The sequence below is a fragment of the Pezoporus wallicus genome, unplaced genomic scaffold, assembly GCF_028554395.1.
Source record: "Pezoporus wallicus isolate ANWC-B61680 ecotype Strahan unplaced genomic scaffold, APGP_CSIRO_Pwel_v1 contig_11646, whole genome shotgun sequence".
NCBI lineage: Eukaryota > Metazoa > Chordata > Aves > Psittaciformes > Psittacidae > Pezoporus > Pezoporus wallicus.
In genome coordinates this window covers 351,579-488,785 of record NW_026642060.1, presented here as the reverse complement: position 1 = coordinate 488,785, position 137,207 = coordinate 351,579, and the positions used below count along the sequence as shown (strand labels likewise).

Genomic DNA, 137,207 nt, shown 5'->3' with positions numbered 1-137,207 from the left:
CATGGGCAGGATGGGCCACGCAGTTACCATGGCTTTAATTTGCCTCTATTATTTCATGGTCATTTTCTTTTAATGAACCATCACTCTCATTTCCACCCGTAATAATTACACAATTACCTATCCTGGAGATATTTCCTAGTAGCATCTCTGGCCATAGATTTTATCCTCCCTTCTAAATGCCACCATAATTCAGCTTTAATGATTATTTCTATTCTTCTTTAATGCAGAAAGGATAGGCTCTGGTGAAAGTGAGAGGGAAAGCAACTCATTACAGAACAAACATGAATGTTTTGCCCTGGTTTTATCATTATTAGGCTTTTTCAAAGGAGCCGAGCACCGAGCAGAGGTCCTTGGCTTTGGCTGGCGATGAACCCACATCCCCACCACGCTCTGGTGCAGGACCACGAGGAGTCACTCACCCACCCTGCACACCCCTCCAACAGGGGATTTTATACCCTTGAGCTTCACATGCCGTTGTGCTTTTGACTCGCTTCTGCAGGAGCTCCTCCACAAAGCTTCATCAGCAGAGCTCTTCCCAAAAGGAAGGGCCACCGACCCCTCTGCTCCCCCTCACTTCTGCTCTTGGGCTTCTCCTTTTCAGCTAATTCAAGAGGGCTCAGCCGAGGGAGGGTGATGCAGAGCTGAGGAACGGCTCCTTCCAAGCGTGCAGAGGGAGTTTGCCAACGTGCCAGAGCCCTTTCCATTTGCTCAAAAAGGTGCAGCATGGAGATAAAGAGAAATCTGCCTTTCCTGCAGCTGGCAGAGCACAGCACCATCAGAGCCCATCCTGCTCCACACCCGCTGCGTCCCTGCAGCAGCACCAAGGAACGCAGCAGACTGGGGGTGTGCAGGCACACACAAGATGCTCCCACCAGGACAGATGGACATGGCCCATCTCCAGCTTGTGCCTTGTGCAGGGCACACCATGCAGGGAAGGCAAAACCCACGGCAGAGGAGAGATGCTCTCACTGCTCACGGGCTGTGTCAGGGATGCAGGTCAGCCCTGCAGCACGGGCTCTGCTGCTGGCAACGCTGGGGCAGCAGCATGCACCCCCAGGACCTCCATGGCCTCTCCACATCTATGAAGTACTTTCATCTGCTTGAAGGTCCTGTGGGCATCCTGCCCTAGGACACATCCGTGTTGGAAACCTGTCCTGGGCATTTCCCTCCTGCACAGAGCCCTCCAGTCAGCAGCCACAGCCTTAGGCACAGCCACAGGGTATGGGGCATCTTCTTCGCAAGTGACTGCTGCCCATGGAGCTGCAGGCTGCCTTTGGGCAGGAGGGACATCCCCATGGGGAGCAGAAGAGCCACCCTGCTGGTGTCAAACATCCCAGTGCCCTGCACACCAGATTCACTCACTTCTCTGCTCCTCAACCCCACCAAACACCAGCGCCACCAACTGACACCAGAGCAAGCGCAGGAGTTTCATAGAGTCACAACCTGGTTTGGGTTGGAAGGGACCTTAAAGCTCATGCAGCAGGGACCCCTTCCACTAGAGCAGTTTGCTCCAAGCCCCATCCAACCTTGCTTTGAACTTGGAGGGCTGTAACCGGATGGATACACATGAATCCCTCCGCATCAAATACGGAGATTCCCAGGATGTCAGCAAGAGGCTCTGCGTTTCCTCATGCAGAGATGAGCAGCCCGTGCCCAGGGCTCCTGCCATGCTGGCTTCCATATCACACAGCTGGGAAGAGCAAGCAGAAAGCAGTGCAGGGCAAGTGATGGGCTCCTCCAGCTGCAGCTGCTGCTCCTTTCGCTGAGCAGCAGGAACCTTCAAGCCGGATAGGACTCAAAATGCAAGTCGGATGGATGGTGTGTTTCAAGCCAAGAGCAGGAAACCCCCAGGGAGCCTGGGATAAGATCCAGAGCTTCTGGCACGCTTGTCCCTCCCATTCAACTGGTATTTCCCCACTGGAACCCTTCTTAAAAAGAATCTGATCTCACGGAGCCATAAAAGCATCGTAAGAGCACAGGGCTTCTGAACCCCGCATGCGAGTAAAACAAAAGTGCTGTCCTATTCTGGCTGACCTTTAAGTGAGCAGCAGAACCTGGTTTTTTTTATGGTATATTGTGAAAGGACACGTTTTGTGTGTCTCAGGGAGGTGTGGGCAGAGCTCCACAGGTTCAGGGTAAAGTATCACTGCACTTGCTGGTGGGGAGTCGTAAACTGAAGAGAAGTTGAATGCGTGTAACCATCAGGTGATGGGCAAACCCTCTGTGCCAAACCCCTTCCTTCTGGGTACTGCAATGCCATTCAAGGCATCCAGATGTCCCAAGGGGGGCTCAGCAGCACAGCAGGGACAAGCAGAGGGTCCAGTCCCCAGTGGGCTCTGCTCAGAGGGCAGCACAGCCCTGAGCATCCAACCTGGGCACCAGCAGCACGAGTGATCCATGCCTCACGCCCCATGACAACTCTACTAATATTCACTAAATAATTCAAGTCTTAAACTCACTGCTGCCCTAAATGCAGATTTAAGAGAGGTTTGGAGAAAAAGCAGGCTTGTTTTTATTGCTCATTACCACTGCGTGTCAGTTGGGATCGTCTACTACCTTGTCACCTCAAGACTCCACGTCATGCTCTGTCCCCTTCCCTCGCATGTTTGAACGTGTGCACATCTATGAACTGCTCAAATCCCATCCCTTCACACTTGGAAACGCCTGGGCTGCGTGGAGAACAGCTGCAATGCTTTGCCACTGTATGGACCACTGTGGTCAGGGGATACAGCTCCCAATACACAGCCTGCCTCCCCCTGCACAGCTCCTGCCTCATCTGGGGAAGATGGCTTAGAAAAGTATTCCCTAGTGAGGTAAAGGCTGCACACGATGGAGGAACCAACACGACTTCAAGTGTGAGGGAATCCTCATAGAATCCTGGAATGGTTTGAGTTGGAAGGGACCTTAAAGAACTTCTTCCTGAGATCTCATCTCAGTCTCTGCTCTGGCAGGTTAAAGCCATTCCCCCTTGTCCTGTCCCTAGAGGCCCTTGTCCAAAGCCCCTCTATGAAAGGGGATTCTATGAAAGTGCATTCCTTTACCAAAACCTGTCCCAGATGAACCAAAAGCACAGGGCAGACAACAGAAAAACACATCAGGCAGCTGAAGAATTCCTGGTTTGAGCCCATGGAAATGCAGATTTGGTCACTGTGGATGAGCGAGCGAAGAACCCCCAGCTCTGCCTGTGCGCACGGGAACACACGAGCCCATGTCCTCACGTATGGAGTGAGATTTCTCCATCATTCACATCCCACGAGTGCACTGGGGCATCTGAACTTTAATCCAAGGTGAGCTGCAGCTTTTATCCATGCCAGGTCTGACTCTTCCCTAAAGCAGCATCTCCCTGCACATGGCCCCTGCAGGGATGGAGCAGGGCTCTGCGGCCCCAGACTGGGCACACTGGGTGCCAAAAAGTCCTTCTAGAAACCACTGAGGAGTTTTTATCTCCTCACACCCCCGCTGCAGGTTAGCAGGAGGGGAAGGCAGGTACCTGCTGACTGCCTGGCTGAGGGAGGCGTTTGGGAAGGTACGTTTTGGTTTTAAGCAGTGAGGATGGGGATTATAAGATTAGAACTGCTTTAACTGCCAGGCAAAAATGAGAGAACTGGGACAGGGTTTGGTGTGGGTCAGGCAGGGGCAGCAGGAATTGCACATTAACCCTTTGACACCTTCGTCTGCAAGCAAAGGCCCAAGAGGCAGGCAGCATTGCCCAGGATTGCTCCATACTGCATTGCTGCATCCACTCCATCCTCCCACCGTGCACTCAAGCAGAGGAACTCAGCCCTGGACCACCAACTCCACCCCCTGCTGAGGCCCATCAAGGCTCCAGCTCTGGCACAAAGGGCTGAGCACGGCTTCTCAGCTGTTTCCCGTCTCAAAACACACACTGCAAACGGGGGCTCATGTAACCCCTCCAAAAACCCCATCCACCACACAGAACAGCATTCCAGACACACAGAGCAGGGTCCAGAGACCACCGTTGGGAAAGACAGATTCACACCCAGAGTAAAGGCTACCTTTTCCAGCAAGGCTTTCAGTTCTACATCAGTTTTTACCTGTCCCATGTTTCGAAGTGATCTTTAAAACCAGATGGCTGAAAATCTGTATTTCTAAGGAAAGCCTAAAGCGGAGAGTTTGTGACATTCACTGCGCCTTATCTAAGAGGGAAAATTCACATCTCCCTGCCCACAGATCACGAATTACCTCGATAATGACCTAAATACATAGATGGGCCTCAGACTTCACATGATGCACACAGCCAGGACGTCGCTTCCCCTACCTGAATGGCTTCTGTGATGGGTGGAGGCCAGCGTCAGTCTTCCCCACAGCGTGGTAAGGCAGAGAGTGAGCACGAAAACCCATTTGCTCAGGCTCTGGAGGTCTCTCTCACTCATTCTACCAAAACCAAGAAGAGATGCACGAGGGAAGGGTTGGGGCTGAGGAGAGTTGGGAGGTGCAGCCCCCACTCACCGAGGCTGCTGCATGCAACGCTGCAGCCCCAAGCACCCACAACCACAGGGACCTGGCTGCAGGACACACACCCAGGGCTCACCCATCACCCCTGGATGGGCTTGGGCTTCTACAGCAGCACGGCCATGGCAGAGGGACACTAAGAAATGAACCAGCAGCAGCACAGATGAGCAATAGTTACCTTTTACTGGGCATTCACAGCATCACCTGCACATCTGCCAACCCAGCGTGGGTCAGGTCTCTGCAAGGGGCAGACATCAGTGCATCTGAAAGGAGAAAGAGAAATGGGGTGGTGATACCTGCTGGAAGTGTGTGGGGAGTGTGAACCACTGTGTGCAATGGGAATGGCTGGGGATGCCCCAGGGCTTGGCTGGCCCTGTATCAGCTCATGTGCACACACAGGCCCATTGCACACACCAAAACCTTCCTGGGAGCTCAGCCCATAACCCTGCTCACCACCTTTGAACTGTGCAGCTCCATCTGCTTCAGAGTCGTTGCTCTTGAATTTCACTGCTGACAGTGCAAAATCGTGCTGTCAATATATATCAATGACAGAAAATCGACATAGTACATTATGAATACAGATCACAGACACTAAAAGCAGACTCAGGGTGTGTGGGAAGAGCCAGACTAAATCAACAGTGAGTCATTCCAGGTATCGCCTTTTCCATGTGTGACACCGTCTTTGTCCTGGTGTCACTGAGGTCCCTTGCAGTGACACCTGAGGTCTGGTCCTCATGCAAACCACTCATCAGCAGACAGATGGATGCAGTGACCACAGTGGGTGTCCCAGAGCTCAGCAACCATCCTGCTTGGCACCACACGAGGAACCAAGGAGCTGGGGAGCTGATGTCTGGGTGGCACCAGGACCCATACCCCGTGTCCCAGCACAACACCTTCATCTGGGGCTGCTTCTCCTGTCAGTAATAACTTCAAAGCTCATAAAACCACACAGACACAGAGCTGCAACCACTACCTCTGAGCATGCCTGGTCCCCAGTGACCCCCTCCCAAGCCACAGAGGATGTGCTGGGAAGGAGCCGAGATTTACATCATCTGGAGCCATTAAGGGAAAATGTAAAACCCCAAAGACTTGGTATTTTACTGTTGACTGCTTTAAATACGCTCCCTGCACTGTTTATCAGCGACAGCCCTGCAGGTGGGAACGGCTCTGGGGCCCTGCAGGCAGCAGCATGAGCAGTAACAGCTTCGGGAGCAGCATCTCTGCTCAGCATCTGCCTAGTGAAGTGACAGCCTCCCAGCCTCCCTTATCTCCTGCTGAGATCTGACTGGGTCCAGGGCAGGTAACCGTGCCCCCCATAAAACTGCAGTGCTGGAGCACAATTTATTAACAAGAGGCCATAAAGACAAGTGACACCGAGGTTCAGGAGTGCTGCCAGCACCTCTGCTCTGGAGCCAGGCTGAGAGAGCTGGGCTGGGGCAGCCTGGACAAGAGAAGGCTCCTGAAGGGGAGACCTGAGAGCAGCTCCAGTGCCTGAAGGGGCTGCAGGAAAGCTGGAGAGGGGCTTGGGACAAGGGATGTAGGGACAGGCCAAGGGGAATGGCTTTAACCTCTACCCACCAGCATCAATGCAGGCAGCGAGGGCAGTGTGGGATTCCCGGCAGGCACCAGGCTGTTGGGAGGATAAATCTGGAATTTCCAACCATCTCCTCAATTTCTATCTGCTCTGGCCCAGGCTGAGACAGTGAAAGAGGCTCATAATGAAGGACCAGAACAGGAAACGCTGACGTTTTTAATCAAAACCAAGTGATTTGAAGTGGTAAAAGGGCATTTCTTGTTTTGAAGCATTTCAAAGCGAATTGTTCTGGTTTAAACTGGCATTTTGAAATAAAAAATGTTTTGTTCCAAAATGCTGATTTCAAGTGAGATTTTTCATTTTGATTCTCCCAGCTGGGAGAGGGGAGGAGAGATAGAAAAATGCATCAAAAATATTGACATTTGACCAGGAAAAAAAACCCAACCAACCAATAAAAGAGAGAAAGGGGGAAAGGTGTCTTACCAAACCCACAGGATTTATGCTAGGAAAGAACGTAGATGGAAGCAAACACTCTTCATTAATGCTATGGAACAGTCGGCATGGCCAGGAGCAGAGCATGGCTGGGGAGGATATGGACACGCAGGCATCCCGTTCACCCGGCTCCATCCCTGCCCACCGGTGACAAGGTGACAAGGGACTGACCCCGCTCCAGCACGACCCTCTCTCAGGCTACACCCCACACAGCCCCAGCCCTCTGTGCATCAGCAGAATGAAGCCGAGAGGGCTTCATGTGCAAGGAAACCAGCACTCCTTGAAGCAGGCGAGAGTTGATGCAATGACACCGTGCCAACTCCCCCGTGTAAAGCTGTATTTAGGCAATTCCCGGAATGTGGCCTTCCTCAGAGGGGGAATCTCACACAAGAGCCTGCGCTGCTGGAGTCCCTTCAGAGATGCCACAGCCCATTGTGTACTGATGGCAGCTTAGAAAGCATGCTAATCCCTCTATGGGAAAGTAAAGAGCTCTCAGAGCTGCTCAGCCCCTCACTGAAACCCAGGGGCGCTGTGTGCATCAGTGCTCAGCACCGCGGCACGATGCCCCCCTGCACAGCGCAATCCCCCCTGCCACGCTAGACCAGCGGAGCCAGGGACATGTGCCACAGCCCACATCTGTCCTGCTGCACGAAGGGGCACAGCTGGCAGCCCCGATGCAAGGACAGCAGACACGGTGCTGGCACCAGCTTTCTGCATTGTTTGCAGCAGGGAGCATTGGATGCCAACACACATCCCGTGCAGCTTCCAGCAGAGCGGCCAGGTCCCATGGGAGCTCAGCTCACATCTGACATCCCGGTCTCCCAGCTGCTGCTCCAGCTCCCCCTCTACATAAGGCATACAGGGAGCACAGCCACACTTCCAGGCATGAGCACTGAGCCCCCACAGCCCACCCAGAGCCGCTCTGGAAGAGCCCAGCTCCTTCCCATGGGACCCTCCGGATCACTGAATTCTCCAGAATCATAGAATGAGCCACAGAACGGTTAGGGTTGGAAAGCACCTTAAGACTACCTAGATCCAAACCCCCTGCCATGGGCAGGGATGCCTCACACTAGAAGGGGTGCCTCCAGGAGCCATCAATCCCCAAATCCCTCGGCAGGACCAGAAAGCAAGCAGCCCACTGGCTGCCTTCATCCCACCCGGGACAGGGCTGCACTCCCAGCACAGCCTATGTTTAGCTCAGAAGGGCTGAGCTGTTTGCTCGAGCCAAGGAAGCATGAATAAATCACGGCGCTATCAAGAATGCAGCCACGGTGTCCACGCCGTGCTCAAGGGAAGCTGCTGCGCCGAGCGGGAGCCGAGCCGGCGGCTGGGGACAGCACCCGGGGTAATGAGGAGCACGGGGCCAGGAGGTGCCACGGGAGGGATGCTCCTCACCCGGATCCACGCTGGCACAGGCACTCAGCGCTCCCACTCCAGCACAACCTCCCATCAGAAAACAGAGCTCCACAGAAATTGCTGTTTTGACAGTTATCAACCTCCACCGTTGTGAGACTCCAGCTGCAAATGTTTGGTCTGACGTGCTGGAATGTCATTCTGAAATGAAGAGTGGCGTTCTGGCACATCAAAGCACTTAATTTTGATTGAAAATATCAGGATCCTCTATTCCATCGCGTTCTGTTTGGAGTTTTGTGGAATTTTCCGTTAACATTTTGTAGGTAATTTCCACCTTTTGGGTCTGCGCTGGAACCTGAAGTAACCCCACAGGGCCTAAATCACTCAGAAGATAAACTGCAGTCCTAACCAGCATGGCAAGAGATGACTGCTCCTCTGCATGGGCCCACGTCCCTCCCCATGGGCACACATAGACATGGGCCATCACCTGCATGTGAGCCTCATAGAGGTTCCCCAGCACAGAGACACACCAGGAGCAGCCCTCCCAGCACCCAGCCCCTCTTTTAGTCACAGGAGCTGGAGGCTTTCTCCTCCTCCTTCATTGAGGCCCCAGGTAGAGCTGTGACCCCGCAGCCAGGACGGTGCCATCGCAGCTCGGCTGGAACGCAGCCGGCACCCGCAGTGCTAATGAGGGACTTTCTGTCAGGCCAGATTATGCTCCAAGTCCTGCCAGTCTGGAGCATTGTTTGCAATGGTCCATGGGAGCTGGATGATTACAGTGAGCACTAAAATGTTCCACCCAAAAAGAGAAGCAGAGAGAGATGGGGGAGGCCAGCACAGCGGCTGGTTTCCTATGCCAAGTGACACAAGCCCTCCCCGCCGCAGCTCCTGCGCTGTCAACCTTTGTGCACATCTGGCCCTGTACTCCTGCCACTTTGCCAGAAGCTATTTTCATACTCCTGCTATTTCAGCACTTCTTGGAGTTGGGTCGCTTCATTTAGTGCGAGAGGTGCAGGCTTTGACCCACAGAGCACAACCCAGGGCTCTATGGTGCCCTGGAGCCCAGGCGTAGTGGGGAGGGAAGCTGAGGCACAGAAACCTTCCCACATGTTGGAGATGTCACAATGCACGCTGAAAGGGGAGAGGTTATTTTACTGCTTCCCTGAAGCAAGAAGTCTCAGCAAACACCCCAAAGTGAAGGAGCAGGGGACAGGCTGCACACCCAGCCCCTGACCACCCTGCGCACGGCTGCCTGCAAACCTCATGACACTCGTGGCCAAGATGAACCCCCCTCATACAAGAGGGAGGGCTGGGCCCCCAGACCGCTCTGTCCTGTGCCCACGGGCACTGCCCAGAGGAAAGGGGTCCTTCCCTCACCCCGAGGCACAGCTCCATGAGCTGCACAAGAGGCGATGCTCGCGGCACAGAGAGGCTGCTGAGTCTCCCGAGAAGCTGATGCCTCCCTGAAAGATCCTGACAAGCAAGGAGACACCTCCACAGTCCCCAGGGAAGGAACAGCACAGGCTCCGGTGTGGTTCTGTCTCCAGCAGCCAAAGAGAAGGCAAAAGCAGCAGGGAAGGGCTGGCAGAGAGCATCTCCCTTCTCCAAAAGGCTGGAAAATCATCTAAAAGCTGGATCCTCCACCCCGGGCTGATGAGGAAGTGCTCAGACACGCACAGGCTGTGAGGTTTCGGCCCAGGATCTCTGAGACACTGCTGCTGCCCATCCTGAGAACAAGCTGCAGGGCTGGGGTGTCCCTGGGGAGCCTGGTCAGCAAGATGCTGCCATCCCCTGAGCACAACTGCAGCAGCCACCTCCACATCCACTGCTTCGGGCTCCTAGTGCAGGGCAGGAGATTGGCCAAACCCTGCTCCCTCTGCAGTGCTGAGGATGCTCAGTTACAGGTAAAGCTGGGGAGTCAGAGCTACAACAGCCATAGCTCTGGGACAGCACCTAGGAGGCTGCATCCCCCCTTGGACCTGCACTGATGAGAGCTTCATGCAGTGATTCCTGCACCCTCCCATACTCTGTGCTCCCCAAACACTGCGCTGCTCCTCCCCAGAGGAAAACCAGCAGGGGAGCCTGACCCAAGCCCAAGAGCTCTAGGTTGAGCGGAGTCCTTTCAGCTCTTACTTGGGTGCACTTAGAGCAGTCCAGCCCCACAGATGTTTTAGTGAGGGCAGCACGAGGCAGGTGCCCTCCAGGGCAAAGAGGAGACCAGGGAGCACACAGAAACACAGAGGGCTCCTTCCCCCCAAGTGTGCTCTTTTGCACTCTCCTCTGTGATTTATTTCCATCTCCTTGCTTATTCCTCAAGCGTCTGCAGCATTTCCTTCCCAGCCAAGGTGAGCAGGAGAGTTTTTAGCTCTAATTCCAGCCTGGCATGGCCCTGTTCCGGCTCCCTCGCTCGGTGAATCCCACCACCCCGCTGCCTTTGACAGCTCGAACCTCAGACTCATCAGTGCCAGGAACCTCCCTGGCAGAGCATGGCTGCTCCTCAGGGGTGTCGAAACCCAAGGTCAACAGCAGCTCAGTCTTCTCAGGGGAGGAAAGCAGAGGGCTTGACAGCTCAGATTGCTTCCCCTGGGCTTTCAGCATCTCACCTGAGCGGGCTCTTTGCTGGGGTGTGGGTGCCCCAGCACAGATGAGTTCTCACAGGACAAGGGGACCTGCACACTGAGTAGCCCCCCAAGCCTCACTCACACTGCATCAAAAGGGAGCGCTAACCGGCAGGAGGAGGAGACTCCTGCTCCCTGCCCAACGCCACAGCATGGATCCACTCCTGCCTGTCTCCAGAATGGGACCGGTACAGATCACCCTCTCCTCTGGGCCACCAAGCATCCCCTTGCACGTGAGGGGGACACCCAGCCCATGAGAGCTGCTCCCCATCCAGCACCCCCACTTTGCTCCAGCCAAGCAAGCCCCACCGCTGAAGGAGTTACAACAGAGAGAAACGAGGTAGAGGAAGACTGAAGCCCACAACCCATCCGTCCTGCCCGAAGCTTCGGCTGCAGGGGACAGCTTGCACCGAAGGCAGGAAACGGTTGGTCTCGGTTTCCCCTTCCAGGGTGAAGAAGCATTTTTGGCTGCAGTCACCCGGGATCTCTGCAGAAGCAGCTTCGAGGGGGCGGCAGGATCGTGGCCTCGGCCAGAGCTCGCCCCCAGCAGCAGCCCCCAGCCAGATCCAGGCCGGGGCGAGCACCCCCTCTGCGGGCTGTGCCCCCTGCCAAGGGCCGGGCAGGGGCCGGAGATCGCCACTTCTTACGGCATCACCGGTAACCGAGCTCAGCAGGAGCCCGCAGGGAGAAACTTACCGCGAAGACCCACCCTAGCCCCGCACCGAGCCGCCGAGGAGCTCGGGGAGCCTCGCACCGACCGCCCCGGAGGGGAAAGAGAACCCAAACCCGCTGCACCCGAGCGGCGGCCGGGCTGGGAGCGCACCCCGCCGCCGAACCCCGGTGCCGCCGAGCTCCCAGCTCCCCGTGCCCCGGCTCAGCCTCGGTGCCCGCTCGGTAACGGCCCTGCCCCAGCGGGACGGGCGCGGCGCCTTCCCTGGGACCGGCACCGGGCAGGAGCGTGGAGCCCCGCAGGCGCTCGCCGCTGCGCCGCGCTCGGCTCCGGGGGTCACCGTCCCGTCCCACCCCGAACTTTCCGTACCTGCCTGTGCCGTCCGTGCGGGCTGGGGTCGCCGCTGCCCATGGCCGCCGTCCGCCCGTTCCGCCGGGTCGGGTCAGCGCCGCGTCCGCGGGCCGCTGCGGCCGGGGGCCGCTGGCATCGCCGGGCGGCGGCGGCACCGGCAGTGCTCGGGGCTGGGCGGGCGCGGAGCGGAGCGGAGCGGCCCCGGTGCGGTGCCGGTGCCCGCACGAAGGGGCGCAGCGCCGCCTGCCGCCGCCCTCGGGACCCGCACCGTGATCCCGGGCTGCCACCCGGCTCCGCACCAGCCCGCCCCGCCGTCGGTCCCTCCCGGGAGGGCGCTGCTCCGCCCCGATTAGCCCCGGCGTTCATTAACGTAGGACGGGGGGAGGACCGGGCAGAGCTCATTTACATGAAGAAACCATTTTCCGCCCCAAAACAAGGTGTGATGGGCCCGGCGGGCAGCGAATGGTACTGTACGGTGCGAGGACAGACAGAAGACAGGCAGACCGATTGCCAGCCCCGCTTCTTAAACCCGGAGCCTGGCTTCAGCATCACCCACCAAACCCGGAACTTTACAGGAGACAAGACCCGCTCATGTGCCGGTACCGACCTGGTACCTGCAGGACCTGGCACGGGGACCCCAAGCCCAACCCGGGATAACTGTGCTGGCCCTGCAGTCCTCCCGGGACACCCCGGGCTCTAATTGACTGCTCTCACAGCTCTCCCAGCAAACAGCAAAAGCAAGGGCTGATTTTTCCCAACAGTTGTTGCCAGGAGTCAGTCCCACAGCCCAGACACAGCTGAATTACACCCAACTCGTTTTCTCTGCTTTAAAACCATTTGTGTACTAATGAAGCCTTTGGTTTTTGAAGCCAGCTCACAGTTTACCCCTGGACCTTTCAAGCCACAGCTCAGCCAGAAGCACCGAGCGATTTCCAAGACCAATCTGAGTTACAGATCAATGGCAGCTCTTCAGATAAACCATGGGTGGGCAGGTTGCAAACATCCCAGCCGTTTTCTTTCCATGAGATCACAGACACTTTCATCCATCCCCTCTCCTGGCTCTGCTCAAAAGCCCAGCAAAGTGCCACATTTGGGCTGGCATCACCAGACACCCAGTTTGTAGAACCCCCCCATCGCATCTTAGTGATGAAAACTGGGGAAGGTGCCTCTCCCTTGGTGTATCCACAGCAGAAGCCTAGACTTGTCCCTCTCTAATCTTGGTTTGATTTAGAGCATCCTCAGTTCAGATCAGTAAAACCAATTAGTGCTGGTGAAAGCAGAGAGCCAGGGTGGATGGAGATGCCCCAGGTGATCACCAGCTCCTGGGGGACCCACAAACTTGACATCTTCTGTCATCACCCTAAAACACCCACAGGGAGCCAGAGGAAAGCACCCCAGCTTTAAGAGGCCCATGATAAGAATAGGTTTCTTTGCTGTTTTATCTAAGGCAGCTGAGGCTTTTCCTCCCCTTTATAGAGCCAAGATCTTCACATGTTAAATTGCAATTAATTAGATTTGGTTGCTCAAAAAAGAAAAGGGAAACGGCTCTACAAGATTAACCCAACCCCCAGCAATAAGATGTTGAGGAAATACAAGCAGGTCCTCCTCCAGAGCAGAGGGTTTTAATAATAATGGCAAAAATCAATATGAAACTAAATTCAATCTGCTGTTTCTATTTGTCAGGTAACTTGATGGAGACTCTGCCAATTCAGGTCTCGATTGCTATGATAAATAAATACAAACATATTAGTTTTCAGATCACAAAGTTTCACGGAAATGAAGAGCAAATGCAATCAAAAGTACCTTTCACACCAGCCAAATTCCAATTAAATGAGGCCAGATTATTCAATAAAGAAGCCTACAAAAATAAAGCTCTTTATTGATGCAATGGTACAGAAACACAAACTTGCTGCTTTCTAGATCATAGCATTTCAATGCAGAGGAAGAATTAAGACTTTGGTAAAACTGATTTCATTCAAATCTGGCTGGAAGACCACAGTAATGCCTTCTCCTGCTGACTTCTTGTTCAACAGTACAGCAGCAGCCTCCAGCATCCCTCTCTGCTGGCGGGGGCTCTTCAACACCCATGTTTTACTGGGAGAGGGGAAGAGGTCTTGGTATCCATAACAAGACAAGTTTGGCAAGGAAAGCAACTCCACTAGAAAATCCTAGCAATGAAAACTGTTGGTACCATGTAAGAACTCATTTTCCCTTAGGCTGGAAGCTGTGGATGTACCTGGAACACTCCTGTGCTCTCTAGATGGCCAAGCAGCTCTTGTTCAGGAGGAAAAACCAAGGTTTAGGACAAAGCCTTGGGTTAGATGCTTACATGAGGCAGATGGGCACGCCAGAAAGACTTTAAATCCTCAGTGCAATCAACTTATCCACAGCTGCTAATGGGCAGAGGCACACGGAGTATTTCATCAAAGCGGGAATAAGCAGAACTGATGCTTTATTCCCAGGGAAGAGTTGTCATTCCCCATCTTCAGTGGGTCACTGAATTAAGATTCAAGCTTCTTTATCCCCTTCCTATGAGGCAGCACCGAGGATTTTGTTCCCTTTTCAAAGGACCTTGCTGACAGTGGGGAATTTCAGTGCGTGACAACACAGCAGCACAGAGGGGAGGATCTCTGGGAAGCCTGAGCATCCCATGGGGCGTAGGTCTGAGCTTCCCCTGAAAAATACCCCCCCCCAAAGCTCCATAAATTCCTATTAGCCTTATTACCACACATTTATTCTTGTTTCCCTGTATTTCTGCTATCAGGTGATGTGATATAAGAGCAGGAGGCTCAAACCCCTGATTGCAACAGCCTGAAGAGAGATCACACATCCCCTGAGCTGCAACGTTCCAAAGGCTTTTCTGCCAGGAACAGACATGGGATAAAGATGTGTGGCTGCAATCAAATTATCCCTTCAAAGAAATAACAATAAATTCTGAACTTCCCAATTACAAGGGACAGGCAAACCTTGGAAACCATTAAGAGCTGCTTCTTCTGCTGATGAATTATCCAGAGTGCACAGAGCTATTTGCTGAGCTTCACTGTATTACACTAATTATAAATTAATATATTGCTCATTACACAATAAAGCTGTGCAGACAACTAATGCACTGCTGCAAAGAGCCTATTTTAAAGCATCCTCTGGTACTTTTATGATCTAGATGTTTAATTGACTTCTATTCTGGCTTAAATGCCACCAACATGTCATTCTCTCACAAGGAAATATTCCTGGCTTCATCCTATGTCCTCTGGGGCTCAGGTACATAAAGGAATGATGAAAATTAGAAAAGTTTGTTTTTTAATTCTAAGCATTTGTATGTGAAACTCGGCAAAACAGCATCATTTAAGTCTAACTCCTATGTTGTTGTCTTCAAATTGGTGTTTGCAAGGCAGCATGTAGGCAGGGAGTTATCGGTCCTGGGGCTCCTCATGCACAGCCACTTCCTTCTCATGCACACGCAGATGCTGCCTGGTGCGGTCAGCATCTCTCGCCCTGCACAGGGACAGGGAGAGGCAGGGAAAGGGCTGGTCTTGTCAAAGAAATCAGCTTTCTGAAAGGCCTAAAATCTCGTCTCTAAAGGGAATGGCTTTAACTTGGCAGAGAGGAGACTGAGCTGAGCTCTTAGGCAGAAGCTCTTCCCTGTGAGGGTGCTGAGGCACTGGCACAGGGTGCCCAGAGAAGCTGTGGCTGCCCCATCCCTGGCAGTGTTCAAGGCCAGGTTGGACACAGGGGCTTGGAGCAAGCTGCTCCAGTGGAAGGGGTCCCTGCCCATGGCAGGGGTTGGAGCTGGAGGAGCTTTAAGGTCGCTTCCCACACAAACCATTCCACGATTCTAAGAAATAGAATTTTTAATTTGAAATGGGATTTGTAAGATTGCTCCTCCGTTTACATCCCCCCCCCCCCCCCCCCCCGAAATTATAAGGAATAATTTTCATTACCATTTTCACACAACTCTATCCAGAAAAGGAAAGATGATATAACCTTATATCTCCTCTATTCTGCATAAGCAAACCCTTGACAATTGAGGGAGAGGAGGACAGGGGCATTTATCCTCTTTCTGGGGCAGGGAGACACCAAGCTGGAGAGGGGAAGGAAACCCCACTGCTCACAGAGGGTGAGCGCAGGCAGGGGGGATGCTTTGGGTGAGACATGGAGGCAGGAAAAGCACAGGCATCCCTGCAGGAACTGCAGGGCAAAGGGCAGAGCTGCCATCATCCAAAGCACCCATTTACTGACATTTGCTCCCCAGGCTCCATCCCAAATGCCCATTTACTGACATTTGCTCCCCAGGCTCATAGTCTGACTCAGCCTGTGACTGTATCTCCAGGCACATGCACAGGGCTTGTTCCAGGCAGCCTTGTGAAGGGGAACCCCAGCCTCACAGACCAGGAAGAAACTTCCCATCAAACGGGCAGGCAATATGAATAGGAGGAAATGTTGCCCTCTTTCTTGGAAAGCTGTTATTAGCATGGCATTGTTGCAGGCAGCATTCTTGCAGCGCGTGTTTGTGTCAGACCATTCTTCCTGTGTGTTGTGCTTTAAGCCCAAGTCGGTAACTCAGAACCAAGCAACCGCTTGCTCACTCCCAGGCTGTGTTTCAACACAGCACTGCACCAGCTACTACAAAGGAGAAAAACAGCCATTACAGCTGAACCCAGGATGCTGCGCAGTGCTTAGCATAAGAGAAGCAACAAATGTCAAACGGTCCTAAGATTCCTATTGGAAACCGCCATTTCCTTCCTCCCAAGGAAAGCATCCTGGTGATTCAGCAGTACGGGGCAGACTGTCAGCCCTAAGGAGACGATAAACATTCCCTGGAAAAGAAAACGGTGATTTCCAAGGTTAACACAAAGGATACTGCACTCCTCTGAGACCCCCCTGTGCCACCAGCAGCAGGACAGAGATGCTGGAAGGGAGAAGACAGCTGGAACAAGGACCAGGCGGCCTGTGCCGCCATCCAGCGCCTTCCCGGCTCCCTGCAGCTCCCGCAGCAGATGGGAGCGTGGTGCTGGCAGCAGAGCAGCTCGCGCAGGAGCACAGAGATCTGATAGGAAGCTCTGACCCATTAACATGAGATGCAGTGAAGAAGCAGACGCAGAAGCCGACAACAAATCTGGAGAGGAGCTTTGGGCAAGAGCCTGCAAGGATATAGGACAAGGGGGAATGGCTTTAATCTGCCTGAGGGGACACTGAGATGAGCTCTTAGGAAGAATTCCTTCCATGTGAGGGTGCTGAGGGGCTGGCAGTGTTCAAGGCCAGGCTGGATAGGGCTTGGAGCAACCTATTCTAGTGGAAAACATCCCTACCTCTGGCAGGGAGGTGGAACTGAATGAACTTTAAGGTCCCATACAACACAAGCCAGTCTGGCTCTATTATAAACTTACCTATGCTTCCATCTCAAAGAGCTGCAGAACAACACTTCTACCTCCCTCCCTCAGTCTTTTAAAGCCCATAAAGGGAGAGCAGGGATGTATTTATCAGGGAACACTTTAATTGGAGCCAAGTAATAGCTGGGACACTCAGGTGAGCAGAGGGTGCAAAGCAGGGCAGGAAATGAGGCAGCAGCTTCAAATAGGGGTATGTAAGGGGGTACCAGAAAGCAGAGTGAGATAGGGGATGTGAGTTTGGATGTGTGAGCACTTTAAAAAGGCAGATTACTGCACAGCTTAATGTTGAGGATTACAAGATGTGAGTATAAGGAGTAATGAGCAACTTCCATACAGTCACCTTAGCAGTTTAGTAAAATTAGGCAGCTTCTGGATAAAGAAGGTGACTAAACCATGGAGGGCTTTACAGAATTGGTAGTGAGAGCCCTGCTTTTCTCTAGGCCTAACTGAAGCAAAGACCTGCATAGAGAGGAATAAATGGTTCCTCTGCGGAACTGGGCACTTTCGGGTACCCAAGTGTTAGGAAATAGCCTCAGTTTTACTTTATAGTAGGGTAATACTGTAGGGTTAGCAAGTCCTTTGCTGTAACAGGACCCCAGAGGCAGGGAGGGGCTGAGGCTGGGCTGTGTGAGTACAGCTCTTAAGCCAGCCAGACAGAATATGCTGTTCTGAGTCAGCTAAAGCTGCATCCCGACCGGTGCTGGAGGGCTGCAGCCTGGGTGGGAGGGTGGCAGTAATCCCTCGCTCCTCTCATGTTAGCTTCCCTACTCCTCGGCACGGCTGCCGAAGGGTTGGGTTCTGCTGATGGGTGGCCGGGAGAGTGACGAAGCACCTGCCTCTGGAAGCGGATGGCGCATCAGGGTAGATGGCTCTGCCGGAGCCCTTGGAAGATCCAGCCAGGAATCCCATCCGCCGGCGAGGCGAACAGCCCCGTACGGGCACGGCGAGCCCGTCTCCACCGCAGACCCATCTCCCTGAAGCCGGTTAACGACCTGCCCGGAGCTGCTTCCCCGCGCAGCCACGGCTCATGCTCCGGGAGGGGGGCCGGGATGCGCCGGGGGCCGGCCCGGATGCGCAGTAACCGCGGGCGCTGCGCGTACGCGCTGAGCGGCCGGGGCGGGGCGGCGGGCACGGCCCGGCCCGGCGGGGCTCAGCACGGCTCGGTCCGGTCCGGTCCGGTCCGGTCCATCTCATCTCCTGCCGGTATGCTACCGCGGGTGCGCGCCGCCGTGGCGCAGCTGGTGGCGGGGCTGGGCTCGGAGCCCCGGAGCGGCGGGGCCGGGGAGCCGCCGCCGGAGCCGTGCGGGCGGTCACGGTCGGAGCCGTGCGGGCGGTCACGGCCGGAGCCGTGTTACCGGCCCGCCTTCCTCCAGCTGAGCCCCGCGGAGCTGCGCCGTGCCCAGGACCACGCTGGCCGGGCTGTGCAGAGCCCCCGCGACGGCCGCCGCCGCCTGCCTTGGAGCACGGGCTATGCCGAGTGAGCGGGGCCTGGGTGGGGGTACCCGCGGGGAGGATGAAGGGGGGATTGCGGCGCTGGGAAGGGGGCCTGGCAGCGCTCGGCACCCCTGGGAACTAAAGTGGGTCGCGGCAGTAGCCCGGGAGCTGCGTTTGCTTCTCCAGGAGCAGCAGATGGAAGCTTGCTCCGTAAATGCCGGCTGCTGGGGATGCCGGCAGCGTGCGTTGGTGCTCGTACCCGTCCCCGAGGGTTTCAGGCTCTTTTGTCTTGTTTGTTCCTGCGCTTATCTGCGCAATGCCCCGTGGCACTGATGGGGATCTGATGCGGCTCTCTCTGGACTAGGGGAGTTTAAGCTGTTTTGGGACTGGGACCTGATTTTGACTTCCCCTTCAAGGGCCTGATTCTCTTCTCCTTTTACTCGCTGCGAGTTTCATCCTTAACTAAAGGACAGTGGGGAAGGTCAGGCTTTGAAGGCCGTTTCTGCTGCTCCGTGATTAGTCCATTTCTGCATCCTGATCTTCCTCATGTCCTGGAGAGCTCCTAGAGATGTTAACTTGCCTCAGGAGAAACTGGGATGAGAGTACCTGGACCAAACCCACTCTGCTCAGCAGCAGGACTTCTCTGCCATCTCCTGACACTTCTTTCTGCAAACCACTCGAAAAGTCCATGCTGAAAGATCTCATCCTGCTGTACATGTTCACAGCTTCCTCCTGTGAGCTGGTTTTGCAGCCTAGACCTGAGCTCTACTGTGCCAGCATAGGCTGTGGAAAGTCAGCGTGAATCTTTTAGCAAAAGTTCTGCTGGTTTCACCTTCTTCACCTTCTCCCCTCCTCTGAAAGGTGATGGGATGTGGAGGAGGCTGTAATCCTGTCCATGAGTCCCAGCTGGGTGCATGTGCACTGAGACTCAAGCAGCTCTTTAGGCAGTCACTCTCAAACAGTCTTTTTGTGGTCCCCTTGTTTGGTGCTTGGACCTGGCTGTGCTGGTGGGAGCTGCTGACCCTGGATCAACCCATGCAAGTGGTCTGAGACCTCTGCTTGCAGAGAGGAGAGCATCCCTGGGGGGGGGGGGGGGGGAGCGAGGTGCTGCGGGGTGGTCTCTGTTGGAGCATGGGGTGCAAGGCAGAGCTTTTACACCTTGTTTCCCCTCGGCAGGGTGATTAATGCGGGGAAGAGCCAGCACAACGAGGACCAGGCATGCTGCGAGGTGGTGTTTGTGGAGAGAAGGCCCAGCCCCAGGGGTCGGCTGCTGTCCAAGGAAGGCTGTGGGGAGCTGACTGGGGTGAGAGCAGGGGAAGTATGCACAGGATGTCCAGTAGCAGGATGTGAGATGGGACACATGGCAATGCGTGTGCAGCGCTGCTTCCCTGGGGCTTGCCCTGGTTCCTGCCAGCTCCTGCCATCATCCCTGTTGGAATACACCAGGGCTGGCTGGCCTGAGGATGCCACTGGCCAATGTGCCCCATTGGGCTGAGGAGGTGGCTGCTTGCAGGCCCTGTCCTGCTGCTCCGTTGGAAGAGCGGGCTGATGGAGACACAAGGTGCTGACACAGGGCTGGGCTCCAGCCAGGGACCAGCCATATCCAGAACCCTGATCAGCTGCCTATAGTGCTCCTGCCTGGGCTGGGCTGGGACATTGACTGGTGACACAGCTGCTCTGAATTCCCCATCCAGTCTGCTTCCTCACAGGCTCTCTTCACCTTCCTTTCTCTCCCCACAGGGCAGGAAGGGGTTTTATTTCCACTACTGGGCCTTGTTTGATGGCCATGCAGGCAGTGGTGCTGCTGTCATGGCATCTGAGAGGCTCCATCTGCACATCTGTGAACAGCTCCGGGACCTCGTGGACATCCTGCAGGATCCATCCCCACCTCCCATCTGCCTCCCACATGGCCCTGTGGAGTTAAGTCGGGTGCCCCTCACAGAGGACGATGGGGAGGTCCCCAGTGATGCTGTGCCACGGTTTCACCTGGAGAAAGCTGTTTCCCATGAGAGCCTGGTGATCGGTGCCATTGAGAATGCCTTTAAGCACATGGTGAGTGAGCCCCCTTGCCTACAGGGATGTCCAGGACATCCTTTGGGAGCATCCCTTTCCTCTATGTCTACCTTGGCTTGTCCCTTCTGGCAAAAGGCAGCTCTACAGCAAGGAAGGGTCTGCAGTGAGGGAAGGCTCTTAGGAGGATGGTCTCGGGGAGGGCACTCTGATGCTCTCCTGTATTTTGGGATGCAGAGGCCTTGGGCTCTGTGTGGGTGCTTCACTGCGCTTCATTCCAGCAGTCCCAGCTGCTCCCCTCCTGTCTCGCTTTATCCTGTCCTCTCCACTGTCCCGGTGGAGACCTGTCCCCAGCTGCCCTGCAGGTCCCTGTCCCCTGGGCTGCATGGGCAGGTGCCCTGCCTGGAGCCGCTCTCTGTCTCCCCAGGACGACCAGATCGAGCAGGAGAAAGCATCCCAGCGCCTGGCTGGGGGCTGCTGTGCCCTGGCTGCCGTCTACCTCATGGGCAAGTTCTACGTGGCCAACGCTGGTGACAGCAGGTACAGCCCCACAGGGCAGCCCCATCCCACCTGGTAGAGCAGAGCAGTGCTGGAGGCACGGTGAGGAGCACCCAGCTCCATCCCTGAAGCTGGGCTGTGCTGGGGAGAGGGCAGAGCCACCATGCCCTGCTGTGGGCTTTGTGTTTGACCAGGGCACCCATGGCTCTGTAGAATCATTTCTCCACATCTGGGTTTTGCTCCCTTCCTTCCCAACAGCATCCTGTCTGCTTCCCGAATGGCTCTGGGTCACATCCTGCTGCCAGTGCTGGCCTGGGCTGCAAGCTGGGGTGTGAAAATTGCCCTCAGCAAAGCTTTCCAAAATGTGCAAGACGTTTTAGGGCACGCTTTGTACCTATGAACTGTTTCAGGAGGACGCACAAATCCATGTGCAGTTAAATCCCTTGGGAGCTTGGAGCCCAAGGATTTTGACGTGCATTTCCTTGGGTGCTTTCCTGTAATTGCACCTGGGGGTGTTTGTACCCCAGAGCAATGGCAGGAAGGAAAGTCCCCCGAGGGTGAAGCTGGTTTGAATTGCCCTGGCTTAGCTTGTCCTCAGCAGTGTCAGGCCAGCAAATACAGGCTCTGGTAGATGGTGGAGGACGTGCTTCCAGCTCTGGGACAGAGGAGATCCTTTGTGCCTCTGCTTTGGGTGCAGGCCCCCTCCATGGCAGCAGTGGCCAGGCACCAGCCATGCAGGACAGCGGTGCGAGCAGGGTCCTGAGGCTGTAATTGTGCCTCTGTGTTCCCTCCTTGGGCATCAGATGCTGCTGGAGCTGGGCTCAGCCAGGCCCTGCATCCCTGGAGGGGATCACAGTCAGAGACAGGACAGCAGGGTCACCAGTGTTGGAGATCCTTCATCCCCTCCCACGACATCCAGAAGCATCTCATAATCAGACTTTTATGTTTCTTTAACACATCAATCAATCAGACCAGCCCCATCAGCGACCCGCAGTGCTGGTGGGCACTTGCACCCATGTCCTGCTGCTGGTGATTTCTGCCTGTCCTGTGTGCAGCTCCCCTCTAAAGGAGGGTTTGCCACCTTTGCACTGCTCCTTTTCTAACCTGTCCTTTGGTTTGCTCCGTTTTATTCCCCTCTGCCCCATGCTTCTCTTCCATTTCTCTTCCTCCCTACCCCTATCCCTGCAGGAGGGAGGCAGGGGTTAGCAGGGAAGAGGGCAGGCAGCACATAGGAAGAGATTGCACCAGCTGAGCAGCTGTGAGGGAATCTGCCCCAGAGAGCCAGGCTAAGCTCCCCTGCCACATCTCCTCTCCTCCTCTCTAATCTCATCCTTCCATGTTTCATTGCAGGGCCATTATCATCCGTAACGGGGAAATCATTCCAATGTCCAGGGAGTTTACTCCAGAGACAGAGAGGCAGAGGCTGCAGTTTTTAGTAAGAAGGACCTTTCTTCTAACCTTGTCCCTGCTGAACCACCTCCCAGCCAGGCCCCTGTGCTGCCTTAGTGGTGGGGTTCCAGGGGCTGAGGGCAGCCCTGAAGCTGGGACCTGCTGATGGGCACTCATCCATCAAGTGCTCTCTAGGCTGCCCAGAGGTGCTGGGACATAAAGCTGCCCTGGCTCACCGGTGTGGGGCATCTCATGGCTGGTAGAGCCCTGCTTTGCTGCAGGGTCAGCGTGAGGGGCTGTGCCTGAGTCTGGCTTGGGGGTCCTGGGCTCTCGGCATGGGGCTGGTTTGTATTGGTGCATGGAGCCAGTTTGGTCCATCTTGTCCTGATCAGGGATGGGGAGCAGCCTGTGCTGCTGCAGGAGCGCTGGGCTGCTTGTGCAGTGACGAGGAGGAGGAGCACAGCTCTGCTCCCTCCATCCATCCTGCTCCCTCGCACGGTCCAAGGAGTGAGTCCTCCTTTCTTCCCTGCCTGCTGCCTGGGGACGCAGGGAGCTAATGTTTGCCAGTGGGTTTCCAGCTTTCATCCTGAAAGCTCCTTCTCCTGCCTGGCCTGGACAGCCCCCCTGTGCCACACAGGGAGACTTCTTAAGGTTATAAAGACCTCTCTGATGGCAGCACAGAGGAGGAGGCCTCGCTGGATGCCGTTTCCTGGCTTGGAAAAACACTGGGGTGTTTTTTCTTGGCTCTGTTTTTGAGTGACCCACAGGAGGAAACTGCTGGGAGCAGGATCTCCTCCAGCCGGCTGCAGTGGGCAGGGTGCAGGCAGGAGCCAGCCACGCTCTTGCTCCTCTGCAGAGTGCCCGTGGCCAGAGCCCCCCGGGAGGCGGATGGGGCTCTCCGTGCATCTGCACTGAACCCTCCTGTATTCCCAGGGGCTCTCCTCCTTTCTTTTGCTCTTTCTTCCTCCATCTGCATCTTCCAGCGCTGTCCTTATTCCCACTCTGTGCTCCAGGAGGCCCTGGATTGCTCTGGGAAGGGGCTCTGTGCTGCTGCTTGTCCCTTATCACAGCCAGGTCATGGTTTCTGGAAGAGCCATCAGCTCTTTCCCTGAGGCGGGTGCCGTGCCCTGTGCTGAGCCTGGGAGGATTGCAGCTCTCACTCCTCTGGGCAAATTCCAGCTCCTCCTGGAATTTGCTGGGGGTTGATCCCATTTGGAGACCCTGATTTCCCAAAAGTCCCCATGCAAAAGCTTCACCTTCGTGCTGGGTGTTGGCATGGCAGTGCCCAGCTCCTGTCTCTGCTCTGGGGGTAGCGCAGATGGGTGGTTTGGAGCTGCTTTACCACCCCCTGTTCGAGTTGCAGCAGAGCAGTTGGTGATGTCCCCACCATGCAATGCCATAGCTGAGGTCCCAACTGGTTGGCTGTGCCTCGTGCTGTGGGCACTACTGGCTGCTGGGGCAGGCGCTGCTCCGTGGGTCCTGCTCTCCCAGCCCATCAGTTGAGCCATCACTTCTTCCTACAGGCATTCCTGAGGCCTGAGCTGCTGGGGAAGGAGTTCACACACCTCGAGTTCCCCCGCAGGATCCAGCCCAAGGAGTTGGGGAGGAAGATGCTGTACAGAGACCAGGACATGAACGGCTGGTAACCCCTAAACCACCTCGCAGGCTCTGTGCTGAGGGGCAATGCAGGGTCCTGCTCTGCCTGGGTCTGCATCACTCCCATGGGAAGCAGGGCTCTGGCACACTGGGTACCCATGTCTTGAGCAGTCCTTGTCCCTGGGGGTGCCGTGTCCTGAGCAGGCAGGGGAGGAGCTGGAAGCCACCTCCTGCTGACACGTTGTCTTATTTTAACCAGGGCTTACAAAAAGATAGAAGAGGATGACCTCAAGTTTCCACTTATCTATGGGGAAGGAAAGAAGGTGAAGTGCTGTGGCAGGAGCTGTGTGTGGGTCCTGCCTGCTCTTGCTGAATCGGGGGGTTTCCAGCCTGTTTCTGCTTGTGCTGTCACCACTCCAAAGCCACCAATTCTCAGTTGGGAATGGAGGTGGAGATGAAGCAGCTGAAAGTTTTCCTTTGATTTCACTGTTCTCCAGGCTCGGGTGCTGGCCACGATTGGGGTGACGCGGGGTCTGGGAGACCATGACCTCAAGGTGTTCAGCTCCAACATCCACATCAAGCCTTTCCTGTCCTGCTTCCCGGAGGTGAGCCTGGCTGCTCTGTGCCCAGGGGTTCTTGCCGTGGCTGGAGCAATGAGAATCTTCTCTGCCCCTCACCCTTGTGTCTTGCCCTGCTGCTTGCCAGGTCAGGGTTTACGACCTCACGCAGTACGAGCACTGCCCTGATGATGTTCTGGTCCTGGGCACCGATGGGCTCTGGGATGTCACCAATGACAAGGAGGTGGCTGGTGTGGTGATGGAGGTGCTGACGAGCTATGAGCCCAATGACCCATGCAGGTAAGCTGCGAGCGGGCAGGGGGATGAGTGTGTCCTGTGCTCTAGCACCTCCCCTTGGCCTTGCTCCTTGGAGCGGGTTTGTGGCTGTGCATCCCTCCAGGCTGGGCTCACCGCTGTGCTCTGCCCCCCAGGTACACCATGGTGGCCCAGGAGCTGGTGGTGCGGTCCAGGGGGGTGCTGAAGGAGCGGGGCTGGCGGCTGGCTAACGACAAACTGGGCTCCGGCGATGACATCTCTGTCTTTGTGATCCCTCTGGGCGGCCCAGGCAACTACACGTGATGCTCAATGACCCCAGGGCAGCGTGGATGGAGATGAGCAGGACACTGGTGCTGCCTTGGGGCCACCTCTCCCCCAAGCACTTGTTTCCTGAGCCAAGTGTGAGAAGAGTAAGAACCCTGGAGCCTCTGTGCCCCTGCTCAGAGCATCCCTCTCTCCCTGTGTGAGCACAGCCCTGGGTGAGATGGAAGGGCCTTGGACAGAGGCTGAGACTGCTGTGGAAGAATGGGTTTTGTGCTGCTACTTTCTTGATTGCTGTGAAGAGCCAAAAGGCTCCCTGGTTTCTCAGGGCATCCTTTGCACCTCACCCTCGGTGCGCTGGTTCCAGCAGTGTGCAGTGGCCCTTGGGCAGGTGGAGCACTTGTACCCGGAGAAGCGTGTGCCTGCTGCTGCAGTCCTGTGACACTGAAGCTGCTGTTGGGGCTGGGATGGGCTGTGGTGGGTGAAGTTCTGCTGAAGGCACTGCTCAGTGCTGGTGTGTGTGGGGTGGAGGTGGACAAGCCCCACGACTGACATCCCAGCTTTGTGCTTGTCCTCTCCAGCCCTTCACGCCTTCATCCCAGCCATGTACCTCGTCTTAGTCACTGGTTTGGGAGGATAGGGTTGTGCTCCATCACTGCACTGCACAAAGAGCTCCTGGGAAGGAACGAGCTAATTGCACTTGTGCTGGCTGTGCCATGGGTTCTGCTCCCACCCCTCTTTGTGCCACGGGTCACTGCTGTGTTTCTGGAGCCAATTATTTATTGTTAACTGGGGAGCTGAGCTGGAAAATGTCTAAGTCTTAGTGTGGGGAGACTGTGACTATATGTCTATAGTTTCGAATGGTTCTAAACCGAGCTGCATTTGGCCACAGAGCAGCCCTATTCAGGCAAGCTTAACTGCTACATGGATCTGCTTAGCTGATGCCTGGAAGCCCACAATAAAAGCAGCTTGGTTGTGACTAGAATGGAGGAAAGGCAACTCCCTCCTTTTCCTTAATAATCTCCAGGCTGGCACCGAGCAGAGCTGCAGCAGTGGCTGACCCCTGCACAAGGTCTTACTTTGAATTACACAACCTTTATCCTGGAGGATGCATTTCCTGAGCCTATCAGAGCTTTGCATCCTCCCATCACAGGAGGAATGCTTCATCCTTGCAGCGTGGTGATGGGGAGAGCAGGGCTGTGGTCCCTTGGTTTGGCACTAGTAGTTTGTGTCCTGCTGTTGCTGGGTGCAGCCAGCTCTTGTCATGGGTTACCTTTGGTGGATGTTGTTTGCCTCCTGTAATTGGGTGTAAATAAACTGGGTGCACTTAATGGGAAGTGAGAGTTATCCAGTGAGATTTTGACCTACTGCCATCTGTGCAGAAGGGAGCAGGGAGGGATACTGAGGCTGGGAGCCTGTCCTGGTGCAGCACAGTGTGTTTAAATAAAGGTATTGCCACTTGCAGCCCCACTTCAAAGTCTCTCTTTTGCAAAGAAGACTTACCTAAAAGCCAATTAGCCCTGATTAATTGGTGTAGGCAGATTTGGCAGCAAATAGACCCAGGCGGAGCCATGTGAGCTGTTGTCCCTCTGCCCTTGGCATTGCACAGATCCCATGGGAGTAGGAACCCCACTGTGGGGTCAGAGCAACCTGGGGCTCGCCAGTCTCATAGGGAAGGCTTGCAGGATTGGTCAGTGACCCGGAATGGGACCTGGTTGGTGAGTGCTGCATTGGGCTTGGATAAGCATTGTGAAACTGCAGGTACCAGCCAGGTTTTCCTCCCTGCTGCAGGCAGCACCTGGATATAGACAAGGGAATGGAGGGAAGAAAAAGGTGATGGTTTCCCTGCTGCCAGCTGACGGGTAAGGGGAGATGAAACCCTCTCTGTGTCACTGGGGTCACCTCGGTGCGAGGCCGGCTTTTGTCACAGCCCTTCCTGCTGGTGGACCTGAGATGCTGCCTGTCTCTTGTATGTCTGCTGTGTCTGTTGTGGGAAATGGGGCTTTCCTCGAGTAGGCAGCATATGGAAGTGCAGAGGGGGTCTGATGGAGTTCGGGTGATGCCCCCCCTCCCCCGGGGTCTGCATCCCTGGAAGAGCTTGTCTCTCGAAGTGGGGCTCTTGGTTCTGTCATCAATAAAGCTCATGGGGGGAAAGCATCTCCCCGAGAGATGCTCGGATGGATGGAGGCATTCCTGGTTGGAGGGCAAAGCAGGGGTGAGCTTTGCTGTTGGTCCTACATGAAGCAGGGGTTCGGAGCCCCTCTCCCTGCCTGGCGTTACCTTAACCGGGAGCCCTCCGGGGAGCCCCGGGGGTTCAGGCTGGAAGCACCGATTCCCCCCTCCCCTTCCCGGCCGCGCTGCCCGACGGGGTGCCCCGGGGCGGGTGCTGGGCTCAGCACCGCCTCCCCCGGGCCGCCCTGCACGGGGCGGTGCCGCCGGCGCCGCGGAGACGGGGCCGGATTTGGGACCGGGACCGGGACAGCGGCAGCGGCGGAGAGAGGTGCGGGGCTGGGCTGGGGGAACCGAGCGGCAGGGGCACTGCTGGGGGGGTCAGAGCTGCGGTCTGGGGGGGATCCGTGCTGGGGGTGGGGAGTCAGAGCTGGGATCGGGGCTCAGAGCTGGGCATGAGGGGTTCAGTGCTGGGATCGGGGTTCAGTGCTGGGCATGGGGGTTCAGAGCTGGGCATGGGGGGTTCATGGGATCGGGGTTCAGTGCTGGGATCGGGGTTCAGAGCTGGGATCGGGGTTCAGTGCTGGGCATGGGGGGTTCAGTGCTGGGATCGGGGTTCAGTGCTGGGCATGGGGGGTTCAGAGCTGGGATCGGGGTTCAGTGCTGGGCATGGGGGTTCAGAGCAGAGATCGGGGTTCAGTGCTGGGCATGGGGGGTTCAGTGCTGGGCATGGGGGGTTCAGAGCTGGGATAGGGGTTCAGTGCTGGGCATGGGGGTTCAGAGCTGGGATCGGGGTTCAGTGCTGGGCATGGGGGTTCAGAGCTGGGATCGGGATTCAGTGCTGGGATCGGGGTTCAGTGCTGGGCATGGGGGTTCAGAGCTGGGATCGGGATTCAGTGCTGGGATCGGGGTTCAGTGCTGGGCATGGGGGTTCAGAGCTGGGCATGGGGGGTTCAGAGCTGGGATCGGGGTTCAGTGCTGGGCATGGGGGGGTTCAGAGCGGGGGGGGGTCACTGCTGGTGTGGTGTTAGGGCACTGCTGGGGGAGCAGAGCTGCGAAGCGGATGCCCCCCTTCCCCCCCGGGCTGGGTGGGGTGCAGGAGGACAGGATGGGGTGGGTGTGCCTGGGATGGGGCGGGGGTCCTTGGGATGGGCAGGGATGAGTCAGTGGCAGTCGGGACAGCGCGGGTTTGTCCTTCAACTGCAGCCTTGGGCTGTGGGTCCTGATTTGTGGGTGCCGCAGGGACAGGGCTGTGGCTGCTTTCCCACCACTGACTGACCCGGCCAAGCTGGGGGGAAGAGCCTGGGTGTTCGATCCCATCCCGCCAACCCTCCCCGCAGCCCCGGGGCTCTAACAGCATCCCTACGAGTGGCTCTGCTCATGCAGCAGCCGCTTTGTGTCTCTTCAGAAAAAGGAAAACAAAGTTCCCTTTGCTTGCTGCTGAGCTCACGTTTAAACATTTATGTTAGGGGGGGCTTGCAGGGGGGAGAAATAATTGTCTTAGGAGCAAGGGAGCATTCCAAAAGCATGACTGCGCGGCTCTTTCCAGCACCGAGTCTGGCAGCCAAGCTTCCCAGCAGCCTCCAACCCCCCCCAAATCCAGCCTCCCGATGGCAATGGGATCCCTGCGTGTGTTGGTGCGATGGGGATCCTGGAGCAGGGACATGGATGGGTCTCCCCCCCCAGCCAGGCAGCAGCACTGCCCCATTCCCAGTGAGGTGTTTAGCTTGTGGAATGGAGACTGTGAGGCAGCAGCTTTGGCTGCTTGTGTTTCACTGTGATTTGCATGTTATTTCTATTTTGCCAAGTACCTTTTGGTGTCCAGGTCATCCTCCTGAGCTACACATAGTGCAGGTAGAGACTGCGTGAGACTTTACTGACTCAATGGAATCCATGTTCCTGACAGCTACAGCTTCTGCAGGATGTTTTTTAAGCAGAAAATAAGCCAAGTCCCTGTCTTCCAACAGGTTATCGGGAGCGTTTAACCAGGCTCACCTCCTAACTGGCTGTGTGCGCTGGAGAGGCGTATTGACATGAAAAGTAAGGAATGTATTAGCAAACATCGCTGGGCCCTGGGGCAGCGGCAGTCAGGCCTTGCATAAGTACAGGCATCTGCCGGGATTGCGGCGTGGTATTCGGAGCTTCCAGCAAGGCACTTGTCCTGCAGTGGGGCTGGGAAGGCCGTTACTTCCGTGGGAGGTAAAACAAGAGCGTGGCATGATGTCCTTTGGAAAAGGAGGTGAGGGCAGGCAGCGTTTCCCCGCAAGGCTCAAGCACTTGTGGTTCAGGCTTGGTTTAGGCTTGAGATTTCTTTCTGTTCCAAGTCCTCTTCTCTGCTCTGTTTGTGGATGGTTTTGTGGGTGCTTGCCCTCTGGAGTCTGCTGTATGCCCAGGCTGGCTGATCGTGCCCAAAGCACAGCTCACAATTATAGGAAAAGAATTGGGAAGGTCTAAACTGGAAGCACTGAGGTTGAGCTCCTTTTTGGATGGTCGCCCATCATTTGGATGTGACGGGTCTCGATACAAGGAGGTTTCAGGCAGCTTTCCTGGGGGTAAAGCCAGGCATGTTCCACAGCACAGGGCAGCTTTGGCAGCAGTGGCAGCCAGGATGGGAGGCTCCAAGCAGCGGGTGCGGTGTGTGCTTGGGGTGTGAGTGATGGCTGCTGGTGCAAACAAGGGCTGGAGGCTGCTCTACGCTGTGCTGCTCCTAAGTGCACAGCTTGGAGCCTCGGAGCTGGGGGAGCCTAAAACTGGGGATGCTGCTGTGCCAAAGCAGCACCACTTCATTGTCTTGAAGCTGTGAGCCACTGTGGAGCTTGGAGCCCTGGGGGTATTAGATTAGATATGAAGCTCTTCCCTGTGAGGGTGCTGAGGCGCTGGCACAGGGTGCCCAGAGAAGCTGTGGCTGCCCCATCCCTGGCAGTGTTCAAGGCCAGGTTGGACACAGGGGCTTGGAGCAAGCTGCTCTTTTGGAAGGTGTCCCTGCCCGTGGCAGGGGTTGGAGCTGGAGGAGCTTTAAGGTCCCTTCCAACCCAAACCAACCTGGGATTCTGTGCTAGGATTCTGTCCTGGCCATTTCATTGCTCTTCACTTCAAGCCCTTTTTGGAATGCTTTTCTGCTTCTGTGTAAGAGTTCCTCTGATACCGGAGGCACTTGCCAGTACTTGCACTACCTTGGCCATGGTTTAGATGTCTCAGCAAATTAAATCCCCCTCGATGGGCATACCTGTCAGATGTTGGTGTGGAAGTTTACTTCCTGCTGTGCCAGCAAGTCCTGCCACCTAAAATCATTCCTGTTGTGAAGCAGCACGGAGGGGCTTTCTGCTGGCAACTGACCCATGTACCTCTGCTCTCTCCCCAAACACCTTAATTCCCTTTCGACTGCTTTAACCTGGGGACAGCCATGGCCTTGACACACACTTCAGTGGGGCTCCCACTTCTGCTAATAGGAGCTGTGACCCAGCGGTGGGCTGAGGAGAGTGGGTCCTGCTGCATGGAGGCACCCCATGTCCTGGCCCCTGCAGGTCCAGCGGTGCCTGTGGTGGCCTGGGGCTGCCCAAAGGGGCTCTTGTTTGCCCGGTGGCACCTCTCGGGTCCTGTCCCGAGGTGCCCTGGCGGTGGCAGCAGCCCTGTGCACACACACAGAGCCATGTTTAGAAGTGGAGACAGCTTGTCCTTGGCTACACTGCTCACAAAGCACTTCCTGCGCTCCCTGCGAGTGTTCTGTGCTCCGCGGATGCTGCAGCCGCCTCAGCTCTTGGCTGTGGTACCGGTTGCACAGCCTCAGCCATAGGTGTGTGTTTGGGGGCTTTTAAAACCCAGTTACATCCCTCGTGGCTGCTGCAGCCCTGAGCCCCTCTGTGCTGCCTTATCCCAGCTCCTTCCCCAACAAGCGCTAAATCAAAACTGGTCCAAACTGCATCGGGTGCTTTTTGTGTTAAGCTGAGCAGAGCTGAAGACACAGCGATACCAGCTCCCAGCACCTCTCTTCAAAGAGGAGGTTTTCCTTCTGTGCCTGTGTCACAGTGCTGGGGTTCTGGTGGTGCCAGGGCTTTGGGATGCCAGGACTGCTTTTTCCCTGTAACTCCAGCCTAAGGGGCATGCCCAGAGAGCTGCCAGGGCACAGGAATAGTCCCGGATCATCCAACAGCCTGTAAGGAGATGCTGCTGGCAGCTCTGCAGGGCAGGAGCATGAGCCCTGGGTCTGTTCTATCTCTGGCCAAGAAGGATCCGTGTGGCGATGTGCAAGTGCTTGACCCCCCCTCCTCTCCTTGCTCTGCTCTCCTGTGTTCCTCCTGGATAAGGAGGTTTTGCTGGGAGTGGGGTGTCTGCCGAGCCTTGGGGGTGTCCCTGGGAAGGGCTGCTCCCAGCACAGCTCCAGCCCAGCCCTGCCCAGGCTCTGGGGCTGTGGGCAGAGCAGATGGGGCTGGTTGGCTGATACGTGGTGTGAGAGGTTGGGTCAGGGTGCAGCAGCAGCAGCAGCAGCAGCAGCAGCAGCAGCACTTGGGAGTTTCTGCTGTAGAACAAAACCCTGCTGTTTGCTCCGGGAGCTCAGGCTCACCAAGGAGCCTCCTTGGAAGGTTCCTGTCCCTGGCTGGAGCCTTCGAAGCATCAACATCTCTCTGCCATTTCCTGAGATCCCGTAGCAGACACGGGGTGATGGACACATCCTGCTGCCAGAGGGGTTCCCAGTTTCCTGCTCAGCAGGAACCTCACTGTTTGAGGTACAGAGCAGGGAGAGGCCAGTAACACCAAGGCTGTCCTGGAGCCCAGCTGGTGTTATGGTGATGGCTTTGGAATAGCTGCTTGGAAAAGAGAACCGAGAGGTTTGGTTTCATTTTGTAGCATCTTGGCATGCTGAAGGAGCTGCCCGCTCAGCATTAGGCCAGTGCTGGTAACACCATGGCCACGAACTTGCTGCTCCCTTTTGTTATCTCTGTGAATGAGCAGGAGGTATCTGCTCACACCCCTGTATGGGCTGGGTTGGGTTGTGAGCGTGGTTGGGCAGCCTTTGCTGTAACTCAGGGTGGTTACCACTTGGCAGAGTTTGAATTTCCATGTCTGATGTGGGTAGCTGTGTCCTTTGAAACCATTTGGCCTGCTGGCGGCTGTAGTCAAGCTGTGCTGCTCACATTGTCTTCATGTTTTCCACTTTCTTTTATTGCTCATGATCTGGGAACTGTGCGAAGCCCTTTGCATCAGGCTCCCCATGCAAAGGACTGGCCTCATCCTGCTGAGTGACAGAGCATCCCCTGGCAGAGGAGCTGATTTCTCCTGGCATCTGTGTTGGTGCTGTGCTGGTTGAGCAAGGGCAGGGATGGGGACAGCACACGGTGCTCGCAGCCTCCTTGTCCCTCTCCCTCGCATGCCAGCTCGGGATTAGTAAGGGCTATTTCTGGGTTGCTCTCTGGAGTAATGGAATGAATTGTGCTGAGGTTTGGGGTGGGGACGGTGCCTCTGCCCGCTGAGTCACCGCTCGGCACCGTGCCCGGATCTGGAGCTGCTGGGGCCGGAGCTATCCTGGGTCAGGGTGGACAACGGAGGCCGTGGGAAGGGGTCTGGATGCGGTGACAGCATCAGGATGGGTGCAGGCAGGGGAGCGGGCAGCCCCACTCCGGTTGGTTTTGGTTTAGGTCTGATGTCCGCAGACTGGGTACAGGCAGATCGCTGGCAGCGGGTGTTTGTCTGTCAGGGCATCCGCTGTTCCTGCGCTGCAGATGCGCCTCCTGCTGCGCTGTGTGGAGTAGATAGCGGCGCGTCCCACACCGCCGTCCTTCCTCTGTTTGTCTTTGAGATGGAGAGTCACAAGGCAGCAAATCGCATTTTGCTGCGGGTAAAGGAGCTCTCTAAGTAAATAGACTTTTTCTGTTTAAGTAAATAGACTTTTTTTTTGCCCATAAGCTCTCCTTATCCTGTGTTGTGGAGGCGATGGCTGGAGACAGGACAAGCCGAGGGTGCGTTTCTTATGTCCCCAGGGATATGTCATCCTTGAAAGCTTTCCCCCCTCAAGTGGGCAGCCCTTCTATCTGCTTCTGTAACACATGTCCTGTCTCCTTGGGATGAGCTCCTGGATGCTGCCCATGCTGGGGGCTGTGGCATCCCTCGCCCAGCTGAGACATGCAGGAGAACACAAGGAAAGGGGATGGAAGCCCTGCTTCCCCTTAGAACAGAAACCTGGTTTCTGTCCTTTCTCAGCCCCCAGCAGTGGGACCCTTTGGGCACTTCAAGCTTTTTCTTCAACTTCAGTGAGGCATGAATGCACTTGCCCTTTACAGTCCCAAGCTCTTCCACTGGGATGGTTGAGGAGTGCCAGATCCTGCCGGATACAGCCCTTCATCCTCACTATTCTCACCTTGCAAGTGCCAACTTTGCACAGCACTTGGCAGCCATGAGCCATTCCTGGGAGCCAAAGCACTTGTAACCTGCCAGGATCCAGGGCTGCAGCAGGGTCTGGCTGGGAGCTGGGTGAAATCTTTCTTCTGCCCCAAGGCCATGCTTGGGCAGTTCGGTTTGTGAGAGCTGACGCCTGCTCCTTCCCCAGGGCTCCGTGCAGTGGGTCCGGGGGGTTTCCTCCTGGCAGGAGTTGAGCTGTGACCTGCTGAGGGTGCGGATGAGAGGAGCTCTCTTCAGCCCGTGTTTGAAATGCAAGACCGCGCTGAGTCTCATTCCTTAATGCTTCACTCCCAGCTAATTGTGATGCAGCCTTAGGGGGCTGTTTTCTTTTCCTCCTTTGCTATAGGCTCCAGGCGTGAATGTGATTGCCCCATGAGAGGACAGGCACCAGGCCATAGTTAAGGTTTGGTGTCGTGCCAATGCCCCTCTCCAGCTTTCCTGCAGCCCCTTCAGGCACTGGAGCCGCTCTCAGGTCTCCCCTTCAGGAGCCTTCTCCTCCCCAGGCTGCCCCAGCCCAGCTCTCTCAGCCTGGCTCCAGAGCAGAGCTGCTCCAGCCCTCGCAGCATCCCCAAGGCCTCCTCTGGCCTCCCTCCAACAGCTCCATGTCCCTCTTGTGCTGCTGCCCCAGAGCTGGATCAGGACTGGGGGGGGGGGGGGGGGGGAGGTGCTGTACTTGCAGGACTGCATCATTTTCACTTGGGGCAGAAAGCAGCCTGCTTTGCTGCAGGGTTTCATCTCCGTTCTCTGACTGATGGATGGCAGCTTCCATGCCGCCAGTGCCAGTGGTGACGTGGCAAAGGCCTCTTTGTCAGCTTGGCTGGGATGGGGCCAGCGCAGTGCTGGGTGCTGGGCACGCAGGTTGTGCTCACCCAGAGGCCCTACAGCTCAGCTTGGGGCGTTCCAGTTGCTGATGGGATGATGCAGGAGCGGGTGAGCGCGCCTGGGTGAGAGCCAGAGCGCAGCTTCTGCCCTGGAGAATTCATCATCTCTTGCACCCAGCACAACTGGTTTATTGTGGATTACTGCATGACTCTGAGATGGTCAGTAATCCAACCTCCGGGTGGTGGCACAGTAAGAAGGCCAATGTGGAGGGGTTGGATCATGGCCAGGAGGCTGGCTGGGTAGGGCAGAGCAGTCAAGCATCTTGCAGGAGGTCTCTGCGTGCAGCCACCCGCCCTCGCCTTGGCTGGGCATCAGTGTGGTGGTTCTGGCTGTAGATGCAGCAACTGGTGTAGCTGACTCCTTGCAGGCGCGAGGATGTCAGGAGAGCCCCTTGCAGGCTGCCAGGGATGTGACTGGGATGGGATCCACACACTGGGATGTGCCCAGATGCTTGTGTCTGGGGCCTTGCTGGGCAGTCATGCGAAAGACTTTGGGGCACAAGGGGCAAAGATGGGGCAGGAGCGTGGACCGCTTACAGCTGCACTCTTCTCCCCACAGCGATGGCAGCCATCAGGAAGAAGCTGGTGATCGTAGGAGATGGTGCCTGTGGAAAAACGTGTCTGCTGATTGTGTTCAGCAAGGACCAGTTCCCCGAGGTCTATGTGCCCACTGTGTTCGAGAACTACATTGCTGACATAGAGGTAGACGGGAAGCAGGTAAGGGCTGTTGTGGGTGCCGGAGCTGCTCCCATCCTCTCCCTCCTGTGTTGGCATTGCCACCATCCATCACTGCCACCTGGCTTGGTCCACGCAGCTCAGACACACTCACAGCTCTTGGGGGAGCCCCATGGTCCTTGTATTTCCGGGTAGCCTTGAACCCAGGCTGAGGAAGACCATAGCTATAGCTGAGGAAGATCAGCCTCCTGGCTCCTGGGCTGTGGAGATGCCTGCGAGCTGCCAACCATACCCCTGTGCCCTCACAGGTGGAGCTGGCCCTGTGGGACACAGCGGGACAGGAGGACTATGACAGACTGCGGCCCCTCTCGTACCCGGACACAGATGTTATCCTCATGTGCTTCTCCGTTGACAGCCCGGATAGCCTCGGTAGGGACCAGGGGGTGAGGGGGATACCAGGGGCTCGCACAGGATCGGGTGCTGGTGCCAAATCCCCTGGGCTCTGAGAAGCCCCCACCCTGCCCATCCCTCCCCTCCATCTCCTGGCTTTGTGTGTGCGCCGGGAAGATGCTGGCATCATCCTGGCTTGGTGGAGGTGGTGGGAGAGAAGGATGCTGTGGGGCGAATTCTCCCCACTTCCCATGGGAAAAGCCCAGTGCCAGCTCCCATGGCTGTGAGGAGGCCGGGGGGGGGGGGGGGGGGGGGGGGGCTCAGGGGTGTCCCTGTGTGCTTGTTGCAGAGAACATCCCCGAGAAATGGACACCAGAGGTGAAGCACTTCTGCCCCAACGTGCCCATCATCCTGGTGGGCAACAAGAAGGACCTGCGCAACGACGAGCACACGCGGCGGGAGCTGGCGAAGATGAAGCAGGTCAGGACAGCGCTGCCTCAGCCAGCCATCCACTGCTCCCGGTGCCTGGCACCCATGGCTGGACCCACAGCCAAGGGCACTGTGCTTTTGCTGCTGCTTTCTGGCCGCGTTTCCAAACCCTCCGTTTGATGCTTCCTAGGAGCCGGTGAAGCCAGAGGAGGGGAGGGACATGGCCAACAGGATCAACGCCTTCGGCTACCTCGAGTGCTCAGCCAAGACGAAGGAGGGCGTGCGGGAGGTCTTCGAGATGGCCACCCGAGCGGGCCTGCAGGTCCGCAAGAACAAGAAGCGCAGGGGCTGCCCGCTGCTGTGAGCAGCCAGAGCGGGACCACGCGGTGCCGGTACCTGCCCTGAACCCTCTGCACCGGAGCTGCCACGCGAGCCTGCGGGGTGTCCCTGCGAGGCTCCAGAGCCACCAGTGCCTTCAGTACCCACTGCTCTCTATGGGTGGGCATTAGCGTAGCTGCCCATGTCGCCCCAGTCTGTACCCATCTCCCTGGTTCTGCCTCTCCCGTGGGGATGGTTGTGGTGTTCATGCTCCCTTCCCAGCTCCATGCAGAAGCCACAGAGGTGGGGAGGTGCTGCTGGCTGTGCCCACAGCTCCAGTGTGGGGTCTGCTGGGCCCTCACGGTGCTCTGGGCTGTGAGGACAGCACACACTGTTCCAGACAGACGTGCCCAGGGCAGCTTTCAGCCCATCCCCACGTGCAGAGCTCCTGGGACCTGTGCTGGGGCAGCACCTCAGCCCAGCGCTGCCAGTGACACCTCTTGGGGTGTGCCTTGGTCACGGACTGAGCACAAGGAACTGAACTGCCTAACTGGGACAATAAATGCAAACCAGTATTTTAGTAATCCGCTCTGCTTGCGTGGTGATTTGGAGAAAACTCCAGGAACAAAGTTTTCAAGCTGACAAGCAGGTATTCTTTATTGCGGCGCCGGGAGACACGGGGGAGAGCTCCTCCTGACGTGTGTCTCCCTACTGCTACACAAGCCGTCCTTATAGAGCCACTGGGCATACATACACAGTCATGAGGCTACGGATGGATTACATCATTTTCCAGAACGTTCCCTGCGTGCGTACAGAAGTGTGGGGGTGGCCTCTGAGGGTCGTTTACTTCCTCCAACAATCTTCATCCCTTCTGGCAGCCTTTGAAGCACGTGCAGTAGATGCTCATATCAGTTTAATTGGTTCGTTAGCACCAGAGACATAATAATCCTCCTGTCCTCCTACTTATCAGGTGGTTTAACTGTAGCTCATCCTGGACACCTGCGGTTCCCAGATACTCCTCATCCCTGTGTCCTGTTCTTCTAGACTGTTTTTCTTACAACTATGTCAACTATAACGATTTATCTTGGACAAGAATTCTCAGCGTGTTCTCTCACTGCACTCTTTTTTTCTCTATGTATCATGCACCTCAGTAATGTTCCATTGCTACTGTTACAAAGCCATCAAACTTAACATTACTTAAAACTAATTCTAAAGTTTTATATATTCCGTTTTGTGATTTTGTGCCCCCTTGTCTCAAATTCCCCCCTTTTTCTGTCCTTTTGCAAATTCTTTTGCAACATTTTATATATTACCATTACCGTCAAAAGTCTTTCTGAAATAATTTCCTGTTTCTACTTGGTGCTTGCTTCCATTCCTTTTCCAATCTTCATAATTTATCATAGATCGTTTACAACACCAGAAGGAACATTGTATCATACCACAAGTAATCAATATTAAAACAATTAACAACGATATTCCTGCAACCAGTTGCCTCAACCAGGAGAGATTGGGTAACCATGAAGTTAACTTTTTCACTATTTCTCCAAAACCCCAGGAGGTGTCATCCATGGCCATTGCATGAAATATCTCAATTTGTTTCCAAATTTCCTCCAGATCTGTTTCAATTCCGCCACTTTAGTCTGTATAGGAACAACAACTTTCATTGATTATGGAAGAAACTGCTCTTTGTGATGCCAGTAACGTGTAGAGTCATTTGGATTTTTAATATCACCTTAGATAGGCCAGTTATCTCTTGTTGTTCTGCCTGGATTATATCAATGTTTTTACTTTCCATTTCCTCTATGGTTGTTGAGATATTTACAATTGCCTTCTCTAATTCACTTACTGCCAAAGATGGAATTAGCCCTCTTCCACAACTATGAAATGCGGTGTGCCGTTCAATAATAGGGTTAAACCCTCACTTAATTCATTTAGCAAAACTTCTAATCCAGGTCCCAGAAGGATACCTGTCGATAGTAGTAAAATTGGGTATTACAGCACCTAAGGTGCATGCCCCCTTACAGTTGGGGGTAGAGTCTTACAAGCATTTTTTCCATATAACCAGTACCATTCTTTCCCTTTAGGAATGGACCACCACTGAACTACGATACCATCTATATTAGTAGTATGATTGCAATTTGAATGGTGACCTACATCTGTGGCATTTAAACAAGCATGATCTCCTACCCTGGTTCCTGGTGTAATACATCTTTGTGCTCAGGTATAATATTTATTACCTGGATTAGGATTAACTATCCCAAATTTTAACCTTTCCCTTGGACGTAGATTGCTAGTGTTCACCCACAGATTTGTCCATGAGACAGTGTTAGGAATTGGAACCCCAGTTAATGGAAGGTCCGGATTTTCTCCTGATTTAGGCAACTGTGCACACACCCAACAGTCACTACGATTAAAACCTTCATTCTGCACTAATTTCAGGTACAATTTCTGGTTCCAAGCTTGTGCGCTGGTTATCATGAGTCCAAATTATGACCGATGCAATTTCATACATAAGGTTTGATCCGCCATCTCTTCTCTGGCTCCAGTGCTTTCTTTATTCTTGAATAATGTATCCAAGCAGGTTGTTCCTTTATCTTCACTGCTGTAAAGGTGGTCAGTAATATCTGGTACGGTCAGCTCCACTTCTCCTGTAGAGGACCTCCTGAAAAATTCTCAACATAAACCCAGTCTCCAGATCTGAAAGGGTGAATCGGATAATCCAAACCTCTTGCTCTTGTCCCTACTATTGTCTTATTTATCTCCTCCAATAGTTTTCCCAGATTGATCAGAAACTGTCAGAGATAGCCTTCTCCCTCTTCCTGAAGACTTTCTCCTTTAAACTGGGTCTGATACGGACTTCCATATAAAATTTCAAATGGGCTAACCTCTTCTTTTGACCAAGGTTTAATTCGAATTCTTAGTAGAGCCAGTGGTAAACCTTGGTACCAATATAAATTCATTTCCTGACATATTTTACTACTCTGTTGTTTAATCAGATGGTTCATCTTTTCTACTTGCCCACTGGCCTGCGGCCTGTATGGAACATGTGGTTGCCAATCAATTTCTAATTTTTTGCTAATTTCTTGTGACAATTTTGCACCAAAGTGCGAGCCTCGGTCAGAAGAAATTGCCTCTGGTACCCCAAAACGAGGTTATTATCTCGTTAAATAATGTTTTAATCACTTGTTTTGCATTATTGAGCCTACAAGGGAATGCTTCTGGCCAGCCTGAAAAAGGATCCGTTAACACCAACAAATATCGATAACCCCCTTTTCTTGGTAATTCAGAAAAATCTGTTTCCCACTGCTGTCCTGGATAACTTCCTCTCCCAGTTGTCCCAATTTGATTTCTGTTTTCAGTCTTAGCATTATTCTTAAGACATAGCTGACATTGCTTTGTCACTGATTGAACTGTGGTGTATAGATTCCTTCCTACAATTTGTTTGTCTAAATACTTATACAAAGAGTTGCTACCCCAATGAGTTTTATTATGTTCTTCCTGAACTAACTTCCAGAGCTGGTTATAGGGGATTACAATTCGCCCATCAGGTATCTGACCCCAACCCTCTTTATTTTCCTGTCCTTTTAGATCCTCAATCAATTTTCTATCCTCTTTTGAATACTTAGGTTTAGATTTTTCAATTGTTAGTTTGCCGTCAGGGATTAAGGACATGATTTGAGAGTCTTCAGCTGCTCGTTTGGCTTCAAAATCAGCCAAATTATTTCCAATTTCCTGATCAGGGTCACCTTGCTGATGTTCTTTACAGTACATAATAGCTACTTCTTCAGGTAGCTGAACAGCTTCCAGTAATTGTAGAGTTTCTGTAGCATCTTTAATCTGTTTCCCTTGTGTGTTCAAAAGTCCTCGTGCTTTCAAGATAGCACCATGTGCATGGACCACACCAAATGTGTATTTAGAATCAGTCCAAATATTTATCCTTTTCTCTTAAGCCAATTCCAGGGCTCTCGTTAATGCTATTATTTCTGCCTTCTGGGCAGAGGTGTTTGCTGGTAAAGGTTTAGCTTCTATAACCTGTGAAGTGGTGGTAACGGCATATCCTGCCTTTCGTTCACCGTTTCCATGAAGCTACTGCCATCAGTAAACCAAGAATCAGCATCTTCCAGAGGTTTTTCTTTCAGATCTGGTCAGCTCGAATATACAGCCTCCATGGTGGTCAAGCAGTCGTGTGTTAGCGGTTCTGTCGACTATTCCTGCAAAAAGGATGCTGGATTCACAACGTTAGTGGTCATAATTTTTATATCATCTTGTTCCACAGGGGTGGCCTGGGATTTTAAGAAACATGAAGGAGATAACCAGTGGGCTCCTTTCTGCTCCAGGACTGCTGATACCACATGGGACACTAGCACAGTGATCTTTTGTCCCAAGGTGAATTTGCGAGCCTCTTCAATATTCATGACGACTGCTGCCACAGCCCATAGGCATCCATCCGGGCCATCCTTTGCTCACTTCATCCAGCTGCTTTGAAAAACATTCACTGCCTTTCTGTTGGGTCCCAGTTTCTGAGCCAGGACCCCCAAAGCTATTCCCTGTTCTTCACAGGAATATAGCCCGAAGGATTTAGTCGCATCCAGAAGTCCCAGAGCTGCCGTTCTCATTAGCTCTGCTTTTAAATTTCTAAGAGCCCCCTCTGCTGTAGCAGTCCATTCTAAAGAGGGAGGGTTTCCCTTCAACAGTTCATACAGTGGTCTTACCAGAACACCGTAACCATGCATCCAAAGTCTGCACCATCCAGTCATTCCCAGGAATGTCCAGAGCTCCTTGACAGTCGATGGTCGTTCAGTCTGGCAAATGGCTTCTTTCCTAGCAGTTCCAAGTTCTCTCTGTCCTCCTGTTATTTCATATCCTAGGTAGGAAACTCGGGTTTGGATTAGTTGGGCCTTGTTTGGATACCCAATAACCATTCAGTCCCAGGAAATCTAATAATTCCATTATCCACTGGATACATTCTTCCTTTGTTTCTGTGGCGATTAACAGGTCATCCACATACTTTAACAGAGTCCCCATCTGAGTAGGTGGCTTCCATGATTCTAGTTCTCATGCTAGCTGATTTCCAAAAATTGCTGGGCTGGTTTTAAACCCTTTAGGTAATACCATCCAAGTTAATTGAGTTTCCCTTCCTTGGGGAATCCATGGGATTTGCCCATTCAAAAGCAAATGACTTTGGCTTTCTTTGGCCAATGGTAAGCAAAAGAAAGCATCCTTTAAACCCAGGACGGCAAACCATTTCTGATTATTATTCAATTTAGTCAATAAATCATACAAATTAGCTACTACTGGACAATATCCTCCGCAATTTTGTTGATTGCCCTGAGATCTTGAACCGATCGGCAACTTTTCCCATCATATTTCTTTACTGTCCAGATAGGAGTATTATATTGCAGTTCACATTCAATTAATAATCGATATTTTAAAATTTATCAATGATTTTTTTAATTCCCTTTGATCTTCTAATTTTAAGGGATATTGTTTTATTCTAATTGGGCAAGCCCCCCCCTTTTTTATTTCCACTTTAACAGGCAAAGCATTTTTCGCCTTACCTGGAACTTCAGGTGCCCATACTCCCACATACACCTGATTAAGGCTTTCTTCTATTTCAGGGAGGTCCTCCTGTTGGCTTTTCTGCTGAATTAAAGATAAACTCAAACCTGCAATTATTGATTGTTTTTAACTCTAAATTCCATTTTGCCTTCTTTAAATGTTGCTTCTCGCCCTAACAAAGATTTTAGAGAATTTGGCATGCATAAATATTTATGCATTCCCATTTGTTTTCCCAATTTGTACTTTTAAGGGTTTCAGAAAGAATGCCTTTTTTTTTTTTCTTTTTCTTGGTGGCCAGTAGCTCCCACATCTGTAACAAATTCTTTCTCTCTGATTTAACACCGAATAAGTTGCTCCTGTATCCACTAAAATTCCACTTTATTTCCTCTAGTCCCTAGTTTTAATCTAACCAGTGGATCTGCTAGGGAAGATTCCCCAGGTCCCTGTCAGTCTAGTTCCAATTCAGTCACTGGAGCCACCCCATGGCACTCCCCCCCCAGGGCAGTCTCACTTCCAACGTCCAAACTCCCCATAGCCCACTGTATCAGAGGGTGATTCGACTAACCTATTCAGGGACCCATGCTGACAGCATCACTGAATCAAATCCCTTATGGGCAGTCGATAGCACACTGGACCCAAAACCATTTCCACAAGACACCCCTGCGTCTTGTAGGACCCAAACCACAAGATGCCCCCTGCTTAGTTGTAACAGTCTGTCACTGATACCAAAATCACAAGACCAAAATCCTTAGCGCAACAAGCCACAAAGTAATTCAAATACCAACAAGACCCAAAACCATTTCCACAAGATACCCCCTGCGTCTTGCAGGACCCAAACCACAAGAAGCCCCCTGCTTCTTGTGCGTGTACACCAAACGGGCGCTGGCAGCCGGGTACACGCCTTTACCCAGATTTCCGATCTCGATTAATGGACGGCTTCCAAACCTTGCTTACGCTCACCAAACCAACCCAATTCCCAATTTAGTCTTTATGCAAGATGCCCCCTGCACCTTACAGACTACATAAAAGAAAAGAATACGTTTCATGAGGTGGTCCTTGTCTGCTCCCGCAGCGACCCGAATGAGTCGAGGGGTCCCTCCGGGAAAAGCTCCGCGGGCCCTAGGGAGCCCTGTCCTCAGCGGGTCCTGCAGCCGAGCAGAGAGGGTCCCACCTGGGTCGCCAAATTGATTCGGAGAAAACTCCAGGAACAAACTCACCACCAAAGTTTTCAAGCTGACAAGCAGGTATTCTTTATTGCGGCGCCGGGAGACACGGGGGAGAGCTCCTCCTGACGTGTGTCTCCCTACTGCTACACAAGCCGTCCTTATAGAGCCACTGGGCATACATACACAGTCATGAGGCTACGGATGGATTACATCATTTTCCAGAACGTTCCCTGCGTGCGTACAGAAGTGTGGGGGTGGCCTCTGAGGGTCGTTTACTTCCTCCAACAATCTTCATCCCTTCTGGCAGCCTTTGAAGCACGTGCAGTAGATGCTCATATCAGTTTAATTGGTTCATTAGCACCAGAGACATAATAATCCTCCTGTCCTCCTACTTATCAGGTGGTTTAACTGTAGCCCATCCTGGACACCTGCGGTTCCCAGATACTCCTCATCCCTGTGTCCTGTTCTTCTAGACTGTTTTTCTTACAACTATGTCAACTATAACGATTTATCTTGGACAAGAACTCTCAGTATGTTCTATTTTTTTCTCTATGTATCATGCACCTCAGTAATGTTCCATTGCTACTGTTACAAAGCCATCAACCTTAACATGACTTAAAACTAATTCTAAAGGTTTCTATATTCCATTTTGTGATTTTGTGCCCCCTTGTCTCAGTGGCATCCTTCATCCCCTCTTGCTCCAGCTGCTTGCGCAGGATCAGGGCTCATCAGCACTTGTTTGGGTAAGACCCAGGGAGCATCTCACTTGGAAAGAGCCAGGTGGGAGCTCCCCGGTTGCTGATGTAATGGGCACTGTGGTCACTGCTGGAGCCATCCCTCCTCTGTAACTGGAGCAAGGCTGCTGCGAGGCTGTTCGTGCTCTGCCAGCCCCAGCAGCAGTGGCAGGGCCCAGGACTCAACATCAATACCCCATTTACCCAAACATTTATTCTAGGGAAACAAAGCAAAGTGAACCTGCACAGCGCTGCCCGCTCTTGTGGTAGGGGTGCAGAACCCCCCTGTGCCCGGCCAGCTCTTTGCCTGCACCCCAGTTACCCACTGCAGCACTGAGCTCCCCCCTGCACCCAGTGATGCTCTTCAGAGGCTGGAACTCACTGAAGCCATTCACTGACTAGTGAGAGCAGTCACAGAGAATTGGCTTTCCATGGCTGTGTCATGATTGAAATGGAGAGTGGTGCTGGTGTGGTCTCGCTCTGTGAGAGCGGATAAAGGATGCCCCATGGTCCATGCCAGGGCTCTTGGCTGCAGCAGTGACTGTCAGGAAACCCCCTTGCCGGGGGGGGCTCAGCCCTGTCTCCGCAGGGATGCACTGAAGCAAGGGGAGAGCAGGCTGCTGTTGCAGGCCAGGGGCAGGCTGAGGGATGCTGGAGCTCCATGGGACTTCTTCTCCTTTCCCAGGTGAGTTTCCTGCAGAAAACCCCATGGCAGAGCTGGCTGCTGGCCTGGGAGGGGACAGCCAGCCCCTGGCCTCAACCTCGTCGTGTTTGCTGCAGGAGAAGCCCCCAGTGCCCATCACACACATGAAACCGCTGCTGACCCCTGATGCTGGCGCTGCAGGTCCAGCTCTGCCGCTGCTCACCCCACTCCTGCCACAGCTCCACCAGCAGCTCCAGCCCTGCTCACCTGGGTGCTAGTTGCCGAGGTGCAGCGCCTGGAGGTCCGTGGCGAGGCCGTCTGCTGCCTGGCTCTCCTCCTCATAGGGGTACCCCGTGTAGCCACCCTCCTCCCTGCAGTACCTGATGAACCTGCGGGCACAGAGCAAGGGGAGCACGGGCAGGAGGGTGCCGTTGGCCCTGCTGCCTGCACTGCACTCGCTGCCTGCATAGCACCGGGCATGTCCCAGCATCATCCAGGCACAGCCGGACAGGGCTCACCTCTGCCAGTGCTTGTCTTTGCTGAGCACAGCCGGGTTGCCCACCACGATCAGCAGAGCTTTGGCCCTGGTGATGGCCACGTTGAACCTCTGAAAGAGAACAAGAAGCGTTTTACCTGCAGCAGCATCTCGCAGCCTCCTCCCCAGTAAGCAGCTCTGATGTGGTGCTGAGCACCCAGCACGGCTCTGCCTGTTAACTGGAGGGGGGGGGGGTGCCAAGGGAAAGGGGCCATCTCCAAGGAACCCCAGGTACCTTGGGGTTCTTGAGGAAGCCCAGCTTGAAGTTGTGGTCGAGCTGGAGGTAATCGCTGCAGCTGCGCACGGTGGAGATGAGGATGATGCGCCGCTCCTGGCCCTGGAACTCCTCCACAGAGCCCACCTTGGGGGGGGGAAGGCATCAGACGAGGGGCTGGGGAGCACCCAGGGTGGTGGGACAGGGGGGGGTTCCTCTCCCCCGGCTCTCAGGACCATACCTTCAGCAGTGTGATGTCCGGCAGCGCCCGCAGGACAGGATCCAGGGAGGTGATGGCTTTCCGGATCTTCTCCACCTGGGGTGGGGGGCACAAAGCACGGGCCAGGTCATGGAGCCATCCTCGTGTGGCAGCCCTGGGGCTGCCCCTCTGTCCCATGGGGAGGTCTCTGCCCATGCTCTGCCTGCAGAGCCGTGCCCTCACCTGCTTCCTGTAGGGAGAGATGATGCCAACCTCCTTTGGTGACACACTGGGGCAGCCCCCCTTGCCCCGGCTCTGCAGCAGCTTCTTGAGGTACTCGACCAGCACTTCGATCTCAGTTGTGTTGAAGAACGAGGGGCTCTTGGCCTCTCTCCGGTCTTCCCCGCAAACCCCATGGAAGATGATGGGGAAGCCCTGGAGGTGCAGAGAGTTGGGCTCTGCCCCACCTACAGCTCAGGGCTCCCCTCTTCCCCTTCCTGCATTTCCCCTTACTTTCTTGGGAAGCTCCTTCCAGTTACAATACAGGCTCCGGACATCAAACTCATCACTCTCACAGGCCTTCAGCTCGTTGTCATAGAAGAGCTCGTTGGGGATCCTGAGGATGGCCTCATGGGACCTGCGGAGGGAGGACAGTGCCTAGGGTGGGTACCACACAGCCCCAGCACCCTCCCAGGCACCACGCACCCAGGACAGGGGTCCCGATCCCATCTCCTGCACCAGCCAGGGCACTACAAGGCTCTAGGAAGCCAGAGCCCGTGGTGCACACACCAAGCAGCCCCATCCCCATGCTGTCCCACTCCCCACCTGTAGTTCCAGAGCAGTTTGGTGACAAACTGTGGGTCATATCCTCCACTTGACTTCTTGTACAGGGGGTTGTGCAGCATCAGCCTCTCCAGCAGCGAGGTGCCTGTGCCCAACAAGACCCCATGGCTCCCTGCAAGGCTGCTCCACCCCTGGGTGCCAGCAGCGCTCCGTCCCCTCTCCCTGCTCACCCAAGCCGTGCTCGATGGCCAGTGGAGATGTCAGGACGGGGCCCAGCTGCTGGGGGTCTCCTGTCAGCACCAGCTGCCCCCCGTTGGGGTTGGTGTCCTGGTCCATGGCAGTCAGGAGCCCTGTGCAGAGGGAGAGCTCAGCAGGGGAAGGGGGATCCCCAGGACTCAGAAGGGTTGGTCCCCAGGACAGCAGCCAGGCACCACTCACCTGCGATGGCGACCACGCTCTCCGGCTCTACTGCCTGGCCACACTCATCGATGAAGACATGGGAGAAATATCCCGGGGGGAAGTTGGCCGACACCAGCCTGGGGAGGAAGTGGAGTGAGGCTGCCTTGGCATCCCCTCACATCCCATTAGCATCCCCTCACATCCCCTTGGCATCCCCTCACATCCCATTAGCATCCCCTCACACCCCCTGGGCATCGCCTCACACCCCCTTTGTCCTCATCCTCCTGCAGACAAGGGGTCCCTGCTGCTGCCCACCCTCCTCTGCACCCCATTGGGACACCCCCCTTGCAGCCTGGTTGCAAGGCAGCCAGTGAGCTTCCCTGCCATGGGCAGTGGGAACAACCCCAGGTCCTCCGACCTTCCTGCTGTCACCAGTGTGGTGATGAGGATCCGGTAGCGCCCCAGGTGCTCCTTGCTGGGGTACACGTAGCAGCTCTGCTCATCATCCCAGTTGCAGCAGGGCTGAAACACAGGGGTTTGGTGGGATCCTGCTCTCTGTGGGGGCCACCATTAAAGATGAACTGGGATGGAGGGGCTGGGACAGAGGGATTGAGACCTACTTTGATGTCAGCAGGCACCTCCTCGTAGTTCCTGGAGCTGGCGAGGAGCCTGTAGATGTGCCGGGGGGCAATGTCCTTGATGAGGCGCTGGCACAGCAGGTCTGCAGCGCTGTTGGATGGGGCGCAGGCCAAGATCTGGGCATCCTTGAAGCACGTCCATACCTAGGCGGGAGGAGGGGGTGACAATGCTGAGCCCCATGACCAGTGCTGGACCTGGGCATCAGCCACTCACCTGCTTGATGGCCTCCACCAGAGTCACCGTCTTGCCAGTGCCAGGGGGGCCGAAGACAAGGTATGGGGCTGGCCGGGACATGCCTGTCACGATCTGTGTCACAGCTCTGCACTGCTCCTCATTCGCCTGCAGCTTGCGGTCAAACCACCTGCAGGAGCAGAGGCAGAGTGGGTTGGGTTCCCATCCCCATCCCTATCCCATCCCCATCCCTATCGATCCCCATCCCCATCTCCATCCCCATCCCCGTCCCATCCTCATCCCATCCCCATCCCTATCCCATCCCCGCCCCATCCCCATCCCTATCGCATCCTCATCCCATCCCCATCCCTATCCCATATCCGTCCCATCCCCATTCCTATCCCATCCTCATCCTTATCCCATCCCCGTCCCTATACCATCCCCATCCCCATCCCGACTCACAGCACTCACCGCGGCTGGAAGGTGCCCGTGAAGAGGGACTTGTGGCAGGAGGCAGAGGGGAAGAGGAGGCTGGACAAGCCACGCTCCATGGCCAGGGCTGCCGCCCGGTGCTTTACCTGCAGCGGCAGCCGGTTGAAGGTGAAAGTCACATCGAACCTCAGGTTGTTCACAAACTTCTTCTGCAGCCTGGGAAGGAGCCACGTGAGCAGGGCACGGGGATGCTCCCTGCACCCACCTGGGCTCTGCCCAAACCTTTGGCACATCCAAGCAGGGCCCTGCCAGCCCGGACACCACTCACTTGGAGGAGAAGCCCAGGCTGACCTTCTCCAGCTCCACACCGTGCACGTAGCCCTTGTACTGGACGAGTGGGGAGAGGTGCCGCTCGCTGCTCAGGTTGGCAAAGAGGTGATCCCCCTTCAGCACTGACGGGCGGTTCTCAGCCACACCAGGGACCTGCATCCAACGCTGGGGTGATGCCGGCACCCCCGGGACACCCAGCACCCCTCCTGCCCCCCACCCTGGCTCCCATACGCACGTCGAGGACCAGCAGCCCCCTGTCCTGCACCATGGGCACGTCCTCCATGTCGTAGCGCCGGATGTCCACCTCCATCTGGATCTCTTCGAGGTGCAGCAGCAGCTGGAACTTCTCCTGGTAGTTCCCAGCCTGGAGGGGAGCCTCCAGCATGGACCTGAAGGCAGCAGGGATGTCACCGTGCCCTGGGAACACCTCAGCTAAGGGGCAGCAGGGGCAGGTGTATGGATGGGCAGCGTCGCCCCCATCCCTCAGTACTCACTGCATGGCAGCCCAACTGGAGCCAGCGTTGCTGGGTCCGAGCAGGATCGTGTCCTTGAGGCTCTTGGGGTACTGGTAGGTGTACAGCGGGATTTCCATCTCCAGTTTGCTTTTCAGGAAGCTGGGCAGAGGGGACAGCAGTGCCACAGGGACTGCAGAGCTGGGGTGCCCCCAGGATGCAACCACCCATGTCCCCACCAAGCAGGGTGTCCCCAGCCCCACCACCATGGGCCACTGCGCAGGGATGAAGGGGTGACGGGTTTAAACTTAAACAGGGAAAGTTCAGATTGGATCTAAGGAGGAAATTCTTTCTTGTTAGGGTGCTGAGGCACTGGAATGGGTTGCCCAGGGAGGTTGTGAGTGCTCCATCCCTGGCAGTGTTCAAGACCAGGTTGGAGGAGGCCTTGGGTGCCATGGTTTAGTGTGAGGTGTCCCTGCCCGTGGCAGGGGGGTTGGAACTGGATGATCTTAAGGTCCTTTCCAACCCAAACTATTCTATGATTCTATGACCCCACCACATACCCATCAGGGGGGATGCCATCCTCGGTGACAACAGTGACAGGGTGCTGGATGCTGGCCTGGTAAGGCTGGAACGGTGCCGAGGGCCCCAGGTCCTTGGCCAGCTGGCTCTCGGCGACAGCAGCGATGCAGCGCCCGATGCTGAAGGACACATTCGGCTCCTTGATGAACTCAAAGTCCACCACGACATGGAAGTACCCATTGTAGGAGGCCAGGCACTGCACCTGGATGGGGTATGTGCCGCCTGCGCGGCCAAGAGGTGAGTGCTGGGTCCTGAGCGGGACAGGGCAGGGTGCAAGGGATGGACCCTACCTGGGTGCAGCAGCAGCGACTGGCCCTGTGTCACCCCTTGCTCATCAGTGAAGGAGAGCTCCTTGGAGGGCTTGCGTGGCCGGCACCGCCGCAGCGTCACCGCCTCTGCTCCGTGGTTCTGCACCACCACGGTGACCGTGTAGCGCTTGCCGCACACCACCGGGAAGCGGATGTGCCCGTTGCCCTTGTCATGCTCCGAGAAGATCTTCACCCCGTGCTTCTCGCTGATGAGCTCGGCCCTGTGGGAAGGCAGGAACAGGTTTTCCAAGTGAGGCACGGGATACCCCAGGGCATTGTGGGTGCGGGCAGGGTGCTGCTGCTCATACCACTTCTTGGCACGGCTCAGGGGTGCTCGAGGACGGGAGCTGGGCTGCTGCCCTGAGGCAGATGTGGACACTGGCGCCGCTGCCTTCGCTCTGGGTCTCCAGTACTGGTCTGCCACCACCACGCGCTGCTGTTTCTGCAGGGAGCAACCAGTATCAGCATGGCCCCAGGTGCAGCTCCAGCAGAGCCAGTCCCAGTGCTGCTGCTGCTGCACGGCCCCAGCCCACGGCATCCCTCACCTTCCTGAAGCGCACCAGCTCCCCTTGAACCTGCACCCGGTGGGTCACCTTCAGCGCGTACAGGACACAGGAGAAGCTGGGCATTCTCGTTTCAGTCCTGCACAGACAAGGGAGAGGTTTCTGGGGGGGGACAGAGCACGGCTGGGCTGTGCTCAGCGCTGCAGCCGAGAGGAGGCAAAGTGGGAACAAGGGAAGTTGGAGCAGGGCTGAGGTTGGGGTGAGGAGCACGCGGTGGCTGCCTGCTGTGCCAGGAGAGGGAGAAGGAATGGGCAGGGACATGTCCCCATTCCCAGACCCTGAACAGAGGCTGTCCAGAGGGGTCAGCCCCTGCACAGCAGCAGCGCAGATGGGAGCTCCTCCAAGGCACGGCTACTGCGCTTCCCAGGTCTCTCCCCCCACACCCGGGCTTTGCCAATGATTAACAGTGGTGACACTGGGCAGGAGCCAGCGTGACCGGTGTCAATGGGGTGAGGCAGGCACTGGGGGTCTGAAGCTGTGCCCAGGTGGCTGCTGGTGGGGGGCATGCAGCTGGATAACATCCCAGCACGGCTGTGGTGCAATAGAGGAGCTCGGGGGCATGTGGGCTGGTGTGCGGAGGGGCAGCTCTGTCCCTTCTGCTTCCAGATCCCAGTGGTGCTTGGTTTAATCCATGCCTCGAGGGAGCAGAGCCCGTGTTTAACAGGCCCCGGTGGTCCTCGCTGCTCGGAAAGCAAAGCTCTTCCATCCCACCAGGCAGATGACAAAGGAGAGACCCTGAAGACCCCCCCCACCACACTGCTCCCCAGCACACCCCACTGGAGCTGGCTTCACACTCCATGTGAAGCCCCAGTGATGCTGGCTGGGGACCAGTGATGCTGGCCAGGGGGAGTAGGCAGTGCTGGGGGAGGGGGGGGTCAGTGCCAGGCGATGCTGCCCGGGTCTGGCCAAGCGCTCTCACCTGTACCGAAACTCCTGGTTGTAGATGCCCCGCAGCGTGTCCCGCCGCCTCTCCTGCTCCCGGCCCGTGTCCCGCAGGAACTGCACGAACTCATCCCCCCGCAGCCTGGCCTCCACTACGCTGACCCGTGGCATGGCTGAACAGGACCGAGCCGGGAGGAGGTGCTCAGGGTTGTGCCGGGCTGGGCTGGAGCTCTCCCCGTAAGGGGAAACGAAAGCGAAAGGGGCCGTGCGCGCTGCGGGCCCGCCCGCACAGTGGTTCGCGGGGGGGGGGGGGGCGGTCGGGAGGGACCGGATCCTGCCCTATCGCCCCGCACTTCCTGGGGTCCCGCACCCCACGGGGGGGTCCCGCCTGCGTGGTCCACGCGAGACTGTGGGGATGGCTCAGCCCGGACCCCCGAGGGGTGCATCCCCTGCCCCGTACCCCACAGGGGCACCCCAGAAGTGCAGCGCTGGGGGAGCCGAGCGGTGGGTGTCAGAGGTCTGGGCTTGTCGCCACCCCCGGCCAGTAACACTGGCTGGAGCTGCCCGGGGGGGCAGGAGAGGAGCCCAGGTGCTGGCAGGGCTGTATCCAATGATGAGAGGCAGGAGCTCTATAAATAGGGCAGCAGCAGGACCTGGTTTACTGTTCTTTCACCCTCCAGCCTGCCCAGTGAGGATGGTGATCCCCGACCTGCCCCTGTGAAACGGCTCCAGACGCTGGGACTGCTCAAAGCAGTGCTTGGGCCCTGTCTGTGGCCTGGGTGTCTTGGGGTAAGTCTGCTGTTTTCCCTGGTTTTAGCATGGGTGGTCTTTCCTCTGCCCCAGGCCATGCCAAGAATGCGCTGCTGCCTGGAGATGCCTGATAGACCCATGGTGGAGGGCTCCTTGTAGGCTGTTTGATGGCTCTGAGGCTTGGAAAATGGAGATGTAGCCTCTGGAGAAGTTGCTTGTCGGTCTTTCTGTCACATATTGCAGGCAGAATCTTGGAGCTTTAAGGTTTGATCTTGCAAACCGATAGAAAAACCTCTCTCCATTTGGTGCAGCTGAATAGCCCTGCTGCTGCCTGGGCTGGCTTTGCCTTCCCTGGCACGCTCACGCTGCAGTGCCTGCTCACCACGACTCCTCCGTGGTCAGATTGACTCTTGCACACTTCAGCAGAGCCAGCACAGGGTATGTGCTGCTCCAGAGGTGGCCTCAATCTCCACTGAAGCCTTTAGTCTCCAGCAGACCACAGGCCGCAACTTTAAGGATTAGGATGCTTCTGGGTATGTGTCACTGCTGGGCTGGTGCTTCCTTAGTGCTCCAGTGGTGATTGGTCACACAAAGAGCTGGTTTTCCAAGGAAAAAATGGGAGCTGGGAAGGAGCTAAGACTGGGATAGCTGAGCCTGCTGTAAAGAAGGCTGGTGGGGGAGAAGGGCCAGGAGTGGGCAGGGAATGAGTTGCCCTAAAGGATGATTAGCTAAAGACTTGGAGAAGGACAGAGAGATAGAAACAGCCTTCAGGCTGGAACAGGAGGTGGTGAGCTGCTCACAGTGTAACTAACCCAGAGCGGGGAAAAGCCTTGAGGCAGATAAAAGCCCTGTTGTGTGCACAGCATTATCTTGGGCCTTGCTTCTGCTCCACATTCTTGGAATTACTGCAGCGCTTGTCTGGATGGGACCATGGCCACAGAGCACAGGACCTTTGTTTGTCCACACAACCTTTCAACTCTGGGCACCACAGGCACGGAGGTGACTCTTCTACAAACACTGTCCACTGGAGCACTGGCCTTGAGCACCTCTTTGCTTGGTGGCATGCAGCACCTCAGAAAGAGATGGTCCTGCTTCACCTGGCACAGCATGCAACCCACTGCCAGTGTTTCATGAGCTGAGGAGGAAAGGTGCTGTAGGTGTTCCCATGAGGAGTGGAACAACCTCATTTGCTGCTTTCCTGCATGCACAGGGCTTCAATCAGTGCTCTTTGAATTGGAAAGTTCTGGGAGCATCACCTGTGGGTCTGCATACAACACCAGCCCCGATTTCGGGCTGATGCCTGTTGATCTGCCTCCAGCAGGAGCTAACACAAGCAAAACCAGGAAAGACCAGACACAGATGGCTTTAAAACAAAGACCAGTGTATTTTCACTAGACTGTTGGATACAGAGGGTGCCTGGAGGATGAAAGGTCAGTCTCAACAGCAAATACAAATATATTTTATTTAGACAAAACTTCTCACAAAGGATAGACACACTTATTTTTGTGATGTTACTGGGCAAAGCCTGAAGTGGAATGCACAGTCAGCCCCATCCCAACCCATTTGTGTATTTAAACCCAGGAAGACACTAGCCAGTTTAAAAACCACAACTGCAGGAAGGCCCAGTGATAACCAAGTGCAAACAAAGCAAAGCAAGCTCACCAAAGGTTTAATTTTGCAGTGAATACATGTTCTGAGTTCTGCCTGAAAGGCAGAAACATGTTTCTTCAGCCTCCCCTTACAGCGAAACTTGTAGGATTGTTTTTGCTTTTACGGGGGGAAGAAAAGCAACAGAGCAAGCACTGGGAGAGCAAGAGATTGATTCTAAAATCCCCTTTAAGATAGTAAGAAACTGGCCATGATTGAGACAAAATGGAAAGGTTTTTTTCTCTCACTTTGGTGCAAGTTTATTTATTTTGTACACTATCCATCCATACACCTGTGATACAAATTCTAGGAACCTGCCACAAAGCATTGAAGCACAACATACCTATTGTTCTGTAGACACTTGCATCTTTAATCACCATCCAGCCTACATGGATCAGCAGTGATTCAACACAGGAGCTTGCAGCTCTGTAAAAATGCAGATGCCTGATAACCGTACACACACAGGGGAGGGGAGAGCAAAAACGTTCACTTTTAGGGAACATGGCTCAAATCTTCAGGTTAAAAACCCACTAATTGTGTCCCTGGAAGAGCTGGCTGCGTGGCGGGGGGGGTTCTGTAAAGGGTCTTGTAAACTCATCTGATATAGTACAACCTAAGCCTGCAGGCTTTTGCTCTGTGGAGGTCAGGCTACACGAGGACTCGCTGTCTCTTGCATTTACTGTATCTTGCAGCATAGCACTGGGGGCTGTTGGCAGATTTGACAAACTTACTGGAGTACCTGGAGTGCTGTACATGGGTGAGGGGAATGCTCTGCACCCTCAGCTGTATTTATAATAGGGCTTTTCCAGCTAGGAAGTTTTCCAACCAGTGATTGAAAACAGCTACACTTCTGAGCCATGAAATGTGGCTTAATTAAAACAACCTATCAGTAAATGCAGTCACAACAGGAAGTTTATGCAGCAGGAAACACAAAACACAAAGACAATGCTATTTGTTCCACAGTTCTCTCTGAGGCTAGAAAACCTGTTAACTTTGAAAGCCCTAGAAAAACGCTGCACTGGTTTAGAAACCATCTACTTGGCATAGGACCACATTTGTTTTTTGCACACAAACATTTCCTCATCTCCCCGTTCCCGGGTTAAGCGTTCTGCATCTCTTTGCCAATCTTGTAGCTGAGGATTTTGTTCCAGTCGATCTTGGTGCGGGTGACAGGAAGCTGCCGGCGCAAGGCTTTGAAAGTGGTGTCTGACATCGTCTGGTAGTTCTCGCTGATTGCTGTCTGCAAAGGCAAGCAGTGACAGCAGTAGTAAGACAGTCTGAGAAAGCATCACCGTAAAGTCCACAACCCTTTTCTATGAGGAGAAGACACACAACAGTCACTGGTGTGTGTAAAGAAAAGGGTCTCTATAAATTCCCCTTATAAACCTAATGGTATCTCCTTTGGTGTTTCACTGACTTACCTGTACTGAGTTTCTTTATATGCAAGCTGGGACAATAGAAAAAGCTGTGACACAAATTTCCTCTTCAGTATTTTTAACTATCCCAGAGGAAGATTCATAGACTTGCCCATTCCTCTTCCATGCTTGTTCCAGGGATCATTTGTAGCCATTTAAGATAACCCCACAGCAAACCTGATTCTTAATTACAAATACCTTTAAAATTTGTTCTTTAAACAAATACTGCTGCCCTTTCCTAAGTAATTCTTACAATCGATATCAGATTCAGCCAGAGACAGAATTAAAGGTCAGTTTTCCATGTTTCCATTAGCTGTAAATGGAGACTGGCATGATTCCATTATAGGTGGGTGGAACTAGATAATCCTTAAGGTCCCTTCCAACCCAAGTCATTCTGTGATTCTTTGATGCTTATTTAACCACCACTAATCTTACCTGGTACTCGTTTTCTGCATTTTCTATTATCTTAATAAATTCCTTGGCTGTCTGGACATCACTCTACAAAGGGGAAAAAGAAATTTGTATGTTTAAGACCAACTTACAGAAGCTGTATGATGCGTTTCTTCTCAAATGATAGGCTGAGTATAGATGAAGTGGAAAACTTCAGTAACTTCTGCCTCATGTTGAGGTTCAAGACAGGGGGCTGGAACTAGATGACCTTAAGGTCCTTTCCAACCCTAACTGTTCTACGATTTCACGTACTTGCTGAAGCTTGTGCTCCAAACTGGAGCACTACTGCACCCTAGCGAGCAGAAGGGAAGTAGACCTTCATGGCATAGAATTAGGCATTTCAGGACTGTTGCTCCCTCCACTGTACTGAGGACTTATTTTCCCTTAGTATACTGCTCTTACTGTTCACAGACAGTTGCACTTAGACAGAAAAGCACATTTTGGCCTCTTGAACCGAATCTTGTAGGATAAGCTTTCCAATAGAGACTCCTAATACAGTCTAAGCAACTGAGAATGTGTTTCCCATGTGACTCTAAACACTACAACTACGCTGACTAGTCACCCTAAAGTTATATTACTCTCAAATCAAGACAATGTGGTCATGAAGTGTTTAAGGAATAAAACGGTTGCTTTATCATAAACCCATCTTTTATCATACTTACCGAAACCTGTACAGAGTCCTGGATATCTTTATGACTAACCAGTTGAACATTGCCATCTTCGTAATAGTGAACCTGAACAGAGAAACAAAATGCAGGTTATCATTAACACTCATTTTGCAATCCCTAGAGCCCCCAATGCTACCAGAATGGCACAACAGCATCGTTGTGCCAGTCTTCTCTGCTTACGTGGAGACTAAAAGCAGGATGGATTTTCTAAAAGGTTTCATTCTTTGTCAAGACTGTTCAAGATTATGTTAATGCAGTAAACGCCTAGAGTTGAAATAAGAGCAATTATAAAAGAATTCATGGTATAGGTTTTAGCCATATAATGTGAAGCCGAGTTGGAGGCCTATAGGGTAATGCTATATAATAAACCACAGGCCAGACTGTAGATGATGTCTGAAACACTACATTTAACTTCTTGAATTGTAATAGCATCTTGACTTGAGGAGGACATCTTGGCTACACTTCAGCATCTCATTCTGAGTCAAATGCATTTGCGTAAGGGAAGCATGATGCAGCTCTTTTCTGTTACTGCCAGAAAAAGTAACTCACCTGGATTTTGAGCACTGCAGCCACCTGAGCCATTGGTGGTGTGATGGTAAACTTCCATTCTGATCTCCAACGACCGTTCCTAACACAAGCAAAGCATGAAAACCATTTCCAAAAAGCTCAAACAACAAAAAGAACCAAACTAACCAGAGCAAGTTGTTTCTGCTGTCAGCTTATGACCAGTGTTACAGTGCCTTGCATGGCACTGAATTAAGTTTCTGAAGCACAGCAAAACCCCATGCAGCTTCAGCACAGACTAGCTCCAGTAGCTCTGGAATATGTAAGGGGGTATCTGTCTGCCTCTGCTAAAACCTTTCTCTCTGGGTATGTCACTGAGCCACACCGAAAGCTTTAGGAAAGTGCCAAGGGGGCTGCAAGGAAAAGAGACTACAGAATGAGAAAAGAACTTTTTTGGAAGCCCAAAACTATTTGTTCTTCAGACTGTGTCACAAAACATAGAGGATAGGTTTGTTCGAGGACCAGTAAAGGAAGAAAATAAACTACATTGAAATAGTCTTACCAGAAGTTTTTGGGCTGGAACTGGTGGCTCTCAATACAGGCAATAATTGTCTGCTGCCCATCTATAGATTTACCATAAACCTGTGTTTAGAAAAAAGAGTTAAAAAGGCCCAAGAGCAGAGGAAAGCCATTCTTCATTTCTGTTCTTGGCAGCATTGTGGAGGCTTGCTACTGTGGTATTGCACTGGGAACATACACCACTAATGACATTGTGCAACACCTTCACATGAACAAATTATGCCTCTTGTTACTTAACCAAAGGTGCTCAGGTGGTTGGTAGTCCTGACTATGAGAAAGAAGATCTAATACTGTGTGCAAACAAAATATTTGCACCCTCTTTGGAACTTCTTATTCTAAAATTGTTGAAAACACTCGTGAGGCTGGAGAATTCCAACAGCACTGCCCAGCACAAAGCACCTGACAGGGAACAATGAACTTTCAGGGAAAGATGGATACTCAACAGTACAGAAGCCATTGGGGTAATGATCTTTCACGTAAGCTCTCAATGCACTGTCACAGGCATCTCTCCATTGCTTCAAAGCTGATTCTGTGTCCTCAGGCTGGGGGTCACTTGCTTCTTTCCTTAAATGGTCAAACTTGAAAGAAAGTTTGTTTCTTGGGTCTAAAAATCTGCCATTGCCCAGATCACCATGTTCTGTGATTAAGACCTGTAAAAGAAGTTGAAATTAAGATATGCTGCTGTAAATGTGGTGCTTAGTGTTTTTCCTTATCAGAATAGATATCAATGTTTCATAGATTCTTTCTTTGAGCTATAATACCACTTAAAGAAAAAATGTTTTTCAGTAATAATTTCAACTAAGAGTAGCTTAATGAGGCTGGAGTTAAACTCTGCTCTTCACAGTAGTACTGCACTTAGTTTTCTCTCCCAGAAATGGCTATATTATAATAATGTGTAAGTTTAGCCTAAAGTTGGGCATCCTTACAGTACAAACAGATGGTTCTGCTTTTGAAGTTATTTTTGCTGTTTCCCTTTCTCGTTTCTGAAGGAATAAAAAAAATTTACTCTGAGATTTAGCATTTATTGTCATGCTTCATGCTGCAATAGCTCTCCTTCTGGTGAAGAAGGGTACAGAGATGTGGCTATTTCTAATAAACACCAAGTAAAGTACACAGCAAAGTAGCACTGTACCTCCCCTCTCCTTTGTCTTATTCACCATAATTCTCTGGCTTCCCAAATACTGATTTTGGGGTTTTTGCAGGCTGTTCTGTAACTTTCTCCTGTCAAAGATATTTCTATGGACAGCCCTCTCAAATACTTGCCTCCCATGAACGTATCTGGGAGAGCAGGAAAGCTATGGAGGCACCTGGCTTGGTGAACAGACCAGACATACTTTGTACAGTAGCTGGGAATGGGTTAAAAATGCAGAAAATGAATCTATTACTGCTTGTCAGTAGGAGCTGTAAGCAGGCAGCAACATAAGGATTTGCAAGTGAGCTTTAAACAAACAATAATCTTTAATTGTTCATACTCCTATTTAAGAGCATTCAGCAAGGAGCTTCACTTAAGGGACGATGAATTAGTTACTGGGTAGTATCAGACAATGCTTTAGAAGAACATTTTACTTATGCTGCTTCTATAAGAACAAAAGGTTGGTAACAGAATGATGTGGGGAGAGGAGAAGAGGTGGTAACTTCTAAGTAGAATGAAGCTAGCCAACATCTTGATGGAACATTTTTATTGGGTTTGCACAGTGTAGTAATACAAAACTCAACTGCAGAGTGTCTTCCCTTACCTGATCATCATACCCTTCTATCTTCACCGGAGTGAACTGATCCATGTTATACTGTGCAAATGCACTGTAAGAATTAAGAGAACATGAACTTTAGCTGTACATGCACATCTATTTGACTACAGTTAAATGTACAATCAAAAGTAGTACATGGTATGATTTATATTATAGAAAATTTTAACTAACTTAGCAAATAATACACATGAGCACTTTTAAAGGATTTTTCAATGCCTTTTATTAAAGATAGCTATAAAACCCCAGGTCTGAAGCCAGGTTTCTTTTAGTGATGATCAGGGAAGAACAGAGTTCAAAAGTGGAACAGCAGGCAGCCTGGGGGAACGTGAGCAGGCCAAAACAGGAACACCCCAGCTCCCATTCAGACAGCAGCGAGGTAAGCAAAGGAGTAGCCTAATATTCACAACAATCTTCTTATGCAAAGACCTGCTGAGTGACATGTCACATAGCTTGCAGGAAGATCTTAGCATCAAAAAGCTTGTGTGCAATAATCTTTAAACACCTTCTGATGAGACTGTGTAAGTAAACAAGGTATTTTGAAAGCTCTTCTTTTCAGGGCAGTTCTTTTTCTGAACCTCAGCTAAGGATTACTCAGTATTTCAGGCTCCACTTGCTTTCCAAATCATGCTTCAGCAAGATCAGACATTCCTGCTGCTGCAGAGTTAAAACTTCTTGGCAGAGTGCCTTCCTGTCAGTTTTATATGGCCTCTACAGTATAAATTCTGACTTAGGGCTTTAAAAAGAATCATCCATGCCTTTCAATATGTATTTTGTTGGGAGGATAAGGAATAACAGAAGATTGCTCTCAATATAACAAATAGATGGCTTTGTCACAGAGTGATGGGTGTAGGAAAACATGCATCTCTGATGGTAATTTGACATGTGTTTGAAATATTAGTACTTACTGTGCTGCTCCTTCCCTGAGAAGATTGTCATTGCTGAGCAGTAACCGGACATCTGGAGAACAGAGAGTGCAGGTTATTGGGGTTTTAATCAAATGTTTCTTTTCATGCATTTCATTTCCAACTGGGCAAATACAAACATTAAAATGATTACACCATTTCATTAAGCATGTGTAGTCACAGGATGACAGCATGCATTTCCCTCACCACTTCCTAACCTTAAAAGCACTGTATTGTGACAGAGCCTTAGACTCTTATAATACATGAAATGTGAAGAAAACACTACCGATCAATTTACCTTTTTTACTTACCATTGAACACTTCATTGAATTCTCCAGGGGGTGCATGAGTGATGAATTTTGCAGCTATACGCACCTACAGAGAAGCACAAAAGGACTAGAGGTAATTTACTGAGTTCACACATACTGCAACCTACACTGAAGCAATTCACCATCAATATCAACTCTGACAGTGATAGAAGTGCCAGATTTAGGAAGAAATCTAGGCATGCACTGTCAAAGTAGAAATAATCTCTTAAAACTAGATTTTTTAGTGTAATGTAGCAGAATAATTCTAAATGTACTCAGGAAGAAGCTCAAACTTCACATGGGCACCTGTGAACTGTAATCAGTCAGCTAAATGGCAAGATACACAAAGAATAAGAAACCACTGGAGTAGAAGTGTAATTGTAACTAGATGGTAACTTACAGCACAACCTCAGAACTAAGGAGTGTTTGACACATCATAGTGGTCTGCGTAGGAAGGGAGCTTAAAGCTCATCCAGTTCCAAACCCCTGCCATGGGCAGGGACCCCTTCCACTAGAGCAGCTTGCTCCAAGCCCCTGTGTCCAACCTGGCCTTGAACACTGCCAGGGATGGGGCAGCCACAGCTTCTCTGGGCACCCTGTGCCAGCACCTCAGCACCCTCATAGGGAAGAGCTTCTGCCTAAGAGCTCATCTCAGTCTCCCCTCTGGCAGGTTCAAGCCATTCCCCTTGGCCTGTCCCTACATCCCCCTGTCCAAAGCCCCTCTCCAGGTTTCCTGTAGCCCCTTTAGGCACTGGAGTTGCTCTCAGGTCTCCCCTTCAGGAGCCTTCTCTTCTCCAGGTTGACCCAGCCCAGCTCTCTCAGCCTGGCTCCAGAGCAGAGCTGCTTCAGCCTTCACAGCATCTCCATGGCCTTCTCTGGACTCACACCAACAGCTCCATGTTCTTCTTATGCTGGGGGCCCAAAAGCTGGATCAGGACTGCAGGTGGGTCTCACCAGAACACAGCAGAATCCCCTCCCTCGACTGCTCACACAGTCTGTTTGTGCTCTGGGGATGCAGCCCACATCAGGGTTGTTGGTTTGGGCTGGAAGTACTTTCTGCTGGGTCATGGGGAGCTTCTCATCGCACAAAACCCCCAAGTCCTCCTCAGGGCTGTCTCAATCTGGTCTCCACCCAGCCTGTATTTCTGCTTGGGACTGCCCCAACCCATGTGCAGCACCTTGCACTCAGAGAACCTTACACCTTATATTGCAGGACACTGTGATTCCCTGTGATGCAACTTGCTTGTTGCTGACGACTGGCTGAACTAGATGCCACAGCTTCACAGCAAAAAGCATGTGAAGTAGCAGAGGCTGATCCCTCTAGAAATGGAGCAGTAAATCAATTACATCAACTGCCATGGCACTGCTTCCACAGCTAATTATACCCCATGGACTTTGAAAAGCCACGTTATGTGCTCAGCATGCACAAGGCGCTATGGAGACGCAAGGTAAAAAGCTGGGAACTGGCAGAAATGGGCAAGGAAAAGTGCCAAAATGAACCAGAAAAGTCAGATAAGAGCCTCCAAGTGAAAGCATTCAAATTTGAGAAGGTGTTGGGGTTGTTTTTTGTGATCCTCTAATGCTGCCTTGGTCCCTCCTAACCCTGAGCAGCAGACACACCATTTATGCCATTCTGTTGCATGTTACTCCTCCCATCTTGTAGTGTTTTCTTGGAAACTGGTCTGTAGCTCAGCCATGAAGTGTCAGAGTAGTGGCAGAACTCAGTGACGTGAAGCTGTGAGTGATATAATAAATAAATGAAAAGACCTTTGAAGCTGGAACAGAAAAACCCCATTCTCTTCTAAAAAGTAATAAACCTGCACTGTGCTCTGAAATCCAATATACATGTCTTGCACTGATGGAACTTAGGTGGTCTAGGAATTGTTTTTGCTGAAACTAGTGAGTTTATGGTTTTCAAAATCAAATCTTTTATGGTTTTTACAGGCCCAAAAGGAACAGACTCATCTTGGAACACTTGAAACAGGAAATGTCACAAATTAAAACTCTCCCTTGGAATAATAAAAGTCACATTCCTTGCAATAAGCACAGCTAAGCAGCTGGGCAATGAGCCCTCCTGCCTCAGCCATTTATTGAAGGTGACTGCAGAACAGTGCTCATGACAACCCTGGTTACTTTTTCTACTTTTCATCTGAGCAGTAAACCAAAGGAACGTGCATACATCCACCCTCTTCAGCTGAATTATGCCAGAGCTGTACATAACTTGCTTCTCTCAACCGTACTCCCTGCTTTAATTCTTAATTGTTGTTTGTATTGTTTGTCACATAATGATTTAAAGCAAGCCATGAAAGGAAATAAATAACAGCTTCCCAAACAAAGGGTACATTGCCTTATTCCAACAGTGTTGAGTAACAGCTCTGCCTTAACTGGACTGAGCATCTATTATCTTCATGCTTTAAGTAATTCTGCAATACAAATGAAACCCTAAAAGGACTTGTGTAGTTGCTGCAATACAGAATAGCAAAGTACTTTCTCCTAGTTTTCTGCTTCTAGATAAGGTTTGTTAGTATCCAGCAATCCTAAAAACGTAGCTCTGGCTGTTTCAAAGTTTTCACTATCTACAGAACTGTAACAAGGAGAGACTGCTGCCACAGTCTTGTTACATTTCACTGTCAGATATTTGGAAGGTGATGAAGATAATGTATAAGTAACTAAGAGAGATATTTCTGCTTTATATTCTCTGTGGCCTTTGCTGAGAGCCAGCCCAAAATAGCTGAGGGGCTTCTGAAATGACACCATGTGCTTTTCTAAGAAAGCATGAGTGGAAGCACTAGCGCAGGTGTCTCCCTGTGCTGAAGTGTGGCACTGTGCTAAAGCACTTCATGCTGTGATGCCTGTCAGTGGGAGGACTGCACTAGAATACATCCTGCAAATTAACTCCCCAGATGAATAGATTCCCTTCTAGGAGGTGCTTCAACATATGGAAAAATAAGGCCCCTAAAAAGACATAAAATTTAGTATTTTATGAATTTATTCATCCGTGTTGTGGCTGCAGAATTGCACTGTACATGGAACCCTCATAAAAGGGACACTGTTTTAATAAGCTTTTAGATCAATAGATTCTCATAAACAGATCCTTGTGGAAAAAGTAGGAAAAAAAAGAAAAAACAAACCAAAACCAAAGTAAATATCACAGGAGAGATTTTTAGTCTTCCACAAACTCTTTTTCCTTGGAAGGATGAACAAAATTAAGCCAAAACAGAATGGAGCCTGCATTTCAATCAAATGCTATCACAAAACCAGCCATCAACAAAGAAAATGCCGCCAGTGAATGGCGTTGACTTTTCTAAGGGATCCCTGGCCCTGTCTCTTGTGTGGAGCAATAAAATCACAGAATCCTGGAACAGTCTGGTTTGGAAGGGACCTTAATGTTCATCCAGTTCCAACTCCCTGCCACAGGCAGGGACGCTTTCTACTACAGCAGGTTGCTCCAAGCCCCATCCAACCTTAAATACAAAGCATTTAAATCAAACTATTGAATTCAGGAGTGCAGTGCAGGAAACAGGCTGCGGAGTAATTAATCCTAAATGTCAAGCATTTGAATTGCAGTTGGTTTTGAGACTTGTTTTGTTTCAAAGTGGTGTCAGCACATAACAGGATGTTCATTTGCAGAAGCACCAAAACAAGACTTCTGCAAGCTGACCTACTTCCTGGCCAGCGCTGCCATTTCAGGTGCTGTGCACCATGCCAGCAGAACTCGCTTCCTGTTGCTGAAATGGGGAAAGTGGCTGAGAGAAGCTGCTCAGCCATGAGTGTAAGTGGCAAAATGGCAGCACGATGAACTTAAGTAGACAATAGGGTAGGCTGCAGAAGACCTTAAACTAAAATGAACCCCTTAATTTACCTAAAATACAGAGAATAAAGAAGTGAGACTTGGCAGGGGATGCAATGAATTCATTTTGTTTATCTTGAAGCACTGGCAAACTCAGACTTAAAAAAGGAACCATATATAAAAGGTCCAGACCTATCTAAAAGGTTATGAAATGGATCCTATGGTAAATCTTCACTGTATGTTTCTTTTTCAGATTCTCTATCCTTTTCTACCCATGCTAGGCATGGAGCTGCTTTAAACTGAATCTAGGTTGCCTGAGCCAGGACATCTAATAGAATGTAAGCTCCGATTTCAAGTGAAATCTCATCTACTCTGCCAGGTACAGCACTTGGGGGAAGCGCAGTCCACTTCTTGAAGGACACTGCTTCCCTGCATGTGCTTTGAAAGAACCACAAATTTCAGATGAATGCAGCAAAAGGAGGAAAAACCCCACCCAGTGACCCCAAGTCCTTGCACCACCAGCTCTCAGTCCCAGACTAAATCCCAGGCCTTGATGCAAGCTTCAGGTTTGTTTTCATTTTCACATCAGACGCAATGATAACTTCAGTTGTATCACTTCAAGTGAAATTCAGCCAAATGATGCCAGGGGAAAATAGTTTATACACCATTGGATAGATCTCAGTTACATGCTAAAGGCCATTTGAATTCAGTTCTGGAATTTCCGTTTCCAACAATGCTCATGCCATCTAAAATATTAACTAAAGGATGAGCTGCACCTTTAAAGCTCTGCTTGATTCACAATGAATGTCATTGTAAGGAAGCTGAAACAGGCAGTTTAAGGGAAAAATGAAAGCAATCTCCAGACTTGCAAGATCCTTGAAGATCCATGAGCTTAATACCTCCTCCAGATCATTAAGAAACAAAGCAAAAAGCTACATGTAATCTCTGTTATTATGTAAGGAAGAGTAACAGTGGATTTTTAACTACTGTTGTAGGCAACTAGCGTTACCTGGCAGAAAAGGCAAGTTTCATGTGTTAAATGGCATCAGTGCTGCCAGTTTGCTTCTGCTTAGTCCCTCAGTGACATGGGTTAGTGGGGGACTCGCAGACCCGGGAGAACGGCTGGACTTGATTTTACAGCCCTTTTCAAACCTGGCTGATTCTATTCCACCCAGTATAATTTGTAGGATCAACATCAAAGTTACTGTCAGCAGCTGAGGCAAGCAGAAAACGTGAAGACACGCTCTGAAGGCGTTTTGGAACCCAATAGGTTGCACAGCACCTTCTGAAGACGCCGCTAACTTTGTTGACCAGGAAAGAGAAAGCGGAAGACCAAAGAATGTATTTCCACGCACAAAGACACGCCGAGCCACCTCAGCTGCACCGAAACAAACCGAAAAGCAAAGAGTTGCTGCGGTAACCGCTGATCCCCGGCCGCCGGCCTCTCACCAGGGCAGCAGCGGCCCGGCCGGGCTCGGGGGCCCGCCCACCCGGAGGCGACGGGAGACCGGGCCACAGACCAGCATACCGGGAACGGGTGACCCTCCTCACCACCTCCCGCCCGCTACCCTCCCGCGGGTGCTGTGGGGACAGGGGTCTGATCCCGCCGTGGAGCAGCGGCTCCTTCCCTACCTTCTCCTCATCCGACACCCGGTCTTCGAAGTCCGCCATTTTGGCAGCTCTGGGCCCGGCCCCGCGCGGAGCATGCCGGGAGCGGCCGACCGCGCGCCGCCGCCGGGTTGGCCCGGAAGCGCGCTCAGCGCCATCTTAGTTGCGGGCAAGACGCCGCGGTGGCGGCCATTGCAGGAGCGGGCGGACCGGGAAGGGCCGCGCTGGCGGAGCCGCCGGCAGTGGCAGCCGCGGGGCCCTGCGGGGCTCCCCGGGACGCTCGACCCGCGCCCCGCCGGTGCAGGAGCGGTGATGGGCCTGGGGAGCGCTCTGCCCGCGCCTGTGGAGCCCGCCGCGCCCCGCCCCGCCGCCCGGCCCGCCCCTCTCCCGGCGTCCCCCGGCGGCGGCCATGGCGGATAGCGGCGGGAGCGGCCGGGGGCCTCCGTGCCCTGGGGCGGCCGCGGCGCTGCGGCGCTGGGAGCAGCTGAGGCGGCGGGTGGCGGCGGCGGCCCCGTGGACCCGCGGGCTCCTGGCTGTGGCCGCCGGGCTCGGCCTCTTCTACGTGGTGCTGCGGGTGCCGCTGCGGCTCCGGGACAGCCTGGCGGCCGGTGAGACGCGGCGGGGCCGCATCGGGGGGCTGCGGGCTCGGCGGGGACGGTTCCCCCTGTCCAGACCGAGCTCCTGCGGAGGACTCTCGGGTCATTGGTGCGGGCTGAGCAGGGCAGGGTAGGGCCGGGCGCCTGCATTCCTGAGCCTTTCGCAGCGACACACCGAGCGTATCCACCCAGCCCCGGGGCTCTCGCTGGGGCCCGCGTCCCAGGCGGCCCGGCCAGTGCCCGGGGCGATGCTGGCCGTGCCCCGCCGCCACCCGGCCCACGCCTTGTCCCGTGGCGTCCGGCTGCGTGTCCCTGCAGACACCCGCTCCCGGGGTGGCTGGAGCCTGAAGCGGGGGAGAGCCCGAGCTGCCGGCCGCCTGCCCGCCTGGGCTGTCGGCGGGGCCGGAGCTGATGTGCAGTAGGGTCAAACCCAGGGGCAGAGAGTGCTGGAAAACTGCCTTGTGTTGGGAGTACCGGGAAGGGAGGTCTGTGGGAAATGTGTGCTTAACGTCCAGGATCAACTTGCACGTTTCCATTTGGGATTAAAATGAAATAATACATTAAATTGGCTTGTGGGCCAGCGGCTGTGATGTGGTTGAACCCATCGTCTGCTCTAAGATTTTACACTGAATTTTTTTTTTTAGATTGGGTATATAACCTAATTTACTGTAATAGATGGTTGCAAACAAGAAGTAATGCTAGATGGCAAGAATTCTCTAACAAAGGAACATCTGTAAAGCTATTAGGCTCACGTAATTTGCATATTTCATTTGGCATTGTTTAATAAAAACCTCTTTGTGTTTTTCAGTTCTCTTGTAAAGCCTTTGTTTCTGCTTCTCTTAACAGTGACTGTGTTCTTAAGCACTTTGACTCCAAAATTCTACTTTGCCCTTACAGTGACTTCATCTTTTATATCTGGACTGATATTTGTAAGTAGTCCACGTTTATTTGTTTTAAACGACTTTTAACACCTCTAAGATGCCTTTATTAAGGGTAAATGCACTCAGCTCTTTTCTGGTCAGACTCTAGAGGGTGCTTTTGTACTAGGAAGGAACTTGTTCAGTATCTTTTCTGATGCATTGTATGACTATTTTGCTATGTGTGTTGTACATTAGGGTGAGCCTGAGGAAGAGCACTTGTTTTAAGGAGGTACATGTCCATATGTATGTGCACAGATGTGCGTATATACATAGATATGTGAAAAATGCAGCAAACACATGCAAACTCTGCAGGCCTCTCTGTGTATAGAAAACACTGAGATCTGTATTTCCCTTAACCCAGCTGGTTGATTGTTTGGCTTCCCACAGTAACTCGGGGGGGGGGTGGGTGGTGCTATGCAAGTGTCATTGTATAACTATGTGAAAATGAAGCAATGATTCAGTGAGGGTCATCTAAACCTGTGGTGCTACATGCAAATCTTTTAGGTTAATCTCTATTTCAGTATTAGAACCTAAAGAAAATGTCTTTTCACATCAGTTAAACCTATTTACCAGAATGTGCAAAGTCTGTTTCATAGGTAAGGTTTTCTTGTAGCCATCACTAAAAAAAAAAAGTGTCTTTTATGGCAGACACAACTGTTTTGCAGTCAGTAGTGTTGCTTGGGACTTGACTGAAGGATTTAGATTAGATATCAGAAGGTAGATTTAGATTTGATACTAGGAAGTTCTTCCTTGGGAGGGTGGTGAGGTGCTGGCACAGGTTGCCCAGAGAAGCTGGGGCTGCCCCATCCAGTTCCAGCCACAACCCAACTGAAAGGGTTTAGACATTATTCTAATGACTTGGGGAGGGAGGAACATAGGTTTGACTAAAATTTTACTGTTGTTTTTTTTGTCTCTTTCATGGCATCCTGCATGACGAGACAGGCCAAAATAATTGGTGTTAATTTATAAGCAGATGGGTTCTGTCTACAGTCATTTGCAAGGGGATGTACCAGCTGTGACCAAGGGGCTCCTCCTCTCTGATGTTTGTTGGAAGGGTGTCACCTAAGGAATTTCTGGTGTTTTCTTCCTGTAACAGGTGTTTGAGTGGTGGCATTTCCGAAAGTACGGCACATCTTTCATTGAGCAGGTTTCTGTGAGTCACCTGAGGCCCCTCATTGGGGGGGCAGAAAACAGCCCTCCAGCACCAGCGGCATTCTCTGCTGGAGAGAGTGAGACCAGCAGGCAGAACATGCCAGGTATTGCTGATGTGCCCCAGCAGTTTTCCTTAAGCTTCAAGGTTGCTGGTTGGCATGAACTGGCTTTTAAATGGCTTTGACTCCACGTTAGTGCTTATTAATAATGGTAAAGGTAAACAAAATCTTCCAATAAGCAAAATCTTCCAATACCTAGAAGGGGGCATACAAGAAAGCTGGAGAGGGGCTTTGGACAAGGGCCTGTAGGAACAGGCCAAGGGGAATGGCTTTAATCTGCCAGAGGGGAGACTGAGATGAGCTCTTAGGCAGAAGCTCTTCCCTGTGAGGGTGCTGAGGCGCTGGCACAGGGTGCCCAGAGAAGCTGTGGCTGCCCCAATCCCTGGCAGTGTTCAAGGCCAGGTTGGATGGGGCATGGAGCAAGCTGCTCTAGTGGAAGGTGTCCCTGCCCGTGGCAGCGGGTTGGAACTGGATGAGCTTTAAGGTTACTTCCAACCCAGACCATTCTATGATAAATAATAATGTGTCTTTGATCTAAAATGTTTATTCTTAAAAATACGGTTAAAGTATTTTACCTATTCAGTTAAAACTGTTTCAGTAACATTAGATATTTTATTTTCTGAATATGTGCAAGATAAATATTGCATGAATGTAAACGGCAGTGCTTGATCTTTCCACCATGTGCTTTTGTACCCCAGCAATGCTGGGAAGCAACAATGCTTATGGAATAGCAGAAGTTTATAGAGAGGATCATATGTTTCTGTTCAGGTTGTGTAGTGATACAATTAAAGCACCTTTAGAAGGTAAACCTGCACTTGCATTCCTGTATTTCAAAGTCAGGGGAGTGTTGCCTGGACTCCATATTTTAAAAGTTCATATTCTTTTTTTCCTCAGAGTGCAAAGTGTGGCGAAATCCTCTCAATCTTTTCAGAGGGGCAGAGTACAGCAGGTATTTATTACCCTACTTGCCATTGCATGTTGTTAAAATGAATTTGGGGGCATACACATGACTTCTGTACAGAGCTCAAACTAGTAATATCAGGAGGCACCTGCAGGATTATAGTGGTGATTGATGCCAATCCTGTGTTTAAAAGGCACCTATCCAAGTTTTGGCAGTTTCAATGTTAAGAATGCAAATATTACTATAACATCTTTTTTTTTTTTTTTTGAGAGAGAGGCAGTAAAGTAGGAGGAAAAGCTTTATTCAGAGGTTGAGACAGTGATTCTGAATTTAACTTCTCTTTATTAAACTGATTGGACTGTGTTGTAAGTCTCATAGGAAAACCTGCTTGCTAGGAAGTCAGATCTCAGGTTGGTTAGTACTTTCCAATCTGTACAGTTTATGGGGCAGTAGTACTTGAAAGTTCTGGTTAGTAGCTCCAGTCTTTTATTAATTGAATTTTCCTGCACTAGCTTCAGTTGTTAGGCACATCAATGCCCCCTTGATATCAGCATTGTTATTGTCTAGGAGTGCCTGTTACTGAGATTTCTCCTGTTAAAGGTACATGTGGGTGACTGGGAAGGAGCCTCTTACCTACTACGACATGAATTTGTCTGCTCAGGATCATCAGAACTTTTTCACATGTGATACAGATGCCCTTCGGCCTTCAGATACAGGTACCAGTGTCTTATGCATGACATATCTGACTGCTGGAGAGTGTAAAGTGGGTATTTAATATATACTGGTGGTAGCACAAGCTGTTGTGTGAAATGCTTTGTGAAATTATAGTTTTTCTCAACTACTAATGAGGTTTAACAGATGTATTTAGTGAAAAGATGTTTTCTTTTTTTTTGCCATGTGCTTTCTCTACTAACTTGGAGGCTGTCAGGATCCTGACTTAGTTTAAGGTCTCACACTTTTCAAATAGTTAACAGCACAATATTGAAAACCTGGATTGTATTCTCAACAGCCAGAGATGTCTCATTTAAACCTCAGTAATGAATAATGCAGTCTGCAGAATTCTTCCATTGTGCTCCACATGTTCAGTGCAGAAAACGTTCTCTACCTGGTTATTGTCAGGCTGGGTGTGAACCATTGTCAATTTGTCAAGCTGGGCAAGTGTTACTTGTCAGCTGGCTGTGACATGCTTGACATGAACGATGTGTTTTTGTTTCACAAAATGGAGTGTATTGTCTCGCTCCCTAAGCCAAGACTAATATTTTGTTTCCAAAAGAAAACTCAAACATTTTTCCACGTTATTCTTGCTGGACAGCAGAAGGTTTTGTTCCAAAAGAAACATGTATAGATTCTTCAGTTTTCTTATCGTACTTGAGATAGGCCAGATACGTAACTCCATGAGTTTTGGAGTTCTTTCAGACCTCCAGATTTAGGGTGAAAGCTGTTAGTTCTTGCACGAAAAGCGGTAGCTCCAAATATGTTGTTTTCCTTTTGCTTAGAAGTTGGGTTTCAGTTTGGGATTTCCATTTTTCCCTAATACAAGCATAGTGGGAAAGAGTTCAGAGTCATTCCACTGAGCTTTTGTTTGCTCCTTATCTGACTGATTTTGAATTCAAGTTGCAATTCAAGTGACCCTTTTGAATAGATAATTTCACCCTTTTTGGTTGTTCCTAGGACACATTCTGATAAGGCGATAAATTATTATAGTATATCTTGAATTGAATTTTCAACTCAAATGTTCCTGGAGCGGAGGAGGCCCAGGGGAGACCTTGTAACAGCCTTCCAATACCTAAAAGGGCCTCTTCAAGAAAGCTGGAGAAGGCCTTTTGACATGGGCATGTAGAGACTGGACTGGAGGAATGGCTTTAACCTGCCAGAGGGGAGACTGAGCTGAGCTCTCAGGCAGAAGCTCTTCCCTGTGAGGGTGCTGAGGCGCTGGCACAGGGTGCCCAGAGAAGCTGTGGCTGCCCCATCCCTGGCAGTGTTCAAGGCCAGGTTGGACAGGGCTTGGAGGAACCTGCTCTAGTAGAAGGTGTCCCTGCCTGTGGCATGTGGGATTGGAACTGGATGAGCTTTAAGGTCCTTTCCAACCCAAACCACTCTGGGATTCTGTGAATATAAAAACAAGTAATTTAACCCTGTGTGATCTGGTAGTTGTCTAAATCCTTATGTATGAAACAGTACCTGTGCAAGACACAGCACACTCCGTCCCCGTTTCCTTTGAAGTTCTGTTTGAAAGCTTAAATAAAACTCTGTGCGGGTCCGTGCAAGAACCTGTGTTTAACAGTTGCTCCTGCCAAGCTTTCAGCAAGCCTGGGGAAGTGTTTCCAAAAATCTGTAGCAGTGTAGAAATTGTACATCTGCCTGGTTGTGTAAGCTGTCTTTGCTCTCAGCGTAGGAGTTCTTACATGGTCAGAGAATAATCTTCTGACGGTGTTGCTTTCTTGAACTAAGTTTGCTTCATGATGAGAAGTTGCAAGTCTGCTGCTTATGGAATTCAAACTCTTGTTTACTGTTCCCTGTACCAGTCGTATAGCAAAGAGGAATTTGCAGAATGGAAGTGAATGTTACTGTGGAGCTGACCCAGAGCAGCTAGCATCACGTCTGTTGGCTCTCAGGTGTTTGTCTCTGTCCCTCATCAACCTTTCAATGTTTTTGCCACAGTTATGCAGAAAGCGTGGCGAGAGAGAAACCCTCAAGCTCGGATCAAAGCAGCATACCAAGCTTTAGAGTTGAACAATGAGTAAGTTTAGAGTCTAAGTTCAATTGCTGTATTTCTAGTGGGGAAGATTAAATGGAGTGATATTGAGCGCGCTGCCAGTTTAGTGTTCTGATAATTCTGAATAGCTTAAGGGTGACCGTGAGAATTGTACATGGGCTGCCAGTTGCACTGAAGTATTGAACCATTCTATTATAAAATAGCTTTTGTTACCTTCTTTTCTTGGGAAAGATGCCATTTAATCTATGTATCAGTAGCCATAACCAATGAGAAATGTTATTCAGATATGGAACAGTCTCAATTGAAGAAGAGGTTGGAAGTGTTTCAGAGGTGGCATCGTGCTAATACTGTATTGGAAGTTCACAGATGTCACTCTTGTGAGGGGTTTGAAAACACTCTTATAGTACAAACCAAACAATTCCACACACTTCTGTGGTCTGCTTTTTATGTAGTCTTGTTGGTTTTGTGCAAAATGTCTATCTCCTGCTTCAAAAAAAGCAAAGCAACCACAAAAACTCTCTCCCAACAATTGCCAGAGCATTTTTAATATTTCAAGGGAAATAATTTGACTTGCTGTTATTCTTTTGTTCTTTCTCCAAATGCGTACTCTGTAACATGGAAAAGGTTTCTGTTTTCCTGACGCTCACCATTTGAACTCAAGGCAATGTTCTGGTACTTGAATATTGTTAGTGCTTTGATACTAAACATCAGTGAAAACTGCCGAGGTCTAATGCTTCTAATGCTTAAAAAACACTAAACTTTATGCCTTTCTTATTACAGTTGTGCCACTGCATATGTCCTCCTGGCTGAGGAAGAAGCAACAACTATTGTGGATGCTGAGAAGTATTTCAAGCAGGCTCTGAAAGCAGGAGAAATGATTTACAGAAAGTCTCAGAACTGCCATTCCCAAAGTCCGCAGCATGAAGCACAGCTGAGTAAGGACTCATAACTCTTGGTCTTGTGTGAGCAGAAATGTAAAGCTAAAGTTAAAATTCATGATTCTAGTTAGATTCCCAGCTCAGTGAAGGAGTTCTTACTCTTGTAGCCATGCTTGTGCGTGGCATGCCATGGGATCTTACATAGCACCTGAATGAATCTTAGGCAGTGGCAGTTATGCTCTGTACTCATCGTGGGTTGTCTTGCTGAGGCTCAGTACATTATTTCTGGGAAAGATAGATAGGTAGAGCAAATTACTGAAGCAATTAGTGTGTGCCAGTAGTATCTGCTCTTATTCTACCAACTATTTTTAGGAAAAAATAGATTATTTTTTTTCTCATTTAACCTAGTTGAAAGTTGCCATTGGTTTAGATGGGCCTTGCTTGGGACAGCAGTAGTAATTATTTTATGCTTTTACGTGTGGTTATGAAAAAGGTTCATAGAATCCCAGAGTGGTTTGGGTTGGAAGGGACCTTAAAGCTTATCCAGTTCCACCCCCTTGCCATGGGCAGGGACACCTTCCACTAGACCAGCTTGCTCCAAGCCCCTTTCAACCTGTCCCTGAAGACTGCTAGGGATGGGGCAGCCACAGCTTCTCTGGGCACCCTGTGCCAGGGCCTCAGCACCCTCACAGGGAAGGCTGTGGGATTTTGGGTGGTTTGGGGCTTTTGAGAGAGGGAAAGAGAGGGAAGGTTTGAAACTGATAGCCTAATTTTTTCTGTCTTTGTTATCAGGAAGAGACACCAATGTATTGGTATATGTGAAAAGGAGACTGGCTATGTGTGCCAGAAAACTTGGAAGAATCCGAGAGGCAGTAAAAATGATGAGAGATGTAAGTGAAAATGTAAAAAGAGAGCAACTTGTTTTGTCACATTTCCAAATTGATTGTTTAATGTTCCTTTCTAGGCATCATAATGAATCTAATTCAGTTCTCTTCGGATGAGATTTGTATGTTGTTATTGACGATTTCTTGAGAACAGTTTTTTTTGTTCCTCCATGTCAGGTTTAAGTTGCATAATGTCATATGTTTCTGCTGTCCAGTTTGCTTCATGCTTTTCTCTTAACTTGTCAAAATAGCGAGCTTTAGACTTCACAATGCTTCTTTCACTTGCCCCAGGTGCATCATAAGTTCTTTTTTCATAGGAAAATATTACTGACCAAACCAGCTCACTGTGGGAGTTGTGCAAATTTGGGCTGAGAGTGTGTTGTGTGAGCCTCAGTCTACTTATTTTCCAGCAGGTGAATATAGGGAAAAACTAAAGTAGAAATGATGTGATTCTTTTCATGCTGCTTATGTGCCAGTTTCTAACACTTTGAAGGAAGAGAACGTTGAAAGAGCTTAAATTGTTGTACTGATTTCTGTGAAGTATTTCAGGGTTTCAGGTGCAATTCTGCATGGGCTTAATATATTTCTCTGTATTGATTTGCAGTTAATGAAAGAGTTTCCACTTCTCAGCATGCTGAATATTCATGAAAACCTCCTGGAGGCACTGCTGGAGTTACAGGCCTATGCAGATGTCCAAGCAGTTTTAGCAAAGTATGATGGTAAGTGATGTCTGTTGGGGAAACAGTGGTGTTTTTATGTAAGAGTGTAGGTGAGTAGGGCAAGGTGTGCCTGTCCAGAAGATGTCTACTGCTAAGCTCAGCTAGGTGAGTAGATTCACTTCATCAGCAACAAATAGGAAGCTCCAGAGTCCAAGTTAAGTTTTTTCTTTTGAACAATGAGGTCAAATGTAGGCAAGCTAAATAGCACACAAATTATTTTGTGTTTTTAGGTGACTTCTAATCTGTAAAGAAATTCCTGCGCTCACTCTGCTTCAATTCAAGGATATTGTAAATTTTTAATCTCTTTTGCATCCCTGATTATGCCTAAATTCATCAGGCTTTTATCAGTCAGTGCATAGCCCCTATAGTAATTGCTGTAAATAAGCTGGAACAGGTAGTTTTCCCTTCTATTATCTTCTAGGCTTGGCCTCATGATTCTGTAAACTGAGGTTGCTTGCCAGAGATTAGCAATGTGCAAGCGTGCTGCATGTCAGAGATTAGTGGTGTGCAAGCTTTGGTCTATTAAATGGCAGGAGCTTGCTTTCACTTTCCATTTCAGTTAATACGTTTTGGGTACTGTGCAAGTCTAGATAAAGGTTGATAAAATATGTACTTACTTTCTTATTGTCCCTACAGTTTTGCCACCTAGGTAATGCCCACATCATTAGTGCTGCTGTCAAAGCTGTCCCTGACGTTCAGAATGGAGGGACACAGCCACAGTATTTTGTGGCTGTTGTTCCCTGCTTGTGAGCAGTTGCCATGTTCTCTCTTATGTCTATTTTTTATTGCTTCAGTGAATTGAAAGTAGAATATTCTTGCCCGAATCCTGTGCCCCTTGTGCTTGGCCACCCTAGCAGCCTGCTCCTGTTACTTGGCTGTCCATGGTGTTCTGTGTGGATCCTTATTAATTTAACAGAACCGTTTCCTTATTTCCTCGTGCTTCTTCACGTTAAAATCAGGAATTGTGACACTGAAGAAAAGGTTGCTGATTTTTTCCTAAGCATCTGGAAAAATGAGTATGAGCTTCAGGCAGTCTGTAGCACCCCTGTGTTTTGCTTGACACGACAGCCAGACTTCTAGTAAGTGATGGACAAGCCCAGGATGGGATTTACAAAAAAAAAAGCAAGAGCCATCTGACTGTACACAACATGGTACTTGGGAATTAGACCCCAGACTTTGTCTGCTTTTAAAGTAAACTTGTACTGTGGAGTGTTAACCTTCTAATCTGTAATTGTCAGCTCAAACTTGGCCTCAGATAGTCTACAAAAAACTACAACTAAAAGAATTTTTCCCCATGGAACTGGAAAAAAATGGAAATTGCATCTTCAGTCAAATTTGTCTACCTGTCAGTAGTGTCATTTTTTGGTCAGCTTCAAGTCAGTCTCTCTTTTAGCATTGTGTAAAGCTTGCTGTTAATGTACAATTGCAGTTATCGGGTAAAAGAAGATTATGTTAAACCTCCTTGGGTTAATACAGGAAAATCACACCAGTCTTAAGTGTGTATTTAAACATGCATGTCTCTTTATACTCAGTTTCAATGTTTTGGTACATTAAGAAGAAAAAATTACACTTTACCACCTAACTACAGCTCTGAGTTGTTAATCAGTTGTTAATCTGACTGGTGAGCAGAAGGGAGACTGTGCAAAGAAATGCAGAGTTTCTCATCCTAGCTGAAATGTTCCAGATGTTACATTCATTGTCTGGTACACCCAAGTGAAAATCTTTAAGCTCAAAGGATGTGGGTTTAAAATGTTTGTCTTGCCTTAGGATCTTACAGCTTTATTGTTTTATTTTATCATAGATATCAGTCTCCCAAAGTCAGCAGCAATATGTTACACAGCAGCCCTGTTAAAAGCCAGAGCTGTTTCAGAAAGGTAAGCACGCATGTTTGTGAAAACAGTGATTTGTTACTAATCTTGGGTTATGCTGTAAATATGAATTTTAAAAGTCTGAATGTGAATTGAAAAGGTCTAAATCCAGTATGTAGCAGTTGCGTTTCTAAGAGCAAGTTAAGCGTATCCCTACGTACATATGTGTGTGTAGTTAAAATGCAATCTAAAGTTTCTAAATCATCTGTAATCTAAAGCATCCGTAAAGTTAATACAGGTGAAGATGTTTCTCAAGGGCCCATGTGTACATGTGTGCTTTTGTATCAGTCTTGTTTTCAGCATCTTGCTTGTGATGTTCAACACTTCTTTGTTTTGGGGATTGGGTGTGGGATGGTTGGATTGGGTGTGGGATGGTTGTGATAGTTCATGTTGGCATTTTGCTTTCACCCTGGTCTGTTTGCACAGCTGATTTCTAGCTTTACCTCTCAGTAGGTGATGCTGTATCAGGGATATGAATGACTGGGCACTCAGTTACCTTATGTGATTGACATGCTGTTTCAAAAAGTTAAACAAAACTTTGTCATATGGGCGTGGGCGACAGTCAGGATACCTAAATGAACGTGACCATTTGTCTCCTAGAAGGGTTTGTTTATCTTTCCTGATAAATCAGCCGATTTTTAATGAACTCCAGGCTTACAATGCAAATCAACACCTGGTTAGCATTTATTATTTATTACTTTCGTTCAGTATGGGTTTTTCCTTTCAGGTTCTCCCCAGAAACTGCTTCCAAAAGAGGGCTCAGTACAGCAGAAATTAATGCTGTGGAAGCAATTCACAGAGCTGTGGAATTTAACCCTCATGTTCCAAAGGTAGGAGTATTTTATTTCCTATTGGACTGCTTCCTATTGTCTGTTGAAAGCAAGTCACATTATATTATTGCCTTTCTAGCCCCATGTTCCCTTGGGTTGGTTAGGGTAATTCCAGCCACTGAGGAGTTAAATCAGCATTTATGTCGTAAATGTTTGGTGCCAGAATTAGTTGTTTGCAATAGGTGATGATCAAACAGGGTTTTCTAAAAACATATAAACTCAGAATTTTCTAACTCATTGGAAAATCCATTAATCTGTTACTGAAGTCCCTTTACTGGGTAAGGGTAAGCACTAATACAGAGAAATTTGGATACTTAAAATCCTTGAAGCCAAATCAAGTTCTCCAAACAATAACCACTCACAGTGTTTCAAACCACTTTTCTGCTGTGCTTCCACGCATCGCTTCAGGATTTAGCTTATGCAAATATCTACAGTCACTTAGTTTATTCATCCACGTGTCAACAAGATTCAGAATCAGTGTTGCTACAGGCTGTAATGTAGTTACTGGCATTACTTGAAGTGGCCAAGGTACAGATTCCACTGGGTGAAAATAAAATGTTATGTTGCTTTTTACTGTACTAGCGTTGGTGATGTGTTCAGCTTGAAACCTTGAATGCCGTAGGTTGGCTTAGTCCTGGACCTAATCCTCTCCAAATGATCACGGAGTCCCAGTGACCGGTGCTGGGAGGGCTGGAATTATCCAGCTGCTCTATTCTGTCTGCCTGTCCAATCTAATAGAATGTGCACTGAGAAAGCTAATTGCTGGGAGAAATTGCTGCTTGTGTGCATGACTGATCAAGAGCGTGGCAAGTTCATTTCAGACAGTCTCAGACAGATTTTTCTTTAGCCTCTGCCTTTAGGGGAAGAAGATTATAACGCATTATCGTTATCTAGAAGTGCTTTTATTTTGTGTATCCTCCAGTTGTTTCAGGAGCTTCATATACATTTTAAAAGAAGCTAAGATACCATTTCAAACAGGCTATTAGCAAAATATATTCTGTAGATCTATAGACAATCACAGAAATTGGTTCCAGGTTTCAGCAGTTTGATCTTCTCTTCTAATTGTGTACCTATCCAGTCGTCTTCATGATTGATTTTTATTACAGTAGTGCTTTGAAACATGAGTTTATTAGATGGTAGGGCAGGAATTCATTGGTGCTGGCTGTCGAGAACTCTGAAATGCTCATAGTCCAAGCAAAGTCAGTGGACTAGTGGGGAAGAAAATCTGGGTTTGGAATTTGTAGTCAGTTCTGTCCCATGGACTAAAAATAAATGAGTCTGTAAAGTTGAAATCCCTTTCTTCTTGCATCTGATGAAAGGGGTTGTCTTTACACGTAACATCATTTTGCATAAGGAAAATAATGTTTGTTTCCCTTTGTTCTGAGTTCTGCTTTTACAAGGATGCGTTTTGTTTGGCAACCGAGGAAAGCATTTTACAGTGCCAGAGAACTGGCCCTCCTGAGCTGTTTCACATTAGAGATTTGTAACTACATTTTGGTCATGTAGGAAACAATCATCTTCTGAATATCTTAGACTTTTATCTTGTGTGCAAAGACTTTCTCAAATCTGCAAACCCCAAGGTATTTTCAGGGGTGAGACTTTGCCTGTTTTATGGTTGAACACTGACATGAAAACCTGCCAGACTCTGGAGTTTTGCTGTTTATGGGTAACATGGGCACAGAGACAGCCAATGCACTGGTATGTTGTGGCAATACTTGCAGAGGGGCTTCATCCCCACCGCTGTGCGTGGTTAGTAGTGATGAGGAGTCAGGTCAAGGGTCAGATATTGGAGACCATTTTCCCACAGCAGCCCAGTGTGAGTGATCCTTCCCTGTGTTAAACAAAAATAAATTAAAAAGAAAAAAATTGAAGAGGATTAGAGGGGATTAGCAGGAATATTCCCCTCTGGAGTGCAGGCCCAAGGCACTAAGAGAAGAACCTAGCCAGGCAGTAAATGTGCTTTATTTGGCTAGGGCATAACCCCTCCTACATTCCTTCAAGAATCTGAATGGGAAAAGTTAAGTCCTCAAACTGGATTAGTAAATAATCTCATAGTTTGTGGCATCTGCTGAAATAAATCGGCGAGTTAGCTGCATTCTTACACTTCGGGAGACAGTCAAAGGAATTGCCAGCTACATTGATCAAAGAATGTGGATTAACTTTGGCTGTGATTCAGTGAGACACTACATGGTAGGAAAGAACGACTCACAGGTAAATACTGGAGCTGAAGCTGTCATTTCATTCCTGTAAAAGTTACTCATCAGGTTTTAAAAGCCAAATTCAAATGAATACCTGCCCTTCTTTTTAATAGCTATGAGAAAATAAAATTGCATGTCCTGTGTTTCGAGGGAAATGGAAAACTATTGATCCTTGTGTTCCCTGACCCTGCTGTGCAGCAGCTATTCTGCTGATGGAGGGACAAGGCTGCAACTGAAAAAACCTGAAAGCGAGAGATACCTTGTGGTAGTCCAGCAAAACCACATGAAACCAAGATTTTCCTGGATTAGGTTTGTTGTTATTCCTTTGGTTAGCACACTTCCACTTTCTGGTTTGCTCCTCATACTTGAGAGCTAACAAGTACTTAGCCTCCCATGTTGAAACTGTGGGTGATGAAATGATGTGCAAAAATAACCTCAGTGGTTTGGTTGTTAGTAGCCTAAACTTGTAGCCCATTGGTATTGTACCTGCAACATTACACTTGTATGTATACTCCACAGGAATGTATTTTTATTTTGCCTTGCTGAAGATGCAGGTTTTTTCCTTATGCTTTGTGTGTGAAAACCCCAATTTGAGTCTTAGATAAAACATGTGTTTTGCTGCTTTTCACTTCCCATGTGGGCTGTCTGCTCTATAGTGGGATGGGGCAGGTTCTTCAATAGGCAGAAGCTGGCCCCTGTGATATGCTCAGTTGTGCCTCAAATGATCATTTATGTTTCACAATTCAAAGTTCTTGACTATTCCATGTAATAAGAGTCCTTTCCTTTCTTACTTTCAGTATTTACTAGAAATGAAAAGCTTGGTGCTACCTCCAGAGCATATTCTGAAGCGAGGGGACAGTGAGGCAGTAGCATATGCTTTTTTTCACCTCCAGCATTGGAAGAGGATAGAAGGGGCTCTAAATCTGCTACACTGCACGTGGGAAGGCAGTAAGTATCTCTCCTTGGTTTATTTTTCCTATACAGTAGATTAGTCTCTCTGCTTTTATTCATCTCCAGCACAACTGGTTCTCTTTGTCACTTGGTTTAGATACAGATCTAATGTCACCCACTCTTTTTTTTCAGCATTTAGGATGATCCCATACCCATTAGAGAAAGGTCATCTGTTCTATCCCTATCCCAGTTGCACAGAAACAGCAGACAGAGAACTGTTGCCAAGTAAGTGGTTTCTAAGCAGTAATGATAATAAAACATAAGCTAAGGGCATGTTCAGCTTGTGGTATTCTGTATTTACCTTACTGTGAATTTTTTAGTTGGAGCTTCCTGTGAAGGGGATTCAGCTGTTTGTTGCTGTCCCTCCCAAATGATCCTGAAGCACTTGACATGCATGTGTGGTAAACGTTAGCTTGATTCCGTAACAGTGCAAGCCCTTCGGAGATGAAATCTGTGTGTGGTACATTCAGACCAAGTTTGGCCAACTCTGAGAACAGCAAAGTGGGCCAGTTCTGTAAGTTACTTTTAGAAGAAGTCTTGGATTTGACTGCTGTTGTAGAGGAGCGCTCTCCTTTTAGCAAGGACTAAATGCATGATTCCAGCCCTGCATTTCAGCGTCTAGCAGAACTTGCCTGTGATCATACAGAGAACCCTTGGTTAATCTCAGCTCCACAGAATATTGCTTTCTGTCATTAATTCATTGGTACATATTTGTCTGTTTCCTGGAACTTTTTATCTATGTATGCATTTATGGATTTATACTAACACTTTACACTGAAAAGTAAGTCTTCTTCAGCTGCTCATTACTTCAAGATTACTTTGTACAATGATGAGCCTACATGTTATTTTTTCTTTAGATAAGGCAAACAGACTAATCATTGGGGTCTGTGCTCATCAGATTTAGGAAGATGGCATTAATTCAGATCAGAATTGGACTGCTAATTGTACATGCTAATAGAGTTCCGTTGGGATAGACTTCTACATCATGAAGAAACACAAGTCCCTTGGGACTGAAAAGGGCTACTGCAAAAGCACCAGCAGAACCACTGAGACCACAGCTGTGGAAAGGAAAACTGCGCATACTTGTTTCTGTTTCAAAAGCCTGAAGTTATATTTAAAATGTGTAATGTAAATTTGCCCCCAGACTGCTTTAAATTACTCATTTCTCACTTATGCAGGATATTGCACAAGGAATTCCTTGGTTAGCAGCTACCCCTAAATTGTAGACTTCCCAGCATAATTAAACACCAACACATGCAGCTATTTCAACAGGATCACTCACGCATTCCTGTTATGTTTTAAATATAAACTTACCCATAAATAAAATCATCTTAACACTTTTATTGCAGAACTTCCTTGAGAAATCTTGACACTTTTGGTTTTGGTTGTTTTTTTTTTTGTAATTTATCTATTTAAAATAACGTTGACCAAATCAATGGTTCACAAATCCTGTATTGGTCTGACTGGTACCAGTTTTGTGGCTATGAACACACAGATTTATCTTTAGTTGTCCTTATCTATTTTGGGTTTGATTTTGATTTTTCAGTGTAGGAAAAACTTCTGTTGGGACCTTTCCTAAATTATAGTGCTCCATATTTCACATAGTATGAGTGTAGAAGTGTTCTATGGTAGACAAATGGTTTCTTTGGTTGCACAGTAGAGGGGAGCAAGTTACTGTTACCTGTACTGTGGCCTAGCAGGGCTGGTTGCATATTAAAGTGAACTGATAATCGCTGGGAGAACATTAAACATGGCTGATGGGCATTAAGCACAGAGCCCCAAATGTTCTCCTTAGTAGTGCTCCAAAATCATATACTTAAAAGCAAACCAAAACTCAAGCACTTGACCATTAACAAGTTGCAAGAGCACAAACCACTTCTGCTGGGCTTGCTCTTACAATGGAAGCTTATTGTGTGCCAGCATTCAGGAGCTACAACTGAGAGGGTAAAGTGTCTTCTTACTCCTCAGACTTCAGTTTAAAAACTAATATTATTGCATTTTCTTGTTTTGTGAGAGGGCTTGCTTAAATTTTGAGGGTTTTGTTAGATTTTAAGCACAGTTTGGGCATGCTGCCCTTTCAGAATTACGTATGTCTATAGAAACTGGTTTTTGTCTGCATTTAAAAACCCTTTAAAATCACTGGATAAAAGTTCAGAGCTGCAGGTATTCTGAGCCAGTAATTGCAAATTCACACATGGGTCCTCAGCTAGTAACCAGTAGTAGTGTCTTGAGTGCTGAAAGCTCCAGATGCCAGTCCTTAGCCTGTCTAATCGCCTTCTTTGGATTTTGTTACCATGAATTGGAAATTGCAAGGAGCTGCTATGTGCAGAATTTATAACCTGGTCCTGGTAGTGTTTTCTTTGAGGTCTGCTCTGTCAGCTGCTCTGAAACAATTTACTGTGGCCTACCAAGCAGGAATCTTTGAGAAGTATTAAGGAGCTACCCTGTATCTACAACAGGATGGTTGCCTTGGGCTTCTTACAGGGTGGGAAGAAGTGCTGGTCTCTTCAGGTAACAGGATTAATGCTTCAGAGCCTTGAAACACCTGAATTGTTTCGGTTGGTTTAGGTAATTTGGACAGCTTGTGAATTGTACAGTTCTTCCCGCTGTCCTGTTGAAAGAGTAGGTACCAAAAACTAAGCCTCATAAAATGCTTCAAAAATAAAGCCCATGCAAGATAAAAAAGATTGGGAAGAGAAAGATGTATCAACTATTAATAAGCATAGAATCATGGAATGATTGTGGTTGGAAAGAACATCTAGTTCCAATGAATGAAGAATTTAATATAGGGAAAAAGGCTTGAGAAGTTTTAAGTGCTGGGACCTAACGTGCTGCATGATAGTCCCCACTTAATCCCTCTGAAAGCCTAGAACTGAGGTACAAGACTGTAAGTAATTCAGAAAACTGTCCTTGATTATCAAATACCAATAATTCTCCATTTTCTCTTTCAGCATTTCACGAAGTCTCCGTTTACCCACAGAAGGAGCTCCCCTTTTTCATCCATTTCACAGCAGGCCTGTGTTCCTTTTCGGCGATGCTTGCCCTCCTCACGCACCAGTTCCCTGAGCTGATGGTCATTTTTGCTAAAGCTGTGAGTATTCTCTCTGTCGTGGGGTAACTTGTGGGATGTTTTGAACTTGGAGGCTGGTGGTGAAGAATGTTCTAGTCAGTCTCATGCTTGTTGGGCATGAATCATTTTCTCTCCTTTTGTAAGAATCTCATTACTGATCAACACTTGTTGAAATTTGAGCAAAATGTCTGGTTTGGAAAGATACTGACTGCTACTATAACAGCATGGCTTTAATTTGCCCTCTTATGGTAAGGGAGCAGCATTTCAGAGAAATTCTGGCACAGAGTACTGTGGTGAGTATGGATTTTATTCTCATGGAAGTCAAGACTGCAGTGTGAGAGCCTCAGATACATTTATGGACTGGAGATCTTGAGAAGTGAGTAAAAGGCAGGCTGGGCTGCAGGCAAAACCAGGTCTCTTGCTGAGCATTGGAAACTAGTAGCATGGTGTGAATGGAATGGATGGGAGCACTGGTCAAGTAACTGTTAAGTTCCAGCTGGGTTCAGCAGTTAGCTAGCTGTCACTTCCCTTCTGGGAACCAGACCAATGGGTTTATATCTCGCCCGGTTCCAGTTACTCGATGGAGAACGTGTTCAGTGCCCACAGTTCTGTCATTTGAGTACTTGTTCAAGGGCAGAAATTACACTTGACAATGGCAATCAGGCTTTTAGGTAGATATGTTTCTAATCCAGGCTGCTTTAAACGTATCTAAATACGTCTGCTGTTGAGCTGTTTGTTCCTATGGGTACCTTCTGTGTGTCTCCTCTCTCCCTCTCTCTGCCCTGCTTTTTTCCAGGTTTCTTTTCATTACTTGTTACCACTGCTGCTGGCTGTAACCTTGTCCTCTTTCCCTGCACTCTGAAAGCTGTGCTGTCTCATTTGACAGAGGGAGAAACTGCCTAGGCATCTTCCCCTCCCCACTTCTCATACTAAGCCATGCAGTAGATATGCCCTTTATTGAACTGTGGAGCTCATGCGGTAAAGCAGAGTGGCAAATAAAGAGCTCTGAACTCTCAATGAATCATTTCTTCTAGCTTTGCTAGTCAAAATAAGGGGGTGAAAGGCATTATGCTTTCTTGCTGTTTTAATGCAGCAGGTAATGGAGACCAGGGAGGTGAGCCTTTTTGCTTAAGAATACTTTGTTCCTAAAAGCGTTGGCTTTGCTAGTGATTCTAGTCTACAGTGTCCAAGTCATGCAGGTCTGAGAGTGGGGCCTCATTTCCACACAGTTCTGTTGATCTTTATGTTGGAAAATGTAGTTGGACATGCCAGTGACAAATTTCAGTGCTGCTCGTAATTGGCTGGGTTCATAGTAACCAGGGTCTAACTATCTGCTTGATTAATTCTGTAAGGACTGCATTAGCAAAGTTGTATGATTTCCAAAGAGATACAAGGTCAAATGTTATGCTAACAAAGAATTGCTTGGTGAAGTTCTCTGCTGGGTTTCTTGAACCAAAAAAAAAAAAAACTTTGTACAAGTTAGTTGGCTTTGCATAATGGCATTTTGAATGTCAAGTGACGTGTCCAAATGAGGGGAAAAAACTCCCAGGGTCTGGTCATTTGCAGTCTGTTCATTTTGCTTGTTTTCTATAGGAAAGGATGGATAGTGTCTATTCAGTTGAAAAGATGGTCAAGAAACATGCATGTTGCTGCATCATTCCACCAACCAAGTCCCACTGGTGGCAGGCACAGACAGAGAGGTTCTTGACACTCACTGTACCAGTTTCATGCTGGTAAAAGTGGAAACTGTGTATTGAGATAAACAGCAAAGAAAGGAATTCCGTATTCATCTCTTGAGATTGACAGCTGACAATACAATCTTCCAGTATTCTGCTCTTTTAGATGGAATTAATATGAACTCCCAGTAATACCCATAATTATTAGATTATTGTACTCTCAATCCCATTCCTGATGCATTCAAGGCATTCACACAACTTGCAAGAAACAATGATACTCAAAATCAAACTAACCCTTCTGATTTTATTCATAGATTGCTTCAGTATTTTAAGTACAGATAATGCTGTGATGGCTGCTAACACTGTTGTGTTCTGGAAGTGCATGGTACTAGCATCTAGTTGAATTTTTATACTGAAAATGGAAGTTTACCTTCTATTTAACAACATCTGCCTCTCTACCCAAAAATACTGTATTGCAACTATTATTTGCTGTATGTAGCATTATATTTGCAGGTAATTCCAGTGCTTTAAGCTTTCTAAATGATTTTTCCCCATGTATTTAATTATTGCAGGTATATTTTCATGGTGTGTTTTAACTTATTACATATAGTAATTTCAGATAATAAAGTTCTAGGTGGCAGATACCTGGAGTATGTTGGCCTTAATGAAAAAGCAATACAAAATATTTCTAACAAATTGTTGAACTGTTGAATTTCCCAACAAATCCAGACCAGAGCTTTAGGAAGGACAATTGGAAAGTATGATACATGTGGAATTTTTCACTATAAATCTCTATAAAGTGACTTAAATGTGACTCCTTAGATGACATTTCAGTTGTTTCTTGAGCAACCTGTTGTTTCCAGCAATTGAATCTACAGCAAACTGCAGGCCTCTAAAGGGTTTTAAGAAGCTGAATACCTTTGTATTGACTTGAAAAGTCTGAGTTTACATATTTTCATTTGTTAGTGCTTGAGTTTGTTTCCTCCATAATAAATCACAGGGTAAACCTTGGCAAGTTGCTAAAAATGTTCCAAGTGGCCAAAAATCACAATGAAGCATTTACTAGTTCCAATGTATACAGCGTAATACACCAGCAGGAGAGACCCAAGCGCTGGTGCTGTCTGCAGGTCGGATCCTTCTGGAAGGGGACTATCCTGGGCCGTCCTCACGGCCCTGGGACCAGGCACCAGAGGGGGTTTCATGGGGTCTTGCAGAGGTGGAAGGGTTTCCCAGCACCAGGGAGTGGTGCTGGCGTTAGCATTTACAAGCATCTGCAAGAAACCTGGAGAGGGGCTTTGGACAGGGGCCTGTGGGGACAGGCCAAGGGGAATGGCTTTAACCTGCCAGAGGGGAGACTGAGATGAGCTCTTAGGCAGAAGCTCTTCCCTGTGAGGGTGCTGAGGCGCTGGCACAGGGTGCCCAGAGAAGCTGTGGCTGCCCCATCCCTGGCAGTGTTCAAGGGCAGGTTGGACACAGGGGCTTGGAGCAAGCTGCTCTAGTGGAAGGAACCCCCCCATGGCAGGGGGTTGGAACTGGATGAGCTTTAAGGTCCCTTCCAACCCAAACCATTCTGTGGTTTATGGATTCAGTTAGACCCAAATGTGGCTTTCCAGTTCTCTTGCAACTCGGACTTTTAATATTCTCTGATGAAGGGAAGATGTGCCACTGGGGACGGTGGCATAGGTAGTGGTAGAGAACTCCACATCAGCTGAAGTACAAGTACAGTTGTTCTCAGTGGGTAGGAGCTCAGCCTTGCTGTTTGTTTCAGCCAGATATCTGATGCCTTGGAGAATCACCCTGTTCTTGGTCATCAGAGACCAGCAACTACTTAAGGAAGCTGGTCAGAATATCCTCATTAAGTGACAGGAGGGAGGAGGCGCACAAAAGGCATGGCAATAATCTGTGCAGTTCACTGAGAAAACTGAAAAATACTGTTACATAAAACAACCTCTGAAACTGCAGATGAAAAGGTGGAGAACTGGTAGCTCTGTATCATCTTGTCCAAATCCTTCTGTAATCTCTTACGAAGACACCAAAAAGTCTGCCTTCAAGAAAGCCAGAGATGCAGAGTGACAGCAGGCACTGGAAATAGGCTTCTTAGAAGTTCCTTTAAACAGCTAACCTTCCAAGCAAGTCAGTCCCATTCTTTAAGTCCAAACTTTGTGCTACTGAAATAGGCCAGTAGTAGTTAATACTAAAGTACTGAAAAAATATTGCAGCAGTGTTCCTGCTAAATCCTACTAAAAACAACTTCTTTGTGCAGGGAATTGGACAAAATCCTAAGACAGTCCGTGTTCTAAAGTGTTTTGATATGGATTGTTTGATGTTTTCACAACAAAGCAAGAAGTCATGGGGCTTACATTAAAAATTGGCTATTTTTTTCTGATTGCATGATTAGAAGAAACCATTTCTCATTCTTCTTGTTTGTAGCTCCCCGTTAAAGGACTTCTTGCCATTTTGCTGATAGCAGCCGTCTAGGGGGAGAAAAATAGGACTAAAGAGAGCCCTGTCTGGCAAGTCCTGCTTTCTGTGACACACTGTGTTACTCTCTGAACAAATCCCTCTGCCACTTTCCCCAGAGCTCATTAGTGAGACTGGAGAATTAACTTTTGAGCCAGCTGCTGAACTTTTCATATTTATAAACACTTGAGTCTTTTGCTTATCTAAGAGAAAATGTGTATAGTTTGGAGATGTGCACTTCCCTCCAATGTGAAATGAGTGGTTCTACACTTCATAGAAAAAACCCAAAGCCTGAAGTTTCCTGTCACAGCTGAGTGTCGATGCCAAGGGCAAAGGTTTCTTGCCTTGCTAATCTCCATCTTAACTCATGCACTTAATGTGAAGGTGCCACACGCAAGCAGGCAGGGAAGAAGCTAGCTCAGTGAAAAGCTCCTGCACTGCTCCGAATGTTATGTTTTAAAAGCCTTTTTAATGTAATATTTGAGGTTATGATAGAAGCCAGGAGGGCCCAAGTAAAACCCTCAAAGTAAATGAGTCCTGTCATTGCTGCCTTGTGAAAAGAGGGTTTGTGCAAGGATAACTCAAGTCCCAGTGGAATACTTGGGGGATGGGTTGAGAAGGTGCAGAGGAGTTTGCACCATTTGTTTTAGCCTAATCTTTATTTCTGGAACTGTTTAGATGGCATCTAGAATATGGATCCTGTCTGGAAGCATGGGCTGGTCTTGGTGGATGGTCTGTTCAGTTTTCACACATTTGAGTTGATGACCTGCACAGAATCCATGAACTTCCAAGAAAACACACTGTCCTCCTCCCCAGCCCGTTCCACACTGAAGAGGGTGGCTGGAAATGCTGTGGCACAGAGAAACACTGTCCTAATCCCCACCCCTGCTTCTCCCTAGGTGCTGCGGGTGCTGTGGCCTGTGAGTGCTCCCAGCGTTCTGGCCTCCAGCTGAGTGGCCTGCACCAAGGTGAGTGGATGAGGCTGGAGCCCTGCCTTCCAGAGGCATTTTTCTTCTTTTGTATGTCTTGGGTGGTATTTAATGTTTCCTGCAAGCCTGTTTCATGGCATCAGCTCTGTTGCCTTGAGGGAAAGATACAGGGTGGTTCTGTGTTCATACCTCGAGCCTGTAAAAAGACATTGGTTTGGACACTGAGCTAATTTGTTGTTGTGTTCTGCTTCTTCCAGTGCTCTGGGACTCTTCTTTCACCCCTCAACTCCATTATGGAAAACATCAAGGTCTTCTTGCTGTCCAGTTTCTGGCATCAGATGACTCCAGTGTCACTGGAGATGCTTTCCATGATTGTTCTCGTAAGCCTCACCCCAGGTGGTTACCTGACCCCTGCATGTGTGGGGCAAGGAAGAAAGCTGTGCTCTTCAGACTCCTACCTTTGACAGGCTTCCATGTTGGTAATGGTGCTTAACTTACGAATTCCTTCTTTGGCCTTAGTCTGTAATCACCTAAGAAAACAGTTTTTGTTGAGCAGTACCTTAATCATACAATTGGAAGCTGATACTTCCTCTGTAAGAAAGGAGAGGACACAAATGGAGCAGATGTTTGGAGTATTGACACTTCCTTCTCAGCTGCAGATGCACCAGATAATTGGCTTAGATTTAATTTTATAAGCCTTCTTCAAAATATTTGTTAACAGCAAAGTATGGTTCTGCTTTCGTTATTAAAAGGTTGCTTCTTAACACATTGAACTTGTTGCCTTCTTAAGTGTCTGTTTAAATTGGATTTTAGTGGGCAAACAAAGATTTGTTTGTGTCCTATAAGCTTGCGTTATGCAAGGAAATGGAAGTATAAACTCCTTCACACTGATACTTCTTTAAATTTAATTGTGTATCTTTTGTCTTTCAAACCACTTTGCCTTGAAGCACAGGCTGCTTTCTGAAACTGCCAAAAGTGGTTGTGATATCTGCATGGGAGTCTTTTGGGAGACCTGAACTTTCAAGTGTTAGTCCAAAGTATCATCGTTGTTGATATCAAGCCTTGAAGAGAGCGGAGATGTGGAGCACTCTTCAAAGGAATTGCTTCATATACGGACCAGCTACAAGGGTTTGTTTACTGCAGAGGTGAAAAAAAGGCTGTGGCAGCCAAGTGGTTTGAGGTAATTGGTATGACCCCCATTAGAGAAAATGTCTCCTTTCTCACATTCAGGTCCACTGCTTGGCATTGAGGAGGCAGAGTCACGTTAACCAAGGCTGCTTAAGGGTGGGAGTGATAAAAATAGCCCAGACTGGTGGAGAAATGCAAATTCTGAGCACAGGAAACGTTGGCCATCATCTTACATTTTATAGATAAACACATATGCTTACCATGATAACTAGGGAGATTTTACATGTGTAACCTTCACTGATCTTGGTGAAGGATTGATGTCAGCTGTGACATTGATGGCTGCTTTCAAAGGTGGTGTTAATTATTCTAGTTTCTCAATTTTGGATGGAAGAAGCTTGCTGTAGCCTTCTCTGTTCTGTATAGTAACACCTAAATCAATCAATTAGAGGTCAGTTTGAGTTGACCTGTAATCTGTCTTGATGCAGAAGACTGGAAATGACTTTTTTCTTCTTTATTCCCGACTCCTTCTTTACATTGTAAGCAAAGTGCTATCAGGTGGAGAGTTGCCTACGCATCTCATGTAAGTGGAGCTTATTTGTAACCCTGGCTGAGAGGAAACACACATGTTTAGCTAGAAATGCTGTTGTTACTCTCCACTGTATGTATGTATTGACTGGGCTTTAATCCAAGTGAAATACTTGAATTCATTGAGGAGTCAAGAGGGGAGCCCTACACAAAGGTACTATCACATTTTTTGAGTTGCCTAACTACTAGCAGGTAATTTGCTCAACTCTCTTTCCAGTTGAATGTATGTCATTGGGGCTGTTTCTCGCTGTGGAATCATTGGGGTGATTAATAGATATGTTGTGTTCATGTAATTTCACTTCTTGGTCCGCAGGGGCCCATAAGGTAACCAACCTAATGCTTTTTAAAGTTGAACATTTTCCAGCGTTTGTGTGGGGTTATAAATGAAGCACTGCCTCCCATGTATCATCCCAAGAGCTGCTTTCTTTCACTGTCCTCCCCTGACATAACAGTAAGAGAAAGGGGATGGGCTTATGCTGAAAGTATAGCTGGCAACAGGCAGTGTAATGAAAATCTTCCTCTCTCTGCAAGTGCCAGTAATTCTTGAGGAAGGAGGAGCTCTCTCTATGATTTCCTAGCAGGGCTGTTCATGCAGTATAGGACATTGATTTGCCACTTTGGAGCAAGGCCCTACAACCTGATCCATACCATGGTAATAGCCTGTATCAGTCCATATGCAGTTAAGTTGCATGCATGTGTGTGTGTATATACACATATATATATCTGAGGGGATTCTCCCCGTCTACTGCACTCCAAGGAGACCCCCTGCAGTCTTGATCCAGCTCTGGGGCAACAACACAAGAGGGACGTGGAGCTGTTGGAGAGAGGCCAGAGGAGGCCATGGAGATGCTGCGACGGCTGGAGCAGCTCTGCTCTGGAGCCAGGCTGAGAGAGCTGGGCTGGGGCAGCCTGGAGAAGAGAAGGCTCCTGAAGGGGAGACCTTAGAGCAGCTCCAGTGCCTGAAGGGGCTGCAGGAAAGCTGGAGAGGGGCTTGGGACAAGGGATGTAGGGACAGGCCAAGGGGAATGGCTTGAACCTGCCCGAGGAGAGACTGTGAGCTGAGCTCTTAGGCAGAAGCTCTTCCCTGTGAGGGTGCTGAGGCGCTGGCACAGGGTGCCCAGAGAAGCCAAGCCAGCCAAGCGTGTGCATGTCTCCAGAGCATTCTCAGCCATGTGTGGCAGTGTCTTCTCCTCCAGAGGCAATGACTTTGTGCTGAACATCTTTATGGAGTCAAACTTTCCACTGGCTACTGGTGCTGTTAGAACAACAAAGCTCTTAGAGCAGCGGTGAGGCAGTTTAGACTAATAAATATTTCTAGGTAGCAGGGTCTCCTTAAGGCAGCTCTAGTTCATGTGGGCTTTGAACCACATCAGTTATCCTCTGGGGAATGAGCTCTCTTGCAGTTATTCACCATGCTGTGAGCCCTTTGCTCTCTGGGGATAGGTGTGTGTGTTACTAGCTTTTGTGCACATGTATATGTGGCAGCAGGACTTCTGCTGTCAGAAGCCCTGGTCTCTGAGGTTTGGTGACAGATTCACATGCAGATGGTCACCCCATAGCCCTGGCTGCTGCACTGGAGCAGTTCCTGCTCCGGGTTTGTGGCAGGCCAGTTCCTTCCCGCATCTCCTCCGGTGCTCTTGTTTATTCCCTGCTCCTCATCCTGGAATTGTTGTGAGGGTGCCAAGGCTCATAGATCCATGACTCTGAGCAAGGCAGGGTTTAAAGGTCATAGTCAAGACCATTAATAACAAGGTGCAAACGGCTGGTTTATATGTAATGTGAAGCTTTTTACTTATTTCATTTTTGCACTTTGGGGGCTCTGTTTGCTTATGGAGCACTTGGTGTCTGGTACCTATTTAGGCTGAGAGCAGGCAATTGGGTTCCTTCAGGCCTTCAGAGGAATGCAGAAAATTGTTCTCTGGTGTTGTAATTCTGCTGGGATAACTGGAGCTTATTTGTCTCTCTGCTTATTAAATGCATACTTGTCTTGAGGTCCTCTTCTTTTTTTTTCTGAGAAACATTGGGTGAATCCCAAGGACCACAAGTGAGAGGCAGATTCCAGGGAGAGGGGGAGAGGGAAGTGCCTGTACCTCTACAGGCTGCATCATCTGCCTCCAGTGCCAACAGGCTGGAGAGGTTAGATACGAGAGCAAACTCGCTGAGAGGAAAGGAGACAGGGATGGGGCTCACACAGACACACATGAATGTTGCCCTCGCTCCTGCCCACAGATGAGACATCGAGGGAGGGAACGCACCTCCCAAGCTGCTAATATATGGGTGCTGTGAAGGCAGGGAGCAAACCCACCCTGATGCTGTGCTTTGAGCAGAGGACAGTGTTGGTAGCATGGGCAGGAAGGGCAGATGGGGTTTGTTCTCTACCAGCTTCTGTGCCCTGTTTTGCTGTTATAAAGGACCGACAGATTCTTCCCTCTTCTGCAGTTAAGGCTGTACAGTGCGCAGGTGATGTGTGAGCTATTCTGATCTTATGTGTCAAAATCCTCTCAACATAGATCATGCTGATGGCAGCAACCACACCGGTCTGTATTCACCCTGCTTTTAATAAAGGTGGATAGAGGGGAAGGGCAGCTCCAGCATCTAGCTCTGCCTCTCGTCTCCTGGCTCCCTCCTCCCTTTCTCAAGCCTCCCAAGCGGGGTGTGCTCTTCATGCCCCAGCCCTTAGCACTGCAGCAGGAAGACAGTGATGAGGGATGCTGCTCATGTGCTTGGAATTTTCCTCATTTCCAGTTTCAGTTGTACTGTGCTTTTTGGTGGGCCCTTCGGTGAGTCTGGTCACTGGGGAAAGCTAGAAAACACACCCACACGTAGTGCCTCAGTGAGGATGCATCCACAAGATGAGTGTGTCTCCAGTGGGGATCTGCTTGCTGTGGTTATTTCTGGGCAGTGACATTTTCCAGTCAGCCTGGATGCACTGAACTGTGCAATCACATCATGGCCTCGGTAGCTCGGACCCTTCTCTTAAGGACCTCTTGATTTCTTTTCTAATTTGGCTGTAGACTATCATCAGTTATAAACCAGTGTGACACAGTGTGTGACTATTGCATTCTCCTGCATTGACTCATGAGCTGAGATTCCAGAGCAGTGACCCCCTTGCTGCTCGCTGGAGCAGCCTGTGGTGACTTGGCTGCAGTGATTCAGGATGTGAAAGCTCCCACACAGGTCTGGGCAGGTTGTGCAAATGGGAGTCAATGGGCCCTGATGAATCTGACCCTGAGAGCTGGACCTATTACAGCAGATGACCCCCACAGGCCACACAAGCAAAGCCTTTTGTGTGTGTGTGTGTGTGTGAACGTGATGTTGAACTGCAGGGCAGCAACAAGGGGGTTTGGGACTGGGTATAGGTGAGCAGCGCGTGTGCTCTGCATCGCTGCAGCTCTTGATCTTATCACTTGCAACTTGACCATGCTGCAACTTGATCTTATCACTACACCCATCCCAAAAATGATGGTGTCACCTGGGCCGTGGTGACATGAATGGCTGTTCTCACTCATGTGAGAAAAAATAGCCTGAATTTCTATGGATCCTGTGTTTCCAATGCCTCCTAACTCCTCCTGGGTGTCCCATCCAGCTTCTTCAAAGAGGGTAACTTACTCTGAAGCTCATGGAGGAATTAATTCTGCTCCTTGTCCTTGAGCTCAGACAAGCTTCTGGCTGGAGGGTAAGTAGAAGATGATCTTACATAAAAAACTCCCTGCACATTTTAGGCACATTACTTGAGGGGCTTGAACTGAGTGTTCCCTGATGGGACTGCAGCCTTCATAAGCGTTCATAGATGGGAAACCTCTTGCTGAGGAGTGTGCTGAAGGGGAGCTTCATTGGGGCTCACTTGCAGGAAGACATTGACCAGTCTGCGTTTCCCCTAAGTCCACAGTGGGACTTCATCTTGCACCAACCCTTGGAGTTAGCTCTAGGGAACTACTGTGTTTCTGATACCCAGGCTCTGGGGGTTTGCCAGTAGTTGATGGTTTAAGTTTGTGGGGTGTTTGAGTTGGTTTTGTTTTTATGGGAAAGGTTTGGAAGCTAAACCAGCATCTCCTGCTTGGCCCCGTGCTGTGTCATTACATGTCCTGGACGGTTGCTGCTGCCTAATAAGGATTCCGTGGGGCTTTTCACACTGAATGCCATGGCTCTGCTTTGTGGGAAATGAGGTGGGGAGCTCTGTGCTTTAGGAGCTGCAGGCACATGGGCAGCAGAAATGCTGCAGGCTGGTTCCTGCCCTGGGGAAGTGCCCGATGGGGTGTGTAGGAACTCAAAAAGGAAAGAATGTAATTTTCTGATACAGGTTTATAATGAATTTTGACTTAAAATAATAAGCAGTATACACAACATACAAGTGAGCTGTACAGAGACGCTGCTCTATCTGTTGACTCCAGAACCTCCCAGTATGTTCACAGGTTGCTTTGCTCTCTCTATCCCTCTGGGTCTGCCAGCACCTGGGGCTGACCCTTGCCTCTGTGCAGTCCTTGAGGACTCAGTTTCAACCCACAGCTCCACTCATCACCTTCGCTGGGGAGACGGGGAGAAGCCTCGTGCAGAGGTTGCTGGTGCTCAGTGCGAGGGATCACGGAGCTGTCTTACGGATTCACAGCACCCTTCCTCTGGCCTTGCCGGAAAGGACAAGCAAGAATGCTTTCTGCAAGAGTGGATTATTCTGCACTAGTGGTTGTTTGCTGGTGAAGCTTTACTGCAACGGAAGTTCTCTGGGGAGGTGCACATGTCCTCAGCCATCGCATCCCAGCCATCGGTCCTTCACATCCCTATCGGCTGCACCGCTCCTTTGCAGAGAGCGCACCCGGCAACGGCAGTTTCACAGTTTAAGCAAGGATTGCAGACCCCTCCTAGGTAGGGGATTAGTTTTGCTGAGCAAACAGAAGGGTCCACAGCACCTCCTGGGAAATGTAGTCCTCTCTTTAGTGCTTTGCAGAATTAATTAAATAAAAGCCATGCAGTTGAACTACAGCTCCCAGAACGTCCTGGCCCTCGGGGCACAGGGGTTTCAAACTCAGGAAGGGGAGGTGGCGGTGGGTTCTTCCCTCTGCGCTCCATCTCCTCAGGTCTGGTCCAACCACTCGGCCCGTTTGGGTGCCTTACACGTGTGCACGTCCACAGTGTCCTCGCACTCCTTGCAGCGCACAGCGCAGCACCAGTGGAACTTGCACTCGCACTTGGTGACGCGCGTGACGCGCGTGGTGTCGTACCCGCGCCCGCAGCACATCACCTCGCAGCCGTCCGTCCCCCGGGACATCTTGTTGCACACGCGGCCGGCCGTGCCCAGCGAGCCTGGAGGAGGGAGAGAGCGGGTCAGGGTGTTCCTTCTCCTCACTCAAATGATGCCTCTTACCCCGTGCCCTGCGGTCAGCTGGGGGGGGGATTGGGTATCACAGGCTACGGTTTGGGATCATCCAGTTCCAACCCGCTGCCATGGACAGGGACACCTTCCCCTAGACCACATCACCCAACCCAGCCTAAAACACTGCCAGGGATGGGGCATTTACTATTTCTTTAGCCAACCTCTATCTACCATCTGCACCAGAGACCTTGGCTACCCCTGTCTTAGCAGTGATGAGTTCTCACTGTTTCTGTTGCAGCGTGTGCTGCAGCATGGTCCCACAGTATAGCCCCAAAGGCTGGGCACAGGCTGCACGGAAGAGGTTGTTGACCAGCCGAGCCCCCACAGCCTCTGGGGATGCTCCAGGCTGGGAAACCACTGATCATCCCTGCAGGAGCCGAGCAGCCCTGGGGCCACCCTCCCTGCTCATCCCTCCAGCTGTGTTCAGAGGAGGAGCCAGCAGCCTGCTGTGTGAAACAGGCTCTTTATTGCCTCTTTAAGAGAGCTCTGCTCTGCAGGACGAAGGCTCTGAAGGAAATGCTGTGCTGAGTTCATTGGAAGAAGCCTCCTCAGTTTGGATCTTTAGTGGAAAGCCTGAGGATTATGGACAAATCCAGTCCTGGCTGTGCAGGGACCCAATGTTCCAGCGAGTACTGACACTGGGTGACCCCCCCAACAGCACAACCCCACTGTGGACCAGGGCTTGTTGGGGGAGCTGACATCCCAAAGCATCCCTGCCAGGCTGGGCAGGAGGGGAGGAAGAGCAGCTTTTGGGCCACAGCTGGAGCTTTGGCTTTTACCTGCTGACTTGTCCATCACGCAGTAATCGGGTGAGTTCTCAAAGTACACCAGGTCTGTTTTTGTGGGCTTCCTGAAGTTCTTGTTGGCCACGGTGAAGCCGGTGCCGTCCTGGTTCATGGTCACCTGGATGGCCCCATTGTATTTCTTCCTTAGGTAATCCCCTGTCTTTCGAAAATCTGACATTGCCAGCCAGCAAGTCCTTAGCGTGCAGGAGCCGCTCACTCCATGGCATTTGCACTCCAGCTTCAGGAAGCGCTTCACGGCCTGTGGGAAGAGGGATGCTGTGAGGAGCGGTGGTCACCCTGGGTGTCACACATCACACCTGTGTCTGCTCCTCCCTGGTGCAGCTTGTCAGCCCTCGCCCCTGTGAGACGGGGCCCCTAACTGGGGAAGGATGCTGCGTGAAGAGGCTGGAGCAGCTCTGCTCTGGAGCCAGGCTGAGAGAGCTGGGCTGAGGCAGCCTGGAGAAGAGAAGGCTCCTGAAGGGGAGACCTGGGAGCAGCTCCAGTGCCTGAAGGGGCTGCAGGAAAGCTGGAGAGGGGCTTGGGACAAGGGATGTAGGGACAGGCCAAGGGGAATGGCTTTAACCTGCCAGAGGGGAGACTGAGATGAGCTCTTAGGCAGAAGCTCTTCCCTGTGAGGGTGCTGAGGCGCTGGCACAGGGTGCCCAGAGAAGCTGTGGCTGCCCCATCCCTGGCAGTGTTCAAGGCCAGCTTGGACACAGGGGCTTGGAGCAAGCTGCTCTAGTGGAAGGGGTCCCTGCCCATGGCAGGGGTTGGAGCTGGAGGAGCTTTAAGGTGCTTTCCAACCTAAACCACCCTGTGATTCCCATGGCCACATCATCAAGGACACATGCTGGGGGCACAAGTAAGCAGAGTCCTGCCATCCTTATGGGGCTGTTCCCTGCACAGGCCATGCAGGGGCAACATCCTGCTTCTGTCTGCAGTGGTACCTGCCCTCCCTGGACACCCAGGGCCCAGCTCCCATGCCCAGGCTGCTCCTACTGCCCATTCCCCAGCAGGAGGTCCCGGTGGGATGCTGCCAACTCAGCTGCAGGGGCTGCACTCACCATCCTCCCGCAGCGGTTATTGTGCAGGTTCATCAGCGCCCGGGCATCCTTCACTTTCTTCTCCTTGGCATCCACGAAGGCTTTGGCAAACCGGATCCCGTAGTTGATGTTGTCGCTGCAGCCGCCCCAGTCGAACTCCCCGCGCTCGTCCTTGGAGCGGCCCCTCTTGAGCGGGTCGCAGCTGCAGGACTTCAGGTCCCCTTGGCTGCACGCCCGAGTGATGGCATAGACCACTCCGGCCGAGGAGATGGCGTAGACGAAGGCGGCCTCCCTGCTGCCTGCCACGGGGAGAGGAACAGGGATGAGCAGGGAGCGCGCCGGGCTGCGCTGAGGAGCGTGGCACCATGCAGCGGGGTGAGAGCATCCCGCACACAGGGAAGACAAGCCCGGCCCCAGCTTCCCTGGCACCTTTCAGCCTAAGGGAAAGCTGCACCAGGGCGGGTTTAGATGGAGCTGAGGAGCAATTCCTTCCCCAAAGGGTGCTCAGGCATTGGAACAGGCTGTCCTGGGCAGTGCTGGAGTCACCGGCACAAACCATATAGATGAGGCCCGCAGTGCCATGGGTTAGTGGTGGCCTTGGCAGTGCTGGGGAGCAGTTGGACTGGATGAGCTTAAAGGGCTTTTCCAACCTGGCTGATTCTATGTTTGTAAGGATGTTTTTATGTGGAGCCTCAAGGCTCTGCAGCTCAGATGCTGGGCTGCTCTCAGGGCTGCCTGACCGGTCCCCATTGCTGTTCTGAAGCTCAGGGGCAGTGTGGGTGTCTGTTGGTGCTGTGACCACCAGTACCCTTCAGCCAAGGCCACCAACCTCCCAGGGTGATGTGGAGCACGGGAGCTGGTGCCGGCTCTGGCCGGGCTCAGCTTGTCCCGCGTGGCACAGCTTGCTGCCTGCTATTGTATGTCTCTGGTTTGAGTTCGCAGCTGGTTTTATAATGCTGTAAAAGAAGCTGCAAATCAAAACCATGTTCATCTTCATTCTGAGAGCCTTTGAAAGCAACTTCAAAGGCAGCAGAGCTCTCTTTGGGCCTCGCAGGATGGGGCTGTGGCAAGGAGCTTTCATCATTCCCCATCCTCTGCCGGGAGAGGATGCGAACAAGAGTAAAGGTGCAGGCACAGGGATGGAGAGGCTGAGACGGGGCAGGCTGCAGCATGGAGGGTGAATGCTGCATCCCAGTGCCTTCAGATGCTTCTCTCCCACCAGCTCCTCTCTGGGGGTCTCCTCACAAGCTCTGCTGCTTGTTCACCCCACAGGGAGCTGCTCCATCCCCCTGCAGCTGGGAGCAGCCCCCTGCTCCCACTCCCGCTGTGGGGCTCACATGTCCTCCATATGAGCCCCTCCTGGTGAGTGGAAAGGCTCTTCCCAACTGCTTTGATTCAGAGGCCGCATGGCTGGATGTGCCCCGGCCCATCACGGGGTGCAGCAGCATCTGTCCCACAGTGCTGGGTTCTCTCCGCATCCCAGGGCCTGATTGCTGCTGGAGCCCACGATGCTGCTCCTGCTCCAGAACCACCCCTGTCCCTGTCCCCATCAAACCTCTTCTCCTTGGGTGCATCCCTGCCTGGGCTGTACCTGACCCTCACCTGGAGTGGAAGGTCCCTCCCTGCAGGGTCTGTGTGCAGCCGCTCGGGCCCTTGTGGCTGTGGTCCTCCTCCACCTCTGAGCCCGAAGTGAGGGCTGGAGCCGCGGCTCTGCCATGCAAGGGAACAGCCAGTTCCCACGTGAACTGCTGAGTCCTGGCCAACCCTGCTCTCCAAATATTTATATATCCCATTACTGTTTACATACGAGCCCGTTCTCTGGAGGTGTCTCCTCCTTCCCCCTTCTCCCCCAGTGCTCCCCCTGCTCCATCTCATCTGGTGCAGCTATTCCAAACGCAGCGCTCTGCTCCCATTACGGCTTGATTAATTTACAGGGAAAGGCAAAGCTCTCCTAAGGGAGTAATTCAAGCCACTGGGCACGGCAGCCCAGCGAGAGGAGAGACTCTCCCAGGGAGACAAGGCAGAGGGGAGGGGATGGGGCAGCACCTACTTCGCAGCATGACCCGTCCGAAGACGGTGTGGTCCCGGTCCAGGGTGCTGCAGTTCCAACGGTGGTGCCGGAACTGGTGCTGGCACTCCCGGATCCATTCCTTGGCTCCCTCCCCAACCGACTGCATGATGTCGGGATACCTCTGGCACAGTTGCCTCTGCTTGTTCACCAGCCCTGGGATGTTATCGCAGATCACCCTCGCACCCAGCGCCCCGATGTACCTGGGGGATAGAACAGAGCCATGTTATCACACTGCATGAACAGGGGGAAGCTGCAGGGCTCTGCCTCCCTGGGTCTTCTCTCTGCTGTGAAGGGGTTGATATTGAAGCCCACCTTTCCCTCTTTGTACCTGTCACAGCTGCTCTGGGCTCTGCTGAGAGCATCCCTCCTTGCAGCATCCCCTTGGTGTGGGTGAGATGCAGAGCCCTGCCTGCATCCCTGTACCGGCTTGGCTGCCCAAAGAGACCTGCCCAGCTCTGTGGCTTAGACAGGCAGGATACAGGGACAGGGCACTGCTGAGCCATCACAGCCACTTGGCTTTGGTCTTTGGGTTTAACAAAATACTCCTGAGCTGCCCCAGCCCAGGGTGGGTGAAGCTTTGCTCTGTGTGCACATGGCTGTGGCAGGGAGCAGGGGTCCTGCAGAGCCCATCTCCTCTCAGACAGCCACCCCTGGGTGCTGCGAGTCGTGGTGCTCATGCCCCTGCAAGCCTGGGCTCTGTGAGCTCCTAGGGCAGAGCACAGGAACTTGCTGATGTGCAAAACCTCGCTCCCACCCTCTCCCCTGCATCCCAGCCCGGCCCTGCTGAGCACAGCAGGATGGAGCCCAGCACAGGCTCTGCACGCTGGCTGGGGCACACTGTGGGGTCCATGGCACAGGCACCCGCACGATGCTCAGCTGGGAGAGGAGGAGCAGGCTTCACCTCCTGTTGCTGCAGTCCTGGATCACACTGCTGTTCATGGAATCACAGAATCCCAGACTGGAAGAAACTCAAGCATCATCTGGTCCAACCTTCCTAGGCAAAGCATGACCTAGACTTGATGTCCCAGCACCCTGTCCAGCCATCTTAACAGTGTCCAGAATCCACTACTTCCCTGGGGAGGTTATTCCAATGGCTGGTTGTTCTCACTGGGAAAAATTTTCCTCTCATCCAGTAGGAATCTGCCCAGGAGTGACTTGTGCCCATCACCCCTCATCTTTTCCATAGGACTCATTGTCAAAAAGGAGTCTCCGTCGTTGTAGCCACCCTTTAAATACTGGAACGCAGTGAAAAGGTCACCCCTGAGCCTTCTCCAGGCTGAACAAGCCCAAACCTTCCAGCCATCCTTGCAGCCTGTGTGCATCCCTGTACCCTGCCTGCATCCCTGCACCCTGCCTGCATCCCAGTCCCCTCCCTGCAGCAGTGGGAGAGGGTGGGAGCTCGGAGCAGAAAGACAATGTGCAAACAACAGTCTGGTAGAGCCTGGCTGAGCCCCACGGGCAGCATTCCACAGACACAGGGAGGGACCCTGAGCTTTGCACCAGCCTCCACAATGGTGGCAACGTGGAATTTTCCATCCCGGGCAGCCGCTGCCTGCGCCACGGGCTCATCCCAGCCAGGCAGCGGCGGTGTGTGCTTTGCAAGGGAGCACGGGGCTGTGGTTCTGGATGGAAGGGATGAGGTTCGGGTGGGATTCACATTTTTCACCACCCCCTCCCGGACTGGAAGCAAGAACTTTCCTTTAATGATAATAAAAAGCCATAAGCTGGGGCCATATTTCATTGTCTCTCTCTGGCCATGTTCTATCACTTCCATCAGCTCCACAGAGAGCTCCGGGCTCAGGGGCGCCCTGGAAGCACAGAACGCAGTGGGATCTGTTCCCTTTTCAAACATATTTTGTTTAAATGCTGGCAGAGGCACAAGGTCATCTCAGGCTGGAGCTGAGGATAATAAACCCGGCTCCCCATGGTTCTGTAAGCCCCAACTTCGAGGGCTGGTGAGCATTATTTCGCTCGTCAGCCTTTCATCCTGCAGCAGGGGGAAAGGGGAGGTGGCAGAAACCCTAAAGGGCAGAAAAGCCGACAGGAGCAATGCTGCCCATGGGTGTTTAATTGCCTCCCTCAGGCTGGGCTGCAGGAGCTGCCGGTGCTTCCCACAGGGAGCAGGACAAGAGGAGCATCCCGCAAGCTGGATGATGGCAATGGCCAGCGGTCTCGAGCGCGGCTGCAGAGATCAAGCAGGGAAGCATGGCTGGGTACCATGGTCCTGAATTCATTCTGCACAACCTGGCCGGTCCCAGCAAGGATGGGAACGGCTGATGTGTCCCTGCCTGTGCTGCCAAGAGCTGGGGCAAGGCTGCAGGCTGGAGCTTGCAGCAGTACAAAAGCTCCCCTTCACTGGAGGAGAGATGCTGGCGGAGGTGGAGCTGCCTCCACAAGAGGAGAGCCACGAGATACTGCACCAACTACAGCACCCCTGGGAGACAAGATCAAGGAGAACCCTCCAGACAAGATAAACACCAGGCCCTCCCTTTGCACACTGAGCTAATTACGTCTGCTTAATTCTCCTGCCAAATACTGAGCTCAGAGCAAACAGTATCAGGAGGAGAAAGTGGAAGGAGACAGGGCAAAGGGCGCCGATCGCCGACGGAGCACCAGCGCCTGCATCTCCCTTTGCTTGCGGCTGCCAACAAGCAGCGTACCTGCTGCGGTACCTACAGGCACCCGTTGGAGTGCATCCTGAAACCAGCTCCCCATGGCTGTGGCACTGGAAAGTGGGACAGCACCTTCCCCTCTTGGAAAGGCTGGGGTTACCTCGGCAGGGCCGAGATCTTCCATTGCGTGAGTGCTCCGGTTGGGTTCAGCTCCTCTGAAATGGAGCGAGATGGGGAACATCAGTGAGTTCTGCCAAGCAGGATGGCGGGAGGGCAAAAAGCCCGAACGTTTGTTTTGGAGTGATGAAAGCATCCCTTCCGATTGTATTCCTAAAAAACTATGGCACTTGGAAAGCGCTGGAAGAGGAAAGACAATGGATGCTCGGAGCAGCCCCCGGCTGCCGTGTCAGAACTGCAGTTTTAACACATGAAGTTGTGCTGGAAGTGGCAAATTCCCGTGAAATGCTGCACTCTTGGGGAATCTGCATTTTCACTGCAGGGAAACAAAGAACCCTCCAGCCCTGAGCTAAGAACATTCTGTGAGAGGAAACTCTTTCTGGTGCTGGAGGCTGCTCCGGCTTGGATTCTGCGTGGTCAGGAGGAGAAAGGCTGTGAAAGCCTGCAGCGAGGAGGAGCTGCGAGGGAGGCAGCTGATAATTAAGTGCATGTGGGGATAACGATCCCCCACCCTGTCAAATGGGGTTCCACGGGCTGCTGCCTCCTGTGAGGTCCTGGGGTAGTAAAGCCCTTGCCTCGCCAAGCATAGAGCTGTTTGCTCAGCTCAGGATGGGGCTGGCACCAGTCCCTTTGGCAGCCTCTGCCTGCGTGATGCTGCACCATTTGCTTCTTGCAAATCAGCATCAACCACCAGCTTGTATTTCCCATTTGCTCCAGTTCAGCTGCCAGGAGATGGGTGTGAGGCATGGGAATTCTCTGCTACCCTCTGTGGCACTGATTTCCCTTCCCTGTTCCCTAAGAGGAGCGGCTTGTGCAGAGCCCATGGAGGCTTCACGTTAGAAGGGCAAGTGATCCCAGAGCCTGGAGATGAAGCGTTCCTTGCTCCCTGCTAACCCTCCTTCTCCCTACAAGCAATCTGCTGCAGGGATGCAGCCCCTGGTGCAGCCGAAGCAGGCTCCTCGCTGGTTGTCCCCACTGCACTGGGGGAGCAGGAGACAGGAGACAAGCATCACGTGTTGGCTCCCAGTTGTTCTTGTTGAGAGTCTGCTGACTTCGACTCTTGTAAACAAGGCGAAACCCAAATTGCTTCTAAGATAAACATGCAAATCAGAGGCAGACGCATCTATTTACTTGGCAGCGTGTGTTTTGTGCTAACCCCCTTCCCCGGAGTGCCTCCGTGCTGAATGTGTCCTGCTCCTGTGCTTCCCATGAGAGCCTGACCAGCTCTGGGGAGACCTTGGGGAAGCCTTCCAATACCTAAAGGGGGTGCAGGAAACCTGGAGAGGGGCTTGGGACAAGGGATGTAGGGACAGAACAAGGGGAATGGCTTTAACCTGCCAGAGGGGAGACTGAGATGAGCTCTTAGGCAGAAGCTCTTCCCTGTGAGGGTGCTGAGGCGCTGGCACAGGGTGCCCAGAGAAGCTGTGGCTGCCCCATCCCTGGCAGTGTTCAAGGCCAGGTTGGACACAGGGGCTTGGAGCAAGCTGCTCTAGTGGAAGGGGTCCCTGCCTGTGCTGGAAGAGCTTTAAGGTCCCTCCCAACCCAAACTGTTCTGGGTCTCTATGTTTCTATGACTTGCAGAGCCCTCAGAGCACAACCAAAGGCACTTCAGCAACAGGCAGGCGGTAACTGCTGCTGCTGAGCTGTTGGCAGGGGTTGTGGTGAGCTGCTAAAGCTCTCCTGGCAGACCCAGTGGTTCCTGGCTCTCCAGTCCCCAAGAGGCAATGGCAGTGAAGCCCCACGGCTCCCATCACCAGCCACACACGCAGGGCCGTTTCTCCAGGGGGTTGGTAAGTCAGCCCCACATAGGGGAACCTTTGTATCCCTGCAGCATTCCCTGCTGCTGCTTGTTTGCCATAGGGTCGGGGCAAGCATTGCAGGGAAACCGCAGCCGTTGCAGGGCTGTGGTGGTGGTTGCGGTGGCTGGGTAAAGCTCTGCGTTTCCTCCTAGTGCCTCGTTGTGTGGGTTTGGCCATTGCCCATTGCCCATGTGTCAGTGTGGGGTGTGTGGGTTACAGGCTGCCTCAGCTTCCCCCCCCCCCATCATAGAATCACAGACAGGCTGGGGTTGGAAGGGACCTTAAAGCTCATGATCAGTAAGCCAGACGTATCATATGGTGATGCAGAGAGCTCATCTGTGGCAGGGTAACAGCTTTTCTTCCTGTGGCTTCTCTCTTCCAGAGGATCCAAAACCATTTTGACACCTGTTTGTAACCCCTTCTTTGGCTCAGAGTAGGGCAGGAACAGCAGCACGAGGGGGATGCAGTGCCTGGGGGGCAGGAGATGCTCTGGCCAGACACAGCACCATGAAGCCTGTCAGCGTGATGGCTTTGAAATCATTGACAGCTGCTCCTCCAACCAAAGCCTTGGTGCAGGAAGCAGGTTCAGCTCTGACATCCCATCTCATGGGTTTTCAGCTTGAGAATTTCCCTTCCATACTTATCATAGAATCACAGAATGGTCACACCCCCTTCACAGGGAAGAGCTTCTGCCTCAGAGCTCAGCTCAGTCTCCCCTCGGGCAGGTTAAAGCCATTCCCCTTGGCCTGTCCCTACATCCCTTGTCCCAAGCCCCTCTCCAGCTTTCCTGCAGCCCCTTCAGGCACTGGAGCTGCTCTCAGGTCTCCCCTTCAGGAGCCTTCTCTTCTCCAGGCTGCCCCAGCCCAGCTCTCTCAGCCTGGCTCCAGAGCAGAGCTGCTCCAGCCCTCGCAGCATCTCCATGGCCTCCTCTGGACTCTCTCCAACAGCTCCACGTCCCTCTTGTGCTGCTGCCCCAGAGCAGGACCAGGACTGCAGGGGGGTCTCACCAGAGATACTGATGCTGCCGCTCCTCAAGTGCAGGGTGCTCTCAGCTTGGGTAAAGCAAGCTTAACTCACTGGACCCAGGCACAGGTTTCCAAACAGGCTCCTTTCTTACAGGCATTAAGGAGATGCTGGCAGCCTTGTGCTGTGTGCAGAGCAGCACTCGGGGGCTCTGACCTTGACCAAGCCACATTTAAACAACAAAGTAAACCAAACCGAAAACTCAAGCAGACATGAAATCACAAGGTGTTGTTCCTGGCCCTGTTAAGCATGCCTGTCAACTCAGCATCCTCTGATTGCCGCTGCCTGCCTGTCACATGCAGTTCTCCCACCTAATATGACTTGGACAAATAACCTTAGCACCATCTGGAAGGAATGCTGGGCTCAAGCCCCTCCACAGCTCCAGTGTGTGCCACCAGACACCCACAAGTTGAGCTGTAACTGGGGCTTGGTCCCGGCTTGGGATGTTCCCCTTGGCACTGGTTCTGCTCTTGCCCCTGAGCGCGCTGTGCCATGGTCAATGGTGAATGCTGGAGCCCCAGTCCCCATCTCCTTGGGCAGGAGATGCTCAGCCTCCTGTGCCATCCATCCCACGGGCTGGGGCCAAGAGCCTGCTTTGCACAGAGCCTCATCTCTGCTGCCATCTGCTCCAAGAGCTCTGGCCTGGGTGCTGAGACGGGAGCATGGTTTGGCTTCTTGGTGGTGTCAGAGGCTGCTGGAGTCCTCCCCCTGAGAAAACCGATCCACCTCCCCATTACAACCACTTTGATAGCCCTGAAAGATCAACTTGGGAGCCAAACTATCTTGGCTTCCATTCTCTTCCCATCCCATTGAGTCAGCACGAAATCTGTATTTTGGTGGGAGGCTGGAAAGCCCTAGTCGGTTATTGGAGACACCTCATCCAGATAGGATCAAATCCAACATCCCTGCCTCTGTGCCTGATAAAGAGCAAATTCCAACGTGCCTGGCAGCATTCACCTCCTCAAGTTCTTTGCATACTTCCCAAGGATGCTGCACTTTCCTTCCTCTGCTCTCCCTGGCTGTGGGCAGACAATTTATAGCTAACTGCAAAGCACTGTGGGTTGCAAGGTGCCATAGACATTTGAGATATTACTTTATTATTATAAACCCTGAGTATTTTATTAAGCCCCACTGGGAACAGGGCCATCCTGGCCTGCTGGAGTTGTTAACGCCTTGGAATGATTAATAGTCCTAATTTCCTCACTTAGAGCCACTACTCTGTATGTTGAGAGCGTTGGTCTCACTTGAGTAATTTGTAAGACCATAATGCTGAGCCATTCAAGGGACATTTTCTGCACCTCCATCCTTTCTGTACCACCAAGTTGCCTTTGGTTCCTTGTCGCAGTCCCCTCTCTGTGGTTTTCCTGCTCCCGTGTGCAGCCACGGGATGTTGGTTTTGTGGGAAGGGAAATGCTGCAGTGCCCCAAATTCTCGCTCAGTGCTGGGTGAAAGCTGTCCCTTGATGGTGATGCATGAATACAGCACAAATTGCTCATCAAGAATATGCTTCATCCCGAAGGATCAATTTGTTTTCTCCCCCAAATCTCAAAGCACTTTGCTAAGAAGGGGGGAGGTTAAGACAGTCTCTGGTGGTGCAGTAGGATGGATAATTCTTCTCTAGTCCATGGCATCACTTGTGTGTTAGATGCGAGCTGCTCGGAGCCCAGCACACATCTCCTGGTGGGCTGCAGGCACTGCCCGAATTGTTCTTAGTGTTAGGAAAAGCGAATGAGCTTGGAAAAGCAGGAGGATGCTTTGTTCTGCATCGCTTTGCAAGAAAGATTTCCTATAGGTGAAAGTGACCCTAATGACAAATGAACTACAAAACACAGTTGGGATTACTCTAACGGTGCAGAGTGACTGAGAGAACCCATCTGTTCGATACAGCCCAACCAAGAACACGAGGGCTGCTGCAGAGGCCACAGGGTTCATTCCCCATCAGTCTGACATTACTTTAAAACTGATTTTTCAAAGCGTGGCTGTGCGGGCAGCCGGAGCTGGGATAAAGACTTCCTGGTCACTGACCTCCTGCTTTTATTGCCATGCAAAATGCTCTGCAACAACAAACGTACAGGCAGTGCGAGCCTCCTGCAGCTCCCTTGTGCTCTGAGCGCCGCGCATCATCTCGCCATTGAGATGTCGCCTTGCCTGTGACAGCACCGGGGCTGGATGATGAGCTGCTCTGCACTGGTGGAGGAGGGAACGGCTCATCCATGGCATCATGAGCTGCAGAAAGCACTGCTCAGAGCCACATTACGAGCTGCTAGACTCTAGTGAAGCGCTCCTGGTGCTGCTGGGGTCTGCCCGCTGGGCCTGGCACAGAGGGAGGCAGTGACCCCAGAAGGGTTACATGGCTGTGGAGCTCCTCCGTGCAGCTGTCTTTCCCTTGGCTTCATTTCAAACATTCCTACTGATGCTATTTCCCCTCCCACACACCTCAGTGTGGTGCCTGTTTAAATAAGCCCCTGTATCCTATACCCACACATACGGGTGGCTCAATTTTTCCATCACTCTCTATGCCCATCCACAGGCCCTGGACCATGACCCACCACTGATGCCATGAGAGAAAACCATGGCAAAGCCCAGAGAGGAATGGCTGCAGGAGCACTGCTCCTTCCTGTGCGTTGTGGTGGGAACATCCCCTTCTCCACCTGCAATGGGGGTGTCCTCACCAAGCCCTTGGGAAAAGCTTGATGCCAGCTCTGAGGGCTCACTCTAGCACAGGGCATGCCTCCTTCATGCTCTGCCCTTGGTGTGTTTTCCCTGCCCATGAAACCTCCTTCCCTGGCCAAGAAGGGAGCTGGAGAGTGATGGCTGCCTAAGTCTGGACTAGAGCATCCCTAAGAGTAATGAGACAGCCACCAAGCACCGGGGTGCAGCGGAAGCCCCATAACCTGGCGATGCCTTGAGGAGCCCCACGTAGCTGCTAGGCTCCTCCACACTCCTCAGCCTGCGCCCAAGCTTGTGCTATCCTTCCTTCCCCAGATTTGTTTTATCTCTTTGGGAGCCTGATGCCTCCCATCTGCTCCAATGCCAGATGAAATCAAATATTTGTGCTTTCCAAGGGCTGTGGTTAGCAACAAACAAGCTCGCTAACAAGGATTTGGTGTGCTTGGAGGGGGGTTCGTGTGGGCTTGCAGGCAAGTGGGGACGTGTGAGGGTGGGTGCAGGGGGTGTGCGTGCGGCTTTGTGGACATTTTTCTTTAACCAAACCTTCAATTGCAAACGGCTTTCCACACCAGAGCAGCCGGCGGGGCTCTCGACAGCGAGTAAGCTCTACTTAGTTATTTACACCGCGCTTGTTTACCGCACGGGTTATGTTTATAAGCAACGTTTGTCTTATCTCCCCAAATCTTCCAGGAGGAATTGCAGAGGCCACTTTCGGGGCCCGATGGCCTCTGGCAGGGCACAGTCCTGCCCGGGGAAAGCCTCCGTCCCCTGGCCCTCGCTGTTCTCCCTACGCGAAGTGCACTCAAGTGTAAACGGGATTTAGGGATTTTCCCCGTTGCATTCCTTCTTCATTTCAGTCTGTGTTTCAGTGGTATTTTGTTGCTTAGGAACACTTTATAGTTTGGGAGCATTTCCGCACGGGTGCTGCTCTCAGCCATCCCGGTGGCCTCAGAGCCCAGGCAGCGCCGCCAGACCAGCCTGAGCCCTTCTGCCTTGGCAAACGTTGCTCCCATCACTACATGCTCCACACACACACACATGCACCCAGGGACACTTCTTCCAGCGCCAAATCTCCCTGATTCCTGGTGGGTTTGGGAGGCGGCGTGGGCCGGGCCTGACGTCACCCAAAATTAATAATTTGCAGTTGTTTAGAAGAAACATTTGGTTGATATTTCCTTCCCGTGTCCTGCCATCAGGATGGACCCAGGGCTGGTTTTTTTTTCCCTGTTAATCTACTTTAAAAGTTGACTCCGAAAATGAGAAGCATTTCCTCTCTTTCCACAAGTTTATTGTGTGTGAATCCCTTGAAGAATTTGGCAACAATAATAAAAATAAGGAGCGATGATGCACCACCAAATGTATTTATTGGAATATCAGTAGTGCTGAAGATGTGCTCGAAAACCTGGGTAAATCACGGAATGGCTTCTTCCCAAACCACAGCTGGTCAAGACCGTTCTCAGTAAAACACAATTTCATCTAAACACGGTATTTTATCAGCGCTGACATGTCCAGCAGAACCACCCATTTCAATATGAAGGAATTTCAATGAGGAATGTTCTGATCTACAGAAGAGAAAAGTACGATCAAAAACGGGAACTTTGAGTTTAGCATATTCGCTTTCTACTTTTTCTTTTGTTTTGTTTTAAAAGTCACATTTTAAAGGCCCTTGGGATCAATTCTGCTTGCTGAAAACGTTAGAAGGACTCATGCCCCATGCTGGGCTTCAGCCCCAGCCACCCCAAGGGCTGTCCCCGCTCTCAGCCCATCCTCCCTCGGCAGAGAAGCTGCCAGCCAGGGAGCCGGTCTGCAAGCTGAGACCGCAAACTGCTGCGGGAGCTAAATCCAGCTTCCTCCAAATAAGCCGCAGCTACAGAGGTTTAAAATGCGGCTGGTTTTCCCCCGGCTCGTTGGGAAGAGACGTGTGCTTGGAATTAGGGCTGACACTGCAGTGTATGGGGAGAAATGGGGCACAACAGCAAGGAAAATAGGTGTTTTTCATGCTCCTCCTAAAGAAAGAAATTACATCCTTCAGGCAGCATTCAAGTGTTACCAGAACTGCCCAGCTCCGGGCAAATGATGCTCGGTACCTCGTCTTTTTGAGCAGCATCACTTCATTAACCCACTCCTCAGCTCTACTGAGCCTCCTTTCCCTTGATAATAATGATCTTGGGGTAATCCTTGATAATGAAGAGAAATCATCCAACTTCTCCACTGCCCTATGACCCTTCCTTGGCTTTCAGCACATCAGCAGCATCCCCTTTACTGCAGACACCATCGTGCCTTCACCTGCCCCGACGCGTGGGGCCGATGCGACTGGCAGCCAGGCCAGCACTTGTATCAACCCGATGCTCCCCGACCATGACTCATTTTCTTGCCCAGCTATTCCAGTTCCCCACGGGCTCATCAGGCTGCGGAGCTCCTCCTGGCATAGCCGGGAGCAGCACTGGTCTTGCTGGTTTGCATCGTGTGCCCCCCCCGCCAAAGCCTGTGCTGCTCTCAGGGAGTTTTTCCCCATGGAATCCACCTTTTGTGCCCGGCTGCAACCCGCTGCCCGAGCATGTTCCCTGGGCTCCTGGCTCCCTCCCAGCCCCGCAGCTTTCCCCTTCGCCTTCCTCACCCTTGGATCGCTCTCCAGGGATGCCAGCCGGGCCATGACTGCCACACGCCCAGACGTGCTCTCAAACACTAGGAATACTTGGGTTATCGGCACGACTACTAAGTGCTCCCGGGCCCTCGCAACGTGCGCCACGGTAGTTGAGGAATTCCAGAAACCACTTCTCTTTCAGCAGCAGATGGGTTGAATTTGATTAAGTTCTGCCTCATCCACTACAATGTGCTAATGATGATGAGATTGGCGTGAAAAACAGTGTTTTCCACAAGATTAGAGAGGACTTTTTAGGGTGGGGAACGCTGAGAACTTTCCTGCAGCGAACTGTTTTTCCCTGTAGTGTTACTGAACTGCTGAAGCAGCACGGGGTCGCTTGGAAAACTTCACAGCCCTTGTTTTCCTAATTACTCTCATTCTGCATCCATGAATTTTCATTGTTACAGGAATCGGGACGGGAGGGGACTAGTTTCTAGAAGGCTGGTATTTTCTGTGGCATCATTTATACCTGTTACAGAGCCTCATCTTACCCAAACGAAGGAGAACGGCAACTTCCTAGCTTAGGAGAAGCCGCAATACGAGCACGCAGGGCAGCACCGCAGCCCGCGGGGACCCGGACTCCGGAGTGATGCCCGGGTTGAAACGGGTAAACTGGCGGGGGGCTGCTCGCCGCTTCCCAGGTCTACACCGTACCGAGGGCTAATCCCGCTCCCCGCCGCTGCCCGGGCACGGCTTTCAGGGGGTCCCGGTGCGAGGGGCTCCGCTCCCCGGCAGATGAGGCGGGATCCGAAGCAGGGGGTCCCATGACAAGCCCCGGCCGCGGGGACAAACGAGGCCGTGGGAGCACGGCGGCGGCTGCGGTGCCGGTGCCGTACGGCAGTTTGGAGGCGATTCCCCCGGAGCCGCGCAGGTGGAGCCAAGGGGAGCCCCGAGCCCGTTCTGCTGCGGGGCTTCAGCAGGGGCCGGGGCCCGCGATGCACCCGGCAGTGGGGGGGGAAGCCCGGAGCCCGCACAGCCCCGGCCGGTCCCCGCAGGGTCCCGCTGCCCCGCGCGCGGCTCCCACCGCCGCACGTCGGGCGCTGCGCTCCGGCACTGCGGGGCTGGCAGCGCTGCCCCAGCTCCCGGCCAGGCTTCCCATCTGCATCCCTTTCTCCATCCCTATTCCCATCCCCTTCCCGCAGCCGCTGCCCGCACACCTCCCGCCGGCCGCAGCCCCGGAACCGTCGGGGCGGGGACCGGTGGCGGGGACTCAACTCACCACCACGAGGAATCGGCGCGGGGCGTCAGGGCGAGCAGGAGGAGTACGAGGGGGAGGCAAAGCCGCGGGGCCGCGCCCGCCGTCCGAGGGAAGGCTCCGCACTCCGCACGCCCGGGGGCCAAGGCAATCCCAGGAGACGCTTCCAGGCGGTTTGGGCTGAGCATATCTCTCCGGGGCGGCGTCCAGACGGAGAAATGACCGGGGAGGGGGGTCCTGCCCGCGCTCCCCTCGGGGGCACTGCCCGTCACGGCCCCGCGGCGCTGCGGCCGGCTCCGCGCTGCTGAGCGAGCCCCGGCTGGGCCCCCGCTCCCAGGCGCATGCTGCTGCGCGGGGGGCGGCGGGGCCGGGCCGGGCCGGGCGGCGGCGGGGAAGAAGAGGGGGGTTGCTCCCCGCGGGGGCTCCGGGCGCTCAGCGGGGCCGGCACCCCCCGAGCGGTGCGGGACGGGCGGCGGGGCCGGGCCGGGCCATGGAGGTCCTTGAGCTGCGGGTGAGGACGCTCTGGGGATGGGAGCGCAGGGGCCGCGGCCAAATATTGACAGCGCCCGCCGTGCTCCGGGCTCTCATTGGGCAGAGTCAGAGGCGCGGAGCCGCAGCTCCGGCCGGACCGACCCCCGCCTCCCCAAGGGCACGTCGGACAGCCCCCTCCGGGCTCCTGCCCCCGCCGCCGCTCACCGGGGCCGCTCCCACCGCCGCGCCCGCACCCGCGAGGACGCAGCGAGGAGCCGCCGGTCGCGGCAGCCCCGTCGGGCTCCAGCCGGAGCAGGGGGCAGCGGCGCGGAGGGATGCCCGGGGCCGGGGCCCGGCCGGTTCCTCCCACTCTCGTCCCGCCAGGTGTCACTGCTGGGTGGGAAACCGCGCTCCGACCACCAGCCGCCGGTCCCGTCCCGGTGCGGGCAGCGCGGGCATCCGGAGCCTCCGGTGTTGGTGGCCGGGAGGGGAACGGGGCGGGTGTCGGGCGCGGGGTAGCCCCGCAGCTGCACTGGGACCTGCGGGGTGGGGGGGCGGGACACGGTGGTTGTTCTCAGGACACCGCAGCACTGCCTGCGGAGGTGATGTCCCCACCGAGAGTCACTGCCTGCCTCCCCTGGTACAGCACCAGCAGCGCTCCTTCGTGCCGGTTTGGTGGGAGCTCTTCCACCTCTGCTGTGGCTGCGGGACAGGGAGAACTGGTGGGTGTGCTGGTGGATCTCAGCTCTCCTTCCTTCATCACCCTGAAGCTGTTGGCTGGCAGCTGGTGAAGACCAGCCTTTCCTGCGAGCTCTCTCTTCCCTATGTGGTCCCTGGCTGTCTGGTCCTCCCGCAGCCTGGAGGTGAGCGGGCGTTAGGCTGCCGTAGGTACCCTCTCATTGCTGGCATTTCCCACTATGCCTAATTATTTACTGTGATTGTAAACCTCATTATCCACCGAAGTCCTTCTGCCAAAGCCCTCAGCTGCCCCCTCCCCTCCACCCACCTCAGCTCATTCTGCTCTTTCCTTCCCATTCCTATTGCAGATCAGAGAGCGACTTCCCCAGCCTGAGAGAAACGGGCACTCGAAGCTCACACTCGGTTATAATCCAATTATACTTTGGAAAACGGCAGTGACAGAAAGATGGAGCTGTCCTTTTGTCTGAGAGCCCGAACGGAATATTGTATCACACAGTGATTGCACTGAAAGGGATGATATTTATAGACGTGTGTGGAAGGCTGTGATTTCGTTTAGAAGACCCATCATAGCAGAGGGCGCGCTGGGTCTCTGCTGTGGCCATTTCATGGGCTTTTCTCTGCTTCTGGGTTGCTTTCATTCAAAGAGAGGGGACGGAGTTCTCCAGACCCTGCTCTGATGGGACAGGAAGGGGAAGAAGTGACAAGTGCCACATGCCTCTGGATGCGTAGGTCTTGCCTGTGCTGTATGTGGGCAGGAGACCTCTGGGTTGGGCTGTAGCTGGCTTCAGGATGAGGGCAAGAGGCAGCAGTGCAGGCAGTGGTACAGGCAGCAGTGCCAGCTCTGTGAAGGGAGAGCAGTGGGTGTCTGCAGGGGATGGATGTCAGAGCTGAACTGGGATGTTGGAGTGGCACACTTGGTCCAGGTTTCACCGCGCTCTGCACTCAGTGTGCTGTATTTCTCTATCAACTTGGTGACTTATGTGGATGCTCTTCCACAGGACTTGACCGACAGCCCATGCACCATCTCTTGTGTGGGTTTGTGTCAGGCTCTCCCTTGCCTGCCTGCATTGAGCAGGAGCTGCCAGGGCAGCCCTCGCTCCTCCAACTGCAGCTCAGCTGGGCAGAGCCCCACCTTTGATCTTCCATTCAAATTAGCCATGCTCGGGGTGTCTGGGGTGCCTCATCCACATGAGCTGCGGTGGGTAAATAAACAAGGCTCTGCTTTCAAAGGCTTTCACGATTCATTAACTTCAAAGGAAGGAGCTCTCTATTTTCTTGGCACGTTGGTCACTTGGGAAACTCACTCCAGGTGCTGGAAGCCAGGACCTGTGTCACACCTTGCATGGTGTCACCCCTGGGGAGGAAAGCAGGGTAAGGAAATGTACAGGTGAGGATGATCTCTGGCATTCCCTGCCGTGCCATTGGTGGCATCCAGCCTTAAGCGTGCTTTGGGGAGCACTGGGCAGGGTTTGCAAGGCAGGGATGCATCCCAGAACCACAGCTGCTCTGCAGGAGTCTCCCCATCTTTCCACAGAGGTGAAGGCAATGCGGTCTTGCCTGCCCTTGCCCTCTTCCCGTGGGAGAGGGAGCTCTGCCCCGCAGTGAGCAGGGCTCGCTCTGGCAGTGCGGAGCGGGGAGGTTGTTCTCCCTCCCAGCTGTCTCTTGCCGCAGTGCTGGATTCCTGCTTTGATTGTGCAGGCGCAGGTGCTGGGTGGACATGGCAGAGGCATTGCTGCACCTCGGGCACAGCTCGGAAGCTAACCTTTCATGCGGCAGCCCCAGGAATAACTCGGAGCCTTGCATAATCACAGCTGCCTGGAACCCCAAGGGGAAAAATCCCTGTCCTGGGATAACCCTCATTGCCAGGCCTGCTGACCTCAGGGGAAACCTATTTTTTTTAGGCAACAAAGCCCCATTGTAAACGTATTTATTGAGGATTTATTTTGGGATGGATAGTGTGGCCCAAACAAGCTCCTGAGCTTGTGCGAAAAGGGACCACAGAGGGGCTACGTGCTGGCAGGGTCAGTGCAATGGGCATGGTCCTCGCCCTGCTCACCTCTTCTCTTGTGGCCTGGGCCCTGCAGGGACACGGTGCCGGCCATTGTCACGGTGGCACCAGCGGAGCCCCAGGCAAGAGCCATGCTCATGGTAAGATGTCCTGCTCCATGACTTTGATACTTAGTTATGAAAGGAAGGTCTTTTATTCCCCAAAAGAATCAGAATCACTGAGTGGTTTGGGTTGGGAGGGACCTCAAAGCTCCTCCAGCTCCAACCCCTGCCACGGGCAAGGACCCCTTCCACTGGAGCAGCTTGCTCCAAGCCCCTGTGTCCAACCTGGCCTTGAACACTGCCAGGGATGGGGCAACCACAGCTTCTCTGGGCACCCTGTGCCAGCGCCTCAGCACCCTCACAGGGAAGAGCTTCTGCCTAGGAGCTCATCTCAGTCTCCCCTCTGGCAGGTTAAAGCCATTCCCCTTGGCCTGTCCCTACAGGCCCTTGTGAAAACTCCCTCTGCAGACTCCTTGTAGGCAACTCCAGTGGCTGAGCAGTCCCTGGTTAGCCCCTGGCTATCACTCCAAGGTCTGAGATGCTAAGAATACATTTGGTTAGCTACAAATAACCAGCACGATGAATTGACCCTTCATAACAGCCTCCACCACCATAGAAACAGGAGCCAAACAAACAGGCACGAGCCAGCCCTTTCAGGAGAGCGCTGACATGTGCTTTGTTAGTCTATCCCCTGGTTCCCCTGTTAATTGCTTTGTTCCTTCTCAGATTAATTGATGAATTGCTGTGTGGACACGCAGTGCCTGGCTGTGCAGCCACGTGGTGCTGGTAACCCTTTGGCCTCTGTTGATGTCTGGGCACACACAATGCGGGATCAGTCTCCCCTGCGTTGCGTGCCCGGACAGAGGTGGGAAGAGCCAGTTTCCCATCACAGGACCCATCCTACACCATGGCATCAGCATGGACCTGGCTTCATCCCTTCCATCCCTGCCTGCCAGCCCGATGGGCTGCACTTGGCTGGTGAAACGCAGCTCAGCACGCACAGGTAACCAGGTACAGATTGCTTGCCGCAAATCCCGCTGCGTTACTCATCAAAGTCACCGAAGGCCAGAAATGGTGCAATAACACCAAAACCGCGCCGGTTTCCGTCATCCTCCAGAGGCATCTGTGCAGTGTGTGTGTATGTGTGTGCGGCGGGGAGAGCATGCCGGGAGAAACCGGCCATAAATCCTGCCGGGCTCCGGCTTCTCCCTCGCGCCGCTGCGGCCGCCCCGGTGCTGTCTGGCAGGCGCGAGCCCCGGCTGTCATCGGCGCGTCAGGAGGGGCTGGAGTTTGACAGGGCTGTGGAAAAACACAGGGTGACATCGCGCAGAGATACCGGCCACTGATGGATCGCCGAGGTCGGCGGCTGCTTTATTTATAACCAGGGCTTGAGGTGGGTTTTAACGGGAGCGGAGCCTGTCCCGCGTCCCTGGAGCAGCCACCTTCCGTAGGGACACCTCGCAACACTGATGGAGCAGTTGGGTACCAAAGCCAAGCGTAAACCAGGGCAGGAGCACCAGAGACCAGCTGGAAGGGCACAGCTGCGGCACTGCCGTGCCTTGTCCGGGTTTCCAGCTGTTTTTTTTTGCTCCTGGAGTTTTTCCTCACCCTCCCCATCAGGGGCAGTTCAGCTCCCCCCAAAACGCAGCACGTCAAACTTGAAATGTTTTGCGAAACACTGTCAAGCTTTGGGGAAAGGGAAGGTGATCCCCAGGGCACCAGAAGTTCTGTTCCTGCGTTTCCAAAACAACCTTTTCCATTCCCAGTGACTTTTTGTCCTGTGATTTTGCACATTTTCAATGCAAAACAAAATTACAGCTAAAGTAATTTATTTAGAGTTTATCAGTTGAAGCGTTTCAAGCCATCCATTCCTCCAGCTTTTCTTTTACAGATAACCTCGAACGCTTTGGGGTGGGTGATTCTGAATTGGAACAGAAACAGGTCTCAAAATGTTTTGCAAAGGCAGAACTTCATCTCTGTTGCCAAGTGGTAAATGGCCAAGGTGGTGGTGGAGGGGAAACGACCCTATCAGGTCTATCTCTAACATTATTTCTAAATGGGGGATTTTTCCTGTGATTAATAAATATGGGGAAATCGGGCCAAATCCTGTGCACACTTTGACCGCAAAGCTTGTACAAACACGCTGGGCTTTGGCTGGAATGACCAGGCTTAATTATTCCTCTCCTATCTGGGATGTGGGTTGTCGCTGTCAGCGCAAGGAAGGATTTATGTTTCCCTTTCCTCTGGAATACGATTGGTGTCTAAGTGTTAAGAGTAATTATTTCACTCATGTAAGGCAAATCTATCACCGAACGCAGCTGATGGAGCGGGGGATGCTGCCGGGCGCTGATGCTGCTCGGATGAGTGCCCGACAGCGATGACGATTTACTGCTGGTGTCACGAACCCGCTCCCGGGGCTCTCGAGTTCACGTTCACCCGGGCAGAGGGGAGAAACGTGCCGGGCTGCTGACCGCTGCTCACACAGCCTGCCTCACCCTGCAGGACCCCAGCCCTGCTGACACCACAGCACTGAGTTGCCTTTTCTTTCACACCGCGAGCCCGTTCTGCTGCCAGCACAGCGGATTGAGCCACCCCAGAGCATTCTGCTGGGTCCTGGCGTGAGCAGAGGAGCTGCTCACGGGCTGGTGGCAGCATCACAGCAGCTTTGGTGGTCAAAGTTCCTATGGTTTTTGTTCTGCCCTTCGAAGCAGGTAACGCTGTGTGTCCCCAGGCTGGCTGTGAGCAGCACAGACATCATCTTTCCTGGCTGCAAGAACCCTGTTATGGCCCCAGTGTAGTCACTGGGTCTGGATGAATCTCTGCTGAGCCACTCAGAGCTTTACAGCTTGCTGTGGTGGGGATCTGGAAGGAGAAAAAGGTTGTGTTATGTTGTGTGCAGTTCTGGTGTCCTCAATGTAAAAAGGACATGGAACTGTTGGAACAAGTCCAGAGGAGGCCACGAGGATGAGCAGGGACTGGAGCACCTCCTGTATGGAGACAGGCTGAGGAAGTTGGGGCTGTTCAGCCTGGAGAAGAGAAGCTGCGTGGAGACCTCAGAGCAGCCTTCCAGTATCTCAAGGGGGCCTATAGGGATGCTGGAGAGGGACTCTTCATTAGGGACTGTAGTGATAGGACAAGGGGTAATGGGTTAAAACTTAAACAGGGGAAGTTTAGATTGGATATAAGGAGGAAATTCTTTCCTGTTAGGGTGCTGAGGCACTGGAATGGGTTGCCCAGGGAAGTTGTGAATGCTCCATCCCTGGCAGTGTTCAAGGCCAGGTTAGATGAAGCCTTGGGTGCCATGGTTTAGTGTGAGGTGTCCCTGCCCATGGCAGGGGGGTTGGAACTGGATGATCTTGAGGACCTTCCCAACCCTGACGATTCTGTTCTATGATTCAGTCATTTTAAGGTGGAATAAGGGAGGAAGTGTGGAGAGCCCGAGTGTAACTCCAAACTAGGGCAGGAAATGCACCGCACATAGTTCTAACCTTATCATCGAGGATGGATTTTAAGTGCTTCTTCAGTGACTCATAGTCCCTGAATGGGCTTGAAGGACTGTCCGCCTGAGAGGAAAGGCCAGAGAACTCCAGATCAGATAACAGGTTATTACAAAGCCCAGCATCATGCGAGGCATCTGCCAGGAGAGAGCCTTTAACCTCACACAGAGGAGATTTAGGTGAGATCTCAGGAAGCTCTTCCCTGTGAGGGTGCCCAGAGAAGCTGTGGCTGCCCCATCCCTGGCAGTGTTCAAGGCCAGGTTGGACACAGGGGCTTGGAGCAAGCTGCCCCAGTGGAAGGGGTCCCTACCCATGGCTTTAAGAACTGCATGAACTTTAAGACCCCTTCCCACCCAAACCAGGCTGTGATTCTATGATGATGATTTCCCCTCTTATTTATAACCAGTCCTGGCCAGTCTCATTCTATGGGTCTCACTGGGGACCGCTCTCCTTGGTGTGGTGCCTGCTGTCACCCCTGCTGACATGGGCTGGCATTCCTGGCTCTTGCCACCACCTGAGGTGTGTTGTGAAGGTTGGTGGTTCCCTTGTGCCTTGGCTCCCGGAGGCAGGTGGGGATGGGGGCAAGCAGAGACAGTGTGAAATGCGCATTATGGATCCAAACTGGCTGTAAAAAGCCCTCTCGGTATTGTGCCTTACATGAAAGATGCTGGTGTGGTTCAGAGGTTAACTTTTATCTTCAGCTCAGCTAGAAGCTGAAGACTTTCAGTGTTTTTTAAAACACCAGAAAAGTGTAAAAAAAATGAGGACAAATTCTGGTCTGTGTTACATTGAGAGGGAAATTTAATGGAAGGCTGCAGAAGCTTCTGATTTACTCTTGTGTGAGATTGGATAGAAATAGCCCAAAGAATCTCATTGCTGCTGCCTGGATTCAGCTGCACAGCAGAGAGCTATTAATGCTCTGTTTTCTTGCCTTTGGTCAATACATCTTGCAAGGCAGGAGGAAGCTGGATTATGTCTGCAAGTGTCCCAATGTCATGCTATGTCAGATAATGAACTGGGGCTAAATTGGATCAGCTTTTGACTTGCCAGCCTCTCTGAAATCCAACAAGGAGTCAAGGGAGCAAGCTGTGCTTTCAGCCCCGGTGTGCCAAGAACAGAGCGTTTGCTCTGATAACCTGTGTGCTGCTGTGTCAGGAACCAGTATTAAGCAGGGAGAGCTATTGTGGAAGAGGGAGCAAGTGGAAATCATTGTTAGCCTGGAAATGGTACAGCTCTGTTTTGCTTGGTGCTTCCATGTGCCTGGTCTGGTGCAAATCTGTTGCTGAAGGGAACAGGGATGTAACGAGAGCAGCGGCTCACAGAGCTGCACTTGTGATTTGCTTTTGACCTGATTATTTAGTTAATCCTGGTGGGTGAGGAGTGTGATTTAGGAAGCATCCAAGCTCTCTGGAGGAACGCAGAGAAGACCCTTATGTTGGACACCTGAGGGTTTGTGTTTCCATGGAAATTGAGGGTTTGATCCAGAGTTACTAGAGAATACTGAAAGATCCCCCGATAGCAGGGGGATCAAACCTGGAAGCGGAGATTTGCCAGCTCCTCTCCTCCGTATCTGGTATCTGGTTGTGGTGTTTGCATGATGGGGTATCCCCTTCCTTGCCCAGCACCCTAAAGGGTGTGTGCCCTGAGGAACAGCTGGCTCTGGCCCATTCCTTGTGATGCTGGGATGGGATGGGAAGCTGAGCCATTCCCTGTGTGTGCACGAGGCCATTCAGCCCAATGCTTTATTATGACATTATGGACAAAATAGGAGTGTATCCGGAGGGATGCTCTGCAAGTAGGGGGGGGTGCAGGGGATGGAGGGGGGGGCACGTGGAGCTACCCCAGCCACACCGCAGGCAGGGTGTCTGTATTTTCACTGGCATTCCCAAAGCATAATCCTGTTATGGGCTGAGCGTCTGATTCAGCTGTCCTGCTATATGGCTAATCCTGCCAGCAGGAGCCGGCATTATCCCATCGCTGCGGGAGGTTCTCCAGTCCCTCCAGGCACTGGGGTCACTGGGGGTGTCCCTGCCCTCTTCACCCCCTGCTGTAGCTCTGCTCCCCTCCCTTTGGGAAGCAGGGCCCCAGAAATCCTGGGAATTGTGTGTGTGTGTCCCCGGGAGCCCTGCAAGGCTGTGAGGGCCCCTTTGAACTCTATTGAGCAGCTTATGACCCCTGGGCATCACGGTGGGCATGGTGGGCGCTCCATTGAGGCTGGCCCAGGGAAATCCCAACTTTGATCCCATTGTCTATGTTTGGGGCTGCAACCTTCAATAGTTTTGCAGCCAGGGAGTTAATTTTGCTCCTTACCTATACATTTGCCAGGTTTTAAATGCTGGTTTTGCTCACATTCTCCTTTATCTCGGGGATTTTCATCCTCCTGCCATTGCTGGCTCTTTACAGGCGGGAGTGAGTCTTGGTGGGGTTTATTTCACTGGTGGCTGCCTTGGTTTCTTGGAGCATTGTAAATACTCTTTAAAAATGAGATTTCTGCAAAATAAGCAATTTTAGTTGGTTTTGCCCGTTTTTCCCCTGGAAAAAAGCAAAAGTCCAGTGGTGATGAATAAGGAGTATTGATAGAGCCAGCAATGAAATGTGAGGGTGCTTCTAGCAGCTGTGCACATCTAGGAGGAGGTGAGATCTGTGAGAAGTCCATGGCACCCAGGACATAGAAGATTCCGGGGCACAGCAGTGCTTGGTTTGGGTTCATTTTGCCCCTTTGATTATCTAGCCCATCCCCTGAGCAGATGCCATGTTCAGCCTCAGGAATACCCATTTCATCACTCTCTGCTATAACCCGAGACAGTGAATTTGGGGTTAAAAGCCTGAAAGAAGGCTGATAAATGTGTATAATATAAACTAGAGAAGAGTAAAAAATCCGGGAAACACTGGAGAAAGTAAATACAATAAATTTGGGGAGACATTTCTCTCCCTAACTCAGGTTTTCCAGCAGCAGCTGCCCAGCCCTCTAACTCCTCATCATGTGTATATATCATACAGCTCAGAACCCCGTATCACCTCCAAAAGGTAATGGAGAGAGACTCTTGTGAAATACGTTTTTCCTTGAGCTGAGCATGTGTGACCATGGCTCTTTATCCACCCAGGGTCTCCCATGGGCTCTGGTGGTGCCGCTGATGGGGGACAGATGCGCTGAGCTCTGCGGGCTCCTCCCCTGGAGCTCCTGCTATCACCCAGATCTGCCCCTCGTTGTGGGCTGGGTGGGTGCCCCCGGACCCCCTTCGCCTGCTGCTGCTGTGTGTTTATTTCTTCTTGTCTCTTCCAGTTTGGCTCTGCGGGAACCTCTCTTTCCACATCCGCCGTGCCCCAGTCCCGCTCCTGAGCCAGGCAGGTTGGGTTTCTGCATGGAGAGGTGGGAACAGCTCCGGCTCGGAGACACAAGGGCACCCACAGTCTGGGCTGTAGCTTCAGCTGGAAGAGTCGATGGAAAATGAGAGAGCAACCTAAGAGGGAAGGTAATCGTGTTACTAACACTGCTGCCCGTCCTGACTGACGTCTTTGGGAAGATGCTAGTAGGAACGTGGTATCCTCAGACATCTTCCACTAGAGCAGCTTGCTCCAAGCCCCTGTGTCCAACCTGGCCTTGAACACTGCCAGGGATGGGGCAGCCACAGCTTCTCTGGGCACCCTGTGCCAGCACCTCAGCACCCTCACAGGGAAGAGCTTCTGCCTAAGAGCTCATCTCAGTCTCCCCTCTGGCAGGTTAAAGCCATTCCCCTTGGCCTGTCCCTACATCCATTATCCCAAGCCCCTCTCCAGCTTTCCTGCAGCCCCTTCAGGCACTGGAGCTGCTCTCAGGTCTCCCCTTCAGGAGTCTTCTCTTCTCCAGGCTGCCCCAGCCCATCTCTCTCAGCCTGGCTCCAGAGCAGAGCTGCTCCAGCCCTCACAGCATCTCCATGGCCTCCTCTGGCCTCTCTCCAACAGCTCCACGTCCCTCTTGTGCTGCTGCCCCAGAACTGGATCAGGACTGCAGAGGGGTCTCCCCATAGTGCAGCAGAGGGGGAGAATCCTCTCCCTCAACTGCTGCTCATGCTCTACGGGTGCAGCCCAATACTAGAATGGCTTCTCCCCTGAATCCTGCCTTCTTGGTACCTGGCCATGCTGGTGGGCAGTGGGGCTGTGGGCAGGCGATGGGCTGGCTGTGGCCACCGGGCTCTGGGTCCTTTCTGATGGTGAGGCCGCTCTCAGGGCATTGTGAAGATGCTGAGATGCCTCAAGGGCCTCTGCCAAGTGGCTGAATGCATCCAGCACAGCCCTGTTTACCCAGCAGCGCCAGGGCACTTAAGCCTGTTACGAGGGCAGGAGTTAAGCCATGTTTACTGGCTGGTGCCTGACTCTGCTGGGGTGGCACCTGGCTGGGTGCCCGCAGCACCCAGGCTGAGCTCCCCGGGGCCATGGAGTGAACATGCACCATGGGAGCAGCCCATGGGAGCGCGGCCCCCTTGGGGATGCAGCCCTTGGCTCCCCACCAACGCACCTCCTAATAATTTTGCCTAAATGCTTTGTAAATCAGCCAGCAACTCATTTATCCCTGAAGCATTTTGGAGATGTCACTCAGAGAATGTTAATGGTGCACGATTCACGGGGTCCTGCGCGCTGTGCGGCTGTGCAGCGGGCAGCACACGGGGGGTCAGTGATTTATCAGGAGGGGGTCATCCCGGCTTTTAGCCCTCGCTTCCCTCTAGTGCAGCAGCGCAAACTGGGGCAAGCCGGAGCCATTTAGCTCCTGAGGATATCGTGCTTAAAACTTGTTATTTTTGGATCGTGTTTCCAAGCCCCTTCTCCCCCCCTGCAGCATTAAACACAGTTGTTTATTGGAGCTGACAGTAGAAACACAAGCAGTTGTCGGTTGCTTCTGCAAGAGTAGTGTCTACCAGCAGTGGAATGAACATGACGGAGCCGATGACTAATACAGCGTTGAATTTTATATGCTTCCAGCTAACGGGTCCCATATGTTCCACTGCTGCAGCCCGAGGAGAGAGCCCAGGGCAGGAAGCCCTGCTGGCTCCGGGACCTGGCTCCCAGGAGCTGGTGCCCGGCTCTGCCCTTCCCTGTGTCAGGAATGGTGATGGGGCTCCCGCTCCACAACGGGCTCAGGGCTAATACTTGAGCATGGATCCTTCCTGCTGCAGCAGCCGGAGCCATGCTGGGACATGGTGGTGTGATCCAAGGTATGATTAGGAGCTGTGTACTTGTAGCTCTGGGGCTGGCAAGCTTTGCAGGTAGCACCGAGCCAGATTCGATGGATTTATGAGGAGATCAAAGAGTTCCAATGCATCCTGGCCAACCTGGATCTCTTGCTCTGCGAGAGCCCATCGTGATCAAATTGATCTGCTTTGCTTGGAGCTCCCTTCTGCAGCCTGTTGGGAGGACGAAGCGGCAGGGAGGTGGTGTTTCCTCAGCAAGCTGCTGTGTCCTTAGAGCCCACGGGCTCTCGCAAATCATGCTCGGTAAAGATGCGTGCTGCCTTACTGCAAGAGGTACTGTGAGAAGCCAGGGAGCAGTGAGAACCGAGTCAAAACCATGTCCTCCCGGGGCTTCTGGCTGCACATTCCCATGTCTGCTGTGGGTGCTGCCAGCCCATGCACCCTGTCCTGCTGCTGGAGCAGTGGAGCAGCTCTTGGGAGCAGCAGAGGTGCTATAAAGTGAGCACATCACTTAAACAGGTCGCTTTCCAGGACCAGCAACGCACAGAGATCACCCTGGAGTCATTTCCCACAGTGCTTACTGCTACCAGTGCTATGCCAGGGCTGGGCTAGGGGAAGGCTTTTGTCCTCTTGTGTTTGTTTGCACAGCACTGGCTGGACCGCTGCCGCCTTGTTGCTGCTCGGGGTGTGTTTTGGCTCGTTGCAGTTGCTCAGACAGAGATCAGAATCCATCTTGTTCCTCTCCAAATGAAGAAGGAAGCAATAGGAAGGCCCCTGCCTCTGCAAAGAGCCATCTGCGGTCAGCGGAGCGTTCCCACACTCTCGGCTGCGGTCTCACCTCCCAGCACATCTGCTCCTGCTCCTGCCGTTTGCCAGACTTGGCAGCCGGATGCTCCTTGGAGCAGCACCTGGGAATGCGGGCGCACGGGCAGGGCTGTGCTGCAGACGGCTGTTTGAGCAGGCACGCGGCGTGTTCCCGGGAATAACGCCCCAGCCTGGGAGAAGTTTGGTATCCCAATCACTGGGAAACCAAATGCAGCCGTGGTGGAGACTGGCATCCGGCCCCTGCTGCCTGACACACCAGAGCCTCGCCGCCGTGCCCGCGCCGGCCATCTGCTCCCTGGGGAATTTTGACCTTGTGTGGTTTTAAACTCCAAGTGCAACCTGAGTCCAGAGCTGGCAAAACCAGCCGGGGGTGAGGGTGAGGATGAGACCTTTCCTTTGGCTGTGTCCTTGATACCCATCATGTCTCGAATGCCGCGAGGCTGGAAGCACGGGCTGGCTCCTCTCTTCTGGCTGCTGGAGGGGAGCTCGGCTCCGGGTCCTGCTTTGCTCTAGCGCAGGGCTGCGGCACTGATCCCAGTTTAAACTCCTTGCCGTGCTGGGCAGAGGTGATCCCGCCCGTGGTGCTTCCAGGGGTGAGCTGCCAACCCGGCCCCTCGCTGAGATTCCCGTTCCGGTGTCTCCGGCTAATTCCCATATGTTACTTCACTCACTTGATTAATCTGCCACAGAAATTCCTGCTATAAACACAGCTTTATCAGAATATTGCTCCAGGCCTGGCCCCTGGATCCCCTGCCAGCTTTTGCTGGGGTTGCACTTTTGCTACAGCAGCTCTTGAGCGGAAACAAACTGCCTGCAGAAAGTTACGGGGGCCACGTTGCCAAGCTGGGTGCTCAGGGTCAGCCCTGGGAAAGGCTGCGGGTGCGATCTACAGGGATCAGCTGCTCGCACCGGGATGCTGTGTGGAATGCTGGGGCTACAGGGATGCTTTGGCGTTCTGGAGCATGCCAGGAGGAGGACTTGTTGCAACTGTGACCGTATTCCCCTTCCCGTGGCAGGGGTTGGAACTGGATGAACTTCAAGGTCCCTTCCAACCCAAACCAGTCTTGCTGGCAGCATGGGTGCTTCAGACTGCCACCAAGGGCCAGGCTGGCACAGGGGACATGCACTGCTGCTTGCTGTGGGTACAGGAGCTACTGGAGGAGATGCTGCTGCAGGAGGGTAAGTTCACACTCACTGTGCACATGGGCACATCGCTGCTGTGCCAGGGAGGTGCTGCTCCGGACACAGGATTGTATCCTGTTGCCCTTGGCCGTGGCCAGAGCTTTCCCTGTGTGCTCTACACAAGGTAGTGGGCAGATCTGAAAGTGTCCGTAGGTCATGATCACATTCCCATTAACAGCTGGTCCAGGAGATGCTCACCAGTGAGGAGCTGCATTTAATCACTCACCCTGTTAGCACAAGGGCAGAGGCTCATCCTTCTCAGGCTGAAGGTCACTGGGTTGATCTGAGTCCTGATGGCCGTGCAGGAGGCACAAAGGGGATGGGAACACCCATTTCCCAGTTCAGCACTGGGAAGTGATACCTGCTCTCCCAGGGAAAACTCACCCAGTTTTTCCTTAGCAGGATGAATCAAGAGGCTGGAAGGTCCCAAGCCCCCTCTTCTCCCCTGCAGCCCTTCTGCAGCACTTCTCCTCCTCGCCACCTTTCTTTGGGCCTTGAGCCTTTCCTGAGCCAAGCACCAGCCGCTGTGGTGGTTGTGGCAGCAGCACTGAGGATGGTGCTACCCAGCACTGGTGTCTTTAACACACACAGGAGCTGCTCTGGAGCTCAGTGTGAGCCCATGCACAGGGTGAGCTGCACGTGCTGGTGCTGGCGGGCAGCGCCGGAGCCTGTCCAAATCTGAGGCTTGATTCTCTCTCACCCTGGCTTCTTTCCTTTGTAGCTAACGACAAACCAAGTCCATTCATTAGGAGGAGGAATCTGATCCTGCAATTGAGGAACGAGCGCTTCAGAGCTATTCTTAGCTCACTGAGGAGCTGCGTTAAGAGAGGCAGATTTTGTTTTCACAACCCACCTGGCAACTGAGAGAGCTCTTGTCCAAGGCTCTGCTCCTGCCCTGCGCTTGGGGTCCAGGCATACGGCAGGGAATTCACAGGGCGCCGTCTCCTTGCATCCCTGGAATCGTTTCTATTATCAGATGGGAAGAACCAGGAAGTGCCCAAAGGAAGGGTTTGTCTTGTGCCCCTGATAATGCTATTAATCCCTGCGACAGCACCAAGGCAGTCTGTCACGGAGAAAAGGCTGGGTGATGCTCAGAGAGACCCTGATCCTTTCCTTGCAGCTCTGTAGCTAAATGCAGGAAGCAGCAAGGTATGGGAGTCAGGGTCATGGAGTCGTTTGGCAGAACGGGTAATGCAGGAAGTTGTGCCCAATGTCATGCCTGGCAGTGGGTGGCACTGGCAATAAGGAAAACAGGCTGGAAACCGCTCCTGGGTGGATCAGTGGGTGCCTGCTGCCAGAACATCAGAACAGAAAGCAATGGAGCTTTGGGAGCTCAGCCTGGGAGCTGAAGCTGCGGCTGCCCCATCCCCGGCAGTGTTCAAGGACGGGGCTTGGAGCAAGCTGCTCTAGTGGAAGGGGTCCCTGCCCGTGGCAGGGGTTGGAACTGGATGAGCTTCCAACACACCCCGGTTTGTGATCCTATGGAAACCCTGATCCTGGCTCCCTCGGGCCACCGGAGCTCCCCGCTCCCACCCTCGCAGCACTCCCCGGCACGTCCCACGCTGGGAATCCCGACGGATGCTCCCGCACGGACCCCGCCTGGAGCGAGCGGGGACCCCGTCGGTGCCGGAGCTCGGGCGGTCCCGGCCGGCGGCGCGGGGACACAGCGAAGCCCGGGACGGACCCGCAGCGCTATCTGCTGGCTGCGGCCCTGCGGGAGCGGCGGCCGGGGCGTGCGGGGGACGCAGCGAGTACCAGGGGATGCGGGGACCTCCGTGCGTTGTGCCCCGCGCTGCCGCTCTGAGCCCCGGCTGTTAGGGTGACTCAGTGGGGAACGCTACGAGCTGGTGGGAGACACTGAAATGCTGCTTTGCTGCCGAAATAACCGTGCTCTGGATTGCCTTTCAGGACAAATGGCTTTTGAGGGGACCAGAGATGCTGCAAGACCAGGGACATGCCTGCTAAAGCAAGTTCCCAGCAGAGCCAAGGGGGAGCTGAGCTTGCCCTTCAGCCACAGGGAGGGTGGGCTTTGGTTTGCCCCATGTTGTCAGCTATAGCAGGAGCTTAACTACATAGGGTCTGTTTAACAGTGATGCTCATGGATGTGCACAATTGTGCGTGAAGGAGCTGCTTGTTTCTACCAATGTATCTGATAATGCAAATAACCAAAAATGGCCAGTTCTCTGGTTCCACAGGCATCCCCTGACCCCCTCAAGGCAGGACAAACTACTGCAGCTTGTCCCACTGCAGGCTCTGTGTTGAGTGCATTAGTTTTGTTCCCCAGCTGGCACGAGGATGGTCCGAGGATGGACCAAGTCTCTTGTGCAAGGTATTTTTCACAACAGGCCTTTTTTGTGTGTGCTAGAGCAGCTGGGGCACATTTCAATGTATAAAATACTCTTTTCCAGCTATTTTGGCAAAAAGAAGTTCATAATATAGATTCTTTTAAGGTTTTAAAGAGCTTTTATCTTCTTTTTCCTTTCTGTGGAAGCAAAAGTCACTTCCCACTCTTGTGCTCGGTCCTCTGAGCAGCATTCCAGCTGGGATGGCTCTCCCACACCCGACTCCATCCCGCTGTCAGCGCACTGTCCTCCGCTTGATCTTCTTGGAGCCTTTCAGAGCCATAATCTGTGTTTATTCAGAGGTGCACCGTTAACCGTTCCTCACTGGTAGTCTAACGTCTGCAGGAGATAAAAACCTGCCCGTGCACAGCGAGGGCACACATGGGAGCGCGTGTGTCCGGCCACGTCTCCATCCCATCTTCTCCAAGGTAATAATTTGGGTCTTTCACCCAGGGTGCTGTGGCCAGGACCTGAGCCCTCCTTCACCTCATCCTGCTCCTGCCCACTGTAACACAAGGACACCAGCGAGGAGGGCTGGGGGAGAAGGTGGCTCTGGGGTCCTGCTCTCCCAGTGGGAAGATGTGGATTCGAGGCAGGGATCTGCCTGCACAACAGTCCGCAGCCATCACTCGCAGGCGTGAGCTCTGTGTTTGTTTTTGTAATCCCCCTTTCTCTTAATTGTGATTTTAGTGGTGGTGAAAGGGGCTGGATTGACAAGCCGTGCAGACGGAAGGGCCTCTGGGCTGCCCCGGAGTTTACATTTACAAAGGACACAGAGAATAAATAGAAGACAGTGTTTAGAGTCCTCTGTAGACACTTCAGACTTGCTTATAATTCTGCAGCAATTCCATCACCTCCGAAGTGATTGATGTTCTCTATAAAGTCTTGCCTTAAAACATTTTCCTATGTGTCAGGGGGAGAAGTTTATTACACTTTACCGAAAGGGCAGGATTTGTGTGGAGCTGAAGGCTGAGCCCTTCCCAGCCCCGTCCTCAGGAGGAAAAACAATCCAAGTGCTGGAAAAAGAGAGGCTGACCCAAAGCACGCCTGTGGTTTGCTGTTAGCCGGGTCTAACACTGGGTGTTGAAAGGGAGCTCTCCCTGGGTGCTGCAAGCAGGGTGGGTGTAACAGGTTTTCATCAGGTTGGGTTTTCTCCTAGAAGCTTCTCTTTTCATCCACTGGAAACACCAAATGTACCTGCTTTCAGCAAAGGAGAAATCATATTTGTCATTAAATCACCAAATATATTGAAGAGAGACTGCTTTGGGGATGGAGCTGCTTGAGTTCTGACCAAATTACAACAGATCACAGGCTCTAGGTCTAAACTTCTATGGAAGAAGCTTGGGGGAGTAGTTTAAGATGGGAAATTCAGGGCAAAGTTCTGCTTTTTTCTCCCCATGGCAGGTTATCCCTGGAATGCTGCACCATGGGGCTTGACAGGAGCTCATTTGCCCCCAGGGCACTGGCAGCAAAGGCAGTGCAGGTGAGTTTGGGAGCTTGGATGCTTTTCCACATGTACATTCCCCAGAGCCCTTGCTGGAAGCCGGGTTTCCCTTCCTGCCCCAGTGCTGGTGAGGGGCCTAGTGCTGCAGGGTGACTGCAGGAGGGCTCCTCAGTGCCCAGCCGGGCTGGTGGTGTAAGCTCCCTGCTTTAAAAGACAAGGAAAAGCTACCTAAGGAGTCACTTGGTGATGCAAACATCCCGAATGGACATGGCTCAGCCACCATCCCATAGCAGGGGGTTGGAACTGGATGAGCTGTAAGGTCCCTTCCAACCCAACCCATTCCATGATGCTATGACCATAGTGGTCAGTAAAACACCAAATTCCTTTAAATGCTTGCTCTTAAATGCTCAAACCAAAGCACACTCAAACCCCTTTGTCCCTGGCTGTGGAAATACTGAGCAGACGCTCAAGGGAGCATTGTTTGCTGAACTGCATAGCTCGGTTGCCTGAAGCAACACATGCTCAGTGGCTTTTGGTGGTGGCACTGGCGTCACCCTCTGCCTGTCTGGTTGCTGTGTTGGCTGCTTGCACCAGACTCACTCCTTGGCTGTAGAAAGCAAACTGGGGGGGTGCTGACGTGATGCTGACGGTGCTGGCAAGAAGCTGAGGTCTCTCCTGTCCCACTCCTGTCCCGTAACATCACTGGGATCTGGGCTGTTTGTGCCGTCGCACCGGCTGCTGCCATGCAGCCACAGGCACTGATTTATCACCAGACCCACTGGCAAAGGGATTAGCGGTGTCTGCCTGCGTTTCATCTCTATTTTGATGTTTTAGGGAGAACCTGATGTTAGCTCAGCTAATTGTCTGCTAAAGACTCAGCTCCTTCCCTGCTTTCATGCTAGATTCACCTTTTCTTCTTTCCTTTCCACAATGGCCTCAGGTAAAAGACAAATTGCAACACATAAAAAATGACCGCCAGTCACTTAATTCGAACCAGAGAAGATAACACCAAGCTGGATGCAGAGCTGGATTTATGCTTTTCTCTCCAAAGGAGCCCTCTCCTCCAATGATGGCTGTTGAGTGGGGCGAGCAGCATCTGAAGCAAATTGAGGGTAACCTTTTGTCCTGCACGATCTTCCAGCAGGGTTTGCTGGTCCCTGGGACATCTGCGAGCCGCATGTTGGATTTTGGCAGCCGCTGAGCCCATTGTCAGCCAGTTCCATTGCATTAGCTGGTAATGGATAGAAAGGCGTCTGCCAAATCGGCCCCATGCACGCGGAGCCACGCGTGGCTGGGAACATCCCCCTGCTCTGCCCAGGGGCACAGGGATGGTGCTCAGGGCAGCTGGGCACTCCCATTAAGGCTTCTTCTGATGTATTTATCAGTCTGTTTATCCACCCCAAGCTGCAGCACTTGTTCTTGCCTCACCTCTGAGTTCCTGGGTGTGTGCGCAATTGCCTGGGCAGCATCTGGGTCTGACATGGGGAGGAGCTGGGAAAGCAACCAGCATCTCACCCTGCCTGCTAAGTCAAAGGGATTTGGGGTTTCGAGCGTCCAACAACATGGAAAAACAGGAATGATGCAAATCAAAGAGAAGAACTGGGAAGCTGAACCTCTGGCTTGCAGGCTGTTGGACCAGCAGCTGGGGGATGAGAAGTGAAATGTCAGACGTGATTCCTGCCCTGCGCTTTGGGGCTTAGGACGTTGGTAATCAGTTTTTCCACGTTTGGAGGTGTTCACACGTCAGTCACAGCTGGGTCACTGTGACAAGGTCCCTCTCACGCACCGGTCCATGGTTCCTGGGGGTGAGGACAGACTGGCCCCGTGGGTTCCACTCCAGCTTTACTTGCAGGGGGAGATGGGAGGCTGTATCCCAGCCCTGCTTCCCAGGAGCAGGCAGATCCTGCACCTCAAAGCAGCCACCATGGTTGGGAGGATGTGGCTCAGACTGTTGCAATCAGCTCTTGGCCAGCTCTGCAGCTGGTCCCGGGTAAACACCGACCGCCGGCTGCTCCTTCCAGGGAGCCCTTGCGAGGCAGGGAGCTGCAGCCCTGAATCAGTCCATAAATTGCACTCTTCAATGTGGTTTCATTTGGATCCCTTGACATTCGGTTCTTTCCTCCGGCCAACATTCCCCTGCTGCTCCCCGGTGCCAGGGGCTGGTTGGTTGCTCACATCTGCATGTCCAGATGCCACCGCGCTGGTGCCATGGATCCACCATAGGTGATGGGGCTGCCCAGCTCGGTGCATTCCTGCAGCTCTCTGCACGACACGGGGTCCCCCTGACACAAGGGGCACACAGAATGTTAGCGGGGGGCCCTCAGCCTGGTCCCTTTGCTGCAGGGATTTCTGCATGATCTGTGTGTCATCAAAGTGATGCATTAAGTGATGCCAGGTTGGACAGAGCCTTGGGTGGCATGGTTTAGTGTGAGGTGTGGCGGGGGGGTGTTACTCAAGGATCTTCAGGTCCTTTCCAACCCTAACTATTCTGTGATTCTATGATTATATTAAATAAGCAGCACCAGGCAGGGAGGCTGCTGCAGAGAGTGGAAATGGGGTTTGTTCTGATGGGCATCACCAGGCAGAGTGGCATCACCGACACTGGCAAGGGCACAGGGCTGCACTTATGCATGGGGGGCAATTCCCTCCCACTTGGGACTCCACATGAGTGGGGCATTCCCTAAAGCATGACTGTCAACCTGCAAAACCTCAGGCACAAGCACATCTTGAAGAGAGCCCACTGACATCCACGTTGCTCTGTTGCCCTCCTGGCCATCCCCTTCCCTTCAGTTCAACAGCTCATTTTGTGATTTATGATCAAAATCATAGGAGACCAAGGAGTGCAATTGGGACACTTTATAAAACATTTAATTGCATTTCATAACTTCTTCCCATAAACCACCCACGGCATGTTTATAAACTTCCCATCTCTTGTTTCCTGGCTTTCACAGCAAGCGCCTGTAGTGCTGCGGCTGCTGCAGTGATACCTGGGGCAGCACTGACCGTAGCTGCAGCCATGCAAGAGCCTGGGCTGTTCTGGTGCTTTCCTAGGGCAGGAGGGGCATCAGGAGCTTGGATCCTCCAAGGCTGATTCCCTGTTTTCCAAAGATACGCACCAGAATGAAATGAGCCCCTGTGAGCTGCGGAGGGAGCAGCATCACCGCAACCAAGTGGTGCTGCGGAGGTAGCAGCATCATTGCAAGCAAGTGCTGCTGCGGAGGTAGCAGCATCACCGCAAGCAAGTGGTGCTGCAGAGGTAGCAGCATCTCTGCAACCAAGTGGTGCTGCAGAGGTAGCAGCATCACCGCAACCAAGTGGTGCTGCGGAGGTAGCAGCATCAGTGGTGCTGCAGAGGTAGCAGCATCACCGCAACCAAGTGGTGCTGTGGAGGTAGCAGCATCACCGCAAGCAAGTGGTGCTGCAGAGGTAGCAGCATCTCTGCAACCAAGTGGTGCTGCAGAGGTAGCAGCATCACCGCAACCAAGTGATGCTGCGGAGGTAGCAGCATCACCGCAACCAAGTGATGCTGCGGAGGTAGCAGCATCACCGCAACCAAGTGGTGCTGCGGAGGTAGCAGCATCTCTGCAACCAAGTGGTGCTGCGGAGGTAGCAGCATCTCTGCAACCAAGTGATGCTGCGGAGGTAGCAGCATCATTGCAACCAAGTGGTGCTGCGGAGGTAGCAGCATCACCGCAACCAAGTGGTGCTGCGGAGGTAGCAGCATCACCGCAACCAAGTGGTGCTGCGGAGGTAGCAGCATCACCGCAACCAAGTGGTGCTGCGGAGGTAGCAGCATCTCTGCAACCAAGTGATGCTGCGGAGGTAGCAGCATCATTGCAAGCAAGTGCTGCTGCGGAGGTAGTAACATCACTGCAACCAAGTGATGCTGCAGAGGTAGCAGCATCATCGCAACCAAGTGGTGCTGCTGGGAGGGTTTGAAGAGGACCCCTGTGGGCCAGTGCAATGCACCCACAGCCCAGCAGTGCAAAGGCAGTGGCACAGGACTGGGACTGTGTGAATGTTGTTTCCGTGCTCATGGACTCAGTCCTGGTGGCTTTACAAACCTCTCCATGGAACCTTGGTGCAGAGCTGGGCCCTGCATCCATCTGAGAGGAGGGATTGGGTAGAAAGCTCCAGGCAGTGACCATTGTATTGGCTGCTTTGCTAACATTGTCCCTGTCACCTTCTCCAGGAGTTTTTCCTCAAGGATAAGGACTGAGGTAGGGATGCTTTCACCTCCATCCTGATACCTTCCACTGACAGATGGCCCAGCAAGCAGTGAGTTGGAGGGGCAGGGCGTCCTCCAACAACCCTCCTCACCTTGGCCAAGCTCATCTTTCTCCTGCCCCGATGCTGCTTTTGCTGTCACCCCTCAGGGACACCAGGCCCCATCTCCATCAGCCCATCCATCCAGCCCAGGGAGCTGTGATTTCCTGGTCTCTGCTCGGGGCTGTGACTGTTCTCCTTAGGCCTTGGCTAAGAAATCCCTGCTCTTTTTTTAGCTTAGCAGATTGCTGCTGTTCTCCACTGTATCTGGGGGTTTGTTTGTTGGTTTATAGCGCAATATAAGCACACTGGAGATCGCATGAGACTGCAGCACTCAGCAAAGTGCCTGGTTGGTATGAAGGAGAGTTTCCACACAAAAAGTAATGACAAAGGAATGGTTTCATCCCCCAGGATAGGAAATGTGCACAGATAAGTTATATCCGGAAGGTCAACAACTTTTAACCTTCTGATGTTCAAATCCAAGCCTCTTTCCCAGGAAGTTCAGCTGCAGGCAGCCCAGGAGACTGCAGGAGCCGCGAGAGGCTGCTTCATGCTCCATTGCTCCCTGCTGCATTGCTCTATGCCCCATCGCTCCTTGCTCCTTTGCTCCATGGCTCCATGCTCCATTGCTCCATAGAGGACAGCAAAACCCTCCATCCTGGGGGCTTTTGGCTGCTGATGCAGGGGGAGGTCTTACCCGGCTCAGCCCAGCACTGCAATAACGCTGTAACATTATCAGCAGCAAATGGCCTTCAGTGTGTCACTTATAGGAAGCAGAAAAACAAACAAACCCCGAATAACAGCCCAAACATCTCTGTGGAACTTGCAGCTTTCTAACTTTATTTAAAATAGAAGGGGAAAAAACTCAGTTTTTCCTGTCAGAGAACCGCTATCATCACGCAATGGCACTTAGGAATATTATAAACAGCCGTGTCAGTTTATGGGGCTGAAGATGTTTCCTGCAGCTTTCCCCTCCTCGGTGGGCCAGGAGGAGCAGCCAGGCTGAGCCAGGGCCTGGGAAATAAGGGATTAGTGCCTCAATTCCTCCCAAAGCCCTTCTTGCAGTTGGGGGCTGAGCTGGTCTTCTCGGCCATGAGCATCACTCGCATGGGATGCTCCTCGCCGGGGCTGCGGTCCCCCTCACCATGGCTCTGAAGCCTCCCTGGGAAAACCCTGTCCTCTCCCTGGTCTGATCCTCATTTTACCCCAGATCAGCACTTTCCCTCCTAGCGGCTCTGTCAGACACGAGGCTGTAAATCAGAGCCTGGGCCGGTGTGGCCGGGCTTTGCACAGCCACAGCAGCAGAGGCAGCGGGTGCTTTGGAAGGGTGGGGAGGGATTATCTCGGCAGAGAAGGAACCACCCTGGTGCTTGTTGTCGTTGTTTGCCCTTTGCTGCACTCTCAGTTACAGTTTCCTGTAGTTTGAACCCACCTCCCCTTGTCCTGTCCCTCTCCAGCATCTTTGTAGTCCCTTCAGGCACTGGAGCTGCTCCCAGGTCTCCCCTTCAGGAGCCTTCTCTTCTCCAGGCTGCCCCAGCCCAGCTCTCTCAGCCTGGCTCCAGAGCAGAGCTGCTCCAGCCCTCGCAGCATCTCCATGGCCTCCTCTGGCCTCGCTCCAGCAGCTCCACGTCCCTCTGACACACATCTGACGACAGATGCGCGTGTCCTGCCAGAGATGCATCCGTGCACCATCCACCCCTCTCTGCTCCCATTGTGCTCATGAAGAAACAGGTCTGCTCCAGGCCTGCTGCGCAATACAAAGTACAAATGATACCTACTTCATCCTGCATGCCCAGGGCTGCAGAACACGTGCTGTAGCTGGATTTCTGGCGCTTGCTTTCACCCCTGCGGTCCCTTACCTGGCAGATGGAGCGTGTAAGACACACCCTGCAATGCTCTCACATGGAGCTGCGGAGGATTTATAAGATCAGTACGTGACTGACAGATAAGGGACTCCCACAGAGCAAAGACGAGAGCGGGGGAACCAGAAAGCTGAATGCTTGGACTCGAGTCAAGGAATTTGCAGCCCCTCTTGTTCAGGCAGGTTCTAGGAGAGGATTTGCCAAATCAACCCAACACCAGCAAAACGCTCCTCGACAAAAGGGTTGGGGCAGAGATGGGCTCATAAAAACCAGCCCCCGAAAGCCCCGTGTCCCACCCTGGTATTTATGAGACGCACACGGAGGGTGTTGATAGCAGAAGCGTTCTTTGTAAGTCAATAGAACGGAAAAAGAGCTTGCGCTTGGTGAGGAGGGGTGGTGGCTGTGAGCGCGGCGAGGGCAATGATGGAGATCATTCCATTGTTTGAAGATTTCCATAACTCACTGTGCTTAAGCACATAAAAATGTAGACGTTCTGGCAATAAAGGTTGGGTAATTTTTGAGTGGGAATCAAAAATCTCTCCCTCGTGCTCCCTCCCACCCCACTTCTGCCTTTTGTTGTTGCTGCAAGCAGCTGCCCCCCCCCCCCCCCCCAACTCCACCCCATGGCCTCATGGATGGAAAAATGTCTTCAACAGAAACCTCCCAGCTTTGCGTTTTCCCATCTGCAGCATCCGTGCCCAGCCCCGGTGCTCCTGCGGGTGTCACAGCCCGGCCTGGCCCGCAGCTCCCACATGCACACACAGGGAAGCTGAGCATCACAGAGACAGAATGGTTTGGGTTGGAAGGGACCTTAAAGCTCATCCGGTTCCAACCCATGCCATGAGCAGGGACACCTTCCACTAGAGCAGCTTGCTCAGAACCACATCCAGCCTGGCCTGGAATGTCTCTGGCGATGGAGCATCCATCACCTCTCTGGGCAGCCTGTGCCAGTGCCTCACCACCCTCATTATAAAGAATGCCCTGGCCTGTTGCAGGTCACCATGAGTATGATGGCAGCAGCAGCACCAGTGCTGGGTTCCTGCTCCCACACTGCAGGTCCCTGCAGCACCCCGGCATGCTGGCAGCGAGCACTGCAGTCAGCAGCTCATCAAGCCCTGACAGCCCGGTGATGGCCGCTTCTGCCGACCTCTTGTACTCGCCTGATGGAAAGTTTTCCACCAAAAAGCTGGGCGATTGCTTCTGCACTGTGCTAGGGATGGGCAGGCTCCTTGATGGTTCTGCACTGTGCTAGGGATGGGCAGGCTCCCTGGGGGCTTGGTGCCTGGAGCTCCCCCTGCCAATGCCAGCTCTGGCGCTGGCTGCTCCTGCACCAGCCGTTTCCTTCCAGCTGGTTCCATGAAGTATTGAGTCCAAATATTTCCCAGGAAGAACAAATTTGTCTGACACCCCCCCCCCCCCCTTGTTTTTTCCTATGGGAAACCAACCTCCTGGTGGGGGTGGAGGTTGTCTGGCTGCTCCCCATCCCTCCTGGGCTGCACAGACAGAGGTACCCATGACTGGCACAGGGGCTCTGCATCCCCGTGCGCATCCCCCGTGCTGCGGTTCCTGCCCTGGTGCTGGGCTCCTTGGGGTGAGCTGTATGGACCAAGGCTTCCAAACGATGTCTGACTGAGGACAACCACCACCTCCACCCAGTGCTGGTGTGTGTGTGTGCTAGTGCTGATCACGACTGACATTACGAGAACCAGATGATGGCAGAGCCAGGAATGCTCTCGCCCATTAGTCACTTCAGATAGAGTCATCTGTTTCAGCACTATGAGGCCTTCTGAGATGAGCCTGGAGTGGCAGCACAAAGCTGCAAGGACCCATACTGGATGTGAGGCAGGAGATTGAAGGGCCGTGGTTGATGCGCACACGCATTGTGTTGCTGTTACCTTGCCTTGCACCATGCTTTCAGCCTGCTCCAAGGATGAAAACACCACAGAGACTTCAGCCGTGGCATCAAGCAGGTGCTGGTGGTGCGGAGCTGGATGCTCCATCTGAATCACACCCCTCCTGTGCCCGATCACTGCTCCACTTGTGCCTGTTTTTTTTCCCTTTCCCTCTTTCCTCTCCCATTTTCCTTTCTTTTCTTTCCGTTTTTTTTTCCCAGTGAAAATCTTTATTTCCCACTTTGACGCTTTCCAGACCCCCCTGGGAGCCTGCCCGCCAGCAGGAGGAACGGCACAAGAGGAAATACATCTTCACAGCCTCGGGAGAGGAGAGGGCTGGAATCCGAGCCCGTAAACAGCGTTGCTGCGCAGTGAGCAAAGGCAGAGCAGGTTGTGCTCTGGAGAGTGTAACCCCACCTCTGCTGCTCCTCTTCTGGATGAAGGAATACGTAAGAGAAGTGGAGCCTGCTTGTTTGTCCCAAATCCGCAACT

At 51.9% G+C, this 137,207-nt stretch overlaps 7 protein-coding genes and 1 long non-coding RNA gene across 11 annotated transcripts in view; 4 read left to right on the top strand and 4 right to left on the bottom strand.

Annotated features, from left to right (window-relative positions):
* The window catches only part of TAFA3 (TAFA chemokine like family member 3), a 17,013-nt gene extending 5,403 nt beyond the window's left edge, over positions 1 to 11,610 (bottom strand). Inside the window, exons 1-3 of the mRNA XM_057426883.1 lie at positions 11,510 to 11,610; positions 4,652 to 4,736; positions 4,280 to 4,395 (exon numbers count right to left, since the gene is read on the bottom strand). Coding sequence (XP_057282866.1) covers positions 4,280 to 4,395; positions 4,652 to 4,665 — 130 coding nt within the window. The 5' untranslated portion in view covers positions 4,666 to 4,736; positions 11,510 to 11,610. The remainder of the gene's footprint in view (positions 1 to 4,279; positions 4,396 to 4,651; positions 4,737 to 11,509) is intronic.
* Positions 11,611 to 17,106: 5,496 nt separating this feature from the next.
* On the top strand, positions 17,107 to 25,715 carry PPM1J (protein phosphatase, Mg2+/Mn2+ dependent 1J). Of its 2 annotated transcripts, none has more exons than XM_057426913.1 (10): positions 17,107 to 17,179; positions 19,489 to 19,615; positions 20,053 to 20,364; positions 20,750 to 20,862; positions 22,171 to 22,255; positions 23,733 to 23,851; positions 24,065 to 24,128; positions 24,303 to 24,410; positions 24,511 to 24,662; positions 24,794 to 25,715. In XM_057426913.1, coding segments are annotated over exons 1-10 (1,230 nt in total). In that variant the 5' UTR covers positions 17,107 to 17,177; the 3' UTR covers positions 24,942 to 25,715. The 2 variants fall into 2 exon arrangements, with proteins under 2 accessions (XP_057282896.1, XP_057282895.1); XM_057426912.1 differs by lacking the exon at positions 17,107 to 17,179 and adding an exon at positions 18,084 to 18,355.
* A 1,624-nt stretch (positions 25,716 to 27,339) lies between these two features.
* RHOC (ras homolog family member C) lies at positions 27,340 to 36,740 on the top strand. 2 transcript variants are annotated; one of them, XM_057426909.1, is made up of 6 exons: positions 27,352 to 27,399; positions 29,036 to 29,108; positions 34,902 to 35,059; positions 35,326 to 35,446; positions 35,757 to 35,887; positions 36,027 to 36,740. In XM_057426909.1, the coding sequence occupies exons 2-6, from the start codon at positions 29,102 to 29,104 to the stop codon at positions 36,198 to 36,200; spliced, it is 591 nt and encodes a 196-aa protein (XP_057282892.1). In that variant the 5' UTR covers positions 27,352 to 27,399; positions 29,036 to 29,101; the 3' UTR covers positions 36,201 to 36,740. The 2 variants fall into 2 exon arrangements, with proteins under 2 accessions (XP_057282893.1, XP_057282892.1); XM_057426910.1 differs by lacking the exon at positions 29,036 to 29,108 and having other exon boundaries at positions 27,340 to 27,399.
* Positions 36,741 to 44,079: 7,339 nt separating this feature from the next.
* MOV10 (Mov10 RISC complex RNA helicase) lies at positions 44,080 to 50,951 on the bottom strand. The gene is made up of 22 exons (XM_057426901.1): positions 50,783 to 50,951; positions 49,846 to 49,942; positions 49,609 to 49,742; positions 49,283 to 49,521; positions 48,974 to 49,214; positions 48,453 to 48,572; positions 48,194 to 48,347; positions 47,957 to 48,111; positions 47,668 to 47,844; positions 47,239 to 47,386; positions 47,007 to 47,168; positions 46,805 to 46,908; positions 46,426 to 46,523; positions 46,218 to 46,337; positions 46,030 to 46,132; positions 45,718 to 45,841; positions 45,448 to 45,639; positions 45,247 to 45,321; positions 45,027 to 45,152; positions 44,775 to 44,863; positions 44,524 to 44,645; positions 44,080 to 44,307 (listed from the first exon to the last, which is right to left on the bottom strand). Exons 1-21 carry the CDS (start codon positions 50,914 to 50,916, stop codon positions 44,531 to 44,533), a joined length of 2,907 nt encoding a protein of 968 aa, XP_057282884.1. The 5' UTR covers positions 50,917 to 50,951; the 3' UTR covers positions 44,080 to 44,307; positions 44,524 to 44,530.
* A 421-nt stretch (positions 50,952 to 51,372) lies between these two features.
* Positions 51,373 to 61,936, top strand: LOC130608702 (uncharacterized). Its single transcript, XR_008974620.1, has 3 exons — positions 51,373 to 51,534; positions 58,786 to 58,882; positions 61,661 to 61,936. It is a non-coding gene; the product is annotated as an uncharacterized LOC130608702 (long non-coding RNA).
* Positions 53,377 to 65,285, bottom strand: CAPZA1 (capping actin protein of muscle Z-line subunit alpha 1). The gene is made up of 10 exons (XM_057426884.1): positions 65,139 to 65,285; positions 59,720 to 59,783; positions 59,412 to 59,463; positions 58,495 to 58,558; positions 57,202 to 57,408; positions 56,742 to 56,821; positions 56,225 to 56,303; positions 55,670 to 55,741; positions 54,993 to 55,055; positions 53,377 to 54,382 (listed from the first exon to the last, which is right to left on the bottom strand). Exons 1-10 carry the CDS (start codon positions 65,175 to 65,177, stop codon positions 54,242 to 54,244), a joined length of 861 nt encoding a protein of 286 aa, XP_057282867.1. The 5' UTR covers positions 65,178 to 65,285; the 3' UTR covers positions 53,377 to 54,241.
* A 234-nt stretch (positions 65,286 to 65,519) lies between these two features.
* Positions 65,520 to 88,689, top strand: ST7L (suppression of tumorigenicity 7 like). 2 transcript variants are annotated; one of them, XM_057426872.1, is made up of 15 exons: positions 65,520 to 65,722; positions 66,557 to 66,639; positions 67,727 to 67,886; positions 68,736 to 68,790; positions 69,343 to 69,458; positions 71,404 to 71,482; positions 72,239 to 72,393; positions 73,129 to 73,226; positions 73,825 to 73,939; positions 75,741 to 75,813; positions 76,535 to 76,637; positions 79,633 to 79,783; positions 79,919 to 80,011; positions 82,738 to 82,877; positions 88,179 to 88,689. In XM_057426872.1, exons 1-15 carry the CDS (start codon positions 65,524 to 65,526, stop codon positions 88,383 to 88,385), a joined length of 1,827 nt encoding a protein of 608 aa, XP_057282855.1. In that variant the 5' UTR covers positions 65,520 to 65,523; the 3' UTR covers positions 88,386 to 88,689. The 2 variants fall into 2 exon arrangements, with proteins under 2 accessions (XP_057282855.1, XP_057282856.1); XM_057426873.1 differs by lacking the exons at positions 71,404 to 71,482; positions 72,239 to 72,393 and having other exon boundaries at positions 65,522 to 65,722.
* Positions 88,690 to 93,920: 5,231 nt separating this feature from the next.
* WNT2B (Wnt family member 2B) lies at positions 93,921 to 111,697 on the bottom strand. The gene is made up of 5 exons (XM_057426908.1): positions 111,046 to 111,697; positions 98,881 to 99,101; positions 96,852 to 97,129; positions 95,782 to 96,046; positions 93,921 to 94,932 (listed from the first exon to the last, which is right to left on the bottom strand). Exons 1-5 carry the CDS (start codon positions 111,207 to 111,209, stop codon positions 94,703 to 94,705), a joined length of 1,158 nt encoding a protein of 385 aa, XP_057282891.1. The 5' UTR covers positions 111,210 to 111,697; the 3' UTR covers positions 93,921 to 94,702.
* Between the last annotated feature and the right edge of the window lie 25,510 nt (positions 111,698 to 137,207).

Excerpts from the sequence above, each read along its gene's own strand:
- PPM1J (XM_057426912.1), top strand. The coding sequence starts at position 18,084 with ATGCTACCGCGGGTGCGCGCCGCCGTGGCGCAGCTGGTGGCGGGGCTG. Across the intron at positions 18,356-19,488 it reads TGGAGCACGGGCTATGCCGA|GGTGATTAATGCGGGGAAGA; the intron begins GTGAGCGGGGCC and ends TCCCCTCGGCAG. Across the intron at positions 24,129-24,302 it reads TCTATGGGGAAGGAAAGAAG|GCTCGGGTGCTGGCCACGAT; the intron begins GTGAAGTGCTGT and ends ACTGTTCTCCAG.
- RHOC (XM_057426909.1), top strand. Across the intron at positions 35,447-35,756 it reads TGACAGCCCGGATAGCCTCG|AGAACATCCCCGAGAAATGG; the intron begins GTAGGGACCAGG and ends TGCTTGTTGCAG. Across the intron at positions 35,888-36,026 it reads AGCTGGCGAAGATGAAGCAG|GAGCCGGTGAAGCCAGAGGA; the intron begins GTCAGGACAGCG and ends GATGCTTCCTAG.
- MOV10 (XM_057426901.1), bottom strand. The coding sequence starts at position 50,916 with ATGCCACGGGTCAGCGTAGTGGAGGCCAGGCTGCGGGGGGATGAGTTC. Across the intron at positions 47,845-47,956 it reads AGCCTGGGCTTCTCCTCCAA|GCTGCAGAAGAAGTTTGTGA; the intron begins GTGAGTGGTGTC and ends GCTCCTTCCCAG. Across the intron at positions 47,169-47,238 it reads TGGTGGAGGCCATCAAGCAG|GTATGGACGTGCTTCAAGGA; the intron begins GTGAGTGGCTGA and ends CCTCCCGCCTAG.
- CAPZA1 (XM_057426884.1), bottom strand. The coding sequence starts at position 65,177 with ATGGCGGACTTCGAAGACCGGGTGTCGGATGAGGAGAAG. Across the intron at positions 57,409-58,494 it reads TAGAAGGGTATGATGATCAG|GTCTTAATCACAGAACATGG; the intron begins GTAAGGGAAGAC and ends CTTCTTTTACAG. Across the intron at positions 54,383-54,992 it reads ATGCAGAAAACGAGTACCAG|ACAGCAATCAGCGAGAACTA; the intron begins GTAAGATTAGTG and ends TTGCCTTTGCAG.
- ST7L (XM_057426872.1), top strand. The coding sequence starts at position 65,524 with ATGGCGGATAGCGGCGGGAGCGGCCGGGGGCCTCCGTGCCCTGGGGCG. Across the intron at positions 73,227-73,824 it reads CAGTAAAAATGATGAGAGAT|TTAATGAAAGAGTTTCCACT; the intron begins GTAAGTGAAAAT and ends ATTGATTTGCAG. Across the intron at positions 80,012-82,737 it reads AGACAGAGAACTGTTGCCAA|CATTTCACGAAGTCTCCGTT; the intron begins GTAAGTGGTTTC and ends TTTCTCTTTCAG.
- WNT2B (XM_057426908.1), bottom strand. The coding sequence starts at position 111,209 with ATGCTCAGCCCAAACCGCCTGGAAGCGTCTCCTGGGATTGCCTTGGCC. Across the intron at positions 99,102-111,045 it reads CGCGCCGATTCCTCGTGGTG|GTACATCGGGGCGCTGGGTG; the intron begins GTGAGTTGAGTC and ends TCTATCCCCCAG. Across the intron at positions 94,933-95,781 it reads CGTGATGGACAAGTCAGCAG|GCTCGCTGGGCACGGCCGGC; the intron begins GTAAAAGCCAAA and ends TCCCTCCTCCAG.